Below are 128,948 nucleotides of genomic sequence, written 5' to 3' on the forward strand. Positions count from 1 at the left end.
ATCCGTGGCTGAGGGATGGTGCAGAGAGCCCCGTGGCGGCGGGCGGCGCTCGGCGGCGGCGGGCGGCGCTCGGCACCGGCGCTGAACCCCGCCGCGCCGCCAGGGGGCGCCGGGCGGCGGCCGCGCCCGCTTCCCTGCTCGCTCCTGCCCGCCCCCGGTGACGCACTCGGCTCCCTCCAATGGCGCCGCGGCGGTTCCGCTCCCGGCCGCCCCTCCCCCTCCCGGCCGCCGTTGGACGCGGCCGGAAGTGCCGCCGCCGCCCGCGCCAGCATGGCGGAGCCGCCGCCCGCGGAGCTGGCGGACCGGGAGACGCGGGACAAGCTGAGCCTCTGGGACCGCCGCCCGCAGCCCGCAGCGCCGCTCAGCGACCGCCAGACCGACTCGGTGCTGGAGCTCAAGGCGGCGGCCGAGAACCTCCCGGTGCCGCCGGAGGTGAGGGGCGACCGGGCCTCGGGGAGCCCGGGGCCGCGCGGCCCGGGCCGCGGCGCTTTTCCCTCTCGCCCACGCGGGTCGCGGGTGTCTCGCCTTCAGCGCGGCGGTTCAGCGCGCTGCCCGCTCTGGGCGGCCGAAGCCGTCTCCCTAGCCCGTCGCCCGGTTTCGCCCCCTTCTTTCGCCTTCCCTTGCCGCAGCGGCTCCGCACCCTTGTGCGCAGGAGGGTTCGTGGGGAGCTCGGGCAGCCTTTCTCCTGGAGGAGAGCCCGAGGCGTGTACGTGGGCTCCTGGCACTCGTTGTGCTCGCTGACTGCTTCCCTTCGTTCGTCAAAGTTTGTCCTCCTGAAGTTTAGAGTTTTGACCACAGAGTCACCTTTCTCATCCTTTTAATTTGGTCCAAATCAATTCATAGCTACTGCGAGAACTATGTTATTTTCTGTAACAACTTAGGAATGATTTAGCATGCCATATACAACTAGTAATAGAGGGGAAAAGTCTCTTCATCCATTATTACAGTGGAAGCTAAGATCTCCCATACAGTTATAAAATATTAAAGAAAGTCTGACGAACTGGTGAGTAATTTATGAATGCTTCCTTGCTGTGATCTCTGCGAGGGGAGAAGGAATGAAATATTTGCCTTTCTTAGCCACATTAAAATCAACATTGTGTGGATTTGCATTAGAAAACAATTGTTAAACAAGAGGGGAGCTAATTGAGGATAAAGTTGACTTTCATTTAAACAGCTCAGTAAAATGTTAGGCTATACTTGTACATTATAGTATGTATTCTTTGTTGGTATGTAATCCTTGGTTCCTGTAGAAAATTAGTGGCAAAGTATATTTAAGTGCTGCAGATATCCTGCTAGTAAGTCAGGCGTGACTGCTTTCTTGCCATTAAACAGTATTACCTGTTTACAGTTTTCCCTATACACCACTCAATGTATTTAATTTCTTGAAGTAAATCAGAATAGTAAAAAAGAAAAAAAACCAAACTATTCTACCAGAAGAGAAAAGACCTATTAAGCACTCAATAACATATTTAAGATCCACTGATTAAATGTACAGGAAGTATTTGATTTGCCTTCAGAAAACATGATTTACAACCTTTTTAAGTTGTCTCTTTTCATGAGAGGTTTTCTGTTTCAATAGGATTGTAATATAAGTTATAGGACCATGAAGTTAATGAAGTTGGGTGCCAACAAGTGCTTAAAAGCTTGAATAATAAGGCAGGGAGATGAAACCATTCCTTCTTGAAATACCTCTGTTTGGTTTCAGAACCTGTTCTGTTTAGAATTTCCAGTTTCTCTCCTCTGTAAGCTGTTTGTAACTGTAGAAAAGTAAATGCTGGCGGGCATCCAAAATGACTACAGAAGGATATCCTGTTCTTGGAGGATGTTCTTAAGGATCTAAAACATTTTTGCAACAAGACAGTTGCTGTGTTTTACTGTTAGGACAGCTGACAGGACAGGACTGTCATGACGTTTGAGGGCTTCAGCCAGTCTTGGCTCCTACTGAAGTGGATTGAGGCGGTGGCGCTCAGCTTTTCTGAAAAAATAGGCTGTGAATCTCTTTACAAGAGAATCAGTTCTTCACAGTTAGGGTCCTGCTTACTCAATTTTCATTTCTGGAAATCTTGTTGAAATCTCAATTCCATTATTGGTGACTATTCATCCTGACGCCGTTTTTTTTTTACCTGTGAACATTTCTGGAGGAGTATATGTGGAAATTGAAAAATATGGTCAAGTTCTCAGATATCTGAAACACTGATTGTTCTTTCTCTACCAGACTAATGTTCTCAGGCAATGAATGTTTTACTAAGCAGGTATATTACTAGGTGAGTAATTTTCTAGAGAGATATAAGAATTTGCTGCTTTTTTCAATTGTTTTTAGTGTTTCCTGTTTTTCTGCTGCTCATACTCTCAGCAACACAGAAAACATCTTTTAATTGTCAATGAACCAAAGAGTATTATGCCAATTAAAATGGTGTAATAGTATTTTTCTTGAACTCACTTTACAATATAGACTAATAAACAGTTTCCAATTATATTTAAACAAGATTGCTCTGAAGTTACTTTTCCTGTATTTTTCTTGCTTAAAAAAATTGCTATGGCTAACAAATCTATTTAGCAGAGTCTTTCTAGAAGAGCAGTTCTTTTAAGCTTACACCTTTCATTAAGAAATATTTGAAAGGATGTGAATGTCCTGAATAAGTTCTAGCATTGTTAAGCCTTGAATTTTCTCTAAATACCTGGTAGGAAAATCTGACATTTCCAGTACTGTGGTGGTGTTGCACAGTGCAAATAATAGTGACATTTGTTCTTGCTTCTACAAGAGTTCTGAATCCTTATGTATTCAGATACTTTAGTGCATTTGTCTGGATAGTTAGCTCTATAGCTAGTTCCGTTGGGGATTAATGTATATTTCATCATTATGTCAGGTACCTGTACATTCAGTTTCAGTTCTTAGTTATACTGGTATAAAATGCCATTCAATGTTTTCTGAGTGTAACTGAAGAAATTTGTTAGGTATTTCTGAATATATTGGTATACCAGCTGTTGGTTTATTGTTGCATAGGTTTATAAAATGTCTGTTGCATTCATTTTCAAAATAAAACGTTATTTTTAAAATTGATGCTGTGGATTGAGTTACTGTAGTTGAGCTGAATGTAATTATTTTTAGTAAATAAAATTTGCTAAGTATGGATTTTACTGAAGTTTGGATTTTCACGAGCAGCTTCCAATTGAAGATTTGGGCAGTCTAACGTCTCAGTCCCTAACTGTTACACTGACGGCCGCAGTGCCAGAATCCACAGAGGATGTGCTCATGAAAGGATTTGCCATACTAGGGATGGAGGATGAAAGAATTGAAACAGCACAGCAGGTAAATTATGCTGAATCTCCTCAAAGTTACTCCTCAAAGTTACTTTAATCTTTTTCAGAGAATTGGAATTTCCGTGTCTCCTGCCTAGCTTTTGATGATTTAGTTAAATTATTTTATCAGTGTTCAAAACATAGGAAGAAACTTGGGGAAAAAAACGTTGAAGTCTTAGCTCTTAAACAAAAGATAATTTCTGCTTTCTGAGTGGAGTCTTATGTGAGGGAGGGTAAGGCATGAGTTCAGTGAGGTGATGCTGCTCATAACAGACAAAAATGTCTTTCTAATGTAACAGCCTTACTCCTGTGCAAGTAGGAACAAATGAAATTCAGTCTTTCCTTTTTTAGCTTAGCGGTGGAGATATTCTTCTATTTTCTTGCTTGGCAGTTAAGTTTTTAAATCTCACTGTCTCTGTCAAGAGAAATGATGTAGTTCATCTTCTGAATTTCTGTTTCATAGATCTTTTTTTTTTCCTACATTATTGCACATAAGATCTGTGCTGTTAACGCCATAAAATCTTTTCTAGTTCTTCTCATGGTTTGCTCAACTACAGACACAGATGGATCAAGATGAAGGTGCAAAGTACAGGTATGTGTTCTTCCTCATTTGCTTTCACTGTAAACACTTTAAACTTCAAAGACTTTCATCTTGTCTGTGTCATGTTAGCACAGATACAAATTAAACTGTCAGGAAGTGTACTGGAACAGCTGAAGGATTTCCTTCTCACAGCTGTGTCTCATCCTGAAGGCTGTTGGCCTTGTGACTGGGCAGCTAAAAGGAACATAGATTTCTTTCTGACCTGCCTGATGATTTATTAAGAAAAATTTAAATTAGTTTTGACTTATAGAGGGTGCTGTAGACAAAGGTGGTTTTTGGCTGTCAGTCAAATGCCTTTTCAGCTGCTGCTGTTGAAATGATATCCTGTAGTGGAGAGACTGGGTAAACAGGTGCAGATGGTAGTAATTTCTGCTGTCACAGTTTAGTTCACCAGCGTCTATGTCTGTGAGTCTGTATGCGCGTTCCCCGCGTTCTTTAACGCGTTGCTCAGCTCTGCTTTTGGGGCATGGCATTCTCATCTATTTCTGTCTAACAGACTCTTCCACTAGCCCCAGAAGAACGCCTTCGCCACTGACTTTTGCAGTTACTTCTCAAGGGTCTTATCTGGAGCATGGCTGAATGGCACAGCTAAATCTGCTAATGGCTTTTATGAAAACTGACCTGTGTTTTGAAACTTTACGAACTTGCCCTTGGCTACAAAGAGACCCTGCTGTATTCCCCTGTCCTGTTTTTGTGCTTTAATTTGATCCATCTCTTCCCCTCTTGTTTTGAAGTTTGAGCATATGATATTTCCTAAAATCAGAGATTTAAGCTTATGCTGAGTTTGGATTGTTAACAACCTGAAAAAAAGGGTATAAGTGCTTGGCAGTAGACCTATTTGTAATGCATAATAAATTAATAATAGATACTTCCGTGTATCGTAGTGCAGAGTTTGTAGGATGGCAGTTCTGTAATTACCTGTAGGAGGTGAGAAGGGCCAAAAAGACAGTAAGTTAATTCTTTGCCTGTTGTACAATAAAAGTTTGCACAAGACAGAATTGTGGTTTTACATGCTGCTTTGTGCATGGCAGGGTAGCACACAGTGGTTTCACATGATCCAGGCATAATTCATTTTAAATCACATATTTAAATGTTATGCTTGGCAAATATTTAATAATCTTTTAACGTTTGTATCTGCATTGAACTTTAGACAGACTTGGTGACATTAGATACTGAATTGGTTTGATTTAAGGCTCTTTCAATCCTCATGGTAACTTTTGAACCCTCTGGTTAACTGCAACTACTTTAGGAGAGTGAAAGTTATTTCTAAATGGAAATTAAAAGCAATGTAGAAGAAAAAGAAACACAGATTACCACTCCTGTTGAAAGCAAGGCAGGTAGAATTTAGCTGTTAGCAGCCCGCAGTATTCAGCATGTTTGTGCTGCTCAGACATAGTTAGACACTGTGTGCACTAGTCTCTAGACTAGCTACAGCACATGCTGCTGCTTTCTGGGTAGGCTTGCTGTAAAGGATGTCAGGGGTCCAGAGTTGCTGCAGTGACTGTTCCAAACCTTATGACTTCATTTCTGCACGTCAGGAAGTGTCTGCTTATTGTGCACACTCTTTGTGTAAGTGGTCGTCTTTTCCCTGGAATTAGTTTTTGTTAGAGAAGGATAGTACCAGTGTCACTGTAGGCCACTGAAGTTGCACATATGGAAAGTGAAATTTTACTTTTGTTATCTTTTGGTTCTCTTTTTGTAGACAGATGAGGGATTACTTGTCTGGGTTTCAGGAGCAGTGTGATGCTATCCTGAATGACGTGAATAGTGCCCTTCAGCATCTGGAGTCATTGCAGAAACAGTACCTTTTTGTGTCCACGAAGACAGGAACGCTACATGAAGCCTGTGAACAACTTTTGAAAGAGCAGGTAACCTTTGCTGAAAGAGTTACTGGAAACTTCTGAAGTGCCATAAAGTAAAATTCCTTTTTCGTAGACTGAGGAAACTTGTGACCTGTGGTGTCAGTCCTTCCTTTGCATTGAACCCCTATTCAGTGGGTTTCACTTCCAACTGGAGAGTCGGGCTCTTTGTGTAAAATGTTTAATACGTGTTAATTAACACTTTAATCAAGAAGGGTAGCTAGCTGATGAGGGCTTTTCTAATTGATGCCTGACAGGTACAAACTGTGTTGAGATTAGTAATTCATACTGCTTACAGGAGTATTTTGAATTTTTTTTCCAAGGAGAAAGATTTTTTTTTCTTTTTTTAAGTTACCAACTTATCTCCTGGATGATTTCTTTCTCCTCATAAGCTGTTCCAACAGTAGTATAATGAAGATGCCTTTTTAGGCCTCAAAATATTGGTGACATAAGGTTGTTGAAGCATGATCCAGCGTGCATCAAAATCTGAGCATTTCAGAGCTTGTCATTGTAAAAGATGCTGCTTCAACACCAATCTTATCTTTTGTGTGTGTGTGGAAGAGAATCACAGAACTTTATGGTCATCTTTGCTTTTACTCACAAACTGTTGAATCATTTTAAATATCGTATGAATGCACTTAAATAGTAGAGACATCACATTCTTAATAGGTAGAAATGAACCTGTTAACAAATCATAGTGAAATCAGAACAGGTTTATGTTTTTTAACAATTAAATTTCTTATAATAGAATGATGCTACAGAAGATACTTCTGTTGTCTTTTTGGAGAATGGAAACAAGCAAATTTTTTAGTATGTGCTGCCTTCATCCCTGGCTTCTGTGGTAGCTGTACATCTTTGTGGAAATAGAAGCAGTTTTCCAGGTTAGCTGATAGAAGAAAGGCCTTAAAAAGTCAGAATTTGAAACACTAGCTACAGTGTTGAAATTGGTTGTGAAATCCCCAGCCTTGTAGATTGTCAGATTTTTGTTAAGACAAAAATCTACAGACCAAAATATAATCCCAGCAGCTTTTGACTGTCCTTACTGTTTACTCTACATGCTTCATGACCCTTTGGAAGGTGTACTAGATGAAGTGCATTTGCAGGTGTACTCTTTTGATGCACAAAGAAGCAGGGTTTGCAAGTAAATTAGTCTTCAAAGTTACTGTCCTTGAGAATCTACATGGATTTTTTTTTTTTTTTTTTTTTGCATTTTTTGGGGAGATACTCAAAACTGATTAAGGCAGAATTTTTAAAGGCTCCAGTGTTGAAATACAGGATTTCATCAGTTCCTTGTAATACTGATGATACTGTTGCACACAAATAGCAAGCCTATCTGTGGAATGCTGAAAAATATCTCTAAATACACTGTTGAGAGTAATGTGTGCTTCTCTGATGAGAGAGCACTGCTGTATTCTGCCATTTTTATCATACTTACTTGGATGCAGATTATTTAGAGCTAATTAATACTGGGGTGTGCTGAGAGTTTTTTTTTTATGTCTTGACTTTGGGGAAAAAGAAGACTTTATTTTTTAAATTACTTGCTGAGTTACTGATTATCTTTTTTTTTAATAGTCAGAACTTGTAGACCTGGCTGAAAACATCCAGCAGAAACTTTCTTATTTTAATGAGCTGGAAAATGTTAGCGCAGTAAGTAATATTTCACTTTAAATGGTCTTAAGTGAAAGTATACTCATCTTTAAAACTTTAACTAAAAGTAAATTGTTTTTGTTCCTTGTAACTGATGTATTTTCTTATTTTCCAAAGAAATTGAACTCTCCGACGCTGTCTGTGAACAGTGAAGGATTCATTCCCATGCTGGCTAAGCTTGATGATTGTATTGCGTATATTTCTTCACATGTAAGTAATTCACTATTATTTTTAGTTAAATATTAATACTGTTTCAAAACTATCTATTTAAACTTTGTTTTTATTTTCCTGTAAAATAATCTCTTGCTAAACACAGTAAGGAAGCAAAGATAACAGTTTGTATAACTGAGGTATTTTAACTAAATATACTTACTATTTTCCTGCTTAATATTTATGAAATGCAACTTTCAGTTTGTACAGACCAGCATTTCTAGCTGGTAAACAACTATCTCAAGTTTCAATAAATTTTGCAACTATCTTTTGTTGTTCATATTTAAAATGGATTTCTTATTTCCTACAGCCAAATTTTAAAGACTATCCTGTATATTTGACGAAGTTTAAGCAATGCCTTTCTAAAGCTATGCACCTGATCAAGATATACACTGTGAACACACTACAGAACCTCACAAGCCAATTAATGAAAAGGGTAAGACAAATCACTAAATGGTAACTTGAGCTGTACTGAAATGTCTGTTGTAACACTGACAATTTTCTTTATTATTTTGGGGAGAGGGAGGAGGAAGGGAAGTGTCAGCAACTGCATGTGAAATATAGGTCAGTCCTGTCCTCCACACCACAGTGTTTGTGTTGATTGACCAAGTTTCAGGTAAATCTGACAGAGGCATAGTGATGAGTACAAGATTAAAAAGTTCCTGCAAATTGAAGGCTTGTTAGATGAGCAATAACTTCACTGAAGGCCAGGAATGGGTAAGCATCTGAATTAAAACTGCTGAGAGGCAGCAACCAACTGGTCCAGAGAGCACGCTTGCTTGAACCGGCTGGCGCACTGGTTACTGTACAACAGCCATAGTGCTGCCGATGGTGCTGTGCTGCCAAATGAGGAGAATGTGCAAGAAAAATTTAGATACTGTAGGGGGGGGGTCCCACTTTGGAGATGCATCACAGGAGATATGGAGCTTTGCAGGGAAAACTTGAAGGATGAAGGCAAGAACAAGGGAATTGTAGGGTAAAACCTGTTTAAAATCAAAACCTAGAGATTTTGTGATGTGACTCTTGTGGTATCAGGCAGCAAGTATTTTGGGATGATAAGTTTGCAGTGTTTTGTGCTAGCTGCAGAGTAACTGGGCCAGTTGCTACTGGTTTTGGCAGTATCTTTTGGTCAGTTTTAAAACAGTAACAATGATGCATGAGAGTCGAAAGGAAGAGGTAGGTGCTTGACTCCCACCAACCCAATGGGCGCAGGGATGTATTTTTGGTCTTACCAAAAACCTTATTAATCGTGCTGCAGTATTTTAGCAGAGGATAAAGAGTGAGTTCTCTCTCTCTGCCTACTTTCTTTTTCCAATTAATTGTTGTATGCTATGTGCTCAGTCCTATTATATCTCAAAGTAAGCATCATGAGAGAGAACCAGTGAAACCAAGAAGTGTTAAAATTGACAACTGACTCAAAAGAGTTTTTAGACAATATTCATGGAAACTAAAGGATACTCTTGGATTAAAGATCTTAATTGGCCCTGAGTGTTTTTGGTATGTGGTACAAAACTGACTTTTTTTTTTAAAAAAAAAAAAGTCTTGTAGTTTATTGCTGGAGTTGCAGGACTTGACTTGATGTCAGTGGATTGCTATGACTGAGTTGAGTTCAGGTGAGATTGGATATCTCTAAGTATGTGTACATAAAGTAATTAAACCTTTCACTTCTGGGGTTGAACTGCTGCTTAGCCATTAAAAGTCAAGGAGAAAAGCTCTCTTAGAAGACAGATGACCTTCCCCTTAATATCTACATGGGTTTTCCATTTTTTTTAAAACATCTAATTTTTGTTTCTTCTGGAAGTGGAGTACTGAACCAAGTGAGATTTCAGTTGCGATCAGATGATGTGATTTCCTATTGGAACACAAAAAAGAGGTCTAGTGAGGACTGCAGAGGGGCTGATGAGGTCTTGGCATTTTTTTTTGTTATTCCTTGGATGTGAGCATTTGGGAATTTTGATCTGTGTTTGTAGAAAGGGATGATCAGGTTGATCACAGGATGAGAAGAGGAGTAGGGGAAGGTGGAGGAATTTTCCTGCCCTCACTGTGTTTAAGAGGAGAAGTGTAGTTGTTTCTCTGTAGGCTAGTAGGGATAAGGAGACAAAAGTCTGGCAGCTAAACTGAGTTTCTGCTTGCTCTGCTTTGTTAGGGCTAGAATACATTCAAGTTTTAGTGGTGCACCTGGCTAAGTTGAGGAGCTGCAGGAACCACTGCCTCAAAACCTGGCATTCCAGTTGAAACTTAACTTTTCAGCTCCAAAACTGATACATTTCTGTCCTATTTCAGTCCTACTAATTGTTGCTATTTAATCTGTAGAAGTGTAGCAGGCCCAGGGAAAAGTTACCTCTAATGAAGATTGCAGTAATTACTGAAAGTGTTACTTCTGCTGTTGAGACCTTTGGTTAAGTCTTTGGTTTTGTTATAGGTTTTGTTCTTCCATCTGGCTTTATCTGAGATCTGAAACAAGCATGTCTTTCTGGGTGGAAAGCAGTGAAGAGTTATTCAACTGACAATATAAATGTAAAGAACCAATTTCCTGTTTCAGAGCTTAATTACCTCAGCTAGTTGTTGCTAGAAGCCAAATACAGCATTTTCCTTTTTAAAGGAATTACTCATCTCTTCTTTTAGGATCCTTCAGCTGTGCCAAATACTGACAATGCCTTCACACTGTTTTATGTAAAATTCAGAGCAGCTGCTCCCAAAGTCAGGGTAAGTAGACTGGCAACAAATTGCTAATAGGGAAGCCATGAAAATGAGTTTTTAATTTATTATTAGTGAATGCAAAGATTGCATATTAACTATCTATGAAAAAAGAATTTTCCAAACTATGCTTATTAGTGAATGCAAAGATTGCATATTAACTATCTATGAAAAAAGAATTTTCCAAACTATGCTCCAGTGATTAGAGAAATTTGATTACTAATGATTTTTTTCTGTCTTTATTGAGTAGACTCTTATTGAACAAATAGAGCAAAGAGCTGAGAAAATGCCAGAGTGAGTATGTCTACATAATTTATTTTCAAAGATTTTAACTTTTGAAAGTCTTTGTATTTTGTTAAAATGCTGTATTTAAAAGAAAAGTTTCAAAATTTGAAATTTAAAAAGCATTAAAATTTTCCAGTCTACATAATTGTATGAATTGTGTTCACCAGGAAATATACTGGATATTGTGTTATGTGAATATAATTAATATGTATTGAAAGAATATTGTATAATGAATATTGTGTTTACTGTGAATTAAGCCTCAGTATGCAGTTACTATTTCAATTTCTCGTTTGTTTGGCCAGGTATAAACAACTTCTCAATGAAATCCATCAGTGTTACCTTGACCAGAGGGAGCTTTTACTCGGTCCAAGTATCGCTAGCACTGTTACGGAATTAACCAGTCAGAACAACAGAGATCATTGTGCTCTGGTAGGAAAAGTAGTAGTGTGTTTTGGGAATGTTATGTTTTTTTGGTTTTTTGTTTTTTTTTCCTTGCCTCTCTCTCAGCAAAATTCATTTGTTTAATTCAACCACTTACATGTAGAATTGCCAGTTTTGTTTATGATTTTAAATCATGTGAATTTTTTGATAATATTTTCAGGTAATGTTGTGTGTTTTGAGGAAGGTTCCACATTCTACTTGTGAAAGATTATTTTTATTGGTGATTCTTCTGTATTTGCTCTGAAACAAACCCACACAGGGTTGTTTGCAAAAACATAAATTTTGCTTACTTAAATTTTACCAGAAACAAAAAGGAACAGTAGTTAAAGTGAGCCTTTTTTGGCTAGTAAAATCTTCCAAATCCTTAGTGTGATACTTGATCTCAGTAATTCTGAATTTCACAAGACTTCAGTTTAGTCCTGACTGTAGTGATAATATTTGTATAATGCTTCCTTTAGTATTGGTGCAAGGAAAATAGTTTAATAATCAACTATTTCTATTTCTCTGAGTACAGGTACGAAGTGGTTGTGCCTTTATGGTCCATGTATGCCAAGATGAACACCAGCTTTACAATGAGTTCTTCACAAAACCAACACCAAAACTGGAGTAGGTGGTACATGCTGGTTTTTGTTTTACTGCATTTAGTTTTTACTGTACTGTGATAATAGCAGTCAGTGTTATATGGCAAATACAGTTGCACTGGAATTGTTTGGTAAGAACCAGCAAGAAGAAAAAAAAATACTTTAAGCTTCAGATTTTGATGTTTTGGGGGTTTTTCTTTGAGAAAAATGGATAAATTATCCATAAGTAATCTGAGTAAATGATTAAGAGATAGACACACAGAACTAGCTGTAGAAGTTTACATTGCTATAGCTCTCAGCTGTTTCCGTATTGCCTCCATGCCTAAGGTTTGCACAGTAAATTGCAGAAATGCTTTTTATCTACTTCAGTGTAAAATTAGGTTGATAAAATCCAGCCATTTTCATCGTGGATTTAGGGTTAGCGAGCTCTGTGGACAAAGAATATTTGCATTTTCCTGTCTATGACCTGAACTGAAGGCAGAGCTGCAGACATCAGGGGATGATGATATCTGGATCTGCTCTGCTGGATCTGAAAGAGAGACAGGGTGTTTGTCTTTGCATAGAAATTGCATCATAAAAGTATGGTAAGCTGCTTTAAAAAACAAACAAAACCAATGGAGCTTTGAAATCTGAACAATTGAGTAGGTTGTTCCCCTTCTCCATTTTGCTGGTATATTTTAATGATGTTTAGTTTTAAATATCGGGCAGATCATGTTCCCATGCTATGAAGTTTGTAAGTAAAGCACATTTCTGTTAATATAACTGAGACAATAGTTTTGAGTGTTGCTTTATCTTGATACCAGGTCAGTGGAGTTTGAGTTGAGTAAATGTAACCTGGAAAAAATACTCCCCACTACCCTTCCTGTCCTCTAAAGCTAAAAGAAAAGCGGAAATGCACAGAGGTGCACTAAATACAAGCCACACTGTCAAAGGTCTAAATGATACCTAAAACCCACAAATGACTCCAAGCCCAAGAAATTCAGTGGAGTTTGGAAGAATACTCATCTAAGCAGGAGCCTGGGAGAAGGGGGAGTATTAAAACAGTCATGGAGGAGCTAAGCTTAGGATGCTCAGAGGAACAGAATTATACTATACGTGTGCTCTCTAGGCTCTGCTAAGTGATAACTTTTATAAGTATATCTCAAGTAGATAAAGTAATTCTACCCTCAACTCTGTCATTCCTTTCTTGGGAGTATGAGTTGCTATAGTTGTGATGCTGTTTTTTATTTTTTATTTTTTTTTCCTGCTAAATTTAAGAAGGAGCTCTTATCTGAAAAATTGAGGTCTTATGCTGGACATACTGTAGTTTTGGGGTGACTTAACAGAATTAGCTTAAGAACCTAAATTAGCTAACTTAGTCCAACTCCTGAAGCAAGTGTCAAATTTCATCATTATTGCACTTCAATCCAAGAATAGCAATAGACTTTGGTAATTTGTAAATGTTGATGGAAAGTTGATATCCCTTGTCGTAACAGCCTACTTCCCTTTTTTTGCCTACATCTGAATTTTTAGTTTGAATAGAATGTCTTGAAAAATAGGTACTATATTAGGCTTTTCTTCAATGCATAATAAATAGCCTTTTTTCTAAAATACTGAGATGCTTTGAAGAAATATTAGTTAGGTATTTGTGTTCAGATCTAAGAGCTTACCAAAAATCTGGACAAGAGTAGAGATCTGAGATAGTGTTGTGTTTAATTAGGCTATCAAAACTTTCTTCTTGGTTTGTGCTTTTAACTTGAGGAGGGTTACTGTCTTGCCAAGTTGCTTCTAAAGCTATAGAATGCCAGAAGAGACAGATGCAGAATGTTTTCCTACGAACGTTCGGGTTTTTTTTGTTCGTACTCGGAAAGGAACTGAGTGTCCTTTTCAGAAATTCCTCTTCAACATCAAAAACAAAACAAGGAAGTTAAGGATTTTTTTATATACTTTAGTAAACTAACAGCTGACCAAACTGTAAATACTTAAATATCCTTACTGTTTGATACTTCCTTGTTTAAACTGGGAGATGATTTAAATTTTCAGATAATGTCAGCAGCATTATTGGCTAATACGTGATTAGTAAAGGGAGCAATGGGAGTGACAAATATGGCTTAGAATGAATATTACTTGCGTCCTTAGTTACGTGTCATTTTAAACAAGAAAGGAATATTTAATTAACAGAAGTGGGAATTTTTGGTGGTGATGCATTTTGTACTGGTTTGGTAACTTCAGGTAGGTTGGGAAACGTGTCCCACAATGTTGAGAATAGTTACGGTAGATACTGAGAATACTTACAACAGAGATTACCAAGCATCTGTTCTTGTGTTCCTGGTTCTGATAAACCGTTGACTACTTGGAGTCAGATGAGCCTTTTTTTCAAGGGGGCAGTGGAGATATGGTTCTGAGCTCAGCAGGCACATTTCTTTGTACAGAAGCCAGGTAAATCAGTTTGCAAAATCTTTCCTTTGTGAGAGGTCAAGTGTTCTTTTTGTTGGTGAATTCAAAATTCTATCCCTCAATTTTAAGTATTTGGTATCTTGTATCTCTTAAAAGACCTGTCAGGAAGTCAGGGGGTTGTTTTAAGCAGCTATTTTCTGGGACCTCTATGATACTCTGTTGCATTGTTTTCTTGCCATCACTTTAACAAACTTCTACCATAAAGAAATTAGTTTTTGATATAATTTTAGTTTGGTGTTTTGGGATCCTGAAAGTGTGGCTTATAGTGCTGTGTTTTTTTTTTCTTTTTTCTTCACAGTGAACTCTTGGAGAAATTGTGTCTTTCATTATATGATGTTCTGAGGCCAATGATCATCCATGTTATTCACTTGGAGACTCTGTCTGAACTTTGTGGGATTCTCAAAAATGAGATGCTTGAAGACCACGTACAGAACAATGGTAACTCATAGGTGTAATCTGATTGTTTTTAACTGTCTTCCTGATTGGTGATAAAAAGTGTTATTAAATTGCATGGACAAACTCTCTGGATTTCTTTTTTTTTTCTGTTTTCTAATGGGCCTTGAACATCTCAATGGTAAGATAAGGTTATTTTGAATATTTTTTTTTCTGTTTGTAATAGAAAGGTTTGTATTTTCAAGGTCTGTGCTTTATCTTTATTTAAAGTAATATACTGGTGTTGTAGAGTCCCATTAAAGATCATGCAAGCAGCCATCCTGCCAGTGTGTATACATGTACCAGGCTGATTTAAATGGATCTTTTCAAATAAATAAATTGCTCTAGCTGGCCCATCCATACAAAACCTTCTGTATACATGATACAAAGGAATACAAATCTATTTGGTGGTGTATCTTTTTTTCTCTATCATCTCCATCTTTCCCTCCCTCCTTAACATAGCAGTTCCCACACTAAAGATTGTGATGTTAGCAGAGGAGTTATGTAGTTGATAGAAACTTCGGAATTTTGAAAATGTTCAGAGATCATAGTTTCATAAAAGTGGGCTGACCATCATAAAAGGGCTCATTTTCCTGGCATTACCAACGTGTAATAGAGTCATTTCACAGTCCTAACTTCGAACAAGCAATGAACAGGAATCATACTTGGTAGCTGTATATAAAACAGAGAAACTAATCTCTGAAACTATCGTTTTCATGAATTGTTCATTTTCCTAGAAGTACAATTGTAACACTATTGGGAATGAGGAAGAAGTTGTAGCATAGTCTTTAGGCTAATCTTAAGGAGAGACTTTCCGCTATGTAAATTCAGGCTGATACAATAGTTCTAAAGCTGGACTTGAGCTGCTCTAGGCCACCTGTTCTATTGGGATAGGTAGACAGTTTATTTCTCAACTCTTGAGAGGCACTTTGCAGATGCTGGATATAATAAAACCAAAGAAGTGCATAGGTTTGGCCTCCAGGCAGAAATGCTGTTCTTACACTTCTAGTTTTGAGAACAATTTTAAATAATGAGAATACTTAACATAGTGACTGAGGTTTTCGGTTTGAGATCAAATTTCCCCAGCCTGATGAAAATCTAGAGAGCTGAAGTGACTGTGAAATGGAGTTCTGTAATTCCTGATATGTCACAAATTTGTTTGCATGCTGCTGTTCCAAAAATTTTTTGACTCCGGCAGATCACTTTTGTGACAGTTCTATATGAGAGACTTAAACCTTTGCATTTGTAAAACTGTTGTAATGAAATTTGTGTCTTTTTTTCAGCTGAGCAACTGGGTGCTTTTGCTGCTGGTGTCAAGCAGATGTTAGAGGATGTACAAGAGCGTCTTGTCTACAGGACACATATTTACATTCAGACTGATATAATAGGCTACAAGCCTGCTCCGGGGGATCTTGCATATCCTGACAAGTTGGAAATGATGGAGGTATCAGTTTGTTTGTTGTCCTTTATTGTTACTTTTTAAAACACATACAGCTGTGTGGTGTGGTGCATTTCAGATTTTTTTTTTCAGTTCTTACCTGTACATAGTATTACTGATACCATCAAAGCAGCATCTGCTAATTTTAAATTATGACCTCAAACTCATTGTCAAAGAACACTTTATATCCAGCGCAACCAAACTGGCCATAGTTCTCACAGTTAACAATTTTATCTAAACTAGAAGCTTCTGAATTTTCCTTTTGCAGTAATATTTTTTTATATACTTTCATGAGTAGTAGCTATTACTAGACACATATACATATATGTATTTTTTTCTAAGAGACAGGCAAAGTTATCTATAGGTGTACTTTCAGAATTTCCAGTAACCTTTTTCAAGCTCTTATTATTAGCCATTTTAGTAGTCATTCTAAGCCATCTGAGTCAATGTTACTGTTAAAAGAATCAAACTAATTCTATTTATTTTAAATGGTGAATACTAAAATGACAAAAGATTTGAGAATGAAACTACTCACAGAATTATAGTAGTCAATGAAGATCTTTAGTTTTTGATTAAAGCAAACTGCATTTGATATGCAACTGAAAGCTAGTATTACATGGAAGGGTTTAAGCATAATAAAAAATCCTCCAAAACAACAACTGTTGCCATTCATTTCATTAAAAAAGACCCAATATACTCAAAGGATTGAGTTGACTAAGAATGACAACTGTGTCATAGACTAGTAAGACTGGAACTTCATTGCTCTGTTCTGCTTTTCATTTGCCTACCAAAGTAGCTGGTGGTGCTCAGAAATTTGCAGGATTTATTTGCAGCTGACCAGTCAGCAGAGAAGCTATTGCTTGACTTCAGAATCAGAACAGAATCAAGCTTTTCCTATAAAGTTTGTTTTATATATATTGCCCATGATCTTGAAGAAATTAGCATTGTATAACTGTACCTTATTGTTTACAATTCTTGCTTCTAACCTGACAGGCATTGTGAGAACTTTCTCATTGTTGAGTTTATATTGCTACAATCTTGTCTTTATATACACATTTAAAACTATTATTATGTTACAATTTGTTTTGTTGATTATAAACAAGATTTGTAGGCTTTTAGGAAAACACATAATCCCTAAGCTAGTGAGTTTTATGGAATCTGTGCATTTTATTCTGAAAGTTTAATGACTAATAAAAGTTCTTAAAGAAAAAGCAAAAACAAGTAATTGAAAAGCCCACCACACAAAATACAGCTAAATGTGATCCTTCTGTTCATGATGGATGGTGATCAAAAGTTATAAAACTGCTAGGACTGCAATGTGGGTTCCCCCCCTCAATATTGCCCCAATATAACTGGAGGAAGAAAAGAAAAAAAGATTGTGAGAGTTTTATAATGTTAGTTAGGATGCTGCACTGCTTGCCTATAGAGGTGTAGTCTGCACCAGGCCTTATTTTGTGATTAGGGATCCATGACCATTCAGTTATGGAGAAGAAAAAAAAGAGTTTTACAGCCCATTCTAGAGGGAAGTATGCTGTTCTTCTTATGTCCTCATAAGACTGTTTCTAACTAGTTTGGGATTTGTTTTGCTGCTTGATTGCTTTTAAATCTCAAAATTTTCATATTTAGAGAGACCTTCTGTCTGGATAACTGAATTATTAAAATGTTAAAAGTGTAGGGCAGAGCTATTTCTTACGCTGCTCTGCTCAAGTATTAAGGGAGTTATTTCCTCGTTTTTGATGTCTGTGTTGCTTTGAAGCAGGCCAATTGGTGAAAAGGGTTGAAGTGTAAAAATGTTGAGTAATGTTAGGAAAGCTTTCTAATTTACTCCGTGCAGGAGTTCAACAAAGAGCACTTAAGGGCTATCTGCATATGACATTTATAGGAATAAAGCCATCATGGAGATTATCTATATAAAATCCAATTAAGGGTTGAATTGGGTTCCTCTGGTTTGAGCTTCTGTTTCTAGGTGCTTGACTGGTTAATCTTTGTGGATCAGTAAAAATGGGCAAAATGGAAAGAACTGCACTTTACACATGTCTGTATAATGCTTTTGAGTCTTAAATTGATGTTAACATGTTTCTGCTACTGTTTTAGAAGCTGTCTTTTCAATTTTTCTAAAATACTGGTGATCTGAGTATAGCAGACTTCCACAATTTAATACTGTTTTCTCCATTATAAACAGAGAAATATAATGCTTTTTAAAAAAAGATTACACAGTATCTTCCTTTGCAGCAAATTGCACAGAGTTTAAAAGATGAACAGAAGAAGCTACCATCTGAAGCTTCATTTTCTGATGTCCGGCTAGAAGATCCAGAGTCCTGCAGCTTAGTTAAATCTGGTATGCCTTGAAATACATTTGCATTGTCAAATTAATGCATAAAGCTCATGGTGAGTGAGCATTAACTTGAACCATCAGTGAGAAACTTACATGCATTTTAAAGGGTTAATTTTCTAGAGAACTTCAGAAGAGATTTTGCAAGGTAAACTTTGTCTAGGGGTTCTTAACTTTTTGGAATGAGGAGCAAATTAATTTTATATTTTCGATGACATTTTCTTGTGCTGCAGTGCAATTCATTCTGTGAAGCAACTGCTTCTGTAGCTGACAGCATCTATTATACTCTGTATAAAAATATATATTCTATATACTGCAAAATGTTCCTGCCATCAAGATGTGTACTTAAGGATCCTCCTGTTTATTAACTGTGCTAAGATGAGAAGGGTGGTTTTGGTTGGTTGAGCAAAATTCATTTGTTAAATGAATACGTCAGGTATTCAGGAGTGTCTTCGTGTGTGCCTTTAATTGGGGAAGTGACTTTTTCCTTTGAATGTGTTTCTGCTTACTAAAACCAGCTATTGGTTTTAGCTATTGCAGTAATTTGTGATATAGTCCTTGACTTTTTAAATAATTGTGACCCATGTGTCTGTAAATTATAGTGAACTAGGAACAAATTTCATGAAATTTGGTTCTTTTCGTGTCAGTCATTTGAATGTTACAACCCTTTATTTGTCTCGATCTATGAAGAAATTCTCCTTCTATTTTGTCATTTTTCAGAATAGTGTTGTTTTCCAGCAGCATCTTTCTTAGCTCTTTCAGTTGTTTCTCATATTCCTTTTGATTACCTGGCAGTTGCCAAGTTCTTGCTTGCAAGGCGTGCACTGTTCTTGCTGGCTGTTTGTAGTTACAATCCTTGTGAAGATCCAGGTTCATATACTGCATGTCCAGCCTGAGGCAAGTAACAAGTCACGTAGACCCCATCAGATTTCAAGGAGAAGAGGGGAACCTATGTGGTATCCCTCATCCAATTCTAAGATGTCTGAGACTGTTGGGCTTAGTCACCCCTCAGAAGCGTGCCTCTCCCTTTTCAGTGCTTGCTGAAGTGACTAGTAAGTATCTTCAGAACATCCAAGGTCTGACAGACCTTCTAATTACTGTGGCAATAATTTTTTTTTATTGCAAAAGGAGGGAAGATACTGCTGGATTATTTTTGGACAATTCCCACACTGATCCCATAAACAACTCACAAGGGCTTATTCTATCAACAAGTGAAACTTTAACTTTTTTGAACAGTTGCAAATAGAAATTAAGGTTATCATGCTATTGTCTCAGCCATTTCCCAATATCTAAGGGGAAAATGAGACTTACGTCTGCTGTATTCTGGGAAAATTCATTTTGAGCATAGAGAGATACTATAAAGGTTGTCCAGGAGGTGGGCTTTTTAATGCTAACTGAAAACCCCATGACAGAATCTTTCTTGCCTTTAATGACATGATGTCTAAACCCTGCAATTCTGCAGTTGTTATAAGGTCATCCACAGCAGAAAGAAAAGCATGAAGAAGTTAAATTGGTGGAATAGGTCTTTTCCTTTTTTTCTGAGCATCTCCCAGGAAGGGAACTCCCCTTTCTCCTATATACCTTCTGTCAGTAATTGACCGCTTTCGGCTGCTGAGCTAAGTGAGGGAGTCACTGGAGACATGCCTGTAAAACTAATTCGTTAGAAGAGGGTGAGCCGGACCGTGCCTGAAAGCAAATTCATGTATTTCACAGAATCTATTTCTGACCTGCTGAGAAGGAAAAGAACTATGCAATTGTGGTGCAATAAAATGTTATATTACTATCAGAATCAATATAAACTGCAGTCCGTATTGCAGTCTCCTTTAGTTGAAAGGATAGCTGGATAAGGTTTTCATGTGTGTATTTTACTTTTAAATAGGTTCAGCAGAATCTCTTAATCCCAGGCAGCAGACGACGATTTCACCAGCAGATCTGCATGGAATGTGGTATCCTACTGTCAGAAGGACTTTAGTGTGTCTCTCCAAACTCTACAGATGCATAGATGTATGCAAATATTTCTTTATCTAGTGTTTCAAGAGAAGTCATGAAATGTGTAACACCATTTCCGAATGTTTTAATCTAAATTAGAAATGGATAATTACTGGTTCCTGCTATTTCTTGTTAGTCTTTTTGTTAGTATATTTATGTAAACTAAGTAAACTTAAAAATGTAGCTCATTATTTCCTTTATAATAATATTTAGCTCAATATTCATTCATTTACAATTTTATATTTGTAGAATTAGAAAAAAGGCACTGGTTTGTATAGCTGTAACATTTGCTATTACAGAGATATTTCAGTTTCTGATGCTTAAGATGCTTATTACAGCAGAGTTGAGGAAAGAATGAGACAGGAGAAAGCAGAAATTTCTAAGTCAGTTGCAGAGGGTGAACTTGTTGCTGAAACCTCTGGGGGAATGTGTTTCTTGCTATATATGCTTTGCAGGACATCATACAAGGTGATGTTTCTGGCATTAAAAATGACAACTGTATTTCTGCATTTTCAAAATATCTTCAGTTTTTTGTGGCACATCATTACAACTTTAAAAATTTACAAAACCGATACACAGATGCTAAGCAACTGTTTATATTATCCAGTCTTTAAGGCAGTAGGAATCCGCACACCTGACAAAAACAAGTATGCAGTATTTGCTTCTGATGAAGTATTTCAATACTTTCCCTTTAAAGTCTGTTCTTATTTGTCACCTACCAACATAAAAGGCTAGTAAGCCTCTGACGAACTTGCTGCAATTTTTTTTTGCTTTTCTATTTTCTGTCTTATTAAATACATGTTAGTGCATTTCAAAATATTGTTGAGAGGTATCGCCTGAACTGCTGCCACAGTGGTACTTGCTTAAAAATAAACTAGAGTATATTAGTACCTTATTATGTAATATATGAGCCTTGTTAAGGTAAGTGAATATTTGCCATGATATTTCTGACTGGACCTTTGGAGATGTTATTTTTGAGTTGTTTGCATAACTCGTTTGTGGTGTGCCTAAACAATCTGGTTTTGGTTTTTTTCTTTCTTGCTTTGCCCTGAGGTATTCTAGTGGAATTGGTATGACTTACCTGCTTCCTCTAGAGAGGAGAGGGAATGAGTGAAGTGCTGACAGCTCTTGGGACCGTCAGGGGTGCTCCCTGCAGCTGCTGGGAGAAGGCAGCCAGCTCTTCTGACTGTGCAGCTCAGCCGTATGATCTAATTGCTGCAGCTTAATGAGTTACTCTGGGTCACCTGGGCGACGGCGGCTGTCATGTTTGTTTACTAACCTGTGACAAACATGAGATAATGTGACTTTGCTTGGGGTTAAGCTCACTCGAATGATCTCATGTTTATTGCAAGTTTAAACTACGCTCGTTGCTCCTCTGACACGTGAAGTATCTGAGGTTATGCAGTGAGCGTAACTTGTGCAGGTAGCTGTGGATGCATTGGGTGTCACTGACCGTGCCGCTAGCTGGGTGCACCGGCTGGCAGCTGGGTAGGGCTTGCCTGAATGTGTACCTGTGTCCAATCTAATCAGGTGCAGTAGCCAGCTTTTGTATTTGAAGGCTGTGTCCTGTTTTACAATATGTTCTTAGCAGATTAATCCGTAGTTTTGTGTTACTGTAAGCATATACATCACAAGCCACAATTCTGAATTCTACTTAAGCTTTGTAAACACTTTTTTTGTCTGTTTTCATCCCTGCAGAGGGCAGTGTTTCAGGGATTGTCGCAAGAGGCTTTATCTGCCTGCATTCACTCGCTTTTGGGAGCTGCAGATTCTATCAGCAAAAATAAGGTCGGAATCAGTGCTTTGAATTTGATTTCCCCTCCCCCCCATCATGTATACCAAAAGCAATTCAGTATTTTTTTGGAATTCTGTTGAACTCTCTGTTACATGTTGCTCTGTCCAGAGATCTGAAGGAATTGTTAGCTTTAGTTATGGTAAGATATTATAAAACAAAGATAAAAGTTCATATGCAAGTCCTTCTGAAAAGCAGAACGGCATGTCATGTTACCAGCTGCTGTAATGAACAAGAGTTCAGTCAAGTGACACCTAAAGAAAAATTCTGAAATAACTCTGTTCTTTATATTTCTTTGTTGTCATTGCTTGCTACCCCCTTTTTTGTTTTCAAATATTTTTCTAAGTATTAACTTATTTGGAGGGATTTGATAAGTATTCATTGATCAGATCTGCCTATAATCAAAAGGTTTCCTCTGATCTGTTCCTCAAAGTTTGAAGCAGTTTCATGAAGATATTTATGCCTTGCATGCAACTTTAATTGGATGAAACCCTTTTTTCCTGTTGCAGTTTCCTTAATAAAAATGCTGTACTGTTTTGCTAATTCCTAACAGCGAGGAAGTGAAATTGATACAAAAAAAAACCCAAACCAAACCAAAAAAAAAAAAAAAAAAACCACAGAAAAGTAGGCTAAACATGGTAGGCTAAGCATGGTGATATTGTATAAACTGTAAATACTTAATAGAAAAAAGTTATAGCTGCTATTAGAAGTGAAGAATTGTTTTGAAGTGTTGCTCTTCTGACAGTGTCCTTCTAAAAAATACAATTTATTAAATGTCTTTAAAAAAAATCCAAACATTTCCTTTGAACTTGAGCAGTTAACCAGTTCGTACATAATACAGAGCTCTACAGTTAATTATCCTTTCTAACATTAAGCATTCAAGTTAGTCTTGACTGTAGAAACTGAAACTGATCCTGCAGTGAGCTCTGGACAGGCTGACCCAGGACTGGAATCTTTATCCCTTTGCTCTTGATGCATGTTAATTTTATATTATCAGGTGAAATCATGCATATAAGAATTAAAAAAGAGCACTCAAAACCCTTCCAACACTTATTTTTACTAACACTCTTATTTAATAAAACTGTAAATGTAAAACTTTCTTCACTATTTTAACGATACTCTGTCAAGAAAAGTTCTCTTCCAACTTACAAAGCAAATAAGTATTCTTGAATCCTCCTCCATTTACCTCAGTGAGCCATGAACTTTAAAGATTAAGCTGCATGCAGTATAAACCACACAGCTAAAATAACAAGCAGTGCAAAACCAATTGTCACAGTGGTGAAAACTTAGCCTTATTTTATTCTTTGTGTCTTTGCTATACTGCTGAGAAATTAACTAAGCTTTACACTTAATGATATGAGAAAAATGCCTCGTAAGACCTTTGCATGATAACACAGTTAATGTTTCTGCAATAACCTTGATCATCTCCTGTTTTTTTCTAATCATCCAGCCCTGATCTTTTTCAATTGTAAGTTATGAGTTACATGAAATATATAAAGTAACTAAGTTGTGAAGAATTAGGTTGTATCTCAAATAATCTCTCAAACCTGTACATAATGAGGACTTAGTAATGCAGCTGTATAATCTAATTCCTCTAAGGAGCATGAATAAAGTCTGCTTCAGTAGAACAATCTATTAGGAATAGTACAGAAGTGGGGCTTTTTGGTCCCAGAGTGTAGTCAAGGGTGCTACAGAATAATGGGAAAAAATTGTAAGACTGTTAGAATTAATTTTATTACAGTAAGTAACTGATAAAAGTGGAGGTGTTGAAACTGCTGTTCATTTAATACTTTTTTTTCTTTTTTTAAACATGTGATGCGTGTTCTTTTTCTTGTGCTGTAGACCCAGGTTGATGGACAGCTTTTCTTAATAAAACATCTTTTGATTCTTCGTGAACAAATTGCTCCTTTCCACACTGAATTCACCATTAAGGAAATTTCCCTGGACCTTAAGAAAACTAGAGGTACTGAACAGTTGCTGGCTACAGAATGGGATGGAATTGTCCTCCCTTGGTGTGCTAGCAGTAGTTCTGGGGTCATTTCATGTTCACCTGCAATGACCTGTGTGCTTATTCTAATCTCTTGCTTTGTTCTTATCTTTTCTGAAGCCAAAAGAAAAAGAAAACCCCAATCCTCTGTTAAGGGCAATTCAAGATGTGTCTAACAAGTTGTTTACTTTTTTGTGTGAAATGCATTTGACTGTGCTTTTTGCTGCTGACCTAACTTGTGTTTGCAGTCTTTTTAAGAACAGCTAAGTGATCTTTACATTTCTGTTTCACAGAGATCTCTCCTCTTTGCTGACCTTTTAAAAGAATAACTCTTGTTACTGCTGTTTAGCTGGTTAATTTAAAAATTAATAGTTGACTTGCCTAGAATAAGTTAAGATTTTCTGTGAGGTTTGGTTTTAAGAAATGGCTTCTTTTGTAGCAAACATAATAAGTAGTTATATGAAGTAAGCATGCCTCTTGTAGGAAGGGAAAATGCAGAACAGTGGCTCTGGCTTTTAAAACTGTACTATGCTTGCTTTGCGAAATGCATGGAAAAAAATTCTCAATGGAAAAGTGAAGGGTCGATCATAGAATTTTCAAATTCATAATTTAAAGAGAAAAGTAATCAGAAGTAGGTCAGGTTTTACTTCCATTCCAGAAGAGAAGTAACTTTTCTTTCCTACTAATACGCTGCTGTTTTAACTTGGAAGTGAGAAATCCTTACACTAACCATTTCGCCTGTTGCATTTGAACATCAATGAAAACTCCTACCTGTTGAGTAGATTCTAGTTGACTGGAGGTTATAGGGTAAATACATCCTTTTGGTGTCTTGTCCTGGCTGACATAAAAGTTTGTTCTCTATTTAATTGAATAAATTTTTGTGCCAGCCAGTGCTTTGCAGCTGATGGTGGTAAGTAATGGTAAACACTTCATGCTACATATGGGGGTAGAAAAGATGTAAGCTGTGCTTAATTCTTAATGTAGTATAGCATAAGCAAGTAGGGATTTAAAGACTTTGTGTTCTTGTGGAAGCAAAATAACATGGCTGCTAGGAGTTTTACTGTCTTCTAGCCATGCTTTCTGCACATAGGTATAACTCGGGTTTCTTAGATAAAAGGACATTCCTTAATGTAAAAGTCAAGCTTCCATGCTTTTTTTTTTTTTTTTTTTTTTTTTTTTTTTTTTTTTTTTTTTTTTTTTTTTTTTTTTTTTTTTTTTTTTAAGTATAAAATGCTGAGGTGGTTATAACTGGAAGACACACTGGGGAGAGGTTTTCATGCTGATTAGCTCTTAGGCATCTAATTAAGAACTTAGGCCCTTTTTGGAATCAGTGAAGTTTCTGGGAAATAATTCAAGAAAGGAAATGAATCTTCCTCTGCTGTCTCCTGTAACTGCATAGGAGTGTAGACTCTTAGTTTAGTGCCAAGCCTATGTGCACTCCTTTAAGTCATACATCTGTTTTCCCACCCATTGTTTTACACAGCAACAGGGACAGAGAACTACTTCTAAAATAAAAGAACAGTTTGAGATTCATTGGAGCCACAGGCACTACTGAAACTGTATTGATATTTTTCCCCTCACGTTGACGACATCCTTCTAACACTATAGGAATAATTTTGTTTTCTTGGGCTAGCTGCAGACATAACTGCTTTTCCTTCTTCAGACCTCTGCAGAGACTATAAACAATGCTTTGTTGTTTAGTCCTAACTACACAAGGACAGTGTACAAGAAGACAATGCCAGTTCTAAGTTATTTTGTGCAACCGTAGGCATAGGTATTCCAAGGCAGCATGGACCAAATCCTGCCTGTCTGTCTTTAACTGCTTAGTTTGCTACTTCTGCAAAGTCTTTTTCACTTGAAGATAGAGTTACAAGTGGAAAAGGGCTTCCAGTATTTCCTGCTGGTAGCATTATAATTAATAGCAGTCATTTGTTGCTTTAGGTAATGCATTTATCTGTTTAGACTGTGCAGCCACTGGAACTGGGTTTACAGTACCTAGAATGATCTACAGCTGAAAAGTAGTAGATCAGACTGTGTGTGTGCTCATGCATTTCTGTGCACGTGCACTTCTGCATGCATTTGCATTATACCTAGCAGTAGTGGGATCCCTGATGTCTTTAGAGGTAATCATGCTATGCCATTTTAATGAGTAAATGAGCGATTAATGTTTTAGATTCCTGTAGCTGAATCCCATCTACTTACAATGTGAGTGACTTTGTTTCACAGATGCGGCATTTAAAATCCTGAACCCAAAGACAGTTTCAAGATTTTTTAGGCTAAATAGCAACAACGCCTTGATACAGTTCTTACTGGAGGTAATACAGAGTCTTTAATTGTGTAAGAAAAACCTAGTCGTTTAAGTGGGTGGTGATCTCTGGCAAATAAAAAGGAGAGAATTGTTGTCTTCTGTTCAAGGGTACTCCAGAAATCAGAGAACATTATATCGACTCTAAAAAAGATGTAGATCGTCATCTGAAATCAGCTTGTGAGCAGTTTATTCAGCAGCAGACCAAACAGTTTATAGAGCAGCTGGAGGAGTTCATGACAAAGGTACAAAGATGTTGTATGTTTATTAATCTAACTGAAAAACTGGTAGGTCAAGGAATTAGTTTTTAAATTGGATATAACGGAGTCTGCTAGTACTACCTGGTTAGCTGAAGATGATCACGTTTCCCATTATAAGATTGTGTTTTCTTTTAAGTTTCAGCAAGAATTGTCCAGGCATTTTTAAGACTAAAGGCTCAGAGGAACTATGAACTATGGTTTGTTTTTAAAAGTGGTTCTTTATGATCTTTCATCAAGAAGCTTTTCCTGTTTCATTGAGTTCAAACAGGTCTGTGAAATTTAACAGAAGCCTTTCTGTTTGCAAAAGGCCTGCCATACAATTCTTGCTGAATTTATAAGCCTCCAAGAACAGTTTCAGGTCATATAGCTTTTAAGGGAGATCTTAGAGTGGCTATTAGATTTATTAAAGGTTGTCAATTTTCAGGAGACTTCAGACCAGTGAGATGCTATTTGAGCAGGACTTTCCTTCTAAGTCTGTTTTGTAACAAAAGTTCCTGACAAGACTTGGGTGGAAAGATCAAATATTGTAGGAATCAGGAACAAAAAGATACTGTGTTACAATACAGTTCTTCCTAGAACTTGGTCTAAAACTTAGGATTCCTAGACATCTGGAGAAAATAGTACAGCAGAATCTATCCTGGAAAATGAAAAGTATGTTGTGGATTGTTGTGTACTGAGTATAAGTGGTTTTATAGCATGACATCTCAGCAGTTGGGGCCATAGTATTGCACGGATACCAGAAACATGCGAGCTGCTGACTTTTGAGAATTCAGAAGGTTGCAGTATTAAATTTAGTGATGCCTGTAGTACTGGGGTGAGGGGCCATTAAGATGCCTAAAATATAGATGGGTAACTGATGAGATTGCTGGAGTTGTCCGGATGATCTTGATTTTATTTATTGGAAACTTGGGGAGTTTGCCTAACCTTTTTAAGTATAAATCTCTGTTGAGGTTTCTCCGTGTGCCTACGAATCTTTGTAAATTTGATCCTATTTTGAATTTACTTTGAAGAAGTGATCATGGTAGTGTTTTTGAACTGCATTTCTGTCAAGCTTCTTTCCCTCTTTATTATTCAGCCAAGGCATAAAAAAGAGAGTGGGGAATATTCAGTAAGGTAAACTGTAGGTGGTGTCTGAGAGCCTTGTGCGATTGTTAGTAGGTCATGCTGTGATTTCAGCCACAAGAAATAAATACCATTTTGTTGATTGTGATTGTTTTAGGTGGCTGCTTTAAAAACAATGGCCACACAAGGAGGTCCCAAGTACAGCCTCTCCCAGCAACCCTGGGCACAACCAGGTATGTATTTTGTTTTGTGGTCTTCATGTTACCCCCAAGATGCGTGTATGTGTTAATAAAGCCACACTCGTTTACTCTTTTTGAGACTACTGAAAATTTCTCGAGTGGGGGAAAAAAAGACCTCTTTCACTCATTTAGTAGAGCAATATAAATTGCATTATATGAAGCTAGAGTATTTCCGAATGTCATTTATCTCTATGCATGCTTCAGTGCATGACTTACTAAAAAAAAATAATAATAATCTGAAAAGTTGGGCATTTTAATAGGGATTTTGAGAATGTGAATTGGAAAATTTTGGGTACCCAAGAACTCTCCACCCTTTTCTTGAAAATCTTGGCTTACATTTTGACCTGTATTCTAGTTTAAATGTCTTAAGATTCCTCTAAATTGAATCCTGGCATACTTCAGACTGTGTACTTAATTGGTGCAGAAGATGAATGACTTCAGCATTTCTCGGGCTGTGACTGTTCTTGCATGAAAACAGTATTTCCACAACTGAATACAGAATGTGCTTAAGAAATTATTTGATTAAATTGAGATAAAACTTCTGCTGTTAAAGGAAAAAGTGAGTCAATATTGAAGTTCTTACTGTCCATACATTTGGTAACTATTTCCTCTTCAGTTTTTCTGTAGCTATCTGAAAACAGAATACATCTTTGTTTCTCTCTTCTGAAGAACTCAAATGCAAATTTTTCATAGGAACATCAGATAAGATATTCCTGGATTGTTTCACTGTTGATATTACAAAGTTGTGCTTCAGCATGGCACTGAGAAATCTTATTTTTTCAGTTCGTATATTGGAACCTTCTGTTGCATCATGTTCTTAAAATGCAAAGCCAACCATATTCATTTGTAATTTGTGCTGCTCCACAGTTCAGACAATCTCAAGGGATAACTTGAACTCTTACTTATTTCCTGCTTATTCAGGAGCATTTTTAACATTTGTGTGGAGATAATTGTGTGTGTAGAGGCAGATGTACGTAGAGCGTGTGCTGTTTCTTGGGTCATTTGTCTGGGAAGTAGGAGTAGGTAGAATAAAATTTAGATACTGTAGAACTTTAGGAAGAAAACATAATGTTAACTTTGGGAATTTAAAGCTGTGAAATATATGTTTCCTCTGCCCCTTGAGCCAAGATCTTGTAAAACCATTAAAATATGTAGCAGTAAAGAAACAGTCTTGTCCGAGACAGGATTTCTGTCTGATTGATTCATAATCCAGATGACTATGCAGCCTTTCTTCTTACAGATGTAGCATATGGACAGTAAGGAGAAATTGTGATATGCTGTTCTCTTTACTAGAACTATTTATTCCCCCCTTGCTTTTCCAAGCAAGGAATTTTTCTAGAAGAAAGCCTAAGTAGACCTTCGCTGTTGGAAGCAACTTCAGGAACCTCTAGAGGATATGGGGAGCTGGCAGAAATGGGTTGGATGGGTTTACTGCAGGGGAAAAGGTGTCGTGTCTTGAGCAGATCCTGAGAAAAGAGCCTTGTCTGGCATGTTGTGGTCATGTGATGAGATGATGCTGTATAGCGCAGTGACCCACTCTTCCAGTCTGCACTGTGGTTATGGTCAGCCCCAGTAAAGTGAGAGGATCTTTTGAGATGTGTATTTCAACTAGCAGAAGAGCATTTTAGTCTGTTAATCATGTTTACTTTTACTTTCAGCAAAGGTCAATGATCTGGTCTCTTCCACTTACAAGACAATAAAAACAAAGCTGCCGTCAACGTTACGAAGCATGTCATTATACTTGTCCAATAAAGATACGGAATTCATTTTGTTTAAGCCAGTTAGGGTGAGTATTACTAGATACACATCAGCATGTTTTTTGTAGCTGTTGGACCTTAATTTAATTGAAGACTTTAAACATGCTTTGTAGGGTCATTCAGTTTACTTGTATGTGCACGTATGTGTATACATAGAGTTATTCTAGGCTAGAATAACACACACAGCAGTAAATAGAACATTACAGTCAGCGTGGTTCACTGATGTGAAGGGCCTGTTGAAAAGGTATATGAGAAAAAAAAAAACCTCCAGTGGTATGTTTTTAGACTTTTTTTTTTTAAAAAAAAAAAAAAAAACTGTCCTGCTCGCCTGTGTAGGACATGTTACTGTTCGTTCTGCATGTCTCCCACTTGTTCTAAGCTTGGTCAACTATGCATGGGCAGAAGCACTGTGGCAGAGGGGGTGATGCAGACTATACAGAGGACACATTATGAACTACAAGAAGAATCAAGTTTGAGTTCTTTAACTATTAAGTCTGTAGGGCTTAGGGTTTTAGTTCAGCACACCTTGGATGAAAGGGTTTTTTATTTTTATTTTTTTTCCTTTTCTTTTCTACAACCAGCTGGGGTTCTTTGCTGCTGTTCTGGGGCTTGTTTTAGAGGAAAACCCCTTAAAGCTCTGCCACATCTCCTGATTTGGGCACTTCAGTAGCTATTCTGTGTACATCATGCTTACTCTAGCTCATGTTTGAGATGAATTTTCTGTTATTTCAATGCTGATTCTTTTTATTTTCCCCCCTTAAAAGAATAACATTCAGCAAATGTTCCAGAAGCTTCATGCTTTGCTAAAGGAAGAATTTAGTAATGAAGATCTCCAGATTATAGCTTGTCCTTCAATGGAACAGGTACATATTGAAGCTCCTTGTTTTATCACTCACTCTTTCACATGACTTTTTTTTTTTTTCAGAAAGCCAAAAGTCATTAACTGTTCTCTTTAATATTTTTGATGTTCAGAATCCTTTTCCTTTTTTGTCCCTGTGTCTTTGATCATCCACGGTTAATCTGAACTCTCAGTAAAAAGTCCTTGGTTGTTTTTCTTTCTTTTCTTTTTCTCTTTTTAATGAATATATTAAGACAATTTTTAAATTGAAAGTGGTAATTGATGTTGTGGGGGATTGGGCTATACAGTGTGTTGGCAAAGAGTCACCTGGAAGACTTCATCCATCTTTGGGCCTTATCTTTTTGGGAAGGAATCAGGGGTAGTAATATGCTTTAAAAAAACAAAAACAAAACACCTCTGTGCATACAAAGGAATTACATTTAGGAAGCAGTGAGAATGAATTATAAGGGTCCATTTGAAGTAAATTGTATTAGGAAAATGTACAAATATTTATGGAAATTTAACTGTGTAATAAGGTCTTTAGTCTCAGAGATGACTGGGGTTAAGAATTGTCTGTATTAGTATGCTCTGGCAGAAACCAAGTAGGTTTGACCTTAGTGGTCCAGAGAATGCAGATAGAATTGTGATTATCCCAATTTGCCAATATTTAAACAAACAAATTTATTGTTAAGAGGAATTTGTCTGCAGTGACTACAGCAATAGAGAAATGTGATAACTCTCGGTGCAGCATAGAATAGGAGTGATGCACTGGAAGGAGGTGGGATTATCATAGAGGAGTTGGCTTACTGTAAATACTGTAATATTTGTTGATCCTTAGGGTCACTTTTCCTACAAACTGAAGGGCATAGAAAACCATATTGTAATTTGTAAGAAAACAAGTATTGTAAAGGATCATCAATGTGCTTCAAATAGCGACAAAAATGGTTACTGTCATTTTTTGCCAGTGCATTTCTTTTTCTTGAATCCCTTGAGAATGCATATAGTCCTTTATAAACTTTAACAAAAAAGTTTGTGACTGCTGAAAGAACTAGTCAGTATGGTCAACAATTGCATGTTAGGAAGCCTGTGAGTAAGAAGATGATGGCAAATTTTGGCCAGTTGTGTTGTAATGGTTCTCTGAGGTTCTATAAATCCTTACGCGCTTCTTAAGATTCCTTTTTAAAGGTCCACACCTCAAATCTTGAACTTAGCTATTTTGTCTAATGTAGGCTTTGACTTTGTCTTTCAGGTGAACTTACTTTTGTCGATGTCCAAGTAGCCCAACAGTGAGGCTGATTGAAGTAAATTTCAGCTGGCTGCCAAGCAGTGAAGGGAATGTGAAGATGTTTGTTTGGAGTAAACAAAGGATCCTGCTGTGCAGCCCAGTCTGCATTAAAACTCTCCAGGCTGCTTAACTCTAATTTGGGGCAGGGGGAGATCAGTTCTATAGATACCTTGAAGGTCTTGCTATATTTATTGGCTTGAGAAGAGGAGGGGGAATAACAATACAAAACCCCTTTTGCTGGTCATTCTTGTGCAAGCTTAATTACTGCCTTTTCTAGTCGCAGAAATCTTCAAAGTTGGAATTCTGTTTTTTTGTTTGTTTAAGAAAAAATCCTTTCTTGTTTTCCTTTAATAAGTTGATAAACATGTGATAAACAGCACTTTTCAAAGACACACTGTAAATAAAGTGCAGGAAATCAAATAGAGAAGGGAGTAGGTATTTGCAAGGCTTGGAGGTAAACACATTGGATATGTCAACTTGATTTTTAGTAGCCATGCTCCATTTTTTTAACCCCTCTGAGAATTGTGGTAATCCACCATGTGCTTGAACATAATTTGGAGATTGTTAGTTGGGAAGACTTTCTTTTCCTTGAACTTCTTGAAACACCTGTTATGTTAGTTCTTTTTATACTTGCATTATTGGGAGCTCGTGAGCCCTGACCTTTAGGTTCATGCTCTAACCTATTTCATGTCAAGAATCTCAGATGCATGAGATTTGTAATGGAAAGCTGTGCAATATAATTTCTGTTGTTTCCAAGGGAACTGTGTTTTCGGATACTTTACAGTAAAGGCAAGGCTTAGCATTGAGGTTCTCAGGTACGCTAGAATTTCAGATTAGAGTTGTTTTCTTTGCCTTACCCAAGATCAAATAGCGTGTTGCATTGTTTAAAATGGGCTGCTGTCATCACGGTGGAGCAGGGCTGGGACTGGAACTTGTGTGTTGGAATAAAGATTAATACAGGTGGTGGGATGTCAGAAATGAATGTGAAAGCACCATCAAATCACCATGGTAAGTAAGGGGATAAGAGAAATACTCAGTAACTGGTGAACAATGCACTGTGTTCAGTATGCATTAGTTGGTATACTGCTTTAGAAAGCTGAATGCTAAATGCTTTTCCATTAATAGAATGAAACATTAAAAGCAGCTCTAGGGTATCTCAGTGTGTAAGTGACTTGTGCAGCACTGCAAAAGAAAAATACAGTGGCTTACATGGCAGATTTTTTAACTTATTTATAAAACTTGTTCTGTACTTAGAATTATGTTGAAATTTCCATGCACATCAGTGGTGTTTTGATATGACAATTTTGCTGTTTTAAATGAGATGGCTGGAGACTAAAATGTTAGAATTTAAAGCTACCACGAGAAGTGTTGCAGCAATGGTGCTGAGATACATGAATGGTACTTACAGGACCTTCCATAACTCCTTAAAATTAACTAAAGGAACTAATGAGGAAGAAAACTTACCCTTTCTTTACACTTCTGTAGAAATATAGGCTGTAAAATAATGTCCAATGCCTTGTAATATATGTATATTTGAGGTTTTTATAAAGTTTTACAGAAGGATTGCATGATCACTGTACAGAGTTATGACTGATTTAATACATTGTACAGAAAAGATGTGAAGGGTAAACCATTACAGTAGTCTCTCTTGTGTGTGGAATCTTTTCACCTCTAGAGTAGCCAGACAGCTCTAAGACAACTGGTTGAAAGATTAGAAGAGCAGTCAATTTATACAGCCTGTTTGCTAAATGAACTCTTGTTTAAACATGTACAGTTTCAGATATTTACGTTTACAAATAATGTAAATACTTTCAAAAGATTAATTTAAGATGCTTTATATTATCTGATTAGAAACTTGCTGTTTTTAATTTTTTTAAATAAAAATGTTGCCTCCTATTTTGGTCCAAGAGTAAAGCTTTATTCTGTATCCTGAGGCTTCTCTGTCAAGATAACTGTAATAGACAATAAACGTCCTGTAAGGACACAATGCTTTGTTAAGAAAAATGTTCTCTCTCTCTCTTTTTCTTTTTCTTTTTTTTTTTTAGCAGTAAGAGAATTGACTTTATTTGGCACAGATATATTACCTGACTGCTGAACGTACAACTAATTGTTAAAGTAATCCCTCTTTATGGTTATAATAAAAGGAAATTTGTACTTTCTTTACTGAAAAAATGATCTTGTGTGACTAAGTAGTCTCTTTGCTGCAGTTTTATTAACGGGAATAAACCACAGTTGTAACATAAGGCCATGTTTTAACTAGTTGGCTGTTACTAAGAGCAAACTTGGGAGTTGGTGGCAGAAAACCGTAGTATTACTCAGACCTTTCTTACGTGATAGCTGTTCTGGTTGCTCACAGGCTCACCTATACATATTTCTCATTACTAGATACTGTCCTTCTGGCTCTTGATCTTGAAGGAACAACATCATCCGAGGACTTGTGATTTGTTCCTTGTCCCATCAGTAGGAAGCTTCCTCTGGCTTTGACACTGGCATTTGGATGAACTCCTGCAAGGAAAGACTCTCGCACGTTTTTGTGCAGCAGTAGTGCCAGCAGCGTGGGTTAGAGGTCTCAGAGCCTTCAGATGAGCGGATGGCAAGTAAGATTGCAAGATACCAGGTGTATTTAAATTAGTCCTTTGGCATTGCCCTTTGAGTAGAAAACTGACATTCTATGATTGAAATGAAGGTAATAGCCAATTAAGTGACCTAGCAAAATTAAAAACTCTGTCAGGAAGTAACAAATTGAGACTAAACTGTTAAATTGCAAGCGAGAACACAGCTGAAAGAAAAAGAAATGACATGGTAACGTTAAACAGGCCCAGGTCTGACAGTACCCAGTTACAAAGAAACCCAGTAAATAATGTGATGTAGCAGAAAGAGGGTGTCCTGGGCTGATGCGGGCTGTCAGCTCCAGATTATATTGCTTTCGGCTCTGCGGGCAGCACCTTAGCCGGGCACTGAGGAGTGGAGCATGGCCGGGTGCTGGCTGATCCCACGGAGGGAAGTGCTGTAGTTGTGCAGTTCCTTGTGGTGCTCTCCTCCATGTAAATCCTAGAATTGGCAGCTGATGGTCACATAAAGGCTCTAGCTTGTTACAGGCTTTTTTTCTAGTTTCATTGGGGCTCTGCTGCAGGCTCTCTTCACCTCTTAACAGTGTGAAGAAACCCCTGGGGTAAACTTTAAATAATCAAATTTAAAAAATCAGCCTGTCCCTGTCAATTAGGAAACTAGTGATTTGTGACTCAGCCACCAAGCCATGAGACTGACCATCTGCCAAGAACTGGAGACTTCATACTCAAGAGGCACCTCATTTTTGCTCTCTCTTGGATTAGCTCTGGTCTCTGTACTCATACTGCTGTTTTTCACCTCCCATCAAACCAGCATGTGTGTTTGACTGAAAGGCGAAGCAGATGAATGAGTCAGACTCATAGAATCAGTAAGGTTGGAAGGGACCTCTGGAGATCATCTAGTCCAGCCTCCCTGCTCAGCAGGGTCACCTAGAGCATGATAGACAGGGTTGCATCGAGGTGGGCCTTGAATATCTCCAGAGAAGGAGTAACAAGGACCGCTCCTTGCTGAAGTGTTGGCTTGAACCAGGGACCTTTAGATCTTCAGTCTAATGCTCTCCCAGCAGTGTTAGGTGGTTCTGTAAGTCCAGTTCTTCACCTGTAGGAAGGAGGCCATCTGCTCCAAAGTCCTGTGTGATCACTGTAATCCCACTACAATCCATCAAGTGTTTTCAAGCAGATGGGCTTGGTGTTATAAGGAGTCATTGTACAGGAATATAGGCACTGTGAACTTGAAAAAAGAAGCTTTATTTGCATAGCAATGTGACTGACTGCTACTGTCTTGAAGAAAAAGTTAATCTAAAATGCCAACATAAGTGCTGGCTCCAAAATTCTATGTCTTTATTTCAGCATTTCACACAGATAGTGGAGGACAAAAGACAAGGAGTGAACTCACTGAGGGAGGGGATGCCAAAAGCGATGCAATTTTGTTTGTATTTTCAACAGCAGACTCTTGAGCTGGATCTTTTTGGACTGAAGGAAGAGTTCCTCTTTGCTTTCTGGCCATTTAAGTAAGTGTCTTGTCTCTGGATCTTTCAGCTGCAAGGAGAGCCCATGTAAAGAGAGGAGCATTAATGCTGAAGAGAGGGTGCGAAGACTCTGTTCTGCCATGTTGTGGTAGTCTGAAGTACTTGCTGGACCATTGCTTTTGACCTATTTGTCCTACAGAGTTAAATTTACCATTGTAGTTGGGGTAAATTGCCCGTGTCCTGGGGTGCTCTTTCCTTTTAGGTGCCTGCTGAGCACATGAACCCTGTGGATCACCTTTTTGGGGTCTCTGCGCTTCGTGTACTTTACAGTCTCCTTCAGTGGAAAGGGATTGCCCAGAAGTAATGGAGCAAGGAAAATTCCCTCCTTATCTAGTAGCATTGTGGAGGATGCAGGACCTTTGAGGATGCAAATGCAGGTCCAAATGCTTTATGGTTCCAAGTACTGGTTTTGGGCAGCAGAAGGCATTGTCACTTGTTTGCAGATCTAGTCCCGGATGAGTATTTCCATTAGTAATTAATCTGTGGCCACCTACAGGAGTACTGCTGTGAGGCCAGTTGCAACTACTTTCTGCTGGGACTAGGGAAGACAACTTGAATTCTTCACCCTGAGCCCACAAGCCCCTACCGCATGTGAGCTCCTGGGGATCCCTGTGCCCCGATGATATGTGATCCGCATTTCAGAGCTGGCTCATTGTGTTTGCGTCTAGCAGAGGATGTGGTCGCATGCATTAATAGTTTGGGACCGTAACACTGGCTCTGAGCAGGGCTGAGCTCAGGTGGAAACGGCATTTCCAGCCACAGGGAAGGGTCAGAGGTTGGAAACTCAAATTCAACAAATACCAAAGGAATTCAGCGTTTCTCTCCCTGTACACCCTGTTCGTGTTAAGTGAAATGTGTTTTAGATAAAATCAGGAACTTTGTGTTTGTATTGACATTTAATGTAAATGTTTTGAAAAGAAATAGCGTTTCAAAATGAATTTGTGAGATGTGCTGTTCTTACCCTACAACGACAACATTTCAATCTTATCTAAGTGCTTTCCTGAAAGGGAATTTCATTAAGATTCACACGGGCAGGAAATTTGCTTTTGAATGAAATGGTATTTTTTCCACCTGAAAATTTGTAACCAATCCTATTCAACAGCCACAGCAAACACTGCTTATTGCAGGTGAGACGTTTTCATGCTGCTGCTGTCTGCTCAGTTGGTAAATAGGACCTGGCCAGGCCATGGTAACTCAGTAAAGACTCACCTTGAGCCGGGCGCCCACATTGAAATAGATGTGGTCACTGTGGTTGATAAATGTTAAGCAAATTTGATCCTGAGCCATAATTTTAATGGTGATGTGACTGTTCAGCTTCATGAAGATGGACTGGAAAGGAGGGCTGTGAACATGAGGCCTGAAGTCCCACCAGTTCCAGCGCTTCTGACTCGTCCCTTCCTGGTGAAAGCAGATCCCGGCACACAAATCCAAGGTGACCCTGGGGACAAATGTAGTGCCTTGCACCAAAGCTTGCCACAGGTGTGGCCAGGGTGGCATCCTTCTTGCACTGGCCCCACTATGCAAGGCCACCGAAGAGAACTGAGCCTCCTCAAGCGGGGCTGGAGTGTGGGCCTGGCAGGGTGTCTACATGCTCGCCTGGGAGGCCCATCATGGGGCTCCCATAGGATCAGGGTTATGCTTTTGGGGGCTGACAACCCCAACCTGAGCAAGGAACTGTTCATTTGCTCAGAACTATAGTCTCACAGTTCAATTAAAATGTTTGACGCGTCACGGTTCGTGTCCCTCGTGCTCTTTTGGTTGTGAGGACCCACCACTGCTGTCAGGTGCACTAGTTCAATGAGGGAGTCCCCGGCAGTGGGTTTGCTCTTGAATAAATGGCAGGAGGAGGATTTTGGCCCCATTGCTTTCTTAATAGGCTTTGTCCTATAGTAAAAACAACGATAAGTCCCTACAGGGCAAAGAAAATAATGAAGACAACCATGGGTCAAGTGTGTTTGCGTGTGTTTACTCCTTCCTATTACACTTTTATGTCTTCTGAAAGTTTTCACTGTCAAACAACCAGACACAGTTGCTGCTTAGGCTCTGGCAACCTTTATATTAAAAATAGTTTATGTGTGTGTTTGCATGCATGTGTACACATGGCCGGGTGCAGGAAATGGCCTTGCCAAAGAACAAGGGAGAGAAGCTAAGCATGTGTTGGGGGAAATAGCCCATATCTACAGCACACAAATACAAATCAATACTCCCCATCTAGTGACCACCTGTGTAGGTGGCTCTGGGAGCTGCAATATCATCCAGATGCAGAAGGCAGGGAATTTTTATCATTCCTTGCATGTGTCACTTCGAATTTTTGCTGTTGAAGCGTAAAGAAGTTGATTCTCACCATGCTGCTATTCAGCCCTGACAAGCCCAGCAAAAGCCTGTGAGCAGCTCAGTCTCCCTCCTTCTCCCCCAGCGTTACCTCCTGCTGTAGCTTAGGTGCAATGTCAGGGGAAAAAAATCGCTAAAGTTGCCACTTTGATTGGTGTTGGAGCACAGATTGAAGACATGCCTGGATTGGTCTGCATGCAGGATGAGTGGTCTACCCACAGCTTATTTTGTGTCTTCTTCTAATCAAAATTGTTGGATTCTTTTTATAAATATATAAGAACCATTACTTATTCAGCACTGCCTTTAATTTATAGCTGCTGGGAGACACCGAGGGAGTGCTGTAGCAGTCTGCCCCGTGCAGCCGGCAGCCTTTTCGGTGCTAACGTAGGTCAGCAGCAGCACGAGTCCTGTGCTCGCCCTGACCCTCGTCCTCTGCTCACGCCTCCCATCTTTCCCCAGAATGGGCAGCGGTGATGCACTACTTTTAAGGTAATAGCAGAAGACACGAGGAGAACAGTGAAGGAAATTGCAAGGCTTGATGGAGGAGTAGGAAGCACATGGTCAAGCGGAGCTACGAGTGCTTCGAGGCTGAGCATTTCCATAAATTGGTTTGCGTGATGAAAATGGGACTGTGACCACAGCGCTTAATTCTCACTAGGATTTACCACTCCAGTGTAGTATTTTTCTTCTTGGTGCACAGCTACAGTTGGCAGTCCAAGCGCTGCCAGGAACATGGCCAGGCATGGATGGGCAGCGAGGTGACACCACCCATGCAGACATCAAAAAGGAGAGAGCATCGTTCTCCACATCGGCGCTGCGGAGGTGCAAAGCCAGGGGAGCACCCGCGTATAGCAAATAAAGAAGGAGAATTAAAGGGTGGAAGCTTCCTAACAAGACACGGAGCTGCTGCTGTGATTTCCAAGAAAACGTGGAGGCCTTTCCTGATGAGAGGGCACAAGGAAGAGACCGATGGCAGAAAAAAAAAGCATAGCAAGAGAGGGGGAAAAGGAGAAATACAAAACGTGAGGTTAGGCGGGGATAGGGGTGGTGGTTTCAGTGATATTTTACTGCTGCTACAAATCGCTTTGGCGTAGTGTTATGAAAACCATGCTCTTTGTGATGGATGGAAGACCAGTGTGTCTGCAGGCAAGCAGCAGGGCTGCAGTAGTCTAATGAAAGTGTTATTGCAAAGGCTATTTACAATGATTTGTGACAGCCAGTTAGACATTTAATGCGTCCACTAATTAGTCTCAACACGAGAAGGACTTGTAAAATTGAGTAGCGATTTACTGATTCTCCCAGTTCCTACCTTTCCAAAGGGAAACTTTGGAGAGAAAAGTAGGGGGTCAAAAAATAGAATTTGATGGCTCAAAAAGCAGCAGTTTCTACCGAAAGACATAAATCACCACATATTATCACTTGGACTGCAAAAAATTGGTCACCTAAGTCATTCTTACAGTCAGGTGCAGACACCGGATATGAGAAACAAACCGAAAGCAATGCTGACATCAAGGTAAATGACTCTGGCTGTTGCAATTTCCCCTCACATAGAAATAACAAGCCCATGCTTTTCAGACGTGGCCACCGGGGACTTCCTAAGAAGACAGTAAAGAGGATACACCCTTCTTCCTGTGCTATAACTTGAGTTTTCCTGCTGAGCCACCTCCACTGCTGTGTGGCTAACCTCAGACAAGATCACAGTGGTCTCTGGATGGACATCACCAGCAAGTGGGATGGAGCAGTCCTGGGACACCATCTCACCCTGGCAAGGCCCAGTGGACTCAGGGACTGACACCAGCCAGGCTGGAGAGAGCCACAGAAGAAGTCTAGAAAACATGACCAAGGGGAAAAGGCGGAAAGACTTGGGTTCTTCAGATAAAAGAAAGGAATACAGAATGGATGTGACGACCGTCTCCAGAGATGGGAATAGCTACCTGAAACAGAGGAAGGAGCCCACTCTCTGTACCTGGTGGCCCTTACAAGTGACGATGGTGTAAGGAGAGATCAGGCATCTGAACCCAAGGAGATACTTCTCAAGTGCTTGAGAAACGTGATCCCAAGCAATGCAGTAGGTCAGCGTGCAGAGCCTCCCTGGCAGGTCAGGAAGGAGCTGGTGTCCCCTCCAGCTCTTCCCTTACAATTGTGAAGCATCTGGACAAAGCAGAGCCTGGGTCAAAATCACATGTTATCCCTGCGAGTGTTACTCTCCCTGCGCCCTTGCACCCTGCACTGGGGCCTGCTCTAGTTGCCTTGATGCAGTACTACAAAAATCACCACTCTGGTGGGCTGCAACATAGCCCTAGCTCCTTTTCATGCATTTCACATGGACCCCCCTCCCAAAAAAAATAAAAAAAATGAAGCCCAGTCCCGCTGCCCCACTGGTGCCACTGGTGGGGTGGCTCTCGGGGGTTGCACTTACCAGATGTGGCCGTTGGGGTGGCAGCATGCTGCACGGCCACGGTTTGCGAAGAAGGCTCTAATCCCCATGTACCTGTTGTCCTCGAGGATGAAGTATGTAAACTGGGTTCCCTTGGTGTATGTGATCAGAACAGCTATGTTGCCTGATGGGTAACTGGCAGGAGGTTAAGGAAAGAAGAGCTCGTTTAAAGCCTACCAAAAGCATACTTTGCAAGAAAATATTGTTGGAAGGTATTTGGGGAAAATAATCCAAGCCTGGTCAACCCAAGGGAGGAAACTCATAGTGAAAATCAGAGTATTCTGATTGCCTGCCTGCGTAAGAAAAGTTTTTGTTGGATACTAAACCTGACCCGTTCCATCCGGAAGAAGCAGCAGAAATGTCTGTCCATCAGGGTAGTATCTTGTTAAAGGCTCGACAGAGTGGCAGTGCTGTAGGAACAGAGCAGACATGGTGAGGGTGAGCTGGTGCGTGTGCGCGCACACACATCTTCGCAGGTGGCAAGAGCAGACTGGTCGCACAGGAGGACGTGCTAACCATGGCCATGCAGGTGCAGCCCTTAACCTCTGGGAGAAAACCCAGCGTGGGAGAAGTGGCTGCTTCAATTATTTGCTGGCTTTACCTCCAATTCTGCCACTTCCATCAAAGGTACTAAACTGAGAGAACTGGCAACAAAAACCTTCATGCACCTCATTTTCCACCTAGCCTCATTTTTGGTTTGTTTGTTTGCTTGCTTTTAATTAAAGCCTTTTCAATAACTGAGGAAAACTTATCCCTCAATTCTGTGATTTCACATTTCACATATGAAGCTCAACTCTTCTTATTTTATGTTATTAGCTGCTCTGTGATGATATAGTTTGCCAAGAGCCCTCTTTCCATCAGACGCACAAGTAATTTATCCTGTAACATACTGACAAGCAGCTGCAGGAAAAATGGAAACATTTCTTTACCAAGGGCTTAGCTCCAAGCATTACAAGGGAGCTGGGTTTAGTGCTTTCTGATAGGAATAAGGAGCGTTACTGTCTGCTTCTCCTAGAAGAGCAGATTTGTTTCATTTGAGAGTGGGGAAGCAGAGAGAGTTTATTGTTCCTTTTAACATCATCATTAAAAGCAACAGCTAATTATCATATGCAGAAAGAGGCCTTGCTCAGATTTTCTCTGCTGTGGGAATTAGAAGGACTTGTCCACAGCAGCTCTCCGGTGGAGGCATTTCGAATATGTGAAGTGATTGATTTCAGACATAACTGCGGCACTAATTTAAAACCTGAAGATGTTTATTTTGGCTCTGCAAAATAGATAAAAATTACTTCCTAGCTGTAAGGGACAGAGCGGAACAAAAAAGCAACAAACCAACAATCTTGTTCCAGCTTTCATTTTGCAGACTTTTTATGAAGCCAAAAAGACAGACAGTCCTAGGCAGGAGGATTTGCTACCCCTATATTTCAGGAGGGGAAAGCAGTATAATGCAATTCTATGTCTAAAATAAAAAAGCCAACAAAATCATTGATTGTGCAATAAATCATAGGTAATTTTCTTGTACGTCTGCAGAACCTGCAATGCCCTCTAGTTTGGGAAGTAAGAGGGAGAAAAGAGGAAGAGGAGGGGGAGAGGAGAAGGAAAGAAAGCTCTGGGGCAGTGGAGAGCTGGGGTAGCCCTGCTCTGGTGGTGCCAAATTTGCCCTGTCCTTGAGAGGCTCCATAGTCTGGTTGCGTGACTGCCAGATACTGCAAAACGAAGTGAGAATGGACCAAAAACTGGAGCACTGGCACCAGAGAAGAAATCCTGCATGGAGTCCAGCTCCTAACAGCCTCAGCCCTGCTGACCTCAGTGGTTGATGAACCATGTCATGCTGAAGTATCTTAGGGAAATCCCTTCCTTGAATTCCCCCCAGTGGCTAGTTCCACCCCCCCCCCAGTTCAACAGCCTAGTTGCATCCTCACTAGGTGGTTTCGATGTGGCTGCCTTGTTTGGAGGATAAGGGAGCTCAACGGTATAGAAGTGGGCTTGAGCACAGCAGGGTCTGAGGTCTGGGTTCAAGGAGATGGCTGGTAGGTAGAATTCAGCCTTGATACTGCACAGGATGCTCCTTAAATAAAACCCCAGGGACACCAGACTCAGCTTCTCAGTTCAGGAGTGTATTTGAGCACCTGACAAAGTCCATCTTTTAACAGTCACAAATATACATGTTCCATCGACTTAGTGTGTCCACCAATAGACATTTTAATGTTTTGCTAAATCAGCACCCTCTTGGTCACATATAAGTGACATCTAAATGTGCTTGATTGGACCCCCATGACTCCCACGTGCTATAAGAACATCTGACACGATAGAGCTGTCTGTATAATCCCCTTATACCCCACATGACAAGCAACAAGAAGAGATCCCACAGGCTACCACACACCTTTAAATGCTCTGCAACAAAATCACAGTCCATCTCAAGCAGGTCTTCTGGAGGTGTTGGCATTGGTTGTTGCTTCTCAGAAGGGGGAGTCTGTGGTCTGACGGTGTACTCATTTTCTTCTGAGAGTCTAAATGAAATTTTGCCCCCTGAAACAGTTTTAGGAGACTGGTGTTCAGGACAATGCAACGCAGCTCTGTTTCCCTAAGCTTTGTGTCCTGGATTAGTTGGGATGGGAGAAGGAGGGTATAAGAGTGTGGGATTGTGAGAGCATCTACTTCATTAATGTCACCTGATCAAGGATCAAAGGGGACAATAAGGAAAGGGAGGAGCCACAAACAAAACACTCAGAGGCAGGGACATGACAGACAAGAGGTACCGGAGACAATGACAGAGCCCAAGAGTCGCTGGTAACTAGTTGCTGGGCTATTAAGAAACTGCAGATTTGGCCAACCTGGACTTGTAAAGATGGAAGAAACGATGAACAGGAAGACTCTTAGAGAAGAGGGAGGCCTGTGGGACTATGCAAAATCTTCTAAGGCAGTTTGAGGGAAGAGGATTAGGGAGGAACAAAAGATGGAGTACAAAAAGGGCAAGTCCCACGAAGCAGTGGCCAGTCAGTATGCTTGTGTGACGAAGCCCTGCCCTTGATCACTGCAGTCTAGCCTGTCTTCTTACTAAATCCTTTCTTAACTATCTTTCCACACAATCTTGCTCTCTGTCCCATGTGTGAATGCTGCAAGGATGAGGTGCCAGCAACAGAATAGACCAGAGTGTGTGAATACGGGGCAGTAGCTGGAGTCAGACCTCAAGCAATGGGGCAGGACCATGCGCTTCAGTGCCATGTGCCTAAGCCACCACAGGGGCCAAAGTGTCTGTATTTTCCCCGACTTGATGTGTTTGGGAGCGATTTCCTGGCAAAGTCCAACCAGACAAACCATGAGGAGGAGTCTGTGTCACAGGGAAGGGCCTAGATATGGGCAAGGATGCCAGAGGGACAGAGGGGCTGTGCTCGTGTCTGAAGGGCCCATGTATGGTCTGAGCTCTGGCAATGTTATTTAGGGAGCTCCTTGTATGCGGCTCATACAGGCTGTGTCCATGTCCGTGTCCATGTCCGTGTGTGTGTGTCTGGGGTATGTGCTCAGCCTTGCCGCTAGTTGAACCTGCAAGCAAGAGAACAGTAGCCAGGTCCATCAGTCCCAGACACTGAGTTGGACCTGGGTCTTGGAGCCCACCAGAGGTGATGACTGCTAAGACCTTCCTTAACAGAGGGAGGGATTGAGGAGCTTTTGTGTCTTTTGCCTTATTTGAGGAGAAACCAGCAAAAAGGGAAAATTTAACCTAAATAGGATGAGGTAGGATGGTTTTCCTAAGAGAAATAAGGGATCTTTGCTTAAGACTATGAAGCTAGGCCAGCCCATGGGCAGCTGAGAACTATTTATAGCAAAGGATGGGCTAGATATGAACTAGTAAGTCTCTTCCATAACAAGAAGACAATTCTTGTAAGCCAGGAGACATATGCATGAAGAAGACAGGATTCATAGGCAGGGAATTATGGCCAGACCTGTGTTTTGAGTAATTAGAAAGGTCCCTGGCCACTCCTAATTAGGATTCTCACACCTTTTATTATGCAAAGGGCTGCTTCCCTTTTGCTTCTCCCTTGGATGCCCTGATGCTACCATGCACTTCTGGCTCCAAATCAGACCCAGCTGCTCCAACAATTCACTATCGAAGGTACTTACAGGCGGCGAATTTCAGATATCGCTGAAGTATTTCCCTGTAGTTCTCAAATCCTTCCTGATTTAACCTAAGATCAACAAATCAGAAGTTAAAAATAAGATCAAATTGTTGGCTGATGATGCTACCCACATAATCTAAGAGAAAAGAATATCATGGGATGTTGTATCAGGAGCATTCACCTGAAGCAATGCAGCTGTCTGCATCTGAGTTTGTCACCACAGATAGCTTTTATAGGCAAAGAAGAGAAATGGGAGATTCATCTCATTGCAAGGCTGATGAACCATGCAGAAGAGATGCCTGTTTCTCAGCCCTGGATGCAAGGTTAGTTGCGGGTGACCAATAAAGGCATGGGAATCTGCTTGCAAGAGCCAGATGTTAGTCGAGATGAATCCAAGCCTTCATGACATCTTGCACACACGTCTGATCCACACATGTGGTGGGAAACCCTGCTTTGCGTCAGCTGCATGTCATGTTCTCAAGTCCCTGCTCTCTTCTCTCAGGGTGAAATTCAGCTTGTGTGGAAGATTGGACTGATACACAGTTTTGGTTGTGATAGCATGTACTAATCTAATCCGTAAGAAATCCTTTGTGCTAGGACCTATACGCAGCCAGAAGATAGACCCTTCCCAAAAGGCTCAAATCAAATTCTATCTGGAGGCCTTATATAAGACCTTAGTGCCATTCAGGCCTTGTATTATATATCTCTCTTCACCAGAGGGAAATTTTGGTGCAGGCTGTTACTCCCATAACGATACACTGGCACTTAAAAATCAGACCCCTGAGGACCGGTATAGCGGGAGAAAAGGGAAAACAGCAATGAAAGATGAATACCTCAAGTATGGTAGCCCAGTCTCTGCCTGCCATGTGAACTCATCCCTCCTGAGCCCTGGGAAGTCCATCGGTGCTTGCCATGGTGCAGCTACTGTCCCTCAGCTGTTGCCACATGTGGGTGCTCCCCAGGGCCAACAAGAGGCTAAATGAGAACTTGATCCTAGCTCATGTGCGCTGGGCAGCCTTGGAGGACGTAGGAAAATAATGTTTTTGTCCACCATTGCTGCTGTGCAAAGGGATCAAAGTGTCTTAGGTGGGAACGTGTGCAGGGGCTGTGCGATGGGAGGGAGGCCCAGAACTGAGTCAAATACATTCAAAGTCTCTCGGGAGGGAAAGCTGAGTTGGGGATTTACTTGGAAACACATTTCTCAGACTCAAACTGGGAAAGTGCGTGCTCTGTCCACTCCCTAGGGAGCTTCCTAATGTGTGTGTCAGACTTACAAGGGGAATATCACCGAGATGAAGCAGCTGATGACTTCTGAGCACTCAGTTCTGGCTTCTCATCAAGCCCACCAATGCCTCTTTCAGCAAAGATGAGCTGTATGAGGAACTGCAGGGAAGTATTGCCTTGGCAGCACTGAACCATCCTTGCTGTACATTTAAATCAGGCCACATTCAGTGCTGTTGTCTGCTGAGCATGTCCTCCTCAGAGACCAGTGACAAATTTTTCCTCTCAGTGGTACCACTGTAGGCTCTACATCAGATGGCTCAATTCTTGTCCATGCTCATGACCTGCTGTGGGATGTCACAAGCAAGTTCCCACCTTACTCCCTGAGACTGGAATTAAGAAAGCTGGTAATGAGGGCTTGCCTCTTCCCATCATAAGCTCTCGTTACTCTCCCCCTGATTTCTTACTGTCGCAGCAGTTCTGCTTTGATGTCACATCGCAGCTCTGTTTGGGACCGGTGAGGATGAGGAGCTATGTCAATTTCTTTCTCTATTTCATCTTCACTCATCAACTCTTGGATCACAGTATCAAATATTTCCTTATAGCTCCTGCAACAGAAGAACTACAAAGTACAGCATGTGTAAGGATGTGGTGAGGCTGGTCTGAGGAGACCTTGGGCAGAGCTGAGTCCTTCTGACTTGGCTGTCATTTGAGATGAGCCAGCCAGCCCCTATCTGCCGAGGACTTATGTAGCTGTGGTACAATTACAGGTCTAGAGACCTGCATCCATCTCCAGGAGACCCAAGCTCACATTGTGCTGTTTCACCTCCTCCCTCACTATTCCACCTTCTCCTTCCAACTGTGACTGCGCTTCCCTAGGGCCCTGCTCCCCAGGGAGCTCTTCTGCAGGCAGTCCTCCTACTGGGTGTCTCTGCCCTGGTGGCATTGCCCCTGTGGCCAGCCCCTCTTCTCCTTGCCCTAAACACCCTTCAGCTCCTCTTCAACTATAGCCCTCTTCTCTTTCTGTCTGCCTTTGGCATCTCTGTTCACTTGGTCACTCTCTGTTTTGAGTGTCTGCTAATGCTGAGGTATCTGGAAGGGAGATTCTGAGCTGCTTCCCAGGTCCACAGGGTGCTGTGGGCAGTGTCCCTTCCACCCACAGGGAGGAAAAAATGAATGTTAAGGGAAAAGAGGACCTGGCATCTTTTACAAAGCATGTCCTTGAAATGATCAGGAGAAGAGCACAAGGGTTTCAGAAGCTGCTACATGAACCAGAGAAGCATCCCACTTTCATTATGGATCTTTCCAGATGAAATTTGGCTGTAATCTTATCTTGTGACACTCCTTTCATGCCATCATGAACCTGAAGGAGGAAAGGTGCCCTACTTGTTTCTTTCAGATCTTTTATTTGATCAAAATCTTATCAGCATCAGGACCTCTCTTCTCCCATGATCACTAACCCTCTCTATCGCTACCTGATAGTTAGGTTGCTTTATTCCAGGAATCATGGGCCCATGTTAGTGTATCAGCTTTTCTGTTGCAATACTGCTGAGAAGAGACTGCTCATAGTGTAGGCGACTCACATTTTCATGGGGTTGTTCCTTCAGATCCACCACTGTTGGGACTGGCTTTTCAGGACTGCTACAAAATTTGCACTTTGCAGATTCTTCAGTTAAGACTTTCTCCTCAAAACACAGAAGAAATTCATCATCCACTTTTTAATTGTTTAAAGAAATACATTTGGTGTAAATCTAGATTGTTCTCATAAAAGTAAACAAAAACGCTGCTTTTAGTGTAACCCTAAACCTCCTTTTCAGTAAGTATATGTATGTCAAGAAATTCAAGTTATATTTATCTGTGCTCCCAAACAAATGCAATTTTCATGTTTACTGTTCCTTCCTAAGATCTCAATGGAAAGTATTAATTGATTTTCATGGGAATATGTGAACAACATGTTAATGTGATTCTCTTTTAACATTCTGTGAAACACCCAGACTGTGACAAAAAAAGAACAAAATAAAAACCGAGTTTCAAAATACAGTTCCTGTCTCTTCTTTAAAAATAAACCCATCAGAAACCTACATTGAAAACCAAGATGCACTCATTTTTTTAAGATAATCTTGATACTGAAAAACTTCAGGAAGTAAGAATGTTTGCATTTTGGAAAGAGACAATCTGCATTTTAAAAGCATTTCTGATGGAAACGTTCATGATAAGCTCTGCTCCGTCCTGTCAGTTGCTTGAAAGTGGCTTAAATTTGGTTTAGCTTTGAAGGCTTTTCCCCTCTCCATAGTATTTATAGTAGTTATCTCAATGGCTTTCACTATGAGCAATGAAGCTACCTAAAGACACTCTGTCTTGCCCCGGGGTTGCTTTCTGGGGAGGGTTTCCTCCTCTATCTGCCAGCTGCAGACCCAGGTGGTGGGTTAACTGGCTAACAGCACAAACCCCAGTGCAAGAAAGCAAGCCACCACTGATAAATGGCATCTGTCCACTCTTGCATTGTACTCCGGTTTTATTCGTATGCATGGCAAGTTTGTGCCGGTCCAGCTAAGCAGGCTGCTGCCGTTACTGCTTATACAGAGGATCTGCTTTAATTACAGCCAAGATCTTAAAACAACCATCATTTGCCTTTCCAGTGGTAAGAAGGGATATTATTTATTTCTCATTCCTCCCAAAGACCTCCAGCTGAAAGATGAAGGCAAAGACCTGCCAGCTGGCCACAGATTGAATGAAAAAGGGAGTTTTTAATAACAGCTGAAGGGACTGATCTTTTACGCCATATGGCTACACAAGGGCCATGCAGACATGAACACCAAGCTGGTGTAACTCACCTGTGGTCTGTTGGCACTCAATACACCACTGAATTATTTGAGCCCTAGATCTTACACTTACACTTTTCATCATTGACTGACTTTTCTTCTTTCAGGTTGTGTCATAACTTGAGGGGACTTGTGGATTGTGACACTGATGGGCTGTGACCAAGGAGTGGCTTTTAGTACAGCAGAAGAGCCTTCCTAAGGGGGCTGGTCCAGCCTACAGGTGATTCTAGGGCAGCTGAGATAACCTATTACCCTTTTTATTATGCTTCAAATTTGTCAGTGCAGCCTTCTTCACGGTTTATCATCATTATATTCTTTCTGACGGATGCACCTGCTCTTTAAGCAAAGTAAATCATTATATTAAACTCCTTTCAATCAGTTTTCACACTCACTTTTCTCAGATGCTCATCCCACCCCTCCAGAGAGAAACATTCACTTCAGATATGCATGTTTTTCTGTCTATCAGCCCATAACCCTCTTTCAGTTAAGCTGTAATGAAAATAGCCTGCAAGCTAGAGATGAATCCACAGCTGAAACCCTCCATCATGCTGGAGGAGTTCCCATCACTAAGCTACAGCCTAGCCAAGAGCAGAAGACCTGAGCCAAACTGCTCCCCAGGCCCGGACACATCTCAGTGCATTGGGAGCAGGTCCTGACCATGTGTTGGGGGCCCCAGTACAGAGCTGTGTGGCCCAAAGCTGAGCCTCACCGCTCCGCTGCTTTAATTCCTGGAGTAGACACAAAAATGGACATCAGCCAATGGAAATGGAAACTTTCGCCTTTGTATTTAAAAGGCTGAGTGCATTCTCCACTCAGTAGAGATGGGGTTAATAGCTGGAATATCATGGAGTCTGATCCTAGTTTCCTTCTGAAGCTTTATTTTGCTTTGAGGAGCTGTGAAACGAGCCTGGAGTAGGGAAGAAGTTACATCATGCACCTGCACATTTCCTACCAAGAAAGGAACCAAAGCTCAAGAGACACTGTGTGTGAGTCACTGACACCTGCTCTTTTCTTGTCTTGTCAAATGAATCCTGTTTTTATGATGGTCAAGTTTAAGTCTGTTAAGGGGGAAAAACCTCTGCCTTTTCAGCATTTTTTGCTCCATTATTGGAAAAGAGACATTATCTTTCTCTCTCGTCGGAAACCACTCACAGCTTCAGGACTGTCAAACCACCTCAAGAGAGCAGTTTTCTGGAAGCCGCATGTCTTTTCTGAAAGGCAGCTCACCAGAGAGCTTACAAATCGTACACTGCCTGACTTTTTAAATATAACAAAATGACTAGAGTTGGGGAGGAGAAGGAAAAAGGCTCATCTTAAAATTTCTGACATGCTGAGATCCACTCAGTCAGGTGCACACTCAGTGTGACCTTGCACCTCAGATTTGCACCAGTAACAAGTTTGGTCCTCTGTTTTTCTGTATGTCAGGTAAGGAGAACTGTCCACTGAAGCTCTTTTTGATTTTTCCCCTTGTTTTTTTGCCTCAATGAACTAATTTAGTGTTTGCCTCAGATGCCGAACTCAGTGTCTACTCAGCCTTACTTCTTTTATCTACAAATAACAGCCACAACTTCCCAGCCTTTGTCCCCGAATAAATGTGCCTCAGGCCCGAGCAGGACTCCTCTGCAAAGAGCAGCACCTTTGGCCTCTTTGGGGAACATGGCAGAGGGTGAGATTTCCAAGGATGAGATTTGTAAAAAAACATGTTCAGCTGGGGAAGATTCTCCTCCTTCTTGTTATTTTCTTAAATGTAGTGGGTGCTCATTATAAAAGGGCCAAGCTAATTACTCCCAGGCCCCCGAGACTGTGACGCTCATGGCACCCACCGCCAGGCTCCACCAGCCAGGATCCCTGGGCAGTACTGCGAGGTGATGCTCCCCCATAAAAAACAACAAAAGTACTTGTCACAGAAATTCCTGGTTCCTTTCACTGTCGGGTGGTTTCACTGTTACTCTCCAGCTGGACCTCACCTTGTCTATGTAGAGAGCAGCCAGCGTCTGCTCACACTCGTGCGTGTGTCCCCTGGGTGGCACTTCATCTTCTGACTCTGGCCTTGGGCTTTGTGCAAAGTCAACAGGTTCATCCACGGCTTATAGTGAGGAAAAGTTACCAGTTAATTCCTGTTCATTAAAAGCACTGGCTAATGACCTTGTGTGCAACAGTTTTCTCAGGAAGAGGCTTTGCCATCCATCATTCTCCTCCTGCCTGTCCTCCTTGGGCCCTGTGGTTTCTGTACCCCTATTTGAGCAAGGCTCCAGCTTCAGCAAGGGAAAGGGTCACCTGAGGGTCTCCTGCTGGTCTCTTATAGTTTTGATAGATGGGCAAACATATTTCCCAGCATGCTGCATCACCCCGTCATCTATTTGTGCAATAGGAAGAAGGAGGTGACCTAGCTAGGTATGCTGCTGTCCTTCCCCTGCAGCACCTTGTATTCTCCAATCACCATCCAAAGTGCTTGAATGTTTACATTTCTTCCCTCCACTGGGGCCTTGCACCTCAAATTTCAAAGAGGAAGGTGCTAAATTAGCCTAAAGACTGCCCCATGCTTTCCAAATATTCATAAATAATCTTGAAACAGAAATGGATAGTGAGAGAAGTTTGCTGATGATATTCAGGATAGTCAAGGCAAAGGGTCGACTGTGAAGAGTTGCTGAAAGACCCCACGGCACTGAATAAAAGGGTAATAAAATCACAGATGAAATTTGATGTAGATAAATGTAAAGTGATGCGCATGGGAAAAGACAATCATATCGTTACGTACAAAGTAATGGGCTCTGAGCTGACTATTTCCACCTGGGAGTGAAATCTTGAGGTTATAATAGATAGCTTTATGCAAATGTCAGCTCAACACTCAATAGCAATCAAAAAAGCAAACAGAAAGCTAGGAATTATTAGGAAAGGAATAGAGAGCAAAACAGAGGAAATCATTATGCTGCTTTATAAGTCCATGGGCTCTCATCTCTTGAATACTATTGTGCAGTCCTGATTCACCAATCTCAAATATGATATAGAAAAAATAGAAAAGTTACAGAGAAAGGCAATTGAAGATGATCAAAGGCATAAAAGGGGCTCCATTCAAGGAGTGAATTCATAGATTAAGCCTTCTTATCCTGGAAGAAAAATGACTGAAGGAGAAATATGACTGAGTTTTGTGAAGGGAAGAGTGGTATGACTAGGGAACAGCTGTTTATATTCTTCTGTGTTCTTCAAAATAATAATAATAAAAAAGAATAATCATCAAAGGAAACTATTAAGTGTTCAAAATAGACACGAAAGATTCCTTGCCATAGAGTACAGTGGGTGTTTAAAGTTTACATTGGTTCACTAGGGATTAAAACAATCAATGGAAGAAGAATCCATCAAGGGCTATTAAATGCAAAGGCATCATCTATAGTTCATGAAGTTTCTGAGTCACAGCTTACTAGAGGATGACGGTATTCAGGGAAATATTAACAGATGTTTGCTTTATTTTTGCGTTTCTCCCTGAGCATCTGCTGGCTTTTATCCAGGATAGGATGTTGGGCTAAAATGCACTTTCTGGCTGACCCTTTGCAGTTATTCTTATGGCCCATATTTCACATGAGGTCATTCCTCACATAAGGCAAGGCAGCTTAAACGTGGCCCAAGGATGTCTTTTGCTGCTGCCTGTCATCGTTTTTGACACAGTGCCTTGTATCACAGAGATAAAGCTGGTTGAATTCCAGGCTCAGCACCCCAGGCGTGATTTTTGTGTTGAACATGTTTCCACCAAGAACCACAGGGAGCTAGATTCCCCTTTTCGATAGCTCCCAAAGCAAAAGCCTCTATCCCTCTCAGCAGAGGAGAAATCAGGGAGCTACAACTAGCAGGATATCATTTATCTGCTCTGTAGGCTGGTCACTTCAGAGCAGTGACCCTTACTCATGAGGTATCACAGCAGCCAGCCCTGCAGTCCAGTGAGGCCACGTTGTGGAAGACAAAACAGTGAGCTCTGTCCTTCCTGTGACTATTAGCAGCCCTCAATCAGATCCTAGTTGTTGAGGAAGCATCAAGTTGTGTGAGCGCTGACTGTCCCCTGTTGGCGCAGTGACACATAGCAAAAGGCACACCTTGCAGAAACCAGGCTCAAACCATCTCCTCCCATTACTAGGTCTGGGACTGGAGGACAGCTATCCAGTCCATCTCTCCTGCATGGGTAAGTCGCCTTCACTTGCAGCCTTGGTTGGAGGCTAAGTCATTCTGAAATACAACTGAAAACCAAAGAATGCACCTAATGCTACATACAAGCTTTTAAAGTGCATCTCACTTTGTAGTGAAAAACCTGACTAGGAAGTAGCTGTGTTTCTGAACAAGCATATTTTATGGAAATCAGCTTACCTTCCCTCAGCCTGGCTTCCATCACCTTGTTTACTATCCTGCCAAGGCAGCATTTGTAGAGAACAGCTCCTGCTCTGCTTATTATTTATGGTTACAAATGATGGGATAGCAACAAAAAGAAAATAAACAGTAGTAGCTTCAATGGTCAGTCCAAATCTGAATGACTCACTTCAGGTTTTCTTATAGTAAATTATAAACAAACATTGGGGTGATTTGATGAACATGATATGCATGTGCCACTTCTGACTGAAAACTCACCACATTAATAACAGGATCTGATTTACATTTGTGTCTTTGTGCACCTTTCTAAGATCTTCTTAAAATCCATACCTTGGCTGTTTACCAGCTGATGGATAGAAACTGGTAGTGTAACGTTACTCTTCATTTCCAACAAGAAATGAGCACGAGGAGTAGTGGCTATTACGAGATAATCACCCCCCTAGGGGAAATTCCTGATCGCAAGTATCTGTTTTACTGAGATCATGATAACCTTGTTGCGCTAGGTAGCATTGGCAAAGCCTTGCATTGCCTGAAATGCAAGAGGTAGCATTAGATAGATGAGTGTGATAGAGAAAACCACCTTGAAATATTTAGAAGGCCCAATCCAAATGCTGTTGAAGCAAATGGAAACCTACTGAATTAAATGGGCTTTTGGGCAAAGCCCAAAGACTTAAATGGGCAAAAGGAGGTAGGCCTGGGTGGGAGGGTGTGCATGGAGGAGAGCAGAGCCTCCTAGACCTCCAGGCCAGGGCACCCGACGGCCGCAGACACAATCTGGTGCACATAGCCCCGATGGGCTGGGGTGCAGCCCTTATTATCTCAGACTCCTAGCTTCCATGATTGCCTTCTTTTAAGGCGATTGCTCTGAATAATACATACTTCTTGAGAAGAAAGGCAGGTATTTTTGTGCAGGAGAAACTTGGCAGCTCTGAATACTGAGCAGCAGTTTCCTCAAAGCAGTAGGATTCAACATGGTAATCAGCCCTATTAGCATTAAAAGGAACTGTCTAAATGTCAAGCCAAGTTCAATAAATAAGCACCAACACATTTAGAAATGGCTCAGAATGGAGAATTAAAAGTTTTGCTGCTAATTATGTTTCTTATTTTAGACTTCCGTCAATTCTAGCTCTTAACTTCTATTCAAATGAGACAATCATTTGCTGTCAAGACAAAAGAAATGAGAAGTTCTGAAAGCTAAGGGTGGGCAAATCTGTTCGTACATAATAAAGAACTAATGTAGACTTCAATTCTCTCACACAAGTATTCAGAAGCACCATAAATATACAGAGAAATGCCCTGTAGCTAGGAGATCCTTCAGTCAGGAGTTCCCAATTCCCAGGACACAAATCATCAGAAATGCCTCTGTCTGGATGAGAAACTTGTTCCACTTTTCCCCTAAGGAAAATGTACCATCCAGCCAGTACCTTGACCTTTGCTGATACAAGTTGCTGATCTGTCATAATCTCAGCAGGATGGAAAATCCTGGCTGGAGCCTGCCAAGATGATATTATCTTCTATACACAGCTGTGCCTCAGCAAATGCTGTTGTCAGTGCTCAGCTTTGCACCCGTGAGAAAATGCAACCAGAGCAGTCAGATACTCCAACACCTCTGCATCCCCCAGCCTCCTCGGGCAGTGAGAGTTCCAGTGCTCATCCGATACCTCTTGATCTCGTGAGAGCCAGGAATGGCAACAGGCACTCCAGCTTTTGTGGGACATGGCCTTTACTTTGGCTGAAAAGCAGCAGATGATGGAGATGATGGATGATGATGGAGAACTCCAAGAGCCTGTGTGTGATTTGGGCTTCTGAAAAATCAAGTCATGGGGTGTTGTTTTATGGCTGCAGCATATGCACCGTAGGGCAGGACGTGGCCCTTAGCTTACAGTCACAGAAACCACTGCCAGAGGTATATCGCTTGAATTAGGAGAAAACAGAGGGCTCAGGAGCAGGGATACGGGAGCGGCTGCACTCCCTATAATAAAAATGGGAATTGCTGGGTCAAACCATAGGAGGGCAAAGGAGGGGGGGAAGAAGAGCTCCTCTAGTGAGCCGAAGGCTCGTAGCACACTTCCCAGGAGAGGGGCAGTAGAAGCAGGGAGTGTAACTTGCTGGAGGCACATTATATAGCAGGTTTAGGAAACAGTTATGATTTTAACAACCAAACCTACTATTTGGGATCTAACCACCTCCAGCACTGGCCGAATGAAAGTGGCTTGCTTAGTCTGGTACTTCGAGGCAGTAATGACACATAACTGATACTGATGGAAAAGGCTAATCCACTCTGCCCCATAATATCCCCAGTCAATCATGCAATATTCTGTTATTGGAAAAACTCATTTTTGCCCCTCCAATGGTAATCAGTGTATGCCCTGAAGCACAAGGCTTGATAGCCTGTGTAATTTGCAACCTAGCTAAGTGTAACTGCAGATGTTAATCCTATTTAAATAAATGCTCGAGAAGCAAAAGTAGGGATGTAGCGATGAGCTGCAGGGCTGGGGGAAGGAACAGAGCAGGATTTCCAGGAATTCTTCTCCAGCAGATTTCTAGCTGCTGCACCCAGTCATAGGAGATCAAGACATTCAGGTTGGCAAAAGGAGGTAACCTGGGTGAGTGTTGTCTGTAATTCGGTCCCTCACTTTGCCTATTATTTGTTCTGGCAAATACTGGAGCAGATTCCACTGCAGAGCATGTCCCCTGCTCTGGGCAGCCCCATTGCACAGACTTGTGCAGAAATGTGCATGAATGCAAGTGGTAGTGTTGTGATAATAGAAAACTCAAAAAAAAAAAAAAAAAAAAAAAGGGGAGAATCTCACTTTCTACCCTTTCCCCTTCTCCCCCCCAGTATGAATACTTTCTATCTCAAGCAGAAAGGAAGTGTTTTGCTATCCCAGGCCTTTGTAGCTATCCAGAGAGGACAAGAAAACAGCAGTTACCTTTTTTGTAATATTTTGACATCACACTTTCAATGAATGACAAGGAACATTAACTTGCTGAGTCTGTCCCCCCAGCTCTCTGGAATTGGTTCTCTGCTTTTCAGTTTTTGCTTTGCTATCCATCTACATTTCTTCTTCCTTCCTCTTCTCCCCCTTTGCTTCTACTCATGTCCACCTCCCCACTTCCCCTTTCAATTTTCTTTCCCTCTATTTTTCCACCTTTCTTCTCCTCTTTTCTTTGCCTCTCTCCTATTGTCTATTCATTTTCCCTTCCTCTCTCTCTCTCTCTTTTTTTTTTCATTTGTACCCCCACAACTATGGATAGTTTCCCTTCTCTGATCTGACATTTTTTGCTAATTTTATCAGATCTCCAGTTTCCTTCTCTTGCTCCTTTTCCAACCTTTCTTTTTTTCTCCAATCCACATGATCTTCTTGCCTTCTGCAGTATCTGACGCCCCACACTCCACCCACCCGAGATGTGGCAGAACTGAAATTCATTGAAACTGAGGAAGAAGCGCATGGGAGGAAGAGGGCTCCAACACATTCCCTCTAGTTTAAGACAGAACCCCAGTCACTCACTTGACTCTTTCCTGGAGGTCACCTACCTCTGGTGCCCTGACAAAAATGCCACCGTACACATTTCTCTTCTCATTCTTATTACAGCTCTGGATGATACGACTAGAAAGGGTCACTTGTCCCTCACTGCCACCAAATAGTGACAGTCCTTGATCCACAGCAGCAAATGAAGGACTTTAAATGGTTTGGTTATTCTTATGAACAAAATGATTTTTGGTTTAGCAGGGAATTTTCAAAGCTGGGCACCTAGAAACCTCAGGTTCCCCATTGCTCTGATCAATGAAAAGATCACACTGTACCTTGTTCACACGGTCCTTTTTGGTTATTTTTCTCTCTTTCTTCAGCTGCTGCCTCTTTCTCAGTTTCAGTTACCTCCTTGCTCTCTTCACTCTCAGAGTATTTCTCGGTGTCTCTGAAGAGCACCACTAAGTATGGAGGGGAAAGCACAAATTCCTGCGGTGTGAGAGCACAGCACTGAAATAGATTTTACACCACTGCAGGTACTAACAGGAGACATGTGGAGCCTACAGCAGACTCCTGTGCTACAGACAACCTAGGCCAAAGAAGGTGATGGTCCATCTAATCCTGCCCACTGGATGTACGTTATCTGGACATTTTGAGGGAGGAAAAGGGCTCCTGTCCTGTAGTCAGATGTGAATTGCAAAACACAAGAAGGTGGAAATTATTTCTTAGTCCTAGGGAGGAACCTGAGCACATCAGGCTAAGCAGGTTCTTGTAACTGTTGTCACATTTCTATAAATAGCGAATGTCGATCATTTTGTTTGAAATCCTGCTACAAGATTTGCCCCAGAACATTCTTTGGCAGTGAGCGTGGCCTTCATCTTCTTTTGTCAAGGACTTCACTTGGCTGAGAAATATCAAGAAGTTTAAGAAAACGGACCCATTGCTTTCCTGTCCATCAAAACAAGAGTCACCCTTGGAGGTCCCAGGAAGTGACCACAGCAGTAGTGGCTGGGGAGAGCCACCAGGAGCAGCTGAGCACTCTGTGAAGGTGAAAGGGCTGAAATCAAATGACTGTGCTTGAGTGCCTCCATCACCAGCGCGGACAAGGTTGAGAGGGGAGGACAGGTCCAGAGGGAAGGATGCTGCCCCCTGAGCCCAGAAACCTGTGCGAACTTCAGCAGGTTACTGAGGCCCAAGTTCATCCCTATGTCTAAATTGGGCAGATGAAACAGTCAACAACCAAGCAGCTCCAGCACTGATTTGGAGGAGGGCACATTTGCCCCTAATTCATGTGGGATGAGATGGAGGCATAATTCTCTAGTTATCTGCTTATGAAAGGGTAGGAGAAGGTACTTCCTCACCTCACCTCTTAAGTAATGAGACTTAAATACATTAAATGTCATGTGCTGGGTGATAATGAGAATGTGGGCAGTATAACCACCTCATCCAGACAGTATGAGCTCTCTGAGCAAGATGGAAGGACACCTCACAGAGAGACTCAATTTCTCTAGTGAGCAGCCACTCAGTACTGAAAATACTCTCTTAATTGCCAATCTGGAACTAAACTGTGGGAGGAAGGGTTAAATATTCAGCGACATGCTGAATCTGGTTCCTTTACAAATGGATACTCAAAACACAGGCTTGCACTGGTAATTGGTACTTGTGCATGTAATTACTCACTCCGCCTAGTTCATGGAGGCAGGAGAGGAAGGGAGGTCACTGGTTCGTAAGTGCAGGAAAGCCACAATTTCTAAGAATTTATAGCTTTAGGTAAAATGTGGCCAAATGACTCTCTTGGGGGTAGCAGAAGTGAAAGGTGCACTGCAGGAAAGCCTGGGCTTTGCAGGAGCTCCGACCAGGCAATTGCAACAGTTTCATCAGCGCTGGGAGCCAAGTGCTGAGCAAGATTTCTAGCCCTCAATTTCCCTAGTTTTGCTCCTCTCCAAACAACCCTGCAGCTCTCAGCACCTGCATCCCGATGTGTTACTCCTTAAGCCATCTGTTGTCCCGTGGGATTAGTCAAATAGCAACATTTCCCTGGTCTTATTTTGGGATTAGCTAATTTAAACTGAACACCCCGAAAACTCAAACCAAAACCAAAGAAAATCAAGCTCCTTCACTGTTTAATTAAGAATGACTCCTCTGGAAAACTTAGTTATAAACCACACTGGATTTGTTGTGTTTTATTTTCCTGATGTTCATCTCAGAGAAATTTTCCCATGTGGGCAGAAAGCATCTGACATAAGGAGCCCACACTCACCAGTGCACTCCAGTCCTTTGCCCCACAAACACCTTTTCTCCACTTGGTTATACTGAGTTCATGTTTGCTTTCTAGAGAAAGGCTATGACAGCTTGGCTCATGACACATTTCTGTAGCTACAGGAGCCCTGGCATTGGCCAAGAGCTCTACTTCGCTCTTGTTACAACTGCAATGATCTAAGGACAACAGTGAGGCTGAGCTGGCTGGGGATGGTAATATCTTTTATTGTATTTATTAATATAGATGGAAAAAATGCTTTTGGGCACATTTGGGCAAGATATGCTTTGGGGCACATTCGCTACTTTCATTGGGACCCAAGGAAGTGCTGGTGCACCCAAAGGCACCTTTTCTACTGCCCCTATGTACGACAATTTTTCTAATAAAAACGTATTTCATCTGTCTACAAAAGTCACCTTTCTGAGCATTTTGCAAATATAAAGCATGCTATTTGCTATTGCTGGCTTCCTTTAAAAGGCCAGGTCTTGCTGTTTATATCAGTGAGTGCACTGGACAGATGCTACAACCAAGTGAGCACACCTGTAGGAGCCATCACATTACATTTTCCAGGCTGATCATCCACACACTTAAATTGATTTTACAGTCATGATACTCCTGAGACACTGGGGCAGCTGCTTCAGGTTTGCACCAGTTTATGCAAGATTAGAATCAGGCCCAGGCCTGATTAGCTTGTGTGCCTTGCAATTCCCAGCCTATGCATTGCAGGCGCTTTTGCTTTGGTGAGATCATCTCTGTGTTTCCAGAGGATAAAGTATGTGGCTGAGATCCACAACAGGGCTACGTGCAAAGCTGGTGCTACCTTTGGGAAGTGATCATAGTGAACACATTTAAAAATCAAGCAAAACGAGTTTATAACCTGGTTGGGATGCTTATGCTAGTAAGTGACAACTGTGATTCTTTCAGCATCTCTAAGACCATTGGCAGAGGAAGGTATGATCTTAAAATGATGTATTAAAATCCAATCACTGGCGCTGCTCACCTGGATGTTCTGTGGGTTTAAGGCTGCTCTGTTTCGCTCCCTCTGAGCTTTTCTTCTCTTCTGCTATTACTGAAACAGCCCAAACATCATGTTTTAGTTATAAAGTGAGTTTAGTGGGTGGAAGGGTGGGAGGGGAAGGGGGATTAAATTTACTGCTTCTGTGACTACAGATCTGAAATAAATCTCTGATTCAATGATAGATCAATAACACCTAGATTGGGTTTAAATTATTAATAAACTATGAGAAATGAGGATAATTATTCTATGAGTCACAGCTCTCTAATGCACTGCACATTTTTCCCTGAGACATCTGCATTGAAGCACGACCTGCCTGTCTTTTGGCAAAAAGCTCCAGCCAAGAAGTTAATGTCTTTTGTTTTGCTAGCTAAGCATTTAATAAATTCTCATGGGCTGGGATAGCCTGGTGACAACATATTTCTTGGCATATGCCGAGGACCACATCACCTTCCTGTGCTCTCAGTGGCCCGAGGGGCAAACTTGGCAGGAATGTTTTCCTGGGTGCTATGACTTCTCTCACAGATAAACACTCTGGTCAGGATCCCCTAAAATGTTTAGGTGTCCTATGTGCCCATGGATATCAGTACAACTTTAGCTCTCAAATATCCCTCTGAATCTGGACAGCTGGAAATGGAGGAGTTGCATTAGTCTAAGAAGAGGCTCTGGCCTTGAAGGGTGGTGTTGAACGGTTGCAGAGACCCATCGTGCTGGTGGCAACCAGGAGGAGCAACCTCTGGGCTGCAGGAGGCAGGGAGGTGCCTCTAGGTGCTCTTGAGGTCGGGGCTTGTCATGGTGATGGTGGGCAAGACTGACTTCAAGGGCCGGCTCAAATACATGCTTAATTGCCAGAATTGCTATAGTCTTAACACAGGCATGGTTGCTTTTGTGTGATTTCCTTGGCTCACTGCAAAATTAGCTTTTAACTGGGCCTTAATTGAGCAGGCTCAGGTCACGCAGGTTCAGGGCATCCTCACTGATGCTCATCAACATCTGCCTTATCGGATGAGCTGCTGATCTGCCCTTGAACTCTCATTGATATCTAACTGGATCTGTATCTGTACCAAAATGTTCTCCATTGGCCTATTTCTAATGAAATACCTACTAACGAGGAAAACAAACCAAATCTGGATATAAGGAATAAAGCCATGATTCTTTGCATGGACTAATAGGAAGGAAACAAAACTTAGGAAACTGATTATCAGAGGCATTTACCCTCCTGTCAAAGCACTACAACTGGATCAAAACTTCAGTGGAATAAAACCTACTTTTTGACTCAAAATATTTCTTAAGTATTAAAAAAAATCATGTCAAAAAGCCACATTTTAAAGCAAGCCTCCATTTTCATTTCTCTAAAATTGTCTCTTTTGGAGAGCAGCTACTTGTGATGTTGAACAGGCCTGCTTTAAATGAACTCACGGTCCTCCCTGGCAGCCGGAGATTTGTCTGAATAGCTCCACTCTGTCTGAGTTGTCACATCCTCAACACGGTGCCTGCCGCTGTGGGAGGAGGCAGGAGAGCTGTCGACTTGCTGCCTGCAAAGAGGATGCACGGGGTGGGATGCTCAGACTTAGTTTATGGCCAGAGAAGAGTGCTCGGAGATTTAGGAACAGGCAAGGTTTCTCAGCAGTTACTTATGATTCTTGGTGTCATTACTTTGGGCACGTAACATCAGTCACCGTAAAGAGCTGTATTTCAGAAAATGAGAAAGTTAGGCCTCTGCAATGTGTGGCGAGGAGAGATGCACTCACAAAGCTAAGGGCAGCAGAGGGTAGTGGAGTAACTGTCAGCCTCAGCACCCAACACCCAAGGAGTTTTGGTAGGGAACATGCATAGAGGCCTTCACAGACTTACCACTTTCCTTACCTCTAGTTCACTGGGCACTTTTCACTAAATGAGGTTTTGCCAGTCCTAAACTCCAGATTTTGCTCATCTCACCTTACGTAATTCTGCAAATGGTATTAGTCTGCTCTGCTCCACTCTGCACTACGGCACTCGTTCTGCATCCCATACAGGCTGCGGCTGTGTTGGTGCCTTTTCTGGCACGGGAAGCAGAACGACTTCTCCCTTATCACAGCATGTCCAGCAACAAATGGTGCTTTCTGGAAGTCCTCCTGTTCTCCCTTTTCACCTGAAGTTGTCTAGTAAGATACGAAGTTTTTCTGAGCCTATAACACGGAGCTATCAAGGTTTCCAGCCACTTCTATCCATGCAATGCAGGGAGAATTTTTTTGTTTGTCTCTGACATACTAATTTAAAGATGCCTGTGGTTTTGGCAAATTAAAAAAAAGTATGAAAAAATATCATGCTGAACAAAATGCCACTGGGGCCTGACTCGATCTGATGGAAGGGAAGGAGTGAAGGGTTTTTGATTTTTTTGTTTATCTGCATTAGTAATTCAACAAGGCCGTTACACACCACTGCTTTTTTATTAGTTGCCTGAGAATTTTAAAGGATTCTGGGCACAGCACATACAAATTAATGCAGTCATGGATGAAAATCTCAGAGGAATAAAGGGAGGTGAGGTGCTCCGGTGCCTCCACTGCCCTCCTCTCCAAGCACCTCGTGAACATTTCATGTGTTTACCCTCCCAGCTCTGCTGGGACACCATCATTTCCACCTTACAAGTGAAGAACAGAACCAAGAAGCACTGTATTTAAGGGAGCCAGGAGAGATATTTAACTCCAATGTCATGGGAGACCCAGCTTTGGAGACCAAGAGGGCAGAGGCTGCCCGCTACCTGGCCCGCCAGACTCTTGCTCCTGGGACCATCGGTGGCGAGAAGCGTGCTCACGCCAAGCAGAGGTCTGTGGCGAGGGTCTGGGCACAGCCCCAGCCGTCGCTGCTCGACTCCTGGCAGCCCAAACCGCAGCTGGCTCCTCGACGGCCGGCTCCGTCCGTCCTGCTGCCGAGCCGACCAGCCGGACCCCATCGGCAGGGATACACCTCGCGGGAAGGCGTAACCTATCGGATAGGTTGGCGATAGTGTTTTTCTTGCCTCTGTGCAGCCCGTTTGCTTGCGCCAGTGACTCTCAGCCCTCTTGTGAAACCTGATGACTGATTTCCCTTGACAGCACAACCGAGAATTTACCTCGGACTATAACATTTTCACAGCGCTTGGTAACTTTGGAAGAAATAGAGCCTGCGCTCCTCCAGGCTGAAAGTTACAGATTTATAGTGCAGTAATGAAAAGGATCTCACGGGATGTTCACGTAGCAACACGCCAGAGCCTTCCTTTAAATACCTTCTTAGATCCAGTTCCCCTTGGTGCTAAGCAGCTGGGGCAATGTCTTTAAGGAAAAAAGCCAAAACGTCCCTCAAATACTTATATAAGGAATACTGTCTATGAGCTGAGTGCCACTTAGAGCACACCACAGAAGAGTCTGGTCTTTTTTTTTTTTTTGTCTCTTGAACAAGCATCTCTGTTCAATTTCTTTTCTCTCTCCTCCTCTCTGCCTGAAAGAAAGATTAGATATGTCTAACATTTATATTGGATAGCCAAAAGGAGTGAGCTACATCCCCGGCTGATGTAAATCAACATAGTTCCAGCGGCACTGGTAGAGTGAAGGGTGGAATTACACTGATTTACCTTGGCTGGGGAATCGGACCTACTTTTCCTCCCTAGATAAAAGAGCATTCTGCAAAATAAAAATCATACATCACAGCAATTTCTAGAGATGCTGCACAGGATTTATCTGTCTTTAAAAAGAAAAATAATTACATCTGCAGAGGCTGGCAGTGTCCTTTTTAATATCCCAAACAATGAGGGGCCCAAAGATAATTACTTGGACAGACGTAACTTCCAGATTATTAATAGTGCAGATACAGCAGAGGCTGCCAGGTTGCGGATGTCTCAGACATACTGTAAATCTCCAGCTGTTAGGCATTCCTGCTGCGAGCCTACATATAGCATAAATACAGTCTAACTTGACTGAATTATATAGAAAAATGTTACCAATTACTCTCCTTACTTGGATTCCTCCAGCTTAGAACCAATGGACAGAGCTGATGGGGAATCTGTCACCAATTCTAGAGAGGAGAGAAAAAGCTTTTTTTAAAAAAAAGATTTTTTTTTTTTTTTATGTAGAACAGCAGGATTTTTCTGCCTTGAAATTTCTTGCCATTTCATTATTTTGCATGTCAGATAAAACAGGGAACGTTTTTCCTCATCTATTTTAATAGTACAATAAATTGTAGGTGGGTGAAAAAATAGCTCCCAAAAATGAGCTGTAAAAAAGTTGCTGTAGACTGAGGACAGGCTCTGCAGAAGACGGGACAAGACTTACAAGCTAATTTACTTTGCCTTTTCCGTTCAGGTTTCATTTGTAAGCTCTCTGGATCTTCTAATTTTACCAATTCACTGGGAGAACGTGTTCCCACGGGCATTTCACCTTCGTTGCTTATGCCAGTGTGCCTGCACAGGGGTGATGACACCAAATTGAATTGCATTACTGTCTTCTCTTCTATTTCCAGCTGTCATCAGTGTTGCTGAGCAGTTGCGGAGGGAAGGGGACCAGAGGCTGTCCTTCTGCAGAAGGGCCAGGATGCTACATGAATGCTGGGGACACTTGGGATTTTAGCCCAAACGCTTTATATAGGCACATGAAGTGCCCTCAGGGGCTTGCCATCAGAGCAACACCTTATTCCTCCAGATTTGCATTAATTCAGTGGCTACGCGTTACATGTTCCCCTCTGTGTGCAGAACGTAGCAGATCTGTTGCAACTCTCTGACTACAGAGCTGACTGTAATTTCTTAATCAGTAGAGATTTGCATTCGGCTCAAATGCTCTTCCAGTTAAACCAGCGGTTACTGAATGTATCTTAGTGCCAAAATCCCAAGTGTAGTTGTTTTCAAATCAGAGAGGACAAAGGGAGAGATTCAGGGCAGGAGTTTGCAGAAGCTGCTGGAAGAGAGGAGAGGTGCCCATGGTAGCACCAAGGCCTGAGCAAAAGTGTGGGCATGGAGGAGGAAAAAGATGTTAGTGCAGCACAGGAGGTGCGGGAGGAGAGGGTGGAAGAGAAAATGTAGAAGCATATATCAGAGACATGGGGAAAATGAGAGGCACAAGTGTAACAAGAGCATCAAAAGGTTGCAGCTCCGATTTTACAGGCCATTCTTAAGAAAGACTAAAAACAATGCAAAGAGATTGAAAAAGGCCAAAAACATCTCATGACTGTATGAACTCTTGCAGATATATTAATTGTTCACTCTAGATCCTAAATAAGGCATTCTCAAGGTTATATTTGATTTTGCTTAGGAAATCTACTTGTATCTAAATACTAGCCCTGAACCTTGCTTGTCTGGCATGAAGGCTAAAATAGGCTAAAATAAACTTTACATTTCATCTGAGTTTTAAATTGCAAGTTAAAAGATGTGGAAATCCAACATGAAATTCCTTGCAATAGCACTCAGAGAGGTTTCTGCATGCATTTGATTACAGTCACTTGTGGCAGTTTCAAATCCTCAGACTCTTGCAGGGGTAGATTTATCCTCAAGGATGTAGTTCATGAATCTCTGCTAAGAATATTTGATTTCCATGCGGAAAACTGTTCAAAAATAAACCTTGTGTGTGCAAACAGTCAATTGTTCTCATTCCCAGAAGTGGACAAGATTTGCATTGAAAAAAATGCAAAAGTGAACAGAGAACAGTTCTACTGGCCAAGCCCGAGGAGGAATAACGCATGACTTCCGTAGGAAAGAGGTAACTCTTTGCATTAAGGGCAAGGCTGAATCCTTCAGGCCAGCTGTGCATTTCTGGATGTGCCAAGGCAGGCTGTACCTTGGCTATCTTTCTGTGGGCAAGCGGAACACGTGACATTTCTCATCATATTCAAGCATGTTCCAGGAAGAAATAGGGAAAAAGCCCAGTCTTTCCTGATTTATATTTAGGATAAGGCCAACGAGTCCCAAACTGGATCCCAGTTTGGGATCTCTGCATAAAGACAGCTTACCCAAGTGTTAAGGAATGAGCTGTCCTTCCCCACAGCCACTGCATGGTCCCCTTCCCAGTGGACTTCTCCTTTCTGACTAGTGTCACTTGTCCCTTCCTGAAAGAGCTGCGGCCCTGTCCTGCATGCAGCAAAAAGCCACATTCTGGCTCGCAAGCAAGGAGATGAGCTGTGTTGTGACTGCTCGGAGAATCAGGCAGCCAGAACCGAAATGGGACAAGTTCTTCCACGCTTAGATTTTTTTTCCTTGGAGTTTAGTGGCTCATCCTTTTTATGGATTAGCCACATTTTCATCTCTGCTATCTGCTTCTGAACGTCAGTTGGATTGCTTAATGAGCTGTAAAATATTATTAAAAGCAGAGTATGTGGAAAAAATGTAAATATAGCTTTACATATCTAGTAAAAAAAAATGTCTGATTCTAGTTTGTTGGCATTTGCATGCAACAGAGTAACTCTGACTTTCAAGACAAGTCACAATGTTTAGATTTCGAACACCCTGGAAAATCAAAAGTGCTGCCTTATTTCCTCAGATGAATGGGGCAGGATTTCCAGATATACCCTATCCTGGGTTCACTTTAATGCTTCCATTCAAGCCATTTTTTGACTTAAAAAATCTTTTTTTTTTTTTTTTTTTTCCAAATGGACTACTTAGACTAGCACTTTGTGGCAAGCTCTCTGACAGATTCCACACGGGATTTGTATCTGGGGTGCTCCAGATTGCTCTCAAAGCTTAGCACCTTTGCCCAAATAGACTGTGCAAACCAGCCCATGAGTCCACACAACTGCAGCCCTTGCCAGCAGGCAAGGAGGGTCAGACACATGTGCTCCTCAGAACTCGACACCATTCTAGGTGCCCATGGATAAAATTCATATTTACTGTGTGCAAACAGAAACTTAAAAAAGATCATGGTCATCTGTCTAATTCTCTCTCCTTCCCACTAATAGATTGCTGTGAAATACCTGTTAGTAGCTTATCTTTCCTTGAAATTTCTTCAGAGACCTTCCAGTGAACTTCTTCGTGATCTTCACTCCACTTAGCGGGAGAGGATGAGGAGGTTCCTTCAGGCTGTTCATCCCAGACAAGCTCTCTGCTGGTTTTTCTAGCTGTTTCTTTGCCGGAGAGAGCAAGATTACTCTGCTCAATATAATCTTCTATTTTCTGCTTACTGAAGGCTTCTTTAGAATTTGTGTACTCCTTTTCCAGCTTTTTTACATTTTCCTCTGTGAGGAGCAGAACAGCAGAGCTGGAATCTGATGAAATACTCCCAGGGGGAAATTTTTTTGGTTGGGACTGGTTACTGCCAGACCCTGACAGCTTGTGTCCATTAGACATATCTGCAATGCATTAAGGAGATGAGAATCTTCAGCAACAGGCAAAGTCAATTCATCATTCTGGTAACAAAGAAAGAAAGAAAAGAGAAATCCCATTAGTCATTTGCTCCTGACGGGCATATTGATTGATGTAGTTAAAATGTTCACACTAAGATAACCTTATTAGATTGAAAATCACTTTCTTTTCAGGAGGATCTACTAGGCTGCGATTCAACAAAGCACTTAAACAAATACCTAATATTAAGGGCACGCTTCAGTCCCGTTGATAGGATTTTGTTAAACAGATTCCACGTAACACTTAAACACCAAAGCTTGGGACAGCTAAAAAGGTCCAAACAGTCCGAATAATGCAGACAACTACCTGTATTCAGACAGGTCCAAAGACAAGAAACCAAATACCTTGCATTGTAACACACAATGAACTCTAGTCCCCACTAAGGCTGTACTAAAGATTACAACAGTGATTTCATTATTAACCCAGTTTGCATTGGCTATAAAATGCTGTATGGTTGAAATTTAGTGTATGAAGGCTGGAACAGAGTGCACTTTATATTCATTACCAGTGCTCAGACAAATTATTTTGGACATTTTATGCTACATGCTGATGAAGACAAAAATAAAAATATATAGTGGAATCTGTTGAATTTGTTTAATTGGACCTACTGATGGCCATCTGACAATGCCAATTAAAAAAAGATAAACACAAGCAGTGCTCAAAGGATTTGCAGTGAATAAACCCTGGGTAAATACTACATTATTTGTGTTATTGCATTATTCTGTGTAGTTGTGTGCCTGAAACATAAACTAGTTATAGAAAGCAATTCGCCCTGCTGTTTGCAATATCTGGTTAATTGTGTCTGCATCTTCCCTTTATCCACTCAGCCTGTTTAATGTCAAAACAGAAAGCAGAGGAAAATAATAAGGTTAGTTTGGCAGAACTAGTGCCTCACAACCTCCTCTTCACTTGCCCGCCCCTCCCTGCCAGCTCCCATCAGGCAGGATTTTCCTCTGCTCTGGCTAGCTACAAACTGAGACTGTCATTTCCAGGTGTTTTACTGATCAGGAGGTCAAAAACCTGCCAGTGCCCTGGGTGTCAGGTTTGGGGCTCCTGTCTGGTTCACCTTTGGGACACTGCTACGGCAACATCTTCCTTCCACATCTCCCCCAGCTGACTGTGTGCACGTGCATGCACACGCATGCACACACACACTCAAGGTGTTCAAGGAGCCGCCCAGTTTGACGTGCTTTTTGCACGTTGTCTGGGATGTCCAGGTGGGAGAGACTGAGTTTACACCATTACATCTTGCTTGAAGGGCATTGCATGGGTACGTGGCTGAGATCGTTAATTTAGAGCCTCTGCATTCTCCTTTTAAAGACCAGAACCATGTAGAGAAACATGCCCAATCATCAGGTGAGCATCTGCAATACCAACAGACAGCTCTCCAGGACTCAGGAGACTCTGCCAGCAAACTTGGGTTAGTTAGACTTTGGGATTCAAGTTGCGTTTGTGGAAGGCAGTGGTGTGAGATGGGACAGAGGAACGGACAGAGAGGGTCCTCTGCCACAGTTACAGATTTGGAGCAGCAAGGGAAATGGCAAACAGAGATCAGCTTTAAAAAGAAGAAAAAGATGGAGACAGGGAATTAACTTTAATTCTCTGAGAAACACTGTATCAAGTGAATAATTTATTTGTAGGCCCCTAGAAAGTTTAGAAAGGCCTCTAGAAGGCAAGGGAATAAGAAAATAGGCAGCATGGCTTTGGACAGGATCAAATGACATCAAGAGAACCTCATTTCCTTCTTTGAATGTGTAAAAGGCTCTACAAAAAGAGGTGTGAAATACCTGGACTTCAGCTATTTTGTGACAGCCTCTCAGTGTCTGCTCTTAGTAGCCACATCATATGTAAGGCAATAATTTCTCCACTCTGCTTTGCTTCAGGAAGGCTTCAGTCAAGGTATAAAAAGTACAGTTTGGGGCAGTATGTGCCAGGAAATGTGTGAAATGCAAGAACAAGGAGTAATTCAGCCCTTTGGAAGGACTTTAACGTACTCTCTACATCTACCATGGACATCTACCCCCCATATTGGGGTCATACTTCAGCAGCAGAAATGCAGCCAAGACCTAAGGAAAACCTTCCCTTGGAAAGGACGTAAAAGCATGGGAACAGGCTGTTTGCGACAGCAGGGGAGTATCTGTTACTGGAAATCTCTGAAAATGGACTTGGAAAACACTGAGTGGGAATGGCACTGCGCAGTCCACAGTGCAGCTACTGATGAGGCAACTTCATGAGGTCCCAGTCAGCGTGGTTTTACTGATACTCCAGTAATGGTCATCTGTTCTGATTTATTGTGTACTAACGGCCATAGCCCTGAGACCTGCCAGTTGGCACATTTTAATCCACAAACCTGACATATAGTATAATTTCTTAATAGAAATGCCCAGCAGAATCAAGTCAGACATTACAGAGAAGCACATGCATATTGTATCAATGCTTTTCCTTTTGTCCATCAACCATATAACTCATTAAAAGAAATCACTGAGCTAGTCTGGCAAGAGCTACATTCCCTAAGTCTTTGTAATGTGTTGATTCACATTAGTGACCATTTTTAGTTCTCCTGTTATCCTTTCTAAGTATCAACTTCTATCACTTAGTTTCTTGGAACTTTCCTTCTGATCTAGGACTTGTGAAAAGCAATGCTAACGGCCCAGGGCAATCCTCAAGGTTTCTCTTTTTGTACTGTTTGATCTGAGCTAGCTATCTGTATCTGCTGATTTTAAAGCATCTAGCTTTACTAGTGGCTGTTTAGCACTGCATGCTTCATTGTTGTTGGGACAGGAAATCTGTCATTTTTACACTACATAATTACATTGTTTGGATTTCATCTCCTCAGAGAACAAGCTTTTTTGAAAAAGTTTGCATTTTTCTGCATTTTTATGAACCATTCAATCATTTCTATTGTAACCAAGTGATGTTGTTAAGATTCCTTTGTTTCTTAATCATACTTTAAAACTTGTCTGTTGTCATTAAGTCTGCTGATCATAATTTTCTCCTGGTGTCCTTCCACTTCTTGTATCAAGATTTTATAGTCTCAGACCCATAGAATAATTTGGGTTGGAAGGTAGCGCTGAGCATCATCTGGTCCAGCCTCCTCCTCACAGCAAATCTGACTAGATCAAGGGGCTTTAGAGCCAGGCCCAGTCCAGTTTTAAGTATCTCCAAAGATGGAGTTTCCACAATTTCTCTGATTCCAGCATTTAACCACCCTCATGGTGAAAAGGTTTCTCATGGTATCTACCTGGAATTTCCCATATTCCAGCTTGTGTTCATTGCGTCTTCTCCTACCACCGTGCAGCTCTAAGAAAAGTTTGCCTCTGTCTTCTTATCACCCTCCCATTTGGCAGCTTCAGACAGCAACTAGATCCCCCTCTGGACCTTCTCTTCTCCAGGCTGAACAGTCCCAGCTCTCTCAGCCTCTCCTCATAGGAGAGATGCTCCAGTCCCCTCATTGTCTTTGTGGCCCTTCGCTGGACTTTCTTGCACTGGGGACCCCCAAGCTGGACGCAGCAGCAGCAGTGAGAGGTGGTCTCACCAGCGCTGATCAGAGGGCACTAATCACGTCCCAGGACTTGGGTTTTGAAGTTAGGTCCCATCTAGCAATTCCAACTGCCATGTCTCCCAACCTAGCATCACCTTCACCTCCCTGCTCTCAGCTCCTGTAACGGCCATTTATCCTGACCTACAATGCATGGGTCTGGGCAAGCTCAGAGCACGCACTAAGGCAATCCTCTGCCATATTTATAATGTCTGCAGGTCAGGGGCTGGTCCTTGGCCTGCATCTGTGCGTAACGCTTTTCTTCAGTTCTGGCCAGGTGCTAAATTTCACCAAGGTAAGACCCCTCACAGCATCACCAGTTAAAACTGGCTGCTATCCTTGAACTCCTCCACTTTCAAGAATGTTTTAGACCTCTTTACTTGTATTTTTGTGAGGCTTTTTAATGCTCTCTTAGGACTAAAAACCCTAGGAATTTTAATTAATAAAAGCACAACTAAAATGAGCATATCTCAAAGCCGGGGAAAGAGAGAGAGCTCTTAAAATAGAGGGTTAGCTCATTTTCCTTCCTTTTGCCTGCCTCGAAGCAACAGCAGCAGTGCTAGTGGTAGAATCTGTTGCTTAATAGACAACTTATTTATGTTTCCTTGTCACCTTTCATAGCCTGAGCCCCTTAAAAAAAAAAAAGGGAGAGAGAAAAATCACGTCTTATATAACAAGTACAGAGTACTCATTTTCCAATGGTGGAAAATAACTTCAAATGGAGTTTCAAATTCTTCCTGTGTTATTCCACACAAAAGTAACTAACCCAATGGCAATCTAATATCCAAGAGGGAAAAGTCTTCAGGAGAGAGACAACCTCTGACTCTGTGCTCGTACCATACCTACTAGGCTGAGCTTTCACACTCCTCAGGAGAGTCCTACTAGGTAATACGAATTACAAGAACTTTTAGAGGACCCTCTCTCTGCACTTGGCACGTTAAAACTGTGCAACTAATGGGTCAGCAGTTTCACCACAATTTGAAGGAAAGCAGCACTTGAATATTCACATTGAACTTTTCCAGCAAGCTGAAGAGGATCAAATGAAGCATTTTATTGAATTCTAAATAGGTTTTTTTATTTGCATGCTTGCTTTCATCAAAAGAAATGTTCAAAACAAAAAGCCCATGGCAAATTAGAGGGATGAAATGCCACATTTTAAAAGCGCCAAAAATTAAAGATATCTGCTTTGGAAATTTGCCTCTGCCTCTCCAGCATGAGCCATTCTGGGATTTTGATATTAAACCGTTGAAAGTTTCACTTGACCCAGTACATTTTCTTTACAACCTTTTTTGGGGAAAACATAAATAAACATTTTCCTAATATGACCAGACGCTACTACCAAGCAAAGCAAGGAACTCTTGCTTTGCAGGCTCACAGTTCAGGAGACTAGTATTAAACAGAAAAATCGGTCACATTGAAATGACAGGCTTAAAATCTAATAGATAATATTAAGCTGCCCATTACAGTGTTATATGAGATTGTCCACTAAGTATTCACATACACATCTGCAATACAGCAACACGTTTTCTCCAAAGCCATATCTGTCCCTGACATCAGAGTTCTGTATAAGAAAGCAAGTGAATTTAAAGCAATATTTATTGGTTATTTCCTCAGCAAAGCTGCGCTTTGTAGCTCCTCTGTTCTCATAATGATATGCTGAAATCTAGTCAGAATAGTTGAATCTTAGAGAAACAAAACACAGCTGAAGTAGCTGAAAGGCTAAAGGCTTGGGAAGCAATTTCCTCTGATTCATCAGGAGACAAAGGACGAATGATGATTATGTTCGTGTTAATAAAAGTGGAATTGCCTTGCTGGCATAGTTGCCCCCTGTATTTATCTCATTCTTGCTTTCCTCCCCCGCCTCGCCTCCACCAGCACACTTCAATTCTCCGTGGCAATCAGAGATGACATATTTGCTGGAAGCTGCGGCAGGACCTCATTTGATCCGGGTCCTTCGGGCAGTGGAGTGAGCGTTGGCTCAGCCTTGCCTCAGAGGGGCTGAGACAAGCATCTGGTCAGCGACAGCCGAGCCTGGAGGGAATCGAGCACTCACGGGACCTTGGATGGCCCCCGGTAAACTGAGCCGTCCGGCCCCTGCCACCCCTGAGAGGTATAGTCCCCTCATGGCTGCCCAGTGCAGGATGAAAAACGTGTTTTCCTTACTCCTAGTGCACCAACCATCCCTCTTAAAAGTCAAGCTCTATTCATCCCGGACTCTTACACCCTCGTTCCTTCTCTTGGCAGAAATCATCCCTTCCCAATCAAACTTGGTTTCCCGTGATGGCAGGGGGCTGCTGTCGACGAAAGAGGAGGGCAGGAAGATCTGACCTTGCCTCCCTTTGCCCGAAGAGCGAGACACAGCTGCCACGCTGTCCTCCCACTGTCGGAGAGCAACAGCTTGGCTTTTCCCTGGTGCCAGCAGGAGCCCTTGGTTTGGGGTCTCCAGTATGGTGCAAGGAGCAACCAGGAAAGCGCTGGAGACCTCCTGTGATAAGAGCTCCCTGGCGACTCCCAGGTGGTGAGCATGGTCCAGGCACACTGGTGATGACGATGACCTCCTCGTGAGATCATCCCAGGAGAAATCGTATTATTTACGCTACTGTAACTCCCCAGGCAGCAGTGGAAAGCAATTCCATCAGATGAGGATTAAACTCCACGCTGTACCAAGAAATGTCAACTAAATTAATTCTTATCCTAAGCTCCCTACACATATCCCAAAAGATAGAGGACTGTTATGTACACAAGGCTAAAGAGACTTTCACACACAGACATTACAGGGGAATTTCCACACTACAGTGGATCTGGAGAGAATACTGTGTAAATACAGGTTTAGTCAGCCTCTGTTTTCCTTTGCTATCTTCAAGGTATTTGTGCTTGTAGAGGAAATCTTTTCTTTCAAGCAATGCCTGCTTGATCCTACAGGATTTATAATCTCTAGTCCATTGCAACGAAAGACATCTGATGGTGCCTGTTCTTTGTTTAGAGGGGAGCTTGCAGCAGGACTTTGCAATGCAGTATCTGGTCTTAGCAGCTCCCAGAGCCACTGCTCAGGAGGGACCAAGGCCCCCAAAGGAGTGCTACAATCACTGCGGTCACCTCACTTTGCTGGAGCCCCTTGGCACCCATGGGTGCTGCAATGTCACTGCACAGAGCTACGATTTAACACTGCTGAGCAAAGGCCAAGTGAGCTGGTGTAAGTCCACACTTCCTTAAACACTAAAGGAAAAGCAAGTCCATTAAACACACTAACTTCACCCTAAGAGATTTCTTCTACTGAACCAGATTCTCCTTTTCTTTACTCTGTATAACTCTGGAATAACCCCTGTATCTGGAGCTTTCAGTGACATTTCTACAGATTATTCTGGGGTAAACAAGCCCAGGACTGAAGCTGCCTGGCATAAAACAGTTTGAAAAGTTGCACTGGACTACAGCTTCTGATAATTAAGAAAACCAATAAGAAGAGTTAGTACATCCTTTACTGTTTTGATGTGTTTCATCTCCAGCTCTTGGAAGGAAAGAATATATAGAGAGGGAGCTCTGTGAAAGGCTAGACCTAACTTCTCCTAACATTATTGTCTCCTTCACTTTCCTTCATGAATTAGAGCTTTTCCTTCCTTCTGGAGAGAGAGAGGGGAGAGAGAGGAGAGAGAGGGGAGTGTATGCAAATATTATGCCAAAGGGAAAACAGAAAAAATAAAGAACTCCCCTCCAAAAGGTATATCAAAAGTATGACTGATCATTTTTGTCTCCTGCTTGAGAAATGAAACATAATTCCATGGAGACCTCCTAATTTACCATTCTCAAGATGAGGCAGCCCCAATGCTAAAATAAAAAGACCAGAGAGTCCCAAGCTTTCCTGTTGGTGGCCATGGTTAGGAAAGTAGTTGACTAATTTCTTAGTGGTGTACATACACACACACACACACACATATATGTGTATTATACATATATTTATATATATATTTACAGATCCATTTTAAAACTTTCATTTTACACTCACACTCAAATATTCACACAATTAGACCCATCTAATTACAGATACCATCACATTGATTTAAAGCCCATATATTCCATTGAAAGTTCCCATGACAAAGAGCTGGAATCAGAATGGAGAAACACAGTTAAAGGCTTTAATTATAGAAAATGCCCATTAAAAGAAAACAGAACGTTCCACCTAATGCTGCCACTGCAATTTTGTCCAGAATAAATCTCCAAATTCTGTGTTTAGCCCTTACTGTGTAGCAAAAACAAACTCCTAAAATAACTCCATTTTGCACTTTCAAAGACAGTTGGAAAGTAATTGGTTGCTGTAAATCATGCAGAAAACTCTTGAGCAGGCTCCTGCTGTGCAGCCCTTATGCCTTTTGTGCACCAGTAAGCCCTGTAAGCACCAGCAGGTCTAACAGACTCAGTAGGACTCATCACAGCAGCGTATTTCAGCTTAAAAAACTTCACCCAAAAGTCTGGGGTGCACCAGAGTGATGAAGTTGGCTCAGGCTGAGGGTCTACCGGGTTGTCTGTAGCCAGCAGTGGGCATTAGCAGGCATGTAGGAAATGTGTAAGAACATGGCAAATACGCTGAGATCCAGACCCTGGTGAATTTGCCCAGCTTCAAGATGAGAAAGATTGTAATTTTTATAATAGTATACTATCTCTACAGGTGCAAACATGAAAACAAACTGTAACCAGCAGTCACAGTCTGCCTCTGTCTGCAGCCACTGACACACGGAAATTAGAAGAGTTAAAACCATTTAGTATGGTAAGTAACAGAAAAGTAACTTCACTTCCTTTGCATTTATATGGCACGGGCATGAAGAGTAAACCTGTTTAAGAGGGACATGGGCAGTCACAGAGTCAACCATCTCTGTCGCTGGTACTTGAAAACCACTTATCAGAGAGCATCTCCTGGGTCACATAGCAGACAGGACACGCGCTCTACTCACAACTGTGGAGCTAAAGTTCTTGAGTTCTTCAGAAAAAGCCTCGCTGTTTGACAGAGTAGCAATTACATGACACAATAAAAGCAAATAGATGAAACCATAAATCACAGTTATTAGCATATAGTATTAGTATATTCTGGGATTTATGCCACAAGAGACAAGGAGTAAAGTCGAGTTAGGTTGTCTTGAATGCAGAGAAATGCCCAAATAAAGCTGCCAACCGTTTCCCGCTCTGAAAGTGGAAAGGACTAGTCCGAGAGCACCGCGGGAGATTTACTGCACTTGGCTGAAGGCAGCAGAGAGCTGAAGTTACTGCTATCTGCAGTTTTGATTTCTAACACTGCAGTGAATTGCAGGTGGAAATAATTTGTGCTCATCTCTACGTGCAGGACCTGACTCCCTCAAGCACGCGGAGGTCTTTCGGCAGCTCACCGGTAGTGCTTTTAAGAGACATACCCTTGCTTCGCACCAAGCAATGTGAAAAAGAAGCCCACACAGCACTGCATTTGGCCTGGCCCTTTGCAAAAGCCAAATATTTTAGCAGAGACCAGGATGGCAATTCTTAGTGTGGCCGATGAAGCCCAGCTGATCCATTAGGACCTAAACACGGAGCTGAAATCATAGTCACGAGGTACGTGGCAAAATGCCAGCGGTGTAAATTTGCAGCAATGCTGCATAACTAAGTCAGGTTACTCTGGGCTTACAGCAGAATAAATCAGGGGCTCGCAGGCGGTCAGACTGAGAAAGACCTGAAAAAACATCTGATTTATCCTCCTTCCCCTGACAGAATAAACTATACTTACACTATTCAGCTGAGCATCTTTTTTATGCTGTACTCTCTAAGGTGTGCATCCAGAAATGTAAATGCAGGGCAAACCTATATGCTCACAGTGCTACCCCCTAAAACTACCAGGCCAGGGGGGTTTACCTCTTGGGAAAGGAGCCTCTGGGAGATGAGGTGAGTGCACGGCCCCTTGGCCGCATTGCCTGAGAGAGCCCACGCGGTGCCCTGGCCTCCACGTCCCGGTCTGGCCCAGCCTGTGGCATCCCCACAGCATCCCCAAGGTATCCCCACAGAGTCTCCATGACGTCCCCACGGTGTCCCCACGGCATCCCTGCAGCATCCCCGCGTCATGGTTCCCAGGGACCATGGTAACAGGGCGGGAGCACCGGAGCAGCGATCCTCATCCAGCTCCTTCTGCAGACAGCCAGAGCCAGGCTGCACTGGGCAGCGAGGTGAGGTGGCACCAGCTGGCCTTCCTCCTCCCTTCCCCTCAGCTCCCACTTCCTTCCGGACAGCAGATGTTTAGATCTGTATGTCCCCAAAACCTCCTGAAGGACACACACCTAGGAGAACCTGTCTCAGACCGTGACGTTGCTAGATGGAGCTGGTGGCTTCCCATCACAAAACGATGGGTGGTTTGGTGGGGCCGGTGGCTTCCCTGATACACAGTAATTTTTATCAAAATTATATATTTTACACTATGTACCTCTAATATACTATAGATTTGATAACTGGCTTGAATTTCTCACTGCGAAAAGTCAATTCTTGCATGGCAAAGTAGCCAGAGGAAAGAATATTTTAGTCTAGTCAGCAAACAGGGACCTATTTTTAATCCAAAGACTTCAGTTACCTCTTACCTATTTAATGTAAAAGCAGAATTTACTACACATACAACTTAATCCCCTTTTCATATTTACACAGAGATCCCAGAGCATGTGTATGAACAGTTTTAGAGATAAGAGAGGGAAGGCCTCAGGAGTCAAAGTCATTATTTTTGCATGAAGTATTTAATGCTAAACATAAATATTGAGAGGATTGAATTCCCATGCACTTGCAGACTTCACTCCTGTGCTCCTGAGGCTTTTGCTTTACATCCAATTATTAAGAGCATGGTTGTAAGTGAATGAAAAAAAATTACTGGAAGCCTTTAAAGCAAAGGCACTTAGCAAGCTTCATTTCACAGTTGAAAGGAAAGGTAATTTTTAGACAAAACAGAAGCAAAGGTGGTATAGTTTTCATCTCATCAGAAAGAGCTCAGTTAAGAAGTGGATGTGTCAGGCAGTAGAAGCCCAACTCTTGGAAAGGACTTTCTTCAGTGGTGACCTCAAAGGGGATTGAAACTGGAGTTCCTGGGGTGCACATTCATCAGTCTCTCTCATGGTAATTCTCCTGATTTATGTTCTCACAATCGTGATTAGATGGTGAAAAAAAATGCTCTACACTCGGGTTGACTTCAGAAAATGACATTCTTTGTCCAAATCCAATCAAGCTCCGCGGCAGGCAATCCTTTTGATTTAGCATTAATTTTAACACGTGTGGTCCTGCAAATAACCTTCCTGGCTTTTGAAACCTCCAGGATGAAAAGACTACTGGATAAGTGTCCGGCAAAAGATCATCTCTGAGAGCTGCCAGAGGCAGTTTTCCTGGAGAGAAGAATGGGAGTACACTGGTATGAAATTCATTTTAAAAAGGAGTCAAATGCAACTGAGTGGGGAAAATTAGTTCTCTGAACAGAAAAGCAGATCCAGAGGAACTCCAACAGAATAATTAATGGAGGCATTCTGGGCAGTGAAGAGCAGATTTTTTCCTTACTGGAGGCAATGTAATTGGATTATCCAATTTTTGCTCTTTTGCTTCTAGTGGATGTAATCAGACTGACAAAATATGTTAACCTCGAAATGTAAAATCCTGACTCAGCTGATGTCATTTTGACTTCAACGATCCAAGATTTTATACTGAAGCCTCCTTCTGCTGCTACCTATAACTTTCCAAAATAGCAGAGTAACGGCCTGGTTCTTGTCCGCTGACAAACAGGCTTTCAGATTGCAAATCAAAGAACAGAAGCTGGCAAACTGCATGCACAATAGTCTGATCTTTATTCCTAAACTGGGGCAAAACAGGAGGGTAAAAAACCGGACAGAATCTCTCCGTCATGCCTTTCTACATTCATTTGTTACATCAAGTGTCAAAATCAAATATCAACCAGCATAAATGAGCAGGGACAATCTGTGGCCAGTTATTCACACAAACAGCTCATGAGCATGGAGGAGCAAAAAATCAGAAGAAATGCATTACTTATCTATTGCAGGCTGAGAGAGTGAGCTTGAACCCAAAACTTGAGTCGGGTTCAATCAGACGAACAAATGAACAAGAGTATTTTTATTAGCATGCTGCATACCGAAATTAAGGACCTGTTCTCTGCTAATAACAATTTTGAAACCATTAGCCAGTCACTTTACACTGGTGACAGCTCTTTCCTACGCTCTTGAGTGGTTTTCCCTCCCTATAATTTTTCTACTATGAGCAGAAAGCTGTAGAGCTGATTGCAAAAGACAGATACCTAATTACCGGGCTTGTTATTAGTAGAGTCTGGGAAATAAAAAGTCTGTAGTTTGTATAGTGGGAAGAATGATGATGATGCACTTCAAATCACTAATGTGACTTAAAGGGGATCTATTGGAATTTGCCCCTTTTATTCTTTTTTGCATTAAATGCATAGGAAAGCCTATCAGCAGCAAGGTTTGGAGGGCATTGCAATTCTTTTTCTCGACTTTTGCTGAAACTAAACTTTGAATGTTTTCCTGACATCTTTATTCAATCAGTCTGTCAGTCAGGTACACAGTGCCCTTCATGCAAACTTATCAGGACATTTTATAATCCTGTGCTTAATAGAGATCTCCAACAAAGACGATGTTTGACAACACCTCCAAGGCTCGAGATCTCGGGCGCACATCTCTACCTTCCCAGAAAATTTCTGGGACACAAGGTGTCCCTTTGCTGCCCTTGGGGCACGCCGGCTCGCTAACCGCTGCTCTCCTTGCTGCTCCGAACAGGGGTGCCAGGCTTGGAGCCCTCAGGTGTGAGTAACGGGTAACGACCTTGGGAAGGGACGGGGAGCCGGGCTGTTTTCAATCAGCATACACTTCTGGCCCCATTAGCCATCTGGTTTATAGTTGCATTCAAACCAGATATATCGTTTAGACTAAAAGGGAAAGAGGGAAAAGAAAGCGTCCAACAGTAAAGATGTAAAGTGAGGGAAAACAGGCACTTTTGTCTATGCGGCTGAAGGCTTTATAAAGATAACAAGCCATTAAACTTCAGGATCAAGGTCTCAGGGTAGTACTGGTTTGTTTTTATATTTCAGTTGTCTGCACAAGTTTTGGACTGCTTTCGACCTCTCTCCTGCCCTCCTACATTTTCCTCCCTCCCCCTCCTGCCAATTTCTGGGAGATACTCTGTCCTTTGAATAAATTGCACCTATTCATTTTTCACTGGCTTGTTGTCAAGTCCAGTTTCTGTCTCTTAAGGGCGTTCCATCACGCTGAGTTAACCTCATTTGGTGACGGTGATATGCATACCGTGTAAAGACATATCTGGACTTGTCTCTTCTCAACGGATGTTCCTAGAAATTTTCTGTGCTGCGTAGGAACTCAATTAATGAGCGCTATGCCTTTGTGGCCTGAAGTACCTGACTCCTGAGTCCTTGTTATGTGGTACATGGTATGCATGGAGATAAATCTTTGAATTTCCCAGCAAATTTAATCTGGGAAAAAGTACAGAGCAAAGGGTCGTTTTTAATTCTCGCCTTTACAATTTTTGCAAGAAGAAATATAGACACTTCAACTCTTCTCATACCCTCTTCCTAGGCTAATATATTTTAGGCTCCTTCTAAACTTTGACTAAACCCCAGAAGAGATACAGTCCACAAGCAGCAAATGATGGCTTGCCAAACTTAGAGCTATCAAAGGAAAAAAAAAGGAAAAAAAAAAGATGAAGTAAGAAGAAAGGTATGTTCTGGGAATTAGATGAAAAAATTAGACTTTAATGTAACGTATAAAGAGGTAACAGAGCAACTTGGGTTGGAAAGACTTGCAGCCAAACCCACCCAAATATTTTAGATTTCAGTTCTTGTAAGTTTTCTGGGAAACCCAAGGCAGTCTCTCAGAAGGGAAATAATGTAATCTCGACACTGCTAATGAGCTAGTGGCTGTGGGACTCTGCAGCAGCTGAAAACGATATAAAGAGTTTAAGAGGGAAATTGAAGATGAGGAAAAAGCATTGTGGGGTGGGGGAGAGAGAGAGAGAAAGGAAGAAAGAGAGAGAGAGAGAGAGAGAGAGAGAGAGAGAGAGAGAGAGAATTATGTTTCAAGGATTCTGATTCTCCTTGACATAACATGTTGAAAGCTAGGAATATCCAGGCATGGGGTGTAAACAGCTTTGACAATCTGATTGATGTGGACATTAACAGGAGTTACGACATAAAATATATGATCCTGCAAGCGTTTATTTTTTCCCTATGAAAATGATTATCACAAGCACTTTGCTCGGTGACATGTGTGTGATCTTGTACCTGTGATTTCCCTGACGCAATACAAAAGGAAGTTGTAATAATGAAGAACTGTCTCTATCATTTATTTTATATGTATATGCAAGTGACAACACATTTGAAACAAGTATTTTTTTAATAAACTTCATAGACCAGATTTCAGTTCAATTCATTATCACTTCTGCCTTTATTACTCAGGAACATTTTCAATGCTTTGTTGCTCTGGAAAAGAGTAGTGTAATGTAAGTTCTCGGTTCTGGTATTTTATATGCTGAATGTGGAGGAAACACTGCCTTAGATTTCTGTGGGTCTGTACTTCCAGTGATATATATTTTTCCTTCTTAAAAACACAGATAGCCCACAGAAGGATACCATTTTACTTGATATTAACCTGCATCTTACATATAGAAGCAGTTTCTTAGTAGGCTCCCAGGAGATCAGCAGCTCAGCCCTAGCAATCAATGTAATATGACTATGCTTTGGTGGCAGTTGTGCATCAGAAATGGCATGTTTGAACTATGGGGCAAGCAATTTCTGGTCTCATTTGCTCAAGCATGTTTACTGCATGTGAATTTTTGCCTTTCAGGAATACTGCCTAGAGCGGCCTCTAAAAGGGAAATGTGAGGTTGTAAGTAGGTGGAAACGGAGGTGATTTCTAAGAGCTCAGTGTTTGGGGGTGGATGTGTAGCTGGTGCCATGGAGAGAAATGGAGATAATGGCAGATAATAGAAATGATAAGTTTGTAAGGGTCGTCCAAGTAAATTCCCCCCAAAAGAGGTCAAACCTTCACAGGTTACCCCACACGGCACAACTCCATAGTCCTCTAGCTCCAGGTACATATGGAGCTGCTGAAGTTAACTGATTTTTTTTTTTTTTTTTCATCCCTGGATGAAAAAAATCCAGTTCCCTGGATGGGCCTGTCCAGATTTTAAGTCATGTGAACATAAGCTGATTTTATGTCATTTTTGATTAAAATGATCAAGCAAGCAGGAAAATCCAAATCCAGGTATATAGGCTGGCACAAAACATTTCTGGAATTACGTGTATGATAGGTCCAGAATCTGATCCAAACTCTTAAGTTCCTGCCTCATTAAATCCCTAAGTTGCTTCAGGAGCATGGAAAACTTACAGCCTTTGATCTATTGCAGCAGCTAGGGAAATACACACCTACAGGTGTGTGCTGTGCAACTTCTTACAGTCATTTTGTCTGTTTTTCTGGAAAGTGTGGTCCTCTCCTGCAACTTTTAGTCCCTGTATACTAGGAAAGCACCTACTGGGAAGAAAATCACAGAGTAAAAGTAAATGTAACGAAACAAAGAGCAGTAATCAGACAGGTGACTCATCATTTGACACAGAAACTGTAAATTCGGTTAACAGCTTGGATCCAGTCCAGTCTGCTCTTACAGCACAACTTCCAGTGTTGCCAACAGCTCTTTCATATCATGGGTCTTCCAGCACCTGGCATTTTCCTTGTAAGCTCAGCTACTCTGACGGTGCTCTTGTTAGAGAGCTTCAGCTTTCATCAGAAGGAAAATAACCATCTATCCCCTAAGTGTATGGAGAAAATTTGACCTCTAAGAACATTCACAATCCACATGTCAAATGAAAAGCACCCCACATATATTTTTTAAACTATCTTTATTTTTAGCCAGCTTTATGATTGGTGAAGGCTTGAGGTTAGCAAGGCTGAACTTAGTCAATGAGACCGTAGACTACCGCAGATAACGGTATCTTTGATCAATCAGGCAAAGAAGATAAAGATGCACTGCAATAAAATTGACCTGAAAGCCACAGAAATATCTTTTTTTCTGTCATTCATCAGTACTTGGGATGAGACTTGTGGAAATTAATCTGCATTGGGGTGTAAGGTGAGTGAGATATGGGCTGGAGGCATGTCCCTTGTCTGTGAGCCTATGACAGGCTTCAGCTCAGTTGTTTTAGATGAGGCTTCCCAGGTCACTGGATTGTCCCTTCCTCCCTTGAAATGCGCTATTGCTTCTTTTTAGTGTTAGGTAGAAAGCTTAATTAGAAATAGGAGGACAGTCCTTTACAGATACATAGGATGTGACAATCACAGTTGCAAATAATACAAAGCATTTAATGTTTAAAGAAGGGCTTTGCTGTCTCATAAAAACCGAGGAGTTTGCAGCAATTTTGCAGCCTGGGCAACTGTTCTTTTCTATGCGTTTCAAACTTGTTAATAAACATGCAAGCATGAGCATGTTTTGAGGAGCAGCTGTGCAGCTTGCCACAAGCTAAAGATGAATGGCAATTTGACTTTAGGCACTATTGACCTGTTACTGTCTTTCCATTATTAATACGGGAACCAACATCCTTGGTTGTTCATTCAGCAGTGAGCACTATGGCACGTGGTCCATGATAAGCTGCAAAGCACTGACAAGTTTAAACAGTAAATTGTGTTCCTGATACTCTGTCTATGCAAAAATCAGCTCGGTAAGATAGGAACATCAGTACAATATAAAATCTCAGTGTTTGTATTATTAAAAGTGATATTTTAGTTAATGGGGTGACTGTCACATCTATTATTTGTGTACCATGCACAAACAATCATGTGATTTATAATTTCTGCCACAATTTCAGGTTAAATGTAAGAATAAACTATGCAAAATATTTTAATGACCACTGTGTATTTCTGCCATCTTATCCCTGTTTACAATTGGAATGAGATGAACCATCTTTGCCCAAGCAGAAAATGCTCAACTTTGCTTTTTGTACAACCAGTGTTGTTCAGACTAGGACAGGAGTAATGCCTGATGGTGTCTGAGATGGATAGCAGCTGGGCCAAGGACACATCAGCTCCTGTTGCAGGAGACACTGTACAGATGAGACCTACTGTTCTGGTATCGTGTGACAACCTGCTTTGTCTCTTACACTGTACATTGGAGATCCAAATCTCACACATATGTAGGGAAACCTGTTGAATGTTATGAGTGATACACACCTTGGGTCTACCACAGCAGAAACCTTGCACAAGAAGGTGGTTGCCATAGCTTGAATGCACTGGAGAAGATGGACTCCCAAGAGCTAGCGTAAAAGACAGCACTATGTGGTCACAGAGCCTTGTACTTGGTCCCAGAATTAGAGTCACCTCCAGATCTCATTGCAGTTCACATTTAGCAGTGTGGGAGAGATTACTCCGGTGGCTGTGAGGAGTGTCCGTCTCTCTCCCATCACATCACACACCTCACCCCACCTTTCTCAGACTTTACTTGCTGAATCACTGACATTATAGCAACATGAATCTCTTTGGGGAACTTTTCTTGTCACCAAGGTGAGATCTGTGCTTTGAAGATGTTATATATATAGGGTTTTTTATCCCTTTCTGGATGGTTGTGAGACAAAGAGCTAGATGCAGTGAGGAACAACAACAGTAATAAAAGATAGTATAATATTTTTTAGAGGCCAATAACTCCGTACTTGCTCCTGCTGAGTTACACCTTACTATGAAGCTTATGTCACTGATGGGACTTCATTTGAGTGAGGCAAAGAAGTAGAGACATTATAATTAATAATGCTTAGCAGGAAAGAAGTTATTATGCTTGGGGGGAGAAGAGGGAAATTTGTTCTATATTATTTTTTGAAGAGGTAATTGGTAGTAGGCAAAGATTTGCTGTGTTGAGCCAGCAGGTGCTGCTTTATGACTACTTTAATGTTAATGATATCCTCCTGACACATATGAAGACAGTTTAACCTATTTCTTTCTAATTGCATTTCTCTGTGTATGCATATGCTGGCTCTAGTCAGTTTTTGAGTGTCACCACAGAGCAATTGGACAGACACTGACCCCAGATTTGCACAGATGTTTGCAGGCAATTTTATAAGAAGAAGAAACTTTTGTAACCTCCAGTCACACTGGTAAAAACTTTGCAGATTAAAGGTTGAAGGAAATGAATAAAAGCAGCTGTTTCTATGGCTGCAAATCACTCCTAAGGGTTACATAACTTTTCCAAAATAGCCCATGTAACTGTTCCTAGGCGTACTTAACAATAGTACCTAGGATATAACTGTTTATTCTCTTCTGTTATAGCTGAAATCTCTCTTCTTCTGGCATGCTATTAAAAGAGTTCTCTGGCAGCAGTTTAAATCCTGGGATGAACAGGTGTTAAAATTGTATTCCTCTAAGTAAAATACACCATCACCCATCAAAACACAGTGCGTGCTAGGAAGGGTAAACTGGTGGCACGGAAGAGCCTGAAATTGTCTCTATAACTGGAGTTTTGCTATGAACCTATGTTCATTTTTTACTTAGCTATTTTGCATATCTGGTTCAGTAAACATGTATGCTGCTGTCTAGCCATAGTCTTCAAAGACCCTTCAAGCTACTCATATTATTATTAAGATATTTGTTTTACACGGGCCCATTAGCTCCAGTCAAAGCCTGGGTGTAGTGTCTACCATGCAGACATGTAGTGGAAGGACAGTCCCTGAAGCCAGGTGTGAAGCTCTTTGGAAAATTTGACTGACAAAGCTAGCATTACAGAAACCTGCTGGGTACAGGATGTTTCTGAAAGTCAGACCTGGCTTTTAAAGGAATTACCAAATAAAACGTGTGCCCCATTGAAAATCTGCCCCCACAAATCTAGTGGAAACCAATTAGGAGAACAGTTCTTGTAAAGACAAAGAGATTTACAGAGCAGCATTCGTCATTACAGCGTGGGTGCAACCCAGAATAAGAAGCTTAGATATACTTGCTTAAGGATGAAACACGGGTATTTGGTGTTCAGATACTCCAGAAGTATGAGAGCAAAAGTTGATTAATGAACATGGGTGAAGGCACGGAACAAACTAACGCTGGAGGGCTGGGGCCCTATGTATCATCCTTTTTGGAAAGGGTATCTATAGAACGTAACAGTATTTTGTGAGCTACAGGGAAAGGAGAAGCCAGGAGCAGAAGTGACTGGGGAGGACCACGATGAGGTGCAGAGTATTTTACGGAACTGGGCTGGGCTGAAGAGAACTAGGAAACATTGTTCATCCCATAGATCTGAAATTAAGGTTTTGGGGTCTCTGGGTTTCCTGGTAACCAGCACGTATCTGTGAAACCCATTGACAGCATAGCTATCTCTTTCTAGCATACATGCATATATATAAAAAAAGAACTTGCTATTATTGCTGTTGCTGAAATTCATCCTATTTAACTCAAACGGTGGAGATGTTACCAGGCCCAGTCCTGCCCATGATGCATGTAGAGGTCAATGTGGTTCTGTATAATCACATTTTCTTAGTTCATCTCTTTAAAATGTCAGAGATTCTACATGCACATACACGTGTAAATTGAATATTAAAGTTGTAAAATCAGTCAAGAGCCAAGAAATGCCAGCATCAAGATTGCCAATATTTTGAAATAAGAGATGTCTTTCTTGCCTGGTAGGTTTCCACCAGGCACTGCCATTTAATCATACTGAGGTAGCATCTGAATGGATTTTTTATGTTACTTTCATGGTTGCTTGTGTAACAACATTAGAAGTAGCATTGTTTATGCTATACTGTCTAGTAAATCCTAATGGGATACTAATTTTTTAAGATCTTACCTCCCTCTTCTTCACAGCTTTTAAAATGAAACTCATTGGTTAGATTCAGAAAAGCATATCCTTATTAAAGCAAGAACTAGTCTGACGATGATTTAAATTAGTACTATGTGGCCATCACATGTTATTTGATAAGCATTCCATTATAATTAAGAAGTGGCTAATAGACAATTAATATACAGAATTACACACTTAGCTAATTAGATGATTTTTAATTTTTTTGTAAGATTAAAATGTACAGTATCCCATAAATCACTATTACAGATTTCTTAATAAGCCTGAACTCTCAATTTTCTCCCTGTCAATCAGAAACAGAACCAACAGCTTTTCCTCTCACCCTGTGAGACTTTCCCTCCAGTGCTGTTTGTCATGTGGAAGAACCAGTGTGTTCAAAATGAGGTGAGGTGCCCTTGGCTCCTAAACTTTGTGCCTGTTCATAGGACATCACAGCTCAAGCCTGTGCTCTCATTATTTGCCCCACTCGCTGAGATGTTCAGCTCCTGCCCTTGCTCATGAAGTGAGATGTTCTTCAGTTTTTTTCCCTTCCCCTCAGATTTTGCAGTCTGTTGCTGGATAGCCATGAGAGAGGGGGATTTTGTACAAGTGACCATAACACATGCAAAGAGGATCATTTTTTCAACCATGAGTCTTTTAGTTCTGCTCAGCTGACACTATTTAGGTGTCAAGCCTAGAGAGCAGTTGTCTGCTCAGTGATACCTTCCCTTGCATGTTGTACATCAGAGCCAAGCCACACTAGGGTGCTTTGGTGGGTCCTAGGCCCAGATTAATTCCACTTGATTTAGGACTATTTAGGATCCATAGTCCATGCAAGGAGAGACAGCTACAGGGGGATGCTTCTGCCCCCACGTCTTCAGGAGGTGATGCCCAATCTCCACTGACCCTACGGGCAGCCCTGGCCAAGGATGCTTTCCACTGAGCACAGCTGCGGACTAAACTGATGGGATGAATCTGGTGCTTTAAAGAGATCTGGAAGGAGAGGTCATGAAGTAAAACACATCGTGCTTATAGGAGTCAGGGACACAGAGAAGGTGTTAAATGTATTTGCCAAATGAATACTAAAGTATGGACTACGAGGACAGTATTCATCTCCAAACCGTAGACACCTACTTTTAGATGTCTACATGTAGGCATGCAGACAAAATGTCATTTTTACTCCCTATCCACTTAGCCAGGTCAGCAGCTGATTCAAAACCACTGAAATACACAAGAATCTTTGTAGCGACTTGGTGGTGACTGGGATTAAGTCGTAATGACCTCGAGGAGAATAACTGATGAATGTGTAGTTATACCGACCTGTTCTGACACGAACAAAGGCAAGAGCTTTAGAAGCATGTTGCACTCGAGGTGATGGAGAGCACAAGGGGATTTCTTTGGTTTTATCAAAATAAAGTTTTTGTATTTTAACGCATAAGAAGAGAGGAAGAGAGAAGGTGCTCAATTTAAAGAAGCATTTTATTTGTACCAAAATAAACAGATTGTTTTCATTGCAGGCACTTTAACAGGTCCTTCCAAGCCCAAGAGCAAACTACCTTTGTTGTAGGCAGTTGTCCCCATTCCTCCCAAGGAAGGAGGACAAGATGGTGTCTGCAGTGTCCTTCCTGCAAGGCCTTTGTGGACAGCAGTTCAGACCTTCCTCTCTCCCCATTTGAGACTCATGCCAGACTGTGACCTCCTGCAGCTCAACAGAGAGCTGCTTTCAAAACCGGAGAACGCTGTGAGGTGGGGATCGTAAGGTCTCCCCCAGAACCCAATAACCTCTGAAAAGAAGGAACTGCTCCATAGTCTGGTGTAAGCTGTGTAAGTAGGATGGGGGACATAGCTTAGGTCCCAGGTAATGTTTGATTATTTGTGTGGAGAAACAGCTTCACCTGGAGAAATTGAGAAGTCTACAGCTGTGGACAAACCACTCAGCTGGGAAGTTAGTTCAAACCCTTCTCCTGGAGCAGGGGTTACTTGTCTCTTGGCAGGAAGGGGAAAACTCTCAGCATTATTTCTGCCTTTGTAGTTTTGTGAATGACATCTAAGTCCTTTTGAGAGTCTAGCTCAGAAATCAATGTAGCTGATAGAAAAAAATCTGCAGTGAAGTGTTGCAGCATTTCCAATTCAAATGTATGTCTCCATATATGTGCACATGCAGCTGATGCAGGGCACTAAATTTGGCCCCAGTACATTAACATTTAAAGTCACAACTTTTAGCAAATGATTTGCCAAAAGAACTTTATCCAACTTTAGAGAAAACACTGCATAGAAAAATTGAGAAAAGGCAAAGGTACACTCCTGAGTTCGCAGTAGTTCTGGATTAAACAGGCTTTGTCTTTTAATGAGTACTTTACTGCAACTGTCTCTGTTAACTCAGTTTCCAGCCAGCTCCTAGACCTTAAAACATTCATCTAAGGTCTGTTTTAGTGGCCCACAGTCTCAGTCTTTCAAAAGTTCAGATCGTCTATTGCAAAGAGTCATCTTTCCTAAAAATTGCTGCGTCTAGGTAGTACCCTTAAACTCTCATCTGATGGCAGGCCGGGCACAAACACCTGATGATAAAATATTTTCCTTTCTTTTTTAAGGATATTTTTCTGCTTTTCTTTGTAGGATACTTGAACTTGAAAAGAAGAGAATGCTCCCTGGGGAGTTACCATAGTAACCTGTGATGTTCCTGTGTTCTTTGAGATTTAAAAAAAAAAAAAAAAAAAAAAAAAAAAGGCAAGGGGGAAATTGCAGAGAAGAATTTTATACCTGAGTTTATCATCTTGGCATAACACCAAAGCTGAACTGTGCCTCCAACCTCCTAAAATAACAACACTCACTTTGGGGCTGATATCGGGTTGGTAATTTTCATTAGAAAATAAATTAACTATTTATTATGCTATTTATCTATTTATTATTTGAGAATCCTGATTAGAAAAAAAATATTCTACATCTTAAGGATGTATCAAATAAGAAAGAAAATGAAATCATTAGAAATGTAAAGAGGTGGAAGTGGGAATAACTGCTACAAATAACATCTAAACTTGCAATGCATGGGTGCCCTGCATATTCTATTTTCTTCTTAATAGGGTTTAGCAATATTCTTCTTTTAAGAATATAGTCAGAGAAAGCTCCACAACCATGTTCTGTTTGGAAAGTAACTTTAGATCTCAGGAGGTTATTTATGAGCATCAGTATCAGTTCAGCAGCAAACATAATTTGAATATTCAGAATAAAAAAAAATGTTTTAAAAGGACGTGATAGAAGAACAATCTATTTAAACTGCTCTCAGTTATGAGCATCAAAGATAGAGGGAAGCGTGGGTTCAAGAAAGGGCTTGAGAGCAGAGCTATGGAAAGGTCATTTCCACGAAAAATAACCCAAATGGGCGCTGCTGGGAAAAATCAAAGACAATCTTCAGAGGCCATCAAAAAAAAACAAGCAAAAAGTGAGTTATGGGAAGGTGGCACCTGCAAGCGTCTGGCTCTCGGCCAGGGAGGGCTTGCTGCCCTTGCCCCCACCCCGGTGCACGGTGGCCGCCGGCCGTGTCACAGTCCGGTGCCTTTGTCCCTTGTTACACACCGCGCGTGCGAGCCGGCGCCGCCGGGGCCGGGTGGGAAACCAGCCTGGAGGAGGAGAAGCTGGGGCGATCTGGAGCCTCTTGCCTCAAATCGAAAAAGCAACTAGAAACGGGGCTGTTTGGCAAGAGCGCAGGGAAAGGGAGCAGGACCGACTCTCGTAAGCGGGTGAGCACGTGTCGGTGCTTCATTTACCAGGGCTCAGCCTGATCTTGTGCAGCTTCCCTCAAGAAAGCTGTCCTCCTTGCCCATCTCAGTTCCGCAGCCTTTTACAGGATTATTTAGCTCAGAGATACATGAAAATGATAACAGAGGCTGAGAGAACTTGAAACGCCTCTGTGAAGTGTGGGTCAATATCTTTACTGCAGTGCAAAAGAGCTGACAGAGATGCTGTCAAGTTTAATTGTCCCCAAGATAATGTCCTTCAGTGCTGAATATATTAAATGTTTCTGTTTATTCTGAAAACTTGCCATATAAACACTTTAAGTGATTTTAACAGCTCTAGCTGCCTACCCTCACAATATCCCTTATTTTCCATTTCTTATCTGGATACTTAGGGGGACCTGGGGGTCAGTCTCTCCTGTGGCTGGCTTATCTCTCCACCCTGGGATTGATGATGCAAACATCTGATGACAACCTGGGCCTGCACAACCATGGGAGCCATGGCAGGGCGTATTTTGGGAGCCATGTTCGCCACCCCTCTTCCAAGGAGGGGTGCAGAGTGCCCTGAGGATGACTGGGGACACTGGGCAAGCTGGCATGGCTGTGGAGGGGCGAAAGAGGGAACAATGCACGGCTCAAAGCACAACACAAGTGCAAACAACGAGCATCTTTGAAATTGGAAGGTGGTGGCGTGCTGTGGGAAATCCTTTTCAGCAGAGTAATACAATGAAAGAACCATTTTGACGTGAGACAAAACATGCAGTGATGCAGAAGACAACCCTGAAAGCCTGACTGAGACCCTATCATAACAAAATCACGTATTATTACAACAAACTTGTACTGCAACTCCCTCAAAAACTCACTCTCACATTAAGAGATTTTGGATTTAAAATATGACCAATAATTGTCTGAATTTTTGGGCAAGCTTGGGAAAGGAGGAGAAGGAAGTAGCTATGTGATGCTGGCTTTCAGGAGCCAGAAGGAGCCAGGATAAACAACACAGCAGGAAGCAGCATGGTAAAGAGAGCAGAGGAATAAGAAAAAGCAGTGAGGGAGACTCTGTGTCAAAGAGAGACCATAACGGGACAGAGGTGCTGGTAGATGATGTTATGAAAGAGTTGGAAGATACAGGGAGCTGGTGAGTTATATTTCTCAGTGCCAAGAACACACCTAATACTCTAAGGGGAGATACGGAGATAAAGTTTATGAAGGTAAAAATCTCCTCAACCAGCTGAACAGGCAGAATTGGATTTCCTAAGGGAGAGCAAGGCAGCTGGAGGAATTCAAGGAGGAAGAGGGTAAATCCAGATGAAATTTGGCAGCCAACTTATTTTTTTCTAATTAGAAAAAGACACATTGCAGAGATTTAGGTTAAAAAAAACACAAAAAAATCAAACAAATTTATTATAAAAACGATACAACTTCATCTGATCGTGAAAACTGCATGCATTTTATTTTTACAAGAATAAATATTTTATTTTGATAAGAACTGCAGAAAGTAAGAGTTACTTTCTTTGGTACAAAACTTATTTTTGTATTTTCCATTCATGAAAAGAGACTGAAATCCTACATTTTTCCAGGTTTAGTTATGACTAGAAGATGATTTTGGCAGCAGCATTTTGGGCAGAACAAACAAAGGAAGGGTATTGAGCAGATGAGTCTAAGTTTTTTATGACTGAAATGACAAGAATTGGAGGTACAACCTATTGGGGTGGGTTTTAAAGAGATGGTTTTTCTGGTGATGTGAGAAAGAGGCAGGACAGTAGAAAAGAGATGAGACATTGCTATTGTGAGTCTAGAATGTGGGAAATATAATGGAGCTATCAAAAGATAAAAAGAGAAGAGGCACTGGAGAGAAATGAGAAGGAAAAATGGAGAATTATATATGGAGTGCGACAGTATTTGGAATATGCTGGTGGGAACTTGTGAGAACATGTGAAGAGCAACAGAGCTCTCCTAGTCCCAATGGCCCAGTGCTGTGGTTTAGAGTTTTAATTATCTCTGCATACTGTATCATACTCTGTTCTTCCTATTCATGCTTCTGTTGATTTTAAGATTAAAAAGCACAGCTGCTGTCATATTTTTGTGGCCTCCTATTAGCAAAAGTTACCGAACATCCACCAGAAAAATCTGCTCTTAGGGCTACTTTTAAAGGTAACAGCATTTTTTCATCTGTTAAAAATGTCTTATGAGGCATCTTTGAAAACTTGACGCCAGACCCGTAATTTCTTTTAATTAATTATTTATTATCTGTCCTCGGAGATATTCAAAAGCCATCTGGACATAGTCCTGGGCAACCTGCCTTGGGTGACCCTGCTTGAGCAGAGGGAGTAGACTAGGTGATACCCAGAGGTGCCTTCCAGCCTCAATCACCCTGTGGTTCTGGGACTCATTTACCTGTTGGTCAGCAGGGAATGGACAATTCTGAAGTGCTCTTGCATCTTAGCTCTTTACATATCTGTAAAAATGAGGTAGAAAGATAAAAAGGAGAGCCAAGGTTTTTACATTAAAGCTCATGGTGTTGCCATAGTGCTAGTATATTTGCTAGTGGCAATTTTCTCAGATTCTATGTATTATATTTCTGGTGTATTCCCTACCTTCCAGTGTCACAGGGGTAACACGGTTGACTGTGGTAACTGATTTGTTTGTTAGTTTCTGTCATCTAATTTATTTTAATTTTGACCTTGAATTTTATCAGTAATTCTGTGCTTTTGTATTCTCTCTTGTATTACTCCTGATAAAGCTTCTCCAAAAACCCTGTGTCATCTACCACTGGAGAGTGGCCTCTCGTGGAAGTCCTGGAGAAAGACTTTTCACACAGACTTACTCAGTTTACTAGAGAAAGCCCATGTCTGCTTGTAATCTGATGAACCACAGCATGCAATGCCCAAAGACTGAAATAGATTATATCACCCCACGAGTGAAACTGAGTGATGAGACATTTATCTTTATTGATGGTAAATGGGTGAATGAAATCTACCATCGGCCACCCTTTGCTTCCCACGAGAAACACTTCAGCAAGAAGACCCATAATGAATGGAGCATCTGGGAGGAGAACAGAGCACTCTGGGAGGAAAACAAAATTCTCCGTATTGAAAACAGCATGCTCCGGGAAGAAAACAAGGCTCTTCAATGCCTCCAGGCACAGAATAAAACTATCAAGGTCATTTACGATGACACCATTCAGCAGGGCCTCCAGAAGGAAAAGAAGCCCTTCCCAGTCTTCCCAGAGAGCAACATTGGCTTTCAGGTCAACCAAGACAACAAAGCTCTTCAGATTGTTCGGGAAAAGAATAGAGCTTTAGAGATCTTCCGGCAGGAGAATAAAGGTTTCCCCATTGTCTGGAAAAACAAAAAAGCCATAGCAGTCCATGAAGAAAGCAAAGATGCAAGCTCAGTTCTTCAGAAAGACACTCAGACTGCCACAGACCCAGAAGAAAGTAATCCTGGCCCTGCCCCCCAGCAGGAACATGAAGTAGGGAGCTCCATTCCAACCCAGAATGAGAAGAAGAGCACCCCAGCTGTGCAGGGTGAGTATACAATTGGCCAGGCCATCCAGAACTTATACCAAGCCCTCCAGGTCTTCCTGAAAGAGGACTATATTCTCCCTGGAGAGAAAAAGGACATTCAGATTCTCCAGGAGGAGAACAAAGTCTTCCAAGAAGAGAACAACAAACTGAGGCTGCAGTTGAACGCTGTGAAAAATACTGTGTCAGACATTACAGCCCAAATGGAAATGCTGCAAAGAGAGCTCAATGCCATCACTTCCCCAGTGTATGAAGAAGCAGCGCAGATACTGGAAAGTGAGTACCAGCTTGGAGAGATATGAAGTGTGGAGCTAAACCTGCTGGTTCAATTTCCTGTAAAGCATTTCTCCTTGTTTCAGGGATCTCAATAAAATTCCAGTGGAGTCTGAAGGAAAAAAACAACTGGTTATTCTGAAGCTTCCTTATATCACTTGGATGTATTCCCCTTCTGATAACAGGGGTGTGGGTAACTGTTATGAATTTGCTAGGAAAACATGCTTTTCAGCATTTTTTAAAAGTTTCTAATAATAAGGCTACATTTTCAACGGGTAATTTGTGCTTTTTTCACTTGCTTTGAGGTACCTTGGAATGGCCATTCTTACCAGAGGGATAGGCACTTCCTAAACCCCAGAATCACAGCTGGGAGCTGAGTTCAGATCCCTTGTGGTCCCTTTCTTCTGGTTGGCCAAGCTCTGTGGCTGGACTATGTCTTCTGCAATGCACCAGCCTTGCCTTTCTCATGCAGGCTAAGCAGCAAACCATGGAAAATGTAGCCTCACAGATGAGACAGAAAGAGAATGGGACACAGCAAACCAAACTACCTGTCCCGTGAGCAGCACAACTGCAATGAAATATTTCCAGTTAAGGAAAAACAGTAAAATTACATGACAGGAGCTTTCTATAGAAACTTCCCATGATTTTTTCAGAATGGAAATATTAAGTGTTCTGTTGAAACCAGCTAAGGCATGTACTTACCGCAGTTCTTGAGGATACTCTTCTCCAGTATAATTGGCCCCATAGTCTATTCTTGCCACTTCCTTTTCCTACTCCTACATTCCCACTTAATTCATGGTATCTTTCTCTTGTTTAAAAATCTTCCTCAGAAAAGAATCCATCTCTTGCTTCAGAGTATAACAGTACCATAAAACAAATATCACTGGCCAGAAATCATGTCTCCTTCTGCCTCAGTTATTTGTAAATTACCCACATCATTTTGTACCTTAATTAGGTTAAGTCCTTCTCAAATGGCCTTGTTTTTGGTACACTTGAATAATCTTACTGATTTCAAGTGAGATTATTATTTCCTAATAAATTGAACTTCCAAAATGACTGCTCAGGGTCTTATTTATAGCTCACTGATAAAAGGAAAATGCCTAATGACTTTAGTGGTCTTTTTGGACCAGCTTATCTTTGTGGCCAGGAGGCTGGCTTGTCTTTGCAAAGAATCATGTACAGTTATGGAGCTAATAACACTCTAGCCTGGAAAAGAAATGCTATTTTTAGTTGTATCACAATGCAAGGGAAACGGTAATAGTCTTCCCCTGTGCAGCAGAAGCCCCTGGAAGTTTTGCAAGTCTGAATTGTCTTTCTGAAAACAAGAGAGTTAGTGATGTCCTGGCCAAGTTACCTGACTCTCCATAGCCTTCTGAATGTTATCAAGCATATCAAAAAAGATGGGGGCAAAATCTCAGGAACATACAGATTTTATTGTTTTTTCTATGACATCTCCTAAAGCAAGTAAGGCAGCACTGTCTGGTGTCTGTTGCATTTTTTGAAGGTCTCTAGGATGTTGAGGTCATTGCTTTTTTGTACACTACTCGGGTAAGTGAGAAGAGCAAATCCCAACAGGTTTTGTTATCTGTTGGTGATAACTGGTATCTTGTCTGTTGACTTGTTCTCTTCAAGAGAACCTTGACTGCCAGTATCTCCTCTTCCCAAAGGACATACATAAATTAAGGAAGGTCTCTTATGCCTGTTCTTTCCATCTTTGCCCTATTCCTCAGGGTGCCCCACTGAGATGGAGACTGGCTGGCCGGCTATTTCTAAGGAGTAAACATCCAGGATCTTGGCCAGACATCAGGATCATCCTCAGGCTTTGAGTCAGTTTTATTCAGACATCTTCTATTGGATGTGGACACTTGAAAGCAGGATCATACATACCACAGAAACTTATTACCAGATGCACAGGAATGGGCTGGGATAAGCATGCTACAGGGATAAGCAATACTTGTACCAGCCCTGCTCCGTCACCCAGTGGGCCACATAGTTATCAGGCAGGTGGAGAAGCACCTCCTCTGCTCCTTGGCCTTGCTACTTCTTCTCTCAGAATTTTTACATCTTGTCCTTGCAGAACCTTTTTCTCTGAATGTTCGACAATTTCCCTTCTTTGTTTTAAATTGTTGCTCACTGACATCAGCAGTTCCAGCTCTGAGCCCTTTCTTCAATTTTACTTTTGCATCTTGCACAGCTTAGAAGCTGACATGCTGTCTTGCTTACAGATTAAATGATGGGACAGCTACAACTCATTATCTTCTTTCAGTAGAACAGGCCCATTAACTGAAAGCTCACAACATCAGGTTCTGCCTTTGCGATACAGGGCGAGAAAAATGAAGGCAGGTCACAGGTATGCCCACAGCTGTGACACTCTCATCTAGGGGGAGAAAGGAAAGAGATGTCTCACTCCATGTGGCTGCTTAGACTGTGAGGGATGCTATTTCCAGGGACAACGACATGTCATAGATGAATTTCCATATGCAGCTGTAGCCTGGGAGGGGAAGAAGGGAAACGCAGGAGGATTACAGCAAGAAAAGCTGGTCTCAGCTCGTGGTTGACAGGTGTCACACAGGCAAACATAGAACCCTGGGTGGTCCAGCCCATAGAAGAGGGGTTTGTTTTAGGATGTTCCCCAAGAGTTAATGAACCCAGGGTGCACTGTGGCTGGAGCCTCCACACTATGGGGTTGCTGCAGCCTTGGGACAAAACCCTCTGAAAACCCCTTGATTGGCAAGTCCAGACAAAGGAGAAGTGACACTGCAGACCCACATCATAAACATCTCAGTGCTGGGGAACCATTCCTGGAGCACAACATGATAACGGGTGCGTGGCTACCCACCGAGCAGTGCTGTGGACTGAGCACTGGGTTACCTGTTGATATGCACCCTGTTATCGACCAGAGTCACACAGCTTTCTTATTGCTGGGGGCTGGCATTGTTTTGACTGGCTGTAAAAGAGAGTAAGCCACATACATTTGTTGTGGGTTTGGACCTCGGTCAGCTGGTCTGCGGACTCGGAGACCCACCTGGCAGTGGGGACATCCCTGATGTCAATGGTATGGTGAGAAGAAATCAGGGAAAACTATAGAAGGGTAGCCCGTAAAGAGTGAGAGCAGTCACTGTACTGTGCACCCATTGCTTGAGAATCTGTGAAAAACTACACTGGAGGGGTGGCCCTCAAGGACAGAAAGAGAGCACTCATTGTATCGTTCTCCTGTTGATTTAACTGTAGACCTCTGATATGTATATATGTATTTTCAATTTTATTTCTAGCTTCACTGTCTCTCAAGTTCAGTACAATTAACTCTGGAATCCAAAAGAACCCCAGACGCCGCTCTGTTGGCACGTCACAACAATCCATGGACATACTCCAGCCCTCTGATACAAAGTGATGATGAGTAAAGGAGATCCCTCATCCTAGGCACCAGAGCGGGCAACACAGGAGTGACTGGATCAGATGGCAGATCCACATCACCCACACAGAGCCGTGAAGTCCCTCCAAGCTTCTTGAAAAGTCAAAGAATGCAGGTTTTCAGATGCTCCATAGCAAGTAAGTAGTTTGCCCAAAGTGGTATTTTGGTGGCTATTCCACGGCTTATGTTGGTTCCTGGCTGCATATCTGCTTACAGTCTGGATGGACATGCCAGTCTGAAGAGATCTGCTGACATAGGAGACAACCTATTGATATGCTGATGTTTAAACTTTGTATCAGGTTTCAACTGGTGTGGCCAGTGTGTCTGGAAATGTATTTTTCTTTCTGTGTTGGACGCCCCTGCTACAGAGCAATTTGTCATAACCTTTCAGACAGAATATTGGAATCTTCAGGTAATCTAACAAGACAGCCGCAAGGAGATTTCTGCAGTGTAATTGTAGGGAACGTTACTGTAAAGCAAAGGAAAGGTTACAGTGAGGTTTACCGCTTGCAACAGGACCCAAGAAACATCTTGTCACTATAGTTTATAGGTCTCTAAGTGATTTGGCACCAGATTACTTAAAGGATGAATTATCTTTCACCTTGTATTTCACTCAGACAACACCAGGCCAAATACCAGTAATGACTGTTTATTTCAGAAGCTTAAAGTATGAAGCATTTTCTTCTGCTTTCAAGGCTTCAAGATGTTGAGGCACATTTCCTCTCATGGTTAAAGGTAAAGAGTTAGCTCTCGGAGTGCAGGGGGAGGAGTGCTGAGTGCATCGGAACCAGGAGAAAAGAAGAAGGACTGGGAGAACGGCCGTTAATAAAAGGATGTGCAGGCAGTAAGTTGCTCCTGCTTAATGACAGGATTATAAATAAATGTAGCTAAATGCCTCAATCTCTTGGTGTGAACATGTTTACGCTTCTGTGCCTTCAGATACACTCCTCTTCTCCTAGCTGTCTCACTCACTATGCTTCGATTTAACATTTGTTAAAACATGCAGGAGGGGGCTTATGAAGATCCTATTGCAAAGCTGCAGAGAGCAGTAGTGACAGTTCCAGCAGTAGTCCTGTTTGAAGAAATAAACTGCTCCTTTGCCAGCTGCACAGACACCGACTCCTACTGTACCCCCATGCATAGGGAGGAAAGAAATGTGGATGTGCTGGCACCCAGGAGTATTCATCTCACCTAACTTTAGGTGTCCAGGGCTAGACCTCCAGATCTGCACTAGTCATCTGAGGCTGCCTTTTTAGTCTGTAAAAAGAAATAGGTATCTTTAAGCTGTGATTTATCTGACCTATCTTCAACATTCATTTTAGGATGAACTGAGTCACCAGCTGGAGGTTCCTGTTTATTGCCTATATAATTACCGTCAAGGTGGTTAGCTACAAAACAGCCATTTGGTTAGGAGGCATGTGAGTGAGAAGGGACATATCCTGCACTCTGAGTGACGAGCTTGCGATAGTTCTGGTGGAAGAAGCATGTCACCAGGTTATGAGGGAAGCATGGGGAAGTTGCATGAGCTTAGGAGCTGGTGCTGCAAGCCGCAGACTGTGGGTTCACTTTATGTGAGATGCCTTCATTCAGTAGCTGACTCAGATCTTTCCATTGTGAAGGAAAATTATTAGTTTGTGAATAAAATTGAGTTATTTTGGGCAAAGCTTAACTCACAGGAACACTTGTGGTGAAAGTTAGGAAAAATACTCAAGGGAAAATGTTACTTCTCCTGAATGCTAATTTCATTCCTGAGCAAATTTGGTTTTCTGAGCTCTTTGATCACTGCTTTGGATCTATGATCTTCCTGATTTTAACAATTCTAGATCTGGTATACATTATTAGTATCTTCCATAGGGAGATTAAAGTGACCCACGCCTTTAAGGTTACCCAAGTCTGTTGGTACCAAGATAACAATGCTTGTGTGCGCAGTAATTATGTTCAGTGCCTAATCTTACAGAAAACCATGTGAAAAGCAAACACTCAAATATTAGAATGTAACAAATCTCTAATCTTCTCATGTTTGGTTACGGAGTGGATAGAGCTGAAGCCTATTACAGAGGATCATTTCTTGATGATAGGAGAAAAGCAGATACTCATGAGTATTGCTCAGTCTGTTATCCAAAGTTGAGAGCATGGATGGTGACGCTTGGCTGAACTACCTGAAAACTGTCACAGGATTGCCTGGGGACAGTCTTAAGTGGTGTCCATTTTCTGCTTTGCTCCATGCTCCCGGCTACTGGCATCAGCTACTTCTCCTTGTCCTTGGTGTTGCCATCACAGTATCCTACAGGTGTCCATCCTGCCTCCCCTCTCAGGATGTGTGTTGGTGAGGAGGGCTGGGCCAGCTATTGCAACCTGTGTATAGCACGAATGGTGGAAAAACGTGGCAGTAGGTATTTGCAGGAACAACTCGTTAAGATAAGATTAAGACAGGTTTGGGGAAAATAGGGCAAACTTCATTTTTTTGTCATTTTAGTTGTGCCTAGGATGTTCATTGATTTGCAAGTACCTGGAAACTGAAAACTAGTCTGTTTTGAAATGGATGGATGTCATACTTACGCTGCATGATTTACCTTTTGCAGAGAGAGACGAACTCTGTCTCTCTCTCCTTATTGTTGCTGATTAGCACTTATTTTTACACTATTCATTTGTCAGTACTATATTTGGAAAGCTGAATTTTTGGCAAGGTCACCATCAGCCTCTTACTTCCCTGTAAATTGGATTATTGCCTGTAGCTGGGCTCTGTGCAAATGCTGACTTTCCCATTCTCATTTCTTATTAGGTAGTCTATTATAATTGGTTTTGTACTGTCTTCATATAGCACCTAGATTGTCCTTTTGCACTTGTCTCAGTAACCCCTCCCTAAAGGGCAGTTAAGCAATTTGTTCAAAGTGTTTTGAGCTTTCTCTCTGACCCTTGGCTTGCTCCTGTTACCAGTGAAGGCAGAGTTCCCAGACTTCTACATGTGATTTGATGAAGTCGAGGATGTGCTTTGAAAGCTGTGGCACAGGCGAGAACCCACCCTGTCTGTTGTGGTGCTGGCTCTCCAGGTTCTCAGCAGCCCCATCTAATCTTTCCAATGTATTTCCCAATTCAGCCCATAATTAGCCAGGATAGTACTTTTAAATGCACGATACAGTGGAACTCATTCACTCAACCTTTATGCTGAATCAAGGCAAAAATCCTTGGTTGTCTTTCTTTTTGACCTTCAAATTTGGAAGCAGACTTTTCACGATGTTCATGCAGCTTCTACTCTCCAGTGAGAGGTAAAGAGCAGGGCTGAGCAATTCTGCGAGATAACCTATGTGAAGAAATTGTTACCTGGAGAGGCCTTTAGAAAGCAACTGGCTTTGAAGCAGATAGCTGTCTATCTGATCAAGAGCACACTACTGTGTTTTCCAAAGCCCAGATTCATCCTGCCTAAGTGAAGGCACTTAAATGAGAATACTAATTTAAGCACACAGCCACCTGAGGCCTCTTCTGCTACTGACGGAGAGAGACAGGCTTCCCAGAGAGCAATTCAGATCTTAGAGGGGATGAGTCACTCTCCAGGGGTGCCTGTCTTTTCCCACTGACTGCAGAGAGAGAGCCTGGAGCAGCTAAGATTAGGTGGGAAGTGCATGAACCTCAGCAATGGTCATATCTGCTAATATATTTACCCAGGCAACACTCCAGGGAAGCAGGCAAGTGCCAGCTTTGTGGTGCAGAAGCAAAGTGAGGTGGGGGAGTGATAAGTCACTTGGCTGAGGTTACTTAGTTCACTCTTGTTGGAATCAAGCAGTAAAGACTCGTTTTCTGAGTCTGAAATCAGCTCTCCAGCCCTTGAGTGACCAGGCTCTGAAGCCAACGCGGTACCACAGATCCGTGGGGGTGAGATCCAAACCTGATCCTGGCTGTTCACCACCATTCAAGCAGCTTTGGCTGCTGTGGGCTTATAGATTTAACCACTGGTGGTTTCTCGTTACTGAGTCTATTAATTTGATCTTGCACTCCTGGAAGCCAGTGGTGAAACTAGCTGAGCTGAGCATGAACAGGATGGAGGATAAGGTTTGTACTGCACAAATAGCACAACCAGTCTTATCAAACTCATTGTAAATATGTTCATTCTAACTTTTCAGCCTTTCTGTGCAGCCAGGTTAATAGTCTTTGTTGTTGTTTTGAGAGCATAAGGTAAACTCCGCAAACTTTCCATTTTTAGAAAAGTATAATTGACAGAAATGTTTTCTAAATGCAAATTGAACATCCAATTCTTTTGATCTTGGACTATGCCAAAGCTCCAACATACATCTTTGATCTTATGGCAGTATCTGGAGAAATTATGGGATTCTAATATGGAATAATAGATTCTCATCAAGACTTCTCGCTTTAGGAAATTGTTTAATCTCCATTCTCGGTGGCTGTTTCTTTGATGCAGCTGTGACTGAAGGGTCCCAAGTGCTGGGGAAAACAGCTCACCAGCTCAGAACAAAGCTGATTATGTAAATTGTGCATTAAGATTCAGCTTCGATTTAATTTTATTCTGTAAATAAATATCCCATTAACATCCATCTGTTAAAAGTCAGGTAAAACATTTTCAAAACCTCCATTGTTGTGGCAGATGCGATTGTACCATAAATAGAGATGAGGTGGTGGCATGAGGATGCCAAAGTACAAAGTGCGAAGCACATTTGAAGAAGCAAGGAAGGCTATAACATTTAATTATAACAAAGGAATCTTGCCTGATTGTTTGAGACTTACAGTGTTTCCATTCGTGATTGTGCTGCTTGCATCATGCAAAACACATTTTCTCTGATCCCTGTCTCGGAGATCACTAATAAATTGATTTCACTTAAAATCTAAAAACATTTCAGCTGATGAAGGTCAGCACTAAATTATGTCTAAGCCTTTTGCTTAATGGCTTTCCACTTTAACAGCTTATTTGTGGGTAGTCATCTTTCCTTGGTCTAGCCGGTATTCAGCTGTCAACATTGTAAAAAATTATACTGATCAGGAACAGAATGATGAACTCTGTCATATTTTCTAAATTACTCCTGGAAGAGTAAGAAAAAAAGTTCAAGTGCTCTTAACCCATAGCTACTTTTAACTATTTTAAATAATCAGAGACTTCTTGGGCACTGTGAAAGAACATTTGACAAAGAAGCAGGCCTGAGCTTGGAGCAAATTTGGCTTATATTGGAAGTACTGTGTGTCTGCATCAGCTGGAGATCAGAAACAGGTTCCTTATATATTTTGTAACATCATAATGAAGAATTATAGTAGTGCTAATTTAATTCCATAAACATAATGGAAAAGGTATTTTCTGTGGCATACACTGTAGATAATGGTTAGAGGTAGTGCATTGCTGCACGCCCCTGAGATGGAACAAGCAAGGGAAAAATTGCAATTCTTTAAGGTACTATCAGACTTTGGTACAACCTGCCAGTGCTCTGCTATTCCATTTAAGCTCTTTGTTTATAGGAAATCTGCACCATATGTGCAAACCACTACTACTTGAAGGAAGCTAGCCATAGGCATAAAATTGCGTGCCTGTAAATACCTAATCATTAGTACAACAAAATACCATATGCTGCACTAAAGTTTACGGTCTGATTCCCAGTAAAACCAGTGCACAATAATGCTGCATTGAAACCTTTTAACCAGAGCAAATAAAAACAGAATCTGGCAGCAAGTTTCAGGACTGGATTGTTGCTCAGTTTAAACATATTTGCAAATCCTAGGTGACTGAGTGGTTCTCCAGGTATCAAATATTACCAATCATGTCCTCATTCCTGTTCAGTTTTCCAGAGAAAGTGTGAGGACGTGGGGGCTGTGGCTCCAACTGAAAAATCCTGTGTGATATTATGGACTCTTCATGTGCATCAACATGAAGCGATAAAGTCTCTTTTGACTGTACATCTTCCTTGCACCTTCACAGCTACCTTTACACTTTCTTCTTCATGCAGGTTTCCAGGCAGTGTGGGTGCAGAGCGAAGAGCCCTGGACCATGCGGCTTTGCTCATCTTCCGGTATTCAGCTTGCCCCTTCTGGACAATGGCTGTCCAGAAGAACCAGCTTGCTGGTATCCCTTCTCCATGGGTCCAGGAGGCAAGCTCAATACCAGAAGATGAGCAGGCGGACTGGAAAAGGAAGGTTATCTCACCCGACCAGCCTGAGTGTGAGCAGGCAGAGTGCAGAGCTGGAGCTCTGATGGAGCAAGAGTGAACTCTTAACCGGACATGGTAGGAAGGCAGCCTGTGCTTTACTTTATTCTGTATTGACCCTCTGCCCATTGCTGGCTGAGGTTAGGGAGGCCAGTTTGGGTCTTTTCTTAAATATTGATCCACCCTTTTCCCCCACATGAATTGGTTCTTCTGTCACTATACCTGTGGATATGTCTTGAACAGCAACATCTTATACATCACATGTCCTCTAATGCTTCTAGGTGACAAAGTCAGCAGCAATTTGGGGATGCTGGGCTGTAACAGTGGAAGGTGCTTTGAACATTACCACTGTGAGTAAAGCTGCGCTTAGTGGCTAAGATTTGGTTTAGAGCTAGGTCCTTCCCAGGGAGGGAGCATCTGGGACTGGATCCCTGAATAGCCTGAAAGACCCTGAGATGTTTCTTGGCTCCCTTACCATCTATGAAACACAGCACACAAATGCAACCTACCTCCAGAAGGGCAAACATCTCATTTACCCTGTTATTCAGGCTGATGTGCTCTGGCAATATAGAAGAAAGGAGCAAGGCACTGAGTAACTCCGCTAGAGAACATCACGAGAGCCTCCAGAGGAGCATTAGATTGCCCAAGGCTGCCCCCCAAAAGTACTGCTTTCTGGTACTGACACCAGCTATTCTATAAAAAGGGAACCTGAGCTCCTCTTGGGAGTAAACATAAATACAGAGTAGATGTAAACAGTCCATGGAGTCATTCTTCCCCAGGCAAATAAACAGCTACAAACAAACAGCATATGTTGCAAGATCTGTACTCTTTTATAACATATAATCAAGATTTCATTTGGTCTGGCTTTCACAAGATTCAGACACAAAACTTAAATGAGTCTTACAACAAATCCATATGGCTCCCTTCCTGACAACTCACCTCAAATTTGGTCAGCCCCTCCACTCATGCTGTGACAGCATGGCTGTCTTTTTCCTCACTCTGTTCATAATTTCTCTTCAAAACCTTGCTCTTCCCAGCCCCCAAGAGAGTTACCTAGGACAAGTTATTGTAACGTGTGTATATTTCATGTATCATGAAGTATGTATGTCGCCAATAGACCAGATTCCTGGGGACACTTGGACCTGTGACTACTATTGCTTGTGTCTAAAACTAGGTTTGGATTTCACAGTCCAGAACTTGTTTCAGAAAACAATTTGAATGCAGGAATGGTGAGAGCTATTTTGGTTTTGCTTATTTACTTTTGGTAGGGCATCTTGTAGCCCACAGAGAGCTGGGTAAGACAGGCTCCTGTAGGACTCCCAGGGCTGGGTAAGGTTGGTGAAAGCTCCCTTCATGCCACACTTGCAAAAAGGCTGTTCCCGAATCATGTGTTTCCAAATCAGAATGAAAATCTGTCTAAAACAGGATTTTTAGAAGAGGTATGTTTTTCTAATCAGATGCCTCTGTGATCTTTGCAACAGAGAGGTCAGGGATCACTGGCAAGCTTTACTGAGTATGACTTAAATGCATTAGATTAGAAAGCACTCAGTTTAGCTGGTTGTTTTTCCTGATTTGCTTGGCTACTCCAACCATTTCCCCCTCCTGTTTCTTTATTGTGGTGGAGATGTTGTTAAGCTGGCATGCAGAAAAGGCAGCGTGTCAGCATATTCAGAGTCCTAAAGGCGAGACGTATCTATGATTGCATAGTATAATGATGAACAGAATTTCATGGCTTTCTAATTAACCTATCTAATTTATCTCCCTACCATATGGTATATTGGAAGTTAAATACAAGAGAGGAGTAATTCAGGGCCTCATTTTCAGAAGGTCAGCCTTGCATTTTCCATGGACACTTTCCACCTGGAATTGAAATGCAAGCTCGGATAAAACTGTTGCCACTTCCAGCTATTTGCTGAGGTAAAGGAGAGTAGGGAGAGATGCAAATACACAGAGAGATGTTTTGCAAGCGCAAAAATGGAGGTGCAGTTTTACAGGGAAAAGGTGTCACCAAGCAAAAAGGAGAGGGCCAAGCCAGGCCCCTTTTGAAATGTTTCTCCTTAGTAATTTAGCTCCCTGATTGCTATCACTTCAACTTGGGGCAAGTCTGTAGAGTTGGGTGCAGTCAGCAAAGTGGGACATGAGGTCGCTGAGGTTCAGAAATACAGAGGCACAGGACTGTAAGGCACTAGTGAGACCAACTTTCTCCCTTGAAACTTCTTATGTCTCAGCAGGACAGACTCTCTTAGATATGGAGCTACATTAATTTCTCTAAGTAGATGCTCACAACAGTTGGTTTCTGTCCCTGGCCAGATATGGCTGAAGATCTTCATGACTGTCTGTACCCAGCTGAGTTCTCCACCAAAAGGGAGACTTCTACATTAGGAAAGTTGATGTAATGAGAGCCTGTATGGATTGTAGAGAGTCTTTCCTCTTAAAAGTGAAAGGTATGCTAATTCTGGTCCTACATGAAGCAGTTTTTCAGAATATGTTAGGAAGAGAATTTTGGTGACGGACATTATGACAGTGTACCTTGACTTCAGCAAGGCTTTTGACACTGTCTCCCATAACATCCTCCTAGGCAGGCTCAGGGAGTGTGGGTTAGACGAGTGGACAGTGAGGTGGATTGAGAGCTGGATGAAAGGCAGAGCTCAGAGGGTCGTCAGTGGTGTGGAGACCAGTTGGAGGCCTGTGGCTAGTGGTGTCCCCCAGGGCTCAGGACTGGGTCCCATCCTGTTCAACGTTTTCATCAACAACCTGGATGAGAGGACAGAGTGCCTTCTCAGCAAGTTTGCTGATGATCCCAAGCTGGGAGGAGTGGCTGACACACCTGAGGGCTGTGCTGCCATTCAGAGACCTGGACAGGCTGGGGAGTTGGGCAGAGAGGAACATCCTGAGGTTCAACAAGGGCAAGTGCAGAGTTCTGCACCTAGGGAAAAATAACCCTAGGCACCAGTACAAGCTGGGGGCTGATCTTCTGGAGAGCAGCTCTGCAGAGAAGGACCTGGGAGTGCTGGTGGATGACACATTGACCATGAGCCAGCAATGTGCCTATGTGGCCAAGAAGGCCAATGGTCTCCTAGGGTGCATTGGGAAGAGTGTTGGCAGCAGGTGGAGGGAGGTGATCCTGCCCCTCTCCTCAGCACTGGTGAGGCCTCATCTCGAGTAGTGTGTCCAGTTCTGGGCTCCCCAGGACAAGAGAGACATGGAGCTACTGGAGAGAGTCCAGCGTAGGGCTACAAGGATGATCAGAGGGCTGGAGCACCTGCCCTACGGGGAACGGCTGCGAGAGCTGGGCCTCTTCAGCCTGGGGAAGAGAAGACTGAGGGGGGATCTTATCAGTGTGTACAAGTACCTGAAGGGAGGGTGTCAAGGTGACGGGAACAAACTCTTTTTCAGTTGCCCCATGTGACAGGACAAGAGGCAATGGGCAGAAACTGAAGCACAGGAAGTTCCGCCTGACCATGAATTTCTTCCCTGTGAGAGTGACGGAGCACTGGAACAGGTTGCCCAGAGAGGCTGTGGAGTCTCCTCTGGACATACGCTCTAGGTGACCCTGCTGAGCAGAGAGGTTGGACTAGATGATCTCCAGAGGTCCCTTCCAACCTTACTGATTCTACGATTCTATGATTCTATGAATCCCCTTTCCTAGGAATTGCAACCTTCAAAATACTTTTCTTCCACCCTCCACCCTCCTCTCAAATCCTTTACCTCATCTACTCCCTTCTTAGAGATCCCCAAACCTCCCATTCATAACAGAATCCAATAACAGCTTGTTTCTCCTCCACAACTTTTCTGGAGAGGAACACATATTTTAGCAGAGCAAGGAAGTATAGAAAGGGAGATGAGTAAGAGGGAACCACTGCCTATCCCCAGGACTTATTCCCAGTTAGCCCATGGCTATAGCAGAGGGTCAAGAGCAGCCCCCTTGCTCCCAGAGAGATGAGGTGAAGGCAGAGAATGAAAGGCAATTATCCAAATTTTTTTGCACTGGTTTGATAAAAGGTAGCTCCAGTCACAGAAATATTGAGAGCTTCAGCTGAAGTGTTCCTCAGTTTGAACAACAGAAATTAAACATAATATGAAAGAGATTTTAATGCAAGCAAAAAAGTTTGAAGACCTGCCCATCTTACCTTGTGGTTCAACTTGCCCTGGAAGCAGGCCAAGAGATCTGGCTCCCTGATGATTGCACCTCAGTCTTCAGAGAACCACTGAGCTGCTCTGTGCCCTTCTTCACCCTCTACTCCAGCCTCAGAGAAATGAGTCCTGAGACTTGGGCTGCCTCACAGGGGCGAAAACTCAGGGTCCTGAATGACCTGTTTTCCTGGAAGATTATTCATCTATCGCTATTGCTTCGTTTTCTGTCTGGCCTCTGGCTGTCTTGCTATTAAGCTAAACAGCATGTGCACTCAGTAAATACTCCAGGAACTGCTGCAGTCAGACGGCGACTGTCCCAGTCGCTCGGGGAGACAGTAATCCTCTCGCTTCCTCAGCGCTGGGACTTTGCCATCTCATGTCTATGTAGTAACAGGCTGAGGTGTCACTAATGCAGGCAGAGGCACTGGAAACAAGCCTATGTGCATATGTAAATATTGGAGGTAAAATGAAGGTGAAGAGGCACAATTTATTCCCAGTTAGTTCTCTATTGGATGATCTACTTCCAAGATAATTCCAAGCTTTTAAAAACATATATATGTGTAAATATACATGTGTATGTGTATGTGCATTTAGCTTATTCTTACAAACTCTTTAAAGGGGTATTGGAGTGAACAAGTAATGATTTCTCAGAAGAGAGATTTCATGGATGTTTACAAAGGACAACAATAAGCTCAAGTCTGCAGCAAAAAGGCTTATGATAGACAGTCTTTAAAAAATGGATCCAATAACACTTACGTGGCACTTTGAAGTTTCAGAGTGTGTTGCAAACGCAAATAAATCCTGTGCGCCAAACAACTTGATCTGATTACCTGCCTTTTTCAGATGCGCTAAGGGCCCCCGTTATCACCAAACAGCTTCAATTTTTCACTGAATAAAAGGAATCAGCCGTTTGAGTTTAAAGCTGAGAATCTGGGGGTTCCTAGTTTCCAGAAAAAAGTAGGTTTATCCTTGGGGAAGACTTCTGGGGTATATCTTGCCAGCTGCAAATGTCCCCGGTGCTGGTGTCTACAGTCTCCCCGGCTGTGCCTGGAGGACTGGGTGCACACACCCAGCACAGCGACTGGTGGCTGCACCCCAGGAGTCTGTATTTCCTTGGCTATAAAGGCAGCCACAGTTGATTTAGAAGCAAACATGTACATTTTAATCAACGAAGATAGGTAAGAGTTCTCTCACTCACAGTATAGTAAGATTTATAGGTCAAAAGTCCAACTTTTCACTTAAAGAAAATGATCAGGTTCTGTTTCCATTTGTTTCCTATCACTCTATAGAGAAAGATTTAGATCAGATGTGCTCTTTCTATCCTGCAAATGTTTACAAACCATTTTACTAGTAACATATTGAGTATTAAATACATGTTTAAGTACTCTGCCAAATCAGGACCTAAAGCAAACAAGGTCATGCCACAAGAAGTTCAGCTGGTGAAATTAAAAAAAAAAAAAAAAAAAAAAAAGAAGAAGAAAAATTTTATCTAATTTATTTTTGTGTTATATAGGACAATGACTAAAATGAAATCATATGAGATTATGTTTCACTAAAATAAAATTAACAGGAGGAATAGCAAGAAAATTGGTGTGATTCAGTGATAGATTGCTCGATCGCGTTGGCTCTGTTTGCATCGCAAAGTGAGAGCTCTGCAGGACCCCACAATTTCAGTGCCCTTTCATGACTGAGTGTTCTGTCGACACTGAGCAGTTTTTCTGCATGATCCATGTTTGCCATGCTATTTCCTAACGAGCAATTCACTTTTAGGTAGAAATTGTTGGAAAAATTAAGTTGCAAGCAGCCAAGCTTGAAGCAATGCTGCAAATGGCACTAAAGGCTCCTTACAGTATGGTACACTTTTCAGAGTAATATACTCTGGTTTAAGGGCAGGTGACAAACAGTATAATTGCTATGTTTTTCCCTTCTACTTTAGCAGCTCAGATAAATTATAACATCTCCTCCACTCTTTTCCCCTCAGAATAGAACTTTAATTTTAACTTTCATAGTATGTCGGAAAGAAAACAAACAAAAACAAATGACAGAATAAATCATTGGGGAAAAGAAAATGACGGAGAATCGCTCGAGCGACTTCTGAATGTTAGAGGTGTCCACTTGATTTCATGGCTATTACAATTTCGAAGTGGTCAAAGCTATTTTGGTGTATTACAATCATTGCAGTTCAGGCATGAAGGTTCGGCTTCCAATTTTCACTTTAACCTTTTTAAGTCCAAAATAGAAAAACATAAAAAAGAAAAACTCAGGTAATAGCATAGTGCTTGGACTTTGGCCTGCCAAGGTGCACAGCCCGCATTGTGTGCTTATACACCGTTTATCCAAGTATGCGGTAACAGTGGGGAGAGAGCACTGAACACAAAATTAACAAATTGTTTAAGTCTGACAGAGCCCAAGTTTACTTTTGCTGCGAAGCGTGACCAGTGCTAAAAAAGAGGGCACCATGGCAACACAACTGAATACTCTCAAATCTTGTAGTCTTGCTGGCAAACTCGGAAAGCAATTGAATGTCTTTCCAAAATGCATGCTCTAGCTTGGCAAGGAACTTTGAGCTCCGTGTAAGAATTACTGAGTGAAATTGGATGGCACTTTATTCTTTGAAGGTGCTCAGACTAGACAGTTAGCTCCCTCCTGGCCTTAAAATCGATGAATCTCATCCCGGCAGCGGCTGGCACCAGGAGCTTTGAGCCAGGAGGAGCTCTCTGCCGCAGGGAATTTCTCCACTGGCTTTCTTCCATGATCTGGCTCACTATGGGGGACCAGAGATGATTTGCCTTATTGAGAAGTTATTTCTCTTTAACAGCTGCAGGACTGGGAGTGGGTGAAAAGGTATTTTGGACATCAGACTCAGGAAAATGCAAGAAATGTCTTAAATGTCCTTTAAGACGCATGTGACTTTGACTATGTTACTCAGACACAGCTTCTCAAGAAGTGATTTGTGTTTGGTTCAGGGAGACATGAACCAGCCAGAGACTGCAGTGATTCTGCCCCCCTCTCCCTGCTTCTGAGCTCTTCTCCACCATAGGCAGAGTCAAGCTGTTTACGTTGCAACTGCAGTATACAGAATGAAACCCACTCAGATCCTTCTCTGAAAATGTGTCTCTCTTCCTCTCTGCCTGGGACCCTCAGTGGCAAAAAGTGATGTATGCATATACACTCGGCTTTACTCTAGAAAGATCTCGTGAGGATTAACTACATGTGGCTGGATTCATCTTGCCATTTGCTGTGTAGAGCTGAAGCTCTGAAGTGGTCGCTTTCATCCTCTATGAAGAGACATAGGCCCCTTAAGGTGCAAGTCATATCCTCCTAGCGTCCAAAAGATGTCAGAGGAGTCAAAGGCTAAACGTGTCCATTTCTCCCCAAGGACAGTACAGGGAGCTGCGAGTGGCTGGCTCAGGTGGGGACGGCTGCTCTGTTGGCATCTCAAGATAGAGGAGATAAATCTCTTACGATCCAGGGGAAAAACAGGCCCTTCTAGCCTTATTAGCACCATCACATCTCTTCCAAAACTCTTCCCTATCCTTCCCTTCTCTAACTCTTCCCTTCCCTATTCCCACAACCATTCCCCAACTCTTCTGAAAAGCTTTGACAGTCCCTCAAGTCACAGAGGCAAGTGACTTCATCAAGGTGATCAGCTTCAACTTCAACTGCTTCATAGCAGACTAGAAACATCTAAAAGATGTGTGTATGTGTCTGCAATAATAAGATCTGGTGTCTTATGGGGTCTATACTGGGTGCCTAATTAGATGCTTAATAAATAGGCACACGGGTTTGGGGATGAAGTGCACTACCTAAGTCAAGAGTCTCAGCTCCATCTCCAAGAAGGAGTCTAGGTGACTTCAAGGAGAGACTGAGAGAGGGAAGATATGAAGTCATGAGTGACTGGCAGCCAATTGCCAAAGTGTGTCTAAGATCCTTCCCTTCTCTTCGTGAAAAAAAGATCTGACCAGACTCTCGCCTTTCCTCCAGACAGCCAGTAAAACCCTAAACATGTTTCTTCCTCAGGACTGTCACAGCTGTGGTCTGTAACGCATTGTTCACTGCCTCCAGGAGCCCACCTTGCAAACGCATCCCACCGAAGACTAAGCTATTCAGGTAATGGAAGTAATCATTACTTGTAACATTACTGCAAGCTGATTTTCTCATTAAAATTTCATTAATGTCTTTTTTTTTCTGACTGTGCTAAATCCCATATTTTTAAAAACATCTCATTCTATTATATTTCCATTAACATTAGCCATTATATTAATAGCTTGAAAACACATGTTCATACATTTGTGCTTTTAATGAGTATCCCCCCCCTTCTCAAAACGTAGTTATGCTGTGCAAAATAAATGTTTCTGATAATGTTTTGTATTCCTCCCATGGATGTGTTTTAAAGGCATCAGCAGGGTTTCCAGTTGATCTCAAAGGTCTCATCCGTGTTTGGTTTGGAAACAAAATGATGCCAAGTTATTATTGTCTCCATCTGAGCACAGTCAGAGCCTGGCTGACAAAGAAAAGTGTCACATTAATGCAGGCTGCTTCTTCATCATCTTTTCTTGGCTCCTCTACCAGGAGCAACATCGTGAAGTATCGTTTCTGAAGTGCAAGGTTCATCCTGGTGCCCCTCTGTGGGCTTGCTCTTCTGAGCAGCTGGTGTGGGTTTCTGCCTGGACAAGATGGTGGGGGCACAGTAGCTGGGGGCACAGTGCCCTCTCAGCTTCCTCAGAAGTGCTCCTCTATTTTCCACCTGGTCCTTGGAAACAGGCCTTTTCCTTCTGAATAACGACAGCCCTTTAAGGAGGCACCGCTGAGCCTCACTTGTCTGTGAAGCAGCTCGAAAAGTTGAGTGAGGGAAATTCATCAAGGATGTGTCTTGCTGTGAAAATAAATCCTTGACATCAGTGGGAGTTGGAAAAGGGCCACGCTCGTCGTTTTTTCTGGTATTGAATTGCACGGCTGGTTGTGTAAAAAAGCCTAATACCCCCGTCACTGAGGTGTGAACTAGGAATAAATTCATTAGGGGCTTAATGGAGTGAAAGCATGCAGGAAGACTTCAGAGGGGAAGATGTTTGAGCACCTGCTGCATTTAAGCATCTAAACGTTTAGCCCACTGGCCTTTGCATGTGTTACAAGTCTCCCTCTGCTCTAGCCCTGAGAGGACATAAGTCATCTCAACCCTTGACTGCAGGGTGTGGGCTTTTTATTCCAAAAGGGGTAAATGCATCCCCTTAGGTGTGCTGAGCTCTGATGCCCCTGCCTGAGGGGCTAGTCAAGAAAGCAGCCTTCATAGCCAGTCCTGCTGACATTAAAGTAGGCTTTTATGGAAGTGAAGATTTGGCTGAATCAGGAGCCTCAGTGAGATCAGAATCACTGCTGGTGTGTGCAGATCATGCAGAAAATAATCTTTTTTCTTTTTCTTTCTTTTCTTTTTTTTTTTTTTTTTTTTTTTTTTTAATCCTCCTAATGACCAGAAAGTCGACGGGAAGGAGGCAGGAGGAATGTTCAAGACCTGAGGAAGCAAACCAGCCGGTGGTGTCTGGGCACCCAGGCCCTCTCCTGGGGCAGCCAGCCAGCTTGCTGCAGATTTATACTGGTGCAAACAGGAGGAGAAGCTGACAGATTGCTTCAGCATCTTGGAAAACACTGTAACCCCCAGGGAGCTGGAAAGGCCTCCTTCATTCAGCCTCTTTAGCTGTGTAGGTAAGCTTAGCGTGCTGATAAAGCAATCAGATAGCACAAAGGCAGCCGGCTCTGCTATTCAAGTTATTATGCAATCAGTAATGTTTACTTCCTTACACTTTCCTAATTAGAGTGAGAGAAAAAGCAATATCCATGCACTCTGTCTCCTGGGAGGAGACTGAATTTTAACATGTAACAGAAGAAGAAGATAGAGTTATCTGTTCCAGGACCCAGGCTAATCTTCCCTTTCCACAGGGGGAGGATTAGGGTTAGGGTTGCAGGATTTGCAGTTTTAATCAGAGGAGCCTCAAGAATGTTCCTTGTCTGCTGCAGATTACTCCTGCGACTCCGTATCTTCCCATCCCTCTGAATATTGAGGCGCCTCAGACTGAATCCTGTCTCGACGATGCTGCCAGACTTCCATGGTTTTATGGAAATTGGCAGTAATTTAGGCTGCTGCCTCTCTTTTCAGAACAAAACGAAGGTTTCCATGACGTGGGACTCTCGTTCTGTTCCCCTTAATAATCTAAAAGATCGGGGAACTGAACGAAGGAAGATCTCTCTGTTGGCTTCGGGTATGGCACTTCCAGCCCTGCCTGATCCAAGCAAATGTCCTGTCCCATCATTCAGGGGAGGTTTGGCATAAAATGGTCACAGGCACAGACAGGACAAGTCATGTCCCAGTGAATGAGTCCTCAGCAATGAGTTCTGCCTCTCTGAAATAGTAAGGGAAGATGAGCAGTTTATTTACATCATCCACATCAAAAATCTGATTTATTGTGCATTCTAACACAAAATTCCAGCAACGAGAACTGTCATTGCTCAGCATCTTCTGGATCAGGCAGATAGCTGTGTATTTTGCTGTCTCTTATCTTGTTTTAAGTTTTTTGCCACTGAGCATTTGGGGCCTGGATAGCCACAGGCAGAGCTAAATATTTGGGATTTTCTTAGCTTCGTCTGGTGACTTGCTGCCTGTGCTCTAGCTCTCCTGTTTCAGTCAGCAGGAAAAGCGGCTTGTCCCACGGCACTGGGGAGAGCTGCCTGTCCCCAGCAGCGCCCTGATGGGCACCTCTTGCCAAACCAGGCTGAGTGGTAACCCTTCCCTTCCCTTCGCCTTGCGCTTTCCTCCTCGGAAACGCCTAGGCTGAGACAGCGGCAATATGGGCTAAGCAAACCCTCCCGTGCAGCAGAAAGGTTGTGCGAGGCACCAGTTAACTTGGGCTTTTACCTCCTCAGGACTTCATCACCAGTTTATGCTCTCTACCTCGGATGCCCAATGGCTTCAGAGGAAAAAAGTAACATTCTGCTGGATTAGATGATTCAAAAATTAATACAGAAATATAAAAGTTTTTGTTTTGCTTTTCCTTTACGTAGAGGAGTGATGTTAATGGTGGAAGCTAATATATTTGGGGCAAATCACTATTTATTTACAGAGAATGGAAAATGAAATTCCATTCCTCTTATCAAAATAGCCACATGAGACATTTTCCTTGCTGAGAAATCCCACCCCAATGACTTCTGTGACAAAGAAATATTGTCTCTCTGCTCACACAGATCCTGCCACTGCTCTTCTGACTTTCTGCTGCTGATGGGCCAACTCTGGCTTTTACATTTACAGTCAGAAAATCCCATGACCCTCATGAACCAACACTGATCAGACCTTGAGATAAAGATAATTTTCTTGAGCAGAAGTTAAGAGAAAAGGGCTTTATTTCCTCTCCCACTGGGTATCTGCTTAGGATGGTTGCAGAATGTTTTTGTGATTGAAAACAATATGTTTTTGACAACTTTTAGATTTTTCCTGGAAAACACATTTGTGCTTATATGTTCCTTTTGATAGTGTTTTCCCATTACGCTTTAGTGAGGTTTGAAGTAGACTGTCTGGTTATATCCATGAGAGAGGGAAACAAGAGGGGAAAATAGAGAAAGACCTGAAAGACCTGACCTTTTCAGTCTTCTGAATGACCTTTTCAATCTGTTTTGACATAATCCCCTGTTGCAAAAACATTCAAAAGCATCATGATTTTTTTCTAATGGAAAAATAAAGCAGATTTCAGAAGCTGAAGTGGCACTGAAGTGAATTTCACTCTCCAGCCATCCCTTGTGCCTAGCACAATCATGCAGTTCAACCAGACCTCTGACTGGCCATGGAGCAAAACTCACCGGTGGGCCACCATGTGTCCCTGTCAGCCTCACACTTCTATGCACCTTGAAATGCGTCTTTAACACTCTGAGAAAAAAAATGAATGACTCCCGCAACATAGTGACATTTATATGGATTGCATACAAATAGGTTTATATTCCTGTTGGACGCTCGCAGCCTGTGGGTACCAGGATCTCCACTGACTGGTGCATGGGAGCTGCTTTGTATTCCCTGAAGTGTCCTGTTGCAGCCAGAAGGGCTCTGAGATACTTGCATAGTACTTTCTGAGAGAAAACAAAATTTGCACAAGACTCTTTTGTAGCTGTGCAAATTGCTTTGGCTTAATCTCAGTCATGTTAGTGACCCTGGCTGGGTGATAACTGGCCTTCTTCCAATCTCTCCCGCATTGTTTGATGTAGGACTGAACAGCGTTCAGTCAAAGCTGACATTTTTATAGTAAATCTGGAGGCAAATTGAGTTTACATTCAGTCTCTTTGCCTGTAATGCAGTTTTCATTGATGCAATAAGATGGCAGAATGAATATCTTCTGAGAGACTTTATTATATTTGTTAACAAGAACAAAGCTATTCCACTAGAGCATTTCCAATGTTGTTTTAAATACTTAGATATTCTAATACAGAGACATTTTAATTTCTTAGTTGCCTGCATTACATCTAGTGGCTTCAAAAATCATGACTCCATATGAACAGTTGCAGGCACAGAGAACTTATCAACTATTTGAAAAAAAGCCCTGTTTATATCATTCCTGAATATATCCTCATTTCATCTGTAGCTCTAGGAAAACCACTATTTTTTCTACAGATGTCTGCAGCCTCCTGTATTACCCTGTCACTTCCAGAAAATAGGATTTCTCACCTACAGATGGCGAGGAGAGAAGAGGATAGCCGTGAACATTAGGTTGAAATTACTTGTCAAGTTTGATCAATTCATAGAAGGACAAAATCCCTTTCGAAAAGGCAAAGTTGATTTCTGAAGATTAGTAGTGGTGTTCTCTCAGCTCCACTGTTTGGCTAAATTATACCAGGATGTGGTTTGTTACCTAAATCAAAGACACATTAGCATGTAGAAGCTACATAAATTATTTCATTCTGAGCTGGACGGTGCAATAAACAACCCCTCTTCCCCACCTGCACACGCAAATGCACACGTGCGTTCACCTACCCTGGACTGATGACACAGGGGGTCTTTTCCTCTGTGTGTGTGTGTATGTGTGCATGTGTGTGTGCGCGTGTGTGTTTGGGCTTTCTTTTTATTGCTTTGTAAGTATTATTACTTAACAAAGCACTCGGGAAGGAGTACATGAATCTATTAGAGATAACAAAGCTCCATTATGACCTGAAACTCAGGAAAGGAGATGAATAAATCTTTCATAATGTGGAATAGCTGGTCCCTAGCTCTTCAAGCAAAGGAAGAAGAGCTGATCTCAAAATGAGCATTAATCGGGAGTCTGCTGCTCTTGTGGTGACTTCTAGTTGCAGCAATTTCTTCTTGTAATTTAGTCATGTCATGATGCATTAATTACCATCTGTGTGGCTCTGTTTAATGGGGACGTTAAGAGACAATACCTGGTTTGCTCCATCCCAGAATAGCATTTATAGGAGACAAGTGTGTATGCCAGAAAATGGCTTCTGATTTGTTGTATGCTTTATGGTCTACAGATATGGGTTGCCAGAAGGCCGGTAGTTGGCTTTCTCTGACAGGAAAAAAGATATGTTTCATAAACCAGCTTCCTGCTCTCATTTTCAGCCTGGTTTCCTTTGGAGATGTGGTTTATGCAGCCCCACTGTATGCGTATGTCCTACTAATGCCTGAACCACTGGGTAACTTTTCCCCAGGGCGTCAGAGCTCGGGGAGGCTCCGGGTTTACACTGGCAGCTGTGTCTGAGGCTGCATTTCATCTCGGTTGCGTTTGTGCTGCTCACAGGTGCGGGGTGAAAGGGTGGGCAGGTCCTTCCCTCCGTCTTTGGCCACTGTGGCTCTCCCCAGCAAGAGAAAACCCAAGTGAACTGCATGGGCTGCCAGGGAATTGGGAGTCCTGTGAAGGCTCACGTCCTGGGCTAACGGGAACCTGCCAGGTGGGTTTCAGGAAAATTGCTAACCAAGCTGAGGACCAAAATCTCCTAGTGGTGCCCACAACAGAGGAAAATCTGTGTTGTGCGTACGCTCCTGCTGGACACTAGAGAATCTGGGGAAAACAGGGTGCTAAGAAACCACAGAAATGTCCTGTGTTTGAGTAGAGATTCAGTTGCAGCCTGCAACCCATGGCTTGCGCAATGTGCACGTTCAAGCTTCTGATCTGACTAAAGGAAGTTTGGACACTTAGGCTCCCAGCACTTACAAATTGAGTAAACTTGAAGTTTTTCTGTTTGAGGAGTACCTGGACCCCCCAACCTTGGGCAGCATGAAATTCCTCCCAAAATGTTATGAAAGCATTGTCTCATCCACTTCGCTTGCTGATCACATGCAAGCAGCCTCAGGAAAAATGAAGCAACTCTTGCTTTTAGTCGTTTTCTCCTCTGTCCATTAACATTTCATTTTCTGAAGATTAAGGAGAAAAAATTGAAGACCCAAACAGCCTTGTGTTCCTGCACATTTTGCAGCAGCAGACAGACACAAACTGAAACAACCCTTTAGATTATTGCATTTTCAAAAAGAATCCTAATCTTGTTGTACAAGTGGTGCACACTAGGCCCTCATTAGCATGCTGGGTTATTTTTAGCCCCTGTTCTCGCTGTGCATGAAGTTTGGCTGTATTAAAGGAAGTGCCACATTGCTTTCCCTGAGCATTATTTCAGCGCATGAAATGTACCCTGAACCTTCCTGCTTTGTGTTTTAAGGCACAACAGCTTCCTCTGCAAATCAGCGACTGCTCTGCAACCATTCGGGTTCTTGAGGAAGTGGAGGAAAATCAAGTGCCAGATCTTCCTCCTCCATCATCAGTTCATTCTTTCTTGTCTGCCACAGACTCTTGTTTATCCTGAAAGAGGTTGAATCTTCACTTTGGACCTTGTGGAAAGAGACCCTAAGATTGTGCTGAGTGCTCAGCTGGAGACTGATGTTAAATTGCAGCCCAGGATGCTCATCTGGAAACTTCTTGTTTCCAGCTAACTAGCTGTTAAATGAATGAATTCTCCTGTTTGGTAAGGGAAATTCAGTCTTTTTAGCATAAAACCTGGGGAAAAGCACATGACACCATTTGTTCCTAGACTGCTGTGTCTGAGGCAGGTTTCTAGCTTTCCTGGAGATTTGAGTCCCTATCAAAGAGCAGAGGTTGGCATAAATAATGTAAGACATAGTTCCAATCCTCCCAAAGCAGGTGTCTAAGTAGACGAAATGAGTCACATCCCCAAGTGCCTTCCCTCCACTGTCTACAAAGGGAACTAAGGGCGACCTGCACAGATGCAGGCACTTACCTTCCAGACATCTGAAGCCAGGTGAGATGATATCCATGCTTCATGTCCAGTTAGAGAATTTGGTCCTTCTACTTCCTTCAAGTCCACTTGTTGTATGTACATATGGCAGGGAATTTCAGGTACCTTCAATCTGGAGCAGATAAGGTTTTCTTTCACTGCTTCGCTGAATTGTTTAAGACAACCTTGATGCATCTCACAGCTAGGGTCTAGGAGGAAAGAGTAGTAATGAGGAGGAAATTTGTATGAGAGACAGCAGGTCAGCTGGAGATGGTCTGCTTTGAGAAGAGAGTCAAGGTTGCTCCAATAAACCATAAATATTCGTCTTGCGCATCTAGTCAATTCTGATCTCTCAGGTCTATTCAAGGCAATTTCTATCAAGCCTCAGGTGAGTGCGAAACAGGTTCTGGCAATAAGAAAGCAAAGAAAAAGATTGATGTTAAAAGGAATTGACAGGCAATTGGGTTAGAGATCTTGCCCAATTCCGATCTTGCAAATAATCAGCCTGAAATTAAAGAATTAATCTATGAAGGTTCTTGACAACCAATTGGGTAACTCTAAAGCATATCCCAAGCCAACTTCCTTGTTAGTCGTGAGCTGAAAAAAAAAAGGAGAAAAAAATACACAAACCTCAAAAGCCTTCAAACCATAAGAAGCAGCCTCATTTTATTTCTCTTTAGGCAAATGACAGAAAGATTCAAAATTCAGATGACCCCTTTCTTTGCTTCCCCACATTACTAGCTTTACTTTATACACAGAGCCAAACTGCAAAAATGAGATTCCCAGATAGCTTTTCAAGCTTCCTTCACCAGATGCAGGTGGTATGGAATCCAGCTCAGCAGAAAAACAGGGAATAGCCCAGGCAGGAAGGTTTGGGGGTTTTTTGCTTCTGGCATCTATTGTGGTGAAGTTGTCACTTTTGTTTTCAAACTGATTGTGGCTCTAGAAGATTAAAGGTAGGTAATAATTAATCGTAAGGCAAGCTTTGGTAGGCAGCGCACTTTGGCAATTGTTCTTTTCTTTCTAGTATTTCATTTCTACCCTCTCATGATGCACTATTCTCTTCATAAAAGTAGCCCTCAAAGCAAGCAGCTGATACAAGCCAAGAATACTAAATAGGATTTAATGGCATTTTTCATAGCAGACATTGTGAAATGTTTTACAGACACCAATAGAAGGGTTTATTGCTGCTCTTTCATTCAGATTAAGTAATTCTCTTTGAGCAATCATTGCATCTTAAAGCATAGCATTTCATACAATGTAAAATATTAGGTCAATGTCAAATATTTGAGGGGGACAATGGAATAGGAATTCTAACAAATGTAAGTTATGTCAAACAATGTGGGAACAAACACTTCCTACAGTTTGTACAGCAAATTTCTTACTTGTTTCTATGCTGCTTTATTTTCATAAATCCCCAGCTAATACACTTCTCCTGTGTTCAAGGTAGGTTATCTGCACATTTCTTCATCTCTGTGCTTAGCCCTTCCCTGTTCATGGAAATGCTTAAGCTTGGGCCTCCTGGCAGAAGTCCTATGAAAGAATTGCTATGCACTGGTCCTTAAATGAAGCAGTTGTGTAGGAGCTTTGCCGTAGTAAGGATCCCAGTTGGTATGGCTGTACGTTGTTATGGAACAGATTCAGTTTGTTAAAGGATTGATTTTCTAAAGGAGTTACTAGAGTGCTACTATTGAAAATTAGAATAAAAAACAGACTTTTGAAAATACTGTCATTGATGTTTAGAGATGGGAACACCTCAGCATTTTGGAGATTAAACTGAGCATTTTGATTAAGTAATCTGAACTGTAATCTAATTATGGACTCCTAATACTCCAAAATACATCACTGCTTCTCTATAATCCTCAGCTAGCTTCAGCAAAGGCCGTGCTACCTTGCCAGCCTCATTCAAAACACTTGCAACTGCACTCCTTGATGTTTCTTTCTAACCAACAGAAACTGGGAGCCCATTTCACAGTCTCTCACCTGTCTTTTGCCTGCTGCATGCTTTGCAGTCTCTTGCACCTGTTTATCTTAAGGTTAAATGTGTCTATCCTGGGAAATGACATAGTGTTATGACATGTGGCAACTAATACAAGGCTGAAAAGACAGCCCTTAACCCTGGGGGAGCATGAAGTCTTGTGCAATAGTCAAATGCAACCAGTTCCCCCCAAAAGTCTTGCAGAAAAAAAGGGACAAGGGTCAACATACAAGAAATGCATAACAATACTGCTTGCCTAGAAAAGGCTTTGATGAAAGATGCGTGAGACTTGCGGTTTAACATTGCTCTGGACTGTTGGCACTCTCTGCACACCTGCAATGGTGTGCAGAAAGAAACTCGTTTTGAAAATATATTAGCACTCAGTATAGATAAGCTCTGTCTCAACAGTGAAAATCAGACTTAACCATAAATGACTTGAAATTTCCTTGATCCTCATCTACAGCAATGTACATTTAACATGCACATTGTGTAAGTTAATATCAACATTGTCCCACTGGGGACTACATCCATTTGAAATTTTCTCATCAGCGAAGACCTGTTAAACACTGTCCCTGCAGGGGAGATTTAGGTATACTTTGTCAGATGGGAAAGTCTATTTGTTACAAGAGCTGAGCTGAGGGCCTTTGAATCCTGTGAGGGGAAGGGGAAATTTCTACTGTGGAGAAATTAGGAGAGTTATGTAGGGGAGGCAGCTTGGTGTGGAGGCAAGGCTGCTGGCCAGGGAGGAATGAAACTGCTCCTGGGATTATGCAGAGGATCTTTGTCACCCAGGGAGTTAGGAGAAGAGTTTTTAAGCCTAGATGCTGATGAGATGGGATATTCAGGAGCATCAGTACTGGAGGTGGTCACAGAGGGCTTATTCAAGTGTTTCAAATTCCTGCTGCTGTAAAGGTACCTCTGAAGGTCCAGTGCCAGCCACAGGGAATCACTGGACCCAGTGGTTTAAGTGGGATTTAAATAATCTGATTATGGTAGCAGCAAAAGGGCTCAGACTTCAATATCAGTAGGAATTCTACAGTGGGGCATGGGTAACTGGAGCTGTTTTTTTTATTATTATTATTATTATTATATTTGTTTTTTGTCTGAGCTGGCTTTCACACTCCCAGTTAGGTTGGTGAGGCAACAGACAGCACTTCTGACTTGAGGGTGGTAATCCAATATCTAAGAAAGCATTTCAGGTGGAATTGCAGTCTGAAGGCTGCAGTCTGAGGGACTACAGCATGTTCTCCAGATCACCTGTTGCCATAGTCAAAATCAAAATCTCCCTGGATGAAGTAATTGAAATACAGTCATCAGCACTGCATAATAAGACAGCAGTAAGTAATAGACATTGCAGTCACAATGAAAATGTTTCCCAGCTTCACCACTGTTAGTCTTGCCTTTTCCTAAAGGAATGGAGACCAAATGTTTGTGTACTTCAGGAGTCAGAAGGACTTCTCTTGATCACAGACCTATTGAGACATTTCCTGTGAGAGCTAGCCAAAAATGGCTATGGACTACACAGCTTACTACAAACATACTCCTGCTTCATAACAATTAAGTGCCCAAGCTGGCTTGGCTAGCATTTCTCTGATCAGACGATCACCACTGAATCTCTTAACATGTAATTATACTTTGAAAGGTCACTTTGTGAAAATGGTGTCATGAGGCTCCATGTTTATTGACTCTCTTCCCTAGACAATTTGCTCCATTTACATGTAATAAATAAATGCTGTTCTTGGCTGCATCCCAGCCAAACTGGTCTGAGAGCCAAGATGCATTTGTTTTCTGCCTGAGCATTGTCATCAAAACTAAAGATTGCACTAGAAAAAAACTCTCAATCTCTAGCTTAAGAGTGTCTTTTTCTGTCATATTTTCACATGGACACTTTCTGGCTGTAGGCAACGCTGCATGTCTCCAGCCTTTGGAGGTAACCTCTAGAGATTCCTTGTCAAGCTTCCCTCATGTCTTCTCATTTGTGGCTGCTAATGAACTCACCACTCCCTATATCGGAGTTAGACTTGGGTGCCACTTTGTCCTACTGTCAACATTCAATTGCAGATAGCTCTTAACTATGAAGGGTCAGACGCATTTCTAGAATTGGTTACTGTGTCTACTGAAGGTAAGACACAGAAAATCGGGTTTGCAAAGTTAGGTAGCATGTCAGCCTTGCAGACAGATTTGATCTGTAGGGTTAACTTAGTTTCAGTATTGAAAGGTGACCTGCCATGCACTGAGCAAGTGACAATTCAGTAAAGTGGTGGGACTACAATGACAGAACAGCTTCTGATGTTTGTGCCAGCTGATTTGTAGCTAGATCCCATATGTCACAGCAGTGCAGTCTGAATGTAGTAGCTTCACAGATCCACATTTGGAAAGGATCTTTCTGGCTTGTGGTTGGCTGCATTCTGGATAGTGTAAATAACGTTTCTGCTGTGAGCCTGTACCTGGGGCATCATCAGTGCTGGAGAAGAGCCATATTGTGCCTATGCAGCAGAGAAATCTGCTATTCATCTCTGGAAGGGAATATCTCTGAATTTAAGGCTTAAATTCAAGGACTTCTCAGCAGTTGGGTCTGTACTGTTTGGAGCTGCTATTTAAACATGTTGGTGAGCCTTCCAGTACAGCCATATCCAGGGTGTTTCTGTGCTGACCTCTGTGTCTTGGACACCTGCATCACTGGTAAAAAGACTGATTTGTCCTGATTTCTAGCAGAGGGAGGAAGAACAACTGGGACATACGGGTGAGATGCAATCAAGCATAGACAGTATGATTAAGTGCTTGCCCTCAATATGCTAAGGACATATAGGATATACAATTTTTTTTTAATATTGCTTTCCAGTGCATACATAACCACCAGTCAGCATGAGTTATTCCCTCTACATTACAGTCTATAGGGTAGGTGAGTTTGTCATAACCCGCAACCTGGCCTATTAGTGTCCGCCAGTATAGATCTCACATTTCTAGAGAGTAAGGGTTCAATCTCTGCTGGTTTTGAACACAGGAGGTATTGCATGTAATCGCTGTATAATAGGAAGTGCAATTTACAGATTGTCATGGATCTAGCCAATCTTCCTTGGACTTGAGACAGTCCTTGTCTTCTGTCAATCCAGGAGAATAGCCATTTGGATGCTTACCCAGAGGAGGCTGGATAAATCTTTTAGGCAGCTTTCACCCTGGTCACACCTTGTGGTGGATATTTATCCCCATTTTTGCAAGCCTGCTTAAATACTTCCTTCTAAAAACTCTAGAAGTGATTGAGTAGGGGCTATGACAAGCCTAAGTTTTGCTTACTGGAAGTCCTCTTCCAAGGACACATGTCACAAGAACCTACTGTCTAAAGGCACCAGCAGTGTATTTCTGCTTCACTCAGAATCTCCTGGCTCTTTTTTTTTTTTTAACTTCAGCATTTCTTTGAATATTCAGGGTAGGAGGGAGACTGCCAGTCTTTCGGATATCTTGCATGTCTCAATAAGGCAAAAGCACAAGCATTACCTGAGGTTTGGACTGAGTCATGATCACATTTAGGATCAGTGCTACTTTTAAAGATGCTATCAGCCCCCAAAGTACTCGCTGTATTATTATTTTATGCATTTCTATTATTTATTTATACTTCTGTAGTTCCCAGAGACCTTTCTGTGGATCAAGGCCCCACTGTGGTAGATGCCATATCATCCATAGCAGCCTGCTGTCACTGTCAGAATCCAGAGAGGAACTTTCATCCAAAAACAGAAGTCCTCTCATAAAGGTTCAAAATGATCTAAAGTTCTGTGCAAGATCCTGTTTTAATTCTCAAAGCTAAAGGAGGGACTCACATTGATTTTGGCTGCTGTTGGACTGGACATCTCTAGAATTAGTGGAATCTAGTTCTGAGGTCCAGTCATTTGCCAAGGTTTTTTGGGGAGAGAGCTAAACTGATTCCTGCAGGTAGATCTAGTGTTCTTGATGTGAAAAACTGGGGCAAAGATGTAGAGCTTTCCTGCATCCCTCCCATGTATGCACACCAGTGAGCCTACTGGAGCATCAGTGGCTCATGCCCTGAAACCAGTTCTGCCTACAGTCAGTGTTTCTAGGCTTTTAAAGAACCATCCTGTGGTCATTCAAGTCTTCAAGCTAGCTGTCTACATATATTATCTCAAACAGGTGAAGGAGGAATCATAACATGAAGAAAGGGTCTACATAGGCAGTGTTTGCAACTTCATACCACACCTTGTAATGCGCTGGCCTTCATCCTTAAAAGTTAGGAGATGCTGTGCTCTTGCCACAGTCAGTTGGCCAGGCAGCCCATTCTGAAGAGAAAGACCCTTTCCAGGCTTGTTTCACACTTCGCAATGTTTATCTTATTTTTTAAATTGATCTCACTTAATTGAGAAAGCAAGAAAATGTGACCTTTTCTTGAACTTAAACAAATAGGACTTCACTGGCTGGTGAAGTGGTTCTTCTGCTAAGCAGACATCCAGTGTGTGGGAATGAGGAAAGTGGTTTCAAGACCACACAAAAATTCCTCTCTGAATCTCACATTTTCATTTGAATATATTCATTTCTTTGTCTAAAAGCTCTGATTTTTTCAGCCTGCACTGCATAGATGTTAAAGCAGTTCATCATTGTTGCCATGAAAGTTCAAAACCATTTATCTTCAATAAGGTTACTTGATACAATTTCTAACAGCAAGAACCCTTCAGTCCTGGAGCTTTCTACAAGATTAAGTGATATATTCAGATAGGCAATGTCTCAGGAGGAATTTCAGTTGCTGGAGGATATAAAAATCATTCTAATCGAGGGTCAGCAGGATTTGTAATTGATGGGGTTTTTTGCCTCCTACTTGCCTCTAGTTGGGGTGTTTTAGGCTCCCTTTTGGAGCCTGGCACCCCTTTGTGAAGGTACTGTAAGAATAGCCATATTTGCAATGAGTATTAGTCCTTGTCTTTCTCTTGAAGATTATCAATGCCTGCTGGTCCTTCACCCTCATGTTCTGGAGGGGCCTTCCAAAAGGAGGACAAAAAACCAATAAATTAATTTATTGCCTTTGTGGAGGCATAAAGAATGACTGAGTCACAGTCCTAAATAAAATTATGAGATATAGGTTTAATTTGCTGTCCTGACAGACATTTCTGGAGTAATTTTCAATTGACACTTTCCTACCTTGGTGAGAATTATACAGGCGAAAAATAGCAAAACTGTTGGATGCCATGGCACTGAGGGACAGTCAGGAGCTGCGTTTAGAGGGCAGTCCACTGACTCCCCTTTTTGGCTTTGGTTATCAAAGGAAACAAGAGAACTTATGGGGCAGGGAAAGGGCAGAGCTTCTGTGCTTACAGTGCAGCTTCTGGGCCACCAACAAGCAGACCCAAAGGGACAAGGACTGGTTTTCTCATCCACACTGCTTGTCAGACAAAACTCCCAGCAGAAGGGAGACCCTTGTTCCCCCATAAAAATGTGAATGCAGAGTGACCCTGCTTTGCACAAAGCATCAGCTTCCTGCTGGTTTGCTACTTTCAAGAGGTTTGATCATTTTCCTGACCGTCCCCAGTGCAACCTTGCTCCAGCTGGTTACCACTGAATAATATTTCTGTCTGAGGGTGAAGTTCTGCTCGCTGTCATATATGTACACCTTTAGTGACTTCAGGTGTTGCCCTGTGTTACCCTGCAGTGAAAATCCCTCCTTTTCTGTGGGGTCATCCAGAAGTTGCTGGGGGATAGACTTTTGTGTTAACAATTGTCACGATCGTATGTGTGGTAGAATACAATCTTTGTCTTCTGCCCTTCACCTATCTACTGTGAGTATGCATAGCCAACTGGTTTTTTTTTCTTTTTTTTTATAAAATTAAATAAAGAAATTAAAAAAATATGCTCATGTCTGAACTACTTACAAGCTGTGGCTCTGCTGTGTGAGAAGATGTCTCTGACTCAACTGAAGCAGAAGTGCATCTCTTGGCTGTTCTAGTGGACCCTTCTCTGATCAGACAGTTCTTCAGGTGGCCTACATGCTGAAAAAACAGATCTATCACCTATACTACAGTACTGTCAACCCTCTTCATTCTTCTGACACCCAAAAGAGAGCATTCTGCAGTAGCACTGGCAATTTATTATAACCCTTCAATTTTATTATAACCTTTTCATTTTCCAGAATTTACCATCCTTCCTATCCCCAATAGCTTACTTACCTGCATTCATAAAGGTTGCTATGAATCAAACTATGATATTACAGTCCAGTCGGAAGAGAACTACTGCCCTACTTCTCAACAAACCATCTGACTGGCACTGTTATCTTGCACACAGCAGATTCCTTTGTCATCTTCACGATGATGAGACTCGGGATCCTGCAGCTGATTTATAAGGAGTCATGGATGTATGATGTGAGCTTAATTCATGATGGGATTGAGCTAAAAGCATTAATACAGCTTTACTGCAGACCCAACATTAGCATTCGTTGTGTGTTTTGATAGATAGTGCAGAAGAACCAAAATAGGTTTTCTGGTGGGCATGGTAGCAATCAATTTGAACCAACCTTATGAAATTATTGTTGAAAATTACTGAACTAGGCACAAGACAATTCATTCATAAACACAAATATATTAAACCCCCTAAGAAACAAGTGATATTTTCTTTATCTAAAAAAAAAAAAAAAAAAAAAAAAAAAAAAAAAAAAAAGGAAGAGTGCTCTGAGGTAGATAGGAAACTGAATTTTGCCATTAGCTTAGCCTCATTTTTTTCTGTACCAAAATATGGGTACTTTTTCTTACTTCACAGCGATGTAGAGCTGAGTTCTTCACCTTTTCTGAAGCAATTCTGGAGCATTCTCTTGGTGAAATACCTTGTATAGATGCAAAATACTAAAGTAAAAAATTAATTCTAGCAACAAAAAGTTTAGAATCTCATTTGGGAAGCCAAGCTACAGTTGCATTATAACCATGACCAGAGAACATATATAGTGCTATATTATATGCTCAGAAAGGCTGTATATAAACAAAATTTCTTTGTTGATCCTACATGTCAGCATTTTAGAATTTATGTCACATCATGATGAATATTTGCTTCATTTTCACTGGCAGTGAAGGACTGCTCATATGCTTTGAATTTTGAGGGGATTATGATGTCTTCCACTTCAGAAAGCCCTTAAATGAACCTTTAAACTCCTGAATTTTATGTTGAGATGCTTATGAAGGCTGATTTTAGGTATCCCCATCTCCATTTTCCTCAGAATATGTCCTCCTTTTCTCTTCTGAGAATCTTACTGGACAGATTTTCATGAGTGCTCCAACATATTTGGATTTATGAAATCCCTGCCAGAGCTGGCGCTCTGTAGCTGTGGAGAAAGCCAAACAAGGAGGTTACCTGGTTGGCTGCAAAGAGCAGTGAGAAAGATTTGAGCAATGGTATCCAAGACGCAGAGCGGGAGGAGCTGAGCAGCATGATGGACTCTGCAAGCCAGACGTGAAACCTCAGGCTAAGAGCTCAAAATTGGGCTGAGAGGGGTTGTCACAAGACCAGGGGGAGAATTTGGAAGAGAACACAGAGAACGAACTTTGGTGTTGTCATGAGAAAGCTTTGGGGAGCAGGACACAAGGGACACGAGGAGGTCTGTATCAAGGCAGGTCAGATTTCCACTGTCCCATCAAAACCAGAAAACCTTAAACCAAGACAGCAGCAATGGATGGAGACAAATGTCCCAGAGAACTGCTGCAGTCACGCTCATCCTGTCAGAACTACATTGGTCCTTGACAAGTTCAAAAATACCGACAATGCATTCTTCATTTCAGTAGATATTTCAAGAGAGAAAAATGCCATCTAACTAGAATAAATAATTTAGAATAAGTGAATACCTGAGGAATATGTCTTGCCCTAGAACTAGTCATGACCAGACAACAAAAGCAGTGTTACATTAAGTCCAGGATGTCTCTTACTGAAGCAGGCAAAGAG

The 128,948-nt window shown here is 41.8% G+C and overlaps 3 protein-coding genes across 4 annotated transcripts; 2 read left to right on the forward strand and 1 right to left on the reverse strand.

Annotated features, from left to right (window-relative positions):
* The first annotated feature begins 270 nt into the window (after positions 1-270).
* Positions 271-37,621, forward strand: COG3 (component of oligomeric golgi complex 3). 2 transcript variants are annotated; one of them, XR_009957302.1, is made up of 24 exons: positions 803-1,003; positions 3,164-3,310; positions 3,831-3,892; positions 5,604-5,769; positions 7,333-7,407; positions 7,525-7,617; positions 7,928-8,053; positions 10,243-10,323; positions 10,565-10,608; positions 10,902-11,028; positions 11,555-11,646; positions 14,356-14,495; positions 15,773-15,933; positions 18,160-18,265; positions 20,139-20,263; positions 21,947-22,036; positions 23,883-24,003; positions 26,254-26,342; positions 26,443-26,577; positions 27,812-27,887; positions 29,552-29,679; positions 30,415-30,513; positions 34,159-34,370; positions 35,691-37,621. XR_009957302.1 is itself a non-coding variant. In XM_062566992.1 (23 exons), the coding sequence occupies exons 1-23, from the start codon at positions 271-273 to the stop codon at positions 31,765-31,767; spliced, it is 2,475 nt and encodes an 824-aa protein (XP_062422976.1). In that variant the 3' UTR covers positions 31,768-33,932. The 2 variants fall into 2 exon arrangements, 1 of the variants encoding a protein (XP_062422976.1); XM_062566992.1 differs by lacking the exons at positions 803-1,003; positions 34,159-34,370; positions 35,691-37,621 and adding exons at positions 271-432; positions 31,738-33,932.
* ERICH6B (glutamate rich 6B) lies at positions 35,568-67,175 on the reverse strand. The gene is made up of 13 exons (XM_062581773.1): positions 66,803-67,175; positions 63,865-63,922; positions 61,314-61,428; positions 59,879-59,957; positions 56,957-57,082; positions 47,557-47,651; positions 46,441-46,595; positions 44,757-44,821; positions 43,018-43,163; positions 40,959-41,047; positions 40,620-40,772; positions 37,079-37,307; positions 35,568-35,879 (listed from the first exon to the last, which is right to left on the reverse strand). Exons 1-13 carry the CDS (start codon positions 67,173-67,175, stop codon positions 35,733-35,735), a joined length of 1,830 nt encoding a protein of 609 aa, XP_062437757.1. The 3' UTR covers positions 35,568-35,732.
* A 25,984-nt stretch (positions 67,176-93,159) lies between these two features.
* CBY2 (chibby family member 2) lies at positions 93,160-94,140 on the forward strand. The gene has a single exon (XM_062576346.1). The coding sequence runs from the start codon at positions 93,160-93,162 to the stop codon at positions 94,138-94,140; it is 981 nt and encodes a 326-aa protein (XP_062432330.1).
* The last annotated feature ends 34,808 nt before the right edge of the window (positions 94,141-128,948 follow it).

This window comes from Rhea pennata, chromosome 1, assembly GCF_028389875.1.
Source record: "Rhea pennata isolate bPtePen1 chromosome 1, bPtePen1.pri, whole genome shotgun sequence".
NCBI lineage: Eukaryota > Metazoa > Chordata > Aves > Rheiformes > Rheidae > Rhea > Rhea pennata.

Coding starts and splice junctions, on each gene's coding strand:
- COG3 (XM_062566992.1), top strand. CDS start 271: ATGGCGGAGCCGCCGCCCGCGGAGCTGGCGGACCGGGAGACGCGGGAC. Junction 3,311..3,830: donor GAATTGAAACAGCACAGCAG/GTAAATTATGCT, acceptor AATCTTTTCTAG/TTCTTCTCATGGTTTGCTCA. Junction 7,618..7,927: donor TTGCGTATATTTCTTCACAT/GTAAGTAATTCA, acceptor TATTTCCTACAG/CCAAATTTTAAAGACTATCC.
- ERICH6B (XM_062581773.1), bottom strand. CDS start 67,175: ATGTCTAATGGACACAAGCTGTCAGGGTCTGGCAGTAACCAGTCCCAA. Junction 63,923..66,802: donor GAAAGATAAGCTACTAACAG/GTATTTCACAGC, acceptor TCTCCTCTCTAG/AATTGGTGACAGATTCCCCA. Junction 35,880..37,078: donor ATGTGGGCGCCCGGCTCAAG/GTGAGTCTTTAC, acceptor CTCTCCTTGCAG/CTGAAAGATCCAGAGACAAG.
- CBY2 (XM_062576346.1), top strand. CDS start 93,160: ATGTCTGCTTGTAATCTGATGAACCACAGCATGCAATGCCCAAAGACT.